Raw genomic sequence first — 132,902 nt, 5'->3', positions numbered from 1 at the left:
GTACCACTCCGGCCAGGCATCAAAAATGGCCTCTCTCCCACTGGAGCTGCTGACAAAACACAAACCGACAGCAAGACCCAACTGTCTCCCTCTGTGCATGTGTGTGTCTGTGTTTCAGTTAATGGACAATAACATGTAATGTTTTGGCTGTTCTTTTTCATGCTGTGAAATTAGGCATTTATTACTACACTGCATTTCAGTTCTCTCTTATGGTGATAGCACAGCTAAAGCACAATGTGTTTAATAAAGTCAAATAAATGCTAATACGGTTAAAAGCTCTCCAGCCATCAGTTGCAGGTTTGCTTTAACCCTTTTCTACTAAATTTCCTACTAAATTCAACTCATATAAATGTACCGCAGTTTTTTGACAAAAGTAAAACCACTTATTAGTGGTATTGTACTATCCAGAGAGGGTAAACCATATGTTTTTGCTCTCGCCTAAATACAGAGATGAGAGGAGAAATAATGTCTGTCTCCTGAATCCAAACTGGGAGCTGGTTCCACAGAAGAGGAGCCTGAAAGCATCAACTACAGCTGCCTGTGTTGACACACCCGTTGATGAAAGCATCTTTAATTGAAAGCCTTAAAAAATCTAATTGGATTAGTTATTTAAAAAAACACACACACAACCAGTCATGAAAGCTAAACTATCCACAGCAGCTGTTCATACTATGCCGTAAATACACTATTTAATGCTGTTAAACTGGAGATTTTGACATGAGGGTCTGTGGGGATTGAATGGCTTTTGGAGCCAGCCTCAAGTGGCCACGAGTAGAAACTACAGTTTTTTCACTTTTCAGCCACTTGATTAAAATTTTAGCGACAATATGATTTTTGATGCGACCTTTACGGTAAACATCAGTACTTCCATACCAATATCTCAGAGTTAATACTGACATAATCAAAATCACTCATGCAATTCTTTAAAAAGTTGTCCAGACTGGATTGAATGAAAGTCAACAGGATATCATCACATTTTTAGTTAAGCAAACATAAGTGTGTAAGCGAGGGTGTGTTTACTCTAGCAGAGGGTAGAGAGAGGTGGGTCTCTCACTCGCTCTCCTCTCTCTCTGTGTGACAGACGTCTGGCTTAATCGCCTTGCAGGAGGAAGTGGGACGTGAAATCCACCAGCCGTCCCATGCCCCCTGCCCCTCTCACACACACACTGAATTACCAACTCAGCATGCAGTCTTGTCTTCTTTCCTCATTTCTCCTTCCAGGAAATCGGGGGGAAGTGTTTTATTTTCTGTCCACTTACTGAAGGTCATTGTTAAAATATGAAAATTATCAAGCAGGGTTTTAAGATAAAAATAAAGTCTTTTGATGCATGTGGCATGTACTCTACTGTATACATATATCACATTTCAAGCTTTGATGAAATAACTTTACTTGCTGCTTTCTGACTCTGCTTCTTTACATTATCAATAAACACAACAACTGAGGAAATCCCCACTTTAAGCAGTGATTTCAGAGGGATCTACAGCCTGAAGCAGCTCTGCTGTCATTGTGGCTCTGTCTCAATTTATATCACTTGTCATTGTCTTGCCAGGTTCTGCTCTGCCAGCAAATTTCCTGTGAATTTGCCCAGATTACCGAATATCCGTCTAACATACTGCGCAACATGCTAGTCATAATCCAGATATCAAATCAGGAGGGAAAAGCGAAACAAAAACAAGACAAAAAATGTTCTTTTCTTTTTTTTTATGTTAGGATGTAGGATCGAGGGTTGTTGGAGGGCGAGAGGTGATGTCCCCATATGTGGACGCCAGGTCCTAGGAGGTTAAGGTGAATGGCTGGTTTCTCTCCTGTCCACAAAATGCTTAACCAGAATGTAGGGAAAAATATATTTAATGCGCATGCAGTAGAATTTCAGCAACATCCACAATCACGTAAAGTCTGTGCTCGGACCGTTGTCGTGGTTGTAGCCGGGTATTGTGTACAGCAACCGTGGAGAATAAAAGATGAAGCTGAAAAGCATGAAAATGTGGACGGGTCTGCCATGTGATGATTACAGTCTGAGATTTTTTTCTTGTTCAGCTCTGTACAAGAAATGAATTTAGATTTTTGCATAAAATTGCAAAATCCACAAAAGCGAAGTGAGGACAAGTAGATGGTGTGCTTCCATTTCAGTTTTTCTCAAAGTGATGGAAGAGAAAAAAACAAGGAAACAAGCAAAAACTCAATAGAGACAATATTAATAGAGGCAAGGTGAGGTTTAAAATTGAACTCCACGTGCTTACCGTACTCAGTTAAAGGATGAATCCTTCGCTCTCCCCAACCGGTTGGGGAGCCTGGGGAGCCCTCCCTGAGCCTGGTTCTGACGGAGGTTTTTTCCTGTTAAAAGGGAGTTTTTCCTTCCCACTATCGCCAAAGTGCTTGCTCATAGGGGGTCATATGATTGTTGGGTTTTTCTCTGTATCTACTGTTGTAGGATCCACCTTACAACATAAAGCACCTTGAGGCGACTGTTGTTGTGATTTGGCGCTGTATAGATAAAACTGAGTTGAATTGAAAGTCAAAGCTCTTGTTTGCACAGCTGGCAACCCCAAAGCAATAATTTTAAAGAAAAAGTTCCTACTTTGTCCTTCTTCAGCTTAATACTTTCTATCACGTAGGACTTTCCTTTTTGTGTTGTGAAGCAGTGAAAACTAAAAACATTTTGAAATGTTAGAGAAGAAGCATTTCTGAAAAGCACGACACTCTGAAGATCCAGAAATGATCCAGTTTGATTCAGCTCTACAGATTCCATTTCTGTGAAGCCCACGATGCAAAACTAACTGACTATTCATTATCTAAGAGAAAAAAAGATCAAAGTTTGTCATTGGGGTATTGTGACCATTATATGCTGATTTTACACTTGAAAGTTTACCCGAAAAGATCCTTTTCGGGTAAACTTTTTTTTTTCCACTGAATTGTCAAAAAGGATATCAATAGATGTTCCTCTAAGTCAGACGCATTACTCTGACAGATTTTGCTGTTGAAACTGATACTGATGCTCAAAAATATAGAAAGAAATCACTGAATAAGATATTGTGTGTGAGGGGTATGGTGAGAACACTTCTCAGATTTGACTGATCTTACGGACTGACACTGTTTAATTTCCAATTTCAAAGAAGTGGGGGATAGTGAGCATTTAAAACCAGCATTGTCATCAATTTTATACTACTAAAAGTAAATAAAGTAAAAAAAATCAGAACAAATACACTTGAGAAGCCACGGACTGGAAGCTTCCTGTCCTGGCCCTTTTATTTTTCTTACTCTTTCATGTGTGAGTGTGCCCTGTCCAGATGAATCTCTCTCCACTCGGCTGGATGTGTCACTTCCTGCTCTCTGCGGTTGTCATGGAGAGGCCAGGCCTCCAGCGATAAAGAGCCATCTGCCGTCAGCATGACCACCTACAGCCCAACCGCCATCACAGCAACCGTGATTGATAGCCCCCAGAGAGTGACAGAGTGAGTGGAGAGAGGATAAGATAAAAAGGGAGGAGAGAGAAGTGAGGAAGGCAGGGAGGAGGGGGAGAAAAGAAGTGGAAGACAGAGTGGGTGTGAGAGAGGAGGAGAGAGAAGAAAAAGAGGGAGAAGGAGGAGGATAGAGAAAGAGACAGGTCCAGATGTCCCCCTGTTTGCTCTGGGGTATTAAGTTTCTCTCTCTCTGTTTCCAAGGGAGACAAATGGCTGAAACGTGACATTGGGAGCCAGTGCATCAATTGCCCGTGCACACACACACACACACACACACACACACACACACACACACACACACACACACACACACACACACACACACACACACAGATGACTGTATGTATCTTTGTGAGGACACTCATTGACATTATTCCTTTTTGCTGCTACTAACCCTAAAACCTAACCATGTGCACAGCCCTAACAATAACCTAATTCTAACCTTAGTCACCAAACCAAGTCTGAACCAAAATGTCCTTGCTCTGATGGTCGAAAACTCAAACTGGTCCTTGTGCAAACACACAGACATACACACATGCATGGAGAACAAAGGTGTGCATCGAACCTCACTTCCTCCTCGTGTCTGTGTCTGACATAATGACAGTTTTGTGCAACAAATATGTTTTTCTGAGTTCTAAAATGTTTCTGTCAAAAAATTAATGTTTCCCGATTGATCCATCCATTTTCTTCCACTTATGAAATTCAGAGTCGTGAGTTGGCTGGAGTCTATCCCAGTCAGAGGGGAAGAGAAAGGGTCCAGCTCGGACAAGTTGCCAGTCTATTGCTGGGATAACACAGGGACAACATTATTGATGCAGCAAATTTACAGCAAATTCAGAATAATCAATTAACTACTTGATTTGGATTTTGTAGCTGTTTGTGGTCATGGACCAAATTTGAAGGCAGGGTGAGTGGGGTGTAACTGAGCAAGCGTCCCAGATTTTAAGCCCTATGGGAGTGTCGCCACAAGGGTCGTGGGCCCCCTGTTGATCCTCTTCCTGATCACACGAGCCATGGTGTAAAAACGGTTGTGGGTCACAATCAACCAAGAGTTGGTGCCCACTCACATCCTGGGCCATTTGACCTCAGTAAATCACATGATAAGGTGGGGCTCTTGGGGACACTCCCATAGGGCTTAAAATCTGGGACTCCACCAATTGCTCTTAGAACTGAAGAAGCTGAAACGTCTTCAAGGAAACTTAAAGAAGTCCAGACGCTTTTCTTTCCAAGCTCCTTAGACAATGAAGAGACCCATGGGAGGCCCCGGGGCAGACCCAGGACACGCTGGAGAGATTATATCTCTCGGCTGGCCTGGGAATGCCTTGGTGTTCCCCCGGATAAGCTGGAGGAGGTGGCTGGGGAGAGAGAGGCCTGGGCTTCTCTGCTTAGGCTGCTGCCCCCGCGACCTGGCACTGGATGAAGTGGAAGAAAATGGATGGATGGATGAGTTGAATTGAATACTGGAAGGAAGGGTTAGTTTGTGTTGTAGGAGACCCCGGGATAGACCCAGAGCTTGCTAGAAGAATTATATAGCTCATCTGGCATTCCCCAGGAGGAACTGAGGTCCTCTCCTCTCCAATGTCAATCAACTGAAGAGTTGCTGAGAAACTTCATTCTGATGGAGGGTGAAGGACCACTGTAATTTCTGAGTAGTGCTCATAACTTGGATAAAAGTGTGTTCACTACAGTGAGATTTGTATTACATTTGTAGATTTTTGAGTAGCTGGTTATCAAATAAAGGTGATAAAGGTGATAAAAATTAGAGACGCGTATGGATGATGGTATGTGCGTCTGACACCAGAGCTTAGGGCTTACATTTCACACAGCAGTCTCGTTATTCTACTTTGTGCTCTAATTTGATCCAGTTCAGGAGTTTTGTGTCCGATTGAGAAATTCCCGTAAATGGACTGGTAAGACGAGCAGCCAAACCAGTGTGAAACAGCTGAATGCTTTCCTGTAAACATTCATCTGGCTGCATTACCACAATTTTTTACTGTGACGACCTTCAGCTGTCTGCGGTGACTCATGACCATTTCAGCAGTATTATCTAATAATTCATTTTAGATTAAAACAGAACAATGTTTAATGTCTCCTCATCACAACTAAATCTGTTATATATATGTAACTGTATCTGTGTGTGTATCTCAAAGAGACCAGTTTGATTAATTCCTCATGTATTTCTGAGTCTGGTCTCATTCTGTTCCATTCAGTTCATCTCCTCATCTGAATCAATAGAGATATGAGTCAGCCCTGTGTGGTCTGCAGCGGAATACAAGATTCTCACTGGGCCGGTGTCTGTGTGTGTGTGTGTGCATGTGTGTGTGTGTGTGTGTGCATGTGTGTGTGTGTGTGCGCGCACACACATGTTTGATCACCACAAACTGGAGAAATATGACCCAGAGTGTCTGGGGTCCATCCATTTCAAGCAGTGGCTGCTGATGGCACCATGTCAATCTGTCACTTAATAACTCTGAGGTCATCACTTACCTCATCCTGACATCAAGTATCAATTGGCTGAAAGAGGGGTGATGGACTGATGAAAGAGTACACAGGTGGAAGGATGGACAGATGGATGGATGGATAGCCATCTGAAGGTGGAGGTAATCACATTCATATAATTTGGTCATTACATATAACTTCATCAGTGCTGCAGTTCAATCGATAATTACGAAGGCAAAGCATTAAATGTGACATTGAAGGCACGTGAGATGTAGTTTTCATTACTATGCTGACTTACACATTCACTATACTTAACTACAACAACACAGAATAATTGCATAACAATGACTGTTGTTTTACAAGTACAGACTGATGTAGCTAACGTGACCTTACCTCAAAATCACTCCACATATTTGGAAGTAGGTGAAGTGCTATAGCATGGTTAGTAAGCTGCATCCATAAGCTGTAATGATGCAACACACACAGAAACATACTAATTAGTGCTGAGTGATAAAGTACTAGAATTTCGCTCACAAAGACTGAAGCACAAACTACTTCACAGCAGGCCATATCATTTTTCAGACACAGAACAATGTGTCTGCATATTATAGCTATGTACTGTCACAAGGGGGCAGTGTTGAAAATATGTGGACCGATCGATAATGTGCACTATTATTGTTTAAGTTTCTGCTGTTGTTAGTTCTTTAAGCTTTGCCCTTACTTACTTTCATAGTCCCTTACCTGTTCAAGCCAGCTTTTTAATGAGTCAGTAAATCTCTGGGCATTGGTGGCTGAAATGGGAACAGACACGTAATGCAGGTAATATACATACATTTTCTACACGGGTTTGCATCAGACTAGGGGAGCTGGAGTCCAGTACAATAGACAATGCAGAACTGAGAGAGTTGAAGGATCGGCTCTTCCCCAGAACTGTTTTCTAATATAAAGAGTCAGTGTTTGTTTGTTTTTTGTTTTTTTTACTGGGATCCAGTATGACAGCATCATACACACTGATTTGAGTGTCACTGATCCATGTATATGGGCTGTGTGTGTGCCGGTTCTCCTGCTCTCTCTTTTAGCTCACTGACTAACGACCTACACCCACTTCACCCTCCAACCATGTGTCCCCTCCCCCTCACCCCAGGACTGACTGAAGAAAATGGAGGAGGAACAGATCAGGCACAGATCTGTGGATCATCAACATCACTGAGCACACATACCAAGGAGGGAGGGGCTCTGAGGTCATCACGAAGGCTACATGTTATCAGTCAGCTGGAAATGTATACAGCTCTATGAAATTTCTTTCTTTCTCCCTCCCTGCCTCGCTCATTTCCTGGAGCTTAAATCAATCCCAGCATGCACTGACAGGCAGGAAGGCCACTGTTCAGGCACACAGAGCTAACACAGATAGACATGTATCTCTGGAGAAATTAGCATCTGCAGTCCACCTGACGTTGTTTAACTCATTAAGATGGACAGATTCTGCATTGGTAAACAAAAAAGAAAAGAAAAAAGCGCACTGCCTGTCATTTTTAAGGCAAATGCTTTGTATAAATGCTTCATTTTCAATGTTTTTTTCAGATTGGTCACAGTGTACAGCAGGTTTTACTCCTTATGTTTAATAGCTCATTTGCATAATGGCAGGAGATCATACTGAAAAAAGAGGAACTTAGGAGGCAGTGGTCCTATCATAAAACTAAGGCCCTGTCATAAAACAACACAAAGATATGTTAATGTGGGCTCATCAACCTGAATTTCAAAGGATAGGGTTACTCAAAAGATAATTACTCTAGGTTTGCCATTTTGGTTTTATTTGTGTGCTATACCCTCAGTACTGACGAGCTAGCTGACTAAAATAGAAAATGAATGCTGGATGAGTTCAATTTAGCTGCATAGTTCCTAAACCAAAAAAGCTCAAAACAGCTGTTTGAAACAGATGATATCATATTATATACTAAGATTAAGTGTTGTGATGAAGTTTAAAGGGATTCAATGATTGTAAAGTAACAGAATTGTAAAGGTTACTAATGACCCGCTTATGACCTCCGACAGTAAACTCACCTCTTTGCTTGTCCTTGTAGACCTACGTTCAGCATTTAATACCACTGACCATAATATTTTACTACAGAGATTAGAACACACCATAGGTATTAAAGGAATTGTGCTACATGGATTAAATCATATATTTCTAATAGTAAATGAGGAGTATTGTTTACACGGAGAAGTTAGTCAGTGTGTTCCACAGGGTTCTGTGCTTGAACCAATTCTATTTACATTAAACATGCTTCCCTTATGCAATATTATTAGATGGCACATGCTATGCAGATGACGCCCATCTTTATCTATTCATTGATGACACACACCAATTACTTATACTACAGGCATGTCCTAAAGACATTACGGCCTAGATGACCTCTAATTTCTTTTTCCAAAATCAGAAACATTTGGGGTTATTCTATTCAGCCCTAAAAATTTTAGAAACATGGTGTCAAACATGGTGACCTTGGCTTCAGCAACACAGTTTTCTTTTCTTTTTTTGGTTTTTGGGTTTGTTTGTTGTTGTTGTTTTTTTTACCAGGATATGTCCCTCAGTGTGCATATTAGTGATGTTGAAAAACTAGTTCACACATTTATTACTTCAAGGCTGGACTACTGTAAATACTGTAAATCATCGTTATCAGGTTGTTCTATATTTCCACGTATTTCTCCCATATTAGCTTCTCTTCACTGGTTCCTGTTCAGAATTTAACTTAAAATCCTGTCTCTCATACACAAAATATTGAATAGTCAGGTCCCATCTTTTCTTAAAGACCCCATAGTACCATATCAAACTGAAAGAGCTCTTTGCTCTTAGATTCAGGCTTGCTTGTGGCTCCTAGGATATTTAAAAATAGAATAAAGCCTTCTTCTCTGGAACCAGCTCTCAGTTGTGATTCAGGAGACAGACAGGCTTTCTACTTTTAAGATTAGGTCTTAAAAATTTCCTTTTTGATATTGCTTAAACTTAGGACTGAATCAGGTAAACCCTCCCTGCTCAATCCATTAGGGGTTTCCCATGATTGGATTGAGCATTTCTTCTTCACGCCTATTTCACTCTCCATGTGTTTATGCAGCACAACTGCATATAATCATTATATATTAGTATTTCATTTTAAACTCTGGGGCTGCCTCCCACGTGTATCTTTTATCCTATCTCCCTTCCATTTTTCTCTTTCCCCTCACACCCAACCAGTCATGTCAGATGACTGCCCTCCCTGTGCCTGGTTCTACTGGCAATTCCTTCCTGTTAAAAGGGAGTTTTTCCTTCCCACTGTAGCCAACTTGCTCATAGAGGGTCATGTGATTGTTGGGGTGTCTTTCTAATATTTTAGGGCCATTACCCTACAACATGAAGTTCTTCGAGGTGACTGTTGTTAGACTGTCACCTCAGAGGTGAAAGGGCACTATATAAATAAAAATTTGATTTAACAGAAAAGTTAGTAAAAGTAAGAGAAAATGATCATAAACAACTACTCAAGTTGTGACATGAAACTGGAAGTCTAGATTATACATCTATAATTTTTTGACAATATTTATTGTCTATATCATACACTATATTGCCAAAAGTATTCACTTACCCACCCAAATCGTTGAAATCAGGTCTTGACCGCAAAATCAGGCGCCTAGGCATGCTTCTATGAACATTTGTCAAAGAATAGGCCACTCTCAGGGGGACTATGCTGTAGAAGCTGAGCTTCATTCACCTATTGTGAGTAGCACATTCTTTAAAATGAAAAAGTAACGCCTCTGACAAAGTAGTGATGTCCTGAAGTTCTTTCAACATTGTCCAGACACCATGTGTAAAAAGGCTGAGGTTACATACTGTGGAACATCAGTTAGCGTTCCTTCTGACTCAAGAAAGCAAATAGAATTGCACCTTCAAATTTGCATGATGTATTACTCTTTTTTTTAAAGTTCGTCACTGGTCACTGGATTGCTTCTAATACTGCATTTGTAGACTTCATGTTGATACACAGTGAACATTTTCCCAAATCCAAAGGGTAAAAGGGTACACTTTATGTTCAAGGCTGAACCAGTTTGCTTCCAAATGTAGCTTTTTGAAAAAAAAATTTTAATGCTCGTTTTTGGACATATAGCAAAATGTTGTTGATACAGCCAGACTGTCAGAGGCTTAAATTATAATATTTTGAGAAAACTGAGCATACAAATGCTATAACAAAAAGAAGAATGAAGCAAACATTTATTGATATCAAATGACATTAGATATTGCTACAGTTTTAGAGAGTGCTGTGGTCTTCATGTGTAACTGGCAGGAAAAACATCACTAGACAAGAAATTGATAAACACATTTGTAGAATCCTGATTTTATACTAAAATGAACTACATTTGACAGTGCTGAAGTTACAAGTCGTGGTTTAAAGCTAAATAAAGTGTAAGAGTCTGATGGGTGAGTGATGAAATGATAAAGTAAGTCCGGTTAACGAACAGCCCATAGAGCGTCAATATGGCTAACAGAGTTGCCACATTAGCTGAACGCCTCCTGTAGAGTTCATCAAAGCAGCACCTGGATTAAAGCTACGTTCACCATCTGCACTGGGCAACAGTTGTCTAATGAACTCATCCTGGATACGCTCACTCATACTGTAAGTCTATCCCTCTCTATTCTTCTTCATAAATACACACGCTTATATGCATCCACTGCATCCATCATGCAATGAAGGCTCTGTTATGACACACATTAGGAGATCCTTAATGAGATGCAGACAAAAAGAATGACTCGTACATTTGAGTAGTCTAGTAAAATATCGTTTTGAGTTTGTTTTCCACTGCAGACAGTGACTGGTGCCTGCGGGACTTGGCTCACAGTGACCTCTACCGGACGACATTAAAACTGCATTTAATATTAACGGTATTTTCTTTCCCTCTCACTGATATGGGGTTAGTAACATGAGATTCTACACTTTTGCTAATCATTTTTATATCATCACTGTAACCGCAGAGTAATGCAAAAATGAAAAAAAAAATTGTGGAGCTGAAAGACTGAGCTAAAATTTATGACCCTGAAATTGGTGGACATTTAGCGTTGTGTCATCACAATTATTTCTGCATTTGCCTTATGGATGGCTGCATTCCCTACAGAAATAATTAATTTGGAAAGATCTCTGGCTTCCCATTTTAGAACTTGTGCCTCAGTTTCTCTGTCCCTGTCTTCCTCTGTGCATGTCACCCAGAAATCAATCTCAGTACACCATGTTAAAGGATCAAATTCCTAAAATACATTTGGAGAGGAGAAGCGGCTTCCTGAAGGAGACATAACCAAGACTGCACAGGGCATTTGCAGTGTTTTTACCTGTGACTCATGAAAGAGGTGTGACACACTGGCCGGGTTTTACAAATAATGATGGGAGGATGACTCAATTTAAAAAAAAAAAAACTAAAAAAAACAACTAGTGCTTTTTATTAATAAGTTGCTTTAATTTTTTAAAACTCAAATCAGATAGTATGTATGTACCCCTAAAGACAGAGGTTGAACACTGTAGCTCTTGACATCTGAGACCATAAATACATAAATAGACTGTAAGAAAACCGTGGATAGATGATGTGGCTGTGCAATACATTATACTTAACCAACATTGCTTTAAAGTGAAGCTCAAAGGCAACAAATTGATTGATTGATTGATCATACTTTATTCATCCCGAGGGAAATTGGGTTAAGACTGCCAGCCGTGCCAGCGCCATCTTACCCTTCCGACCATACATACATTACACAAACATCAGATGGGGAAGACAGGTCAGAGGGGTGTAACATGAAAAATGCACAACATGAGGAAAGATAAGGAGAAAAAATAACTTCCCCCCCCAGACTGAGCTCCAACAGGGAGATCAGTTTGAGAACAGAAAAAAACACCTCTGCACATAGCACATGAAAACTCTTAATACACCAAAGAAACACATGGCAAGCAACAGGGATGGGTAAAGGGTGAGAGACAGCCAGTGTAGACAGTGCATCCGGGCCTGCAGCATAAACGCTGGTCTCCTTGATCCACCGTTAGCATCGGAGGGGAATAAGCATTGAAGGCGTTTGGAGGGGGAGGGGGGATGAGTGTATATCTGCATTTGTATATATATATGTCTGTGTGCGTGTGTGTGTATGTGTCCAGAGTTCAGCTGAGACAGTGTCCTTCGCCCTGCCAGGCTTAGTAAACAGTCTTCCAGCCAACCCAGGTGGCCTTGCATAGAATGGGAAGAACAGTCTAAACACAGTCCATTATCAGGGTGTTGCTGTTCAGCTCCACCCTTGAGACCGCAGCTGGCGCCAAAGGGAAGCCTCATTTTGTGGAATGATTGGGAGGGACTAAGATATTTGGTAAGTTTATTAAGGGTATCCAGGCCTGTGATGCTTTAATTCAGCCCATTATTCTTCAAATCTGTCATTTCCCAATCCTTAGGATAGGAAAAAGTTTTTGTCCCTTTGAATTTCTTAGGTTTTCCATATTTTTAACACTTAAACATTTCAGATCATCAAACAAATTTTAATATTAGGCAATGATGACCAGAATAAATACAAAATGCACTTTTTAAAACATAATTTTATTGTTTAATTCTTAAGGGAAAAAGCTCACAAGGGCAGAGAGAACCATGGGCTCAAGAACTTGTGGTCATTAGCCTCCTCTGCAGGAGTCCAACCCTGAACCACACTCATGTTTTACAGTCTGAGTCGCATCATAGATGCTATTATACCCAGCTGCCGTAAGATTGTCTGGAAGTGGAAGTGTCTGCATCCCAACTAAAATTAACTGAGGCAGCAGAAAAATGCAGCCACTTGAGGAGAAGCATATTTCCAACCCAAGAAAAGACCTGCTGCCTTTGCGTTAGCAAGCTTTATATCAAGGTTCGAGTGAGCGGCTGGTGTTGTTTTTAGTAAGACCAAGGTATTATCCCTACCACCACATCAACCTTATGATTGTGCCATAGATCCTTTCCCAGGTACCCCTTTGCCACCTAGCTGGCTTTACAACCTGTCTCGACGGGAAAGAGAGGCCATGGAAAACTATATTCAGGAATCACTGGCAGCCGGCATCATCCACCGCTCTTGTTCACAGATGCAGGTTCTTTTTTCGTGTCCAAGATGCTTAGCATGCTCATTCCATATCCAGTGTGTGCATCCAGTGTGGGTGTCCAGTGTGTTTACCCACACTGGATCCAGTGTGGATACTAGATGTCCACACTGCCAGACGCAAAGGCCGAGCTGCTTGGCCTATGCGTCTGGTGGGGCCTTGACCAGGGTGCTGTGTATATATGTTTGCTACAAAGTCACTGTGGTGTTTCAGTTGCACTGTCTCCTCACGGGGTGTCTTAAAGAATATGTAACAGAATGGAGAGAGAGTCTCGATATGATAGAGAACGTATGGTTACTCTGTAACCTTGGTTCTCTGAGTGAGTGACTATCTCTCCAGCTTCAGGCCGCTCAGAGACATGTTTCGATCAAACTATCACTGGTTTCACATCTGAACAGCTGTTTTATGCTTAAGCTGTAGGGCGTGGCTGAAGCTGGGCCATGCCCTGCTATGATTCCAGCTCGTGCTCAGCTAACCTCTAAAAATACTCATGGTCAGCCCAGCTAGTTGCAAGAATACCACACAATCCTCAATATCAGAGGCACGTTACAGCAGTTCTTCCCAGTCCTTTCTCCAAACACATCACGTCTTTACAAAGTTGTGCACTGGAAATGTGTAAGCTTCAGGCTCAGTCAACACTCTCCTAGCGTGGACAACCTGTGGCCAGATGGGCCACTTTCTGCTGGTCCTCTTGTGGCACGCCTCCCAAAGAAGAGCTGTCTCTTTTGCCTCCCAAATGGCTCTTAGTTTATTATCATCTGTAGCCTCATATTTTAGCTTTACTTGGCAAATATTGTGTGGTTTTTTCCCATATTACTAACATGCCAATTTGTTTGTTGTGATTTATTATCAGCCAGACTCATATTTGCTTTAAATGACAAATTTATTTAAGACGGAGTGATTTATCTAAGTCTGGGATGGTATGTGTTAACGGCCGCTCATAGATCCTACCTGCCGGATCTTCTTTTCATTGATATCGCTGTTATGACTGATGAAGCCGAGCTGGTGAGTTTCTGTGTTAACCAAGTAACGTGTTAAAGCTATAAATATGACTATTACTAAACTGTACTGTCATTAATAGTGTTGCTTTGTTAATGTTGTATGGTTGTTTTATTTTGTGTCTTTCAGTTGATTACCTGGCATCTGTAAAGGCACGGTTACTGTACTGGTGTTAGTTTATGGTTGTGGAATAAACTTATAAAAGGCAGCAATCAGATGTCCGAGCCTGAGTACGACACAGTTTCATCAGTTAAAACACACCCTTACGGTGGGAGTTTGCTAAATTAAAGGTAGTTAACTTAGTAAAAACCGTACAGTAATCAACACTTAGCCACCCCCCGCGACGGAGAAGTGGAGGAGGGTCTGTGTCGACTACGGAGAATCCAGCAATTAGACGGAGCCCGGCCGATCGTCACGGCCGATCGACACGGCCGATCGACGTGCCTTCGTTCTCAAAACACCGTCAAGCCCTCGTACGTGAGAGACTGTGTGTGGATTTCTTTGCTGGGACTATTAGGGCGCTGGCATAGGATAAGCCGGCCGCCGAAAACGAACTTTTAATTCAGTTACTAGCCGCTAAGCGACCGGAAGTGGGTCGCCGCCATCTTTGTTGAGGGCAAAGGAATAACGCCGGTAATAAACAAGAAGGAAAAGTCAGTATGGCATCCCGAGAAGAATTAAAGAAAAGGCGGTCCTCTGCGCAAGCAGTTTTTACTAGGAAAGCCAATTCCATTGCCTTTAACATTGACCTTCTGACTGAACATGACCTCATGTGTGAAAGTAGGACACTCAAAGACAGTTATAGTGAGGTTTGTGATAGCAGTTTTGATTACATCGCTGCTATGGAAGAAGAAGATGCAAGTGGGCTTGCAGCAGAAATAGCTGAGGTGGAGAAGAAGCTGCAGGACTGCCGCTCAAAATACCAGACCACAGAAATGAAGCTAAAGGAAGCGTCATGGTCTCGTTGTGCATCAGGTCAGTTTGACAGTCTAAGAGTTGACCTAAAAGATATGATTAGCCAGGTGGAAGCGCTCAAAACGGGTCAAATAAAACAGGATCAGTTTGATTCAATGCTCCCTGCTGTGGAAGGCCGAGAGGAAGCTCTGAGTGAGTTTGTGCATAAGTGGGATCGTTATGTTCCAGAGAAAGAAGTGAACGTTATGCGAGCTTGTCTCAAAGAGTTCAAGGAAAGGAGGAGAGTGGCTATGGTGATGCTGGCTACCACCCTAGATGGAAGAAGGAGATCTGGGTGTGGCGACCTTAGAAGCAGGACTAGCAGTGAAGGTGAAAGCAGTGATGAAGGTGGCGCTGACGGTGGAGTGACGACCAGCACTAGCAAGCCCAGTGGGCCCGCTGCGACCGGTGGAGATGATGGCCCAGCGCGTGCCAGTGGTGCGCTAGATGCTGACGTGCACCCTGCTGCATGCCAAAGTGCCGCAGTGGGCAGTAGTAACCAGGTTATTGATGAAGGTGGCCCCGATGGAGCACGAGCTGCAAGTCCTTCCATTGCAGCCCTTCAAGCGCCACCACAGGGACCACTATACCAGGGTCTGGGGAGTCCTGTGTTCAACCCTGGCCTCTCAGGCACGCCACAGCAGCTTCGAGGAGTGCATGGTGTGAGACCCAATGGCGCTGGGGCAGGACAGAGCACGTCTACCGTCTCTCAAGGATCACTCGGAACAAGGATCGCACTCGCACCCCTGAGCCTACCAAAGTTCTTTGGGGACAGGAGAAGCTACTGGCGCTGGAAGAGTAACTGGGGGATCCTCCAAGCGTTAGCGGAACCCACAGGTTCCCCGGAGTGCAGGCTCTTCCACCTGATGGACAGTATTGCTGATCCAGTAAAATGTGAACTTAGGCTGTCTCACTGCCGTACAGTGAGTGAGGTTTTCCGAGTTTTAGAGGACTGTTATGGTGACGTATCACAGATAGCAGATGACATTGTACTTGAGCTACAGGAGTTACCGGGCGTGCGCAACAACAAACCCAGAGAGGTTTTACAGTTGATCCAAGCTGTAGAGAGGGCGCTGTTGGACTTAATAGACCTAGGTTGTGAAGATGCCATAAAAAATCAGTTAGTGATCCGGTCACTTGAGAGTAAGCTGCCGGACAGTATGAAAGAAAGGTGGCTTTTGTACCGATGTGATCCTGTCAATGATGTCAGTCCACAGAACCGGTTTGATAAGCTATGGCAGTTCCTGAAAGATCAGAAGACAGTTCTGGTGCAACTGGAGCAGTTGCAATCCATCAGACAGTCTAATACTGCCAGGGCAGCCGATCCGAGCCCCCGCGAGAAACCAAAAGAGAGGCCTGATCGGAGGATAGAGAGACGTTCGTTCACCAAGGCTACTGCGAGCGAGACGAGAGGTGAGCTGTCACAGAATCCTTGCTGTTTGTGTGGCGAAGAGGGTCACACAGGGCGTTTATACCGCTGTAAGACGTTTAAAAAGGCCAACCCGTCAGAGCGGAGAGTTTACGTGAAAAAGACAAAAGTATGTCCCAGGTGTCTGGACTCTCATGGGAGTGATGACCCGTGTAGTAAAAACTTTCTGTGTCGTAATGAAGGATGCAGAAGGGGTGATGCCTCATCGGATCACCATTTCTTCCTGTGTCTTAAGATCCCAACTAGGAAAGATGCAGCTAGGCAAGGGATAAAAGGGGATAAAAGGAGAGAACCCCGAGGCCCGACGGAAGAGCAAGAGGCTGTGTTTGCTGGCCTAGGTCTGTCCCCGGAGCAGCTGGCGGCTGTTCGAAGGGCTTGCACAAACAAAGTAACTTCAAAGTTGTGGGCTGGCAGAGGCTCAGAAGATGAGAGTTGTCTGAAGGAGCTCCTCATGATGTTGTTGGACGTCACCACCAAGAGGGGAGACTGGATTGGAGCACTCATCGATTTAGCCTCTGACACGAATTATATCACCCACGAGGCAGCGGAGAGGCTTGGTCTGCCTGGTGAACCAATCACCTTAGTTGTTCATGGTGTTGGTGGCATGGAGGCAAAAGTAGAGACAAAGAGATACCTGGTGAGCATAAAAGTAGCCACAAAGAAGGGAACATGGCGACTCCATGAGATGGTTTGCTATGGATTAGAAGAGATTGCCAATGTGGGTCACGTCGTGGACTCGGGGCGCCTGGAGAAGTTTTTCCCAGGCTCCGTCGAACCCGGGGAACTGATTCGCCCGGAAAAGATTGAGCTACTCATCAGCACCCGGGAGGGTCGTCTAGCCCCCCAGAGAATGATGAGGTGCGGTGACTTGGTTCTGTGGGATGGTCCGTTGGGGAAAACCATCAGTGGTGCACACCCAGATCTGTTTGAAGATGTGGAGGTGACTGCACGACTCTCATCGACCCATTTTGCATGCTCCATGATGGCGGAGTCTCAGAGAGTTGTGGCCCTCCATAACTGCTGCCCAAAACCAAAGAACGGCGTAGAAGTCGGTACCACGGCTACATCCAACACTGAGATCATCAAATGGCTGCAGTGGGACAGTATTGGTGCCGCCTGTGATCCCATGTGTGGCGGGTGCCGCTGCGGGAAGTGCGCCCCTGGAGGGAAAGAAATGTCACTTGCTGATGAAAGAGAGTTGGAGATCATCAGAGGAGGTCTAACCTTCAAGCTGAGTGACAATCATAGTGACAAACCCCATTGGGATGCTAAATATCCCTGGAAAGAGGACCCTGCGACCCTGCCTAACAACCGCAAAGCTGTGGAGGCGACTTTCCTGAAGTCAGAAAAGCGCCTCGAGAAAGATCCGCTATGGAAGGCAGCTTATGCTAAGCAGGTGTGCGACATGCTGGCTAGGGGGGCCGCTATCCAGCTTTCCCAGACGGTGTTGGACGAGTGGAAAGGAGCGGTGTGGTGGATAAACCATCTGATGGCGCCCAACCCACACTCCAACACCACGCCGGTGAGGCTCGTTTGGGACAGCAGCCAGGTGTACAGAGGTGTTAGTTTGAACAGCATCTTGATGAAAGGCCCAGATGTCCTGAATCCCATTAGGGCAGTGCTGCTCCATTTCCGGGAGGGAGAGCATGCTCAGGGGAAAAATGGGCTAAAACGCCCCTGCTGCCAACACAACAAACCTCATAAAAAAGAATTGGAGAGCCGGCTCTCACTGGTGGGAGTTTGCTCTTCTGATTCACTACAAAGCTGTTAATAGTGACACATCACTATTAACCACTTGTTTCCCAAACCAGAAGACCAAAAAGTAGCCTGATGGTTCTCGACTATTCATGTTTAAATGAACTGGTACCAATATTGCACTTTTCTACCCATACTGTGCACTCAACAGTCACTACACTACTACTCTAAGGTGTACATCACTTCTCTCTCTCACACACACACAAAGCAGGAACAACTGGGGGCTCAGTATCATGCTCAAAGATACTTCAGAACCTGCTCTAGCTCCTGAGTCACAGCTACTCCATGTATGGAAACAAATATTCATGAGATAATACTAAATGGAAATACAATTGAAGACAATTATTTGAGAGTCAGAATGCCAAGGGACTCCGGTGGAATTTCACCCATTTAAAGCAGAAATTTCTTGGATGGTCTGTACCTCACAGCAGGTTGCGTTATTTCTGATTAATCCAAGCACCAAAAGGCTATAAACACAACAGAGGTAAAGCTCTGAGCCTTGTTCTGCTGGAGGTGTCTTCATATTAAAATAATTTTGTTTTCTATTTTAAATGAGACTGTAGGCAGAACAAATGATGTTCCTTGGAGGTGCAGCGTTTTTTCTCTGTAAGTGTGGTAAGAAGAGAATAGCCAAAAGAGGGAAAAGCTGAGAGAAAGAAGTGAGAGCAGAGAGAAGTGAACAGAGTGAGAGACGTTTATTATAGATAAGGTACAGATGAGAGCAGAGGCCTGAAACTACCCAGACATACACAAACACAATTTTACTTGAGCTGGTTGGTAGAAAAGACGTGTTTAATTTGTGCTAATCTGAATCTTATCACAAAAGAAACTGAACTCAGGTAGAAAATTTACAAGAATCATCTAAAAACGGTCTAAAAATAAACTCTGCAGCTGGAAACAAGATCGAGAGGTGAGAGAAATAAAACCAACTTATGAGGCGACCTCAGCTGAAACAGTGACAAGTTTTGTGCGTCTCACTTTGATAAATAACCACGGACTGTCAAAGAGAACTGAAAGACAAGGTTTGCTTCTTTTTAAAATTAACAAGACATTTTTTCCAAACATAGGTTTACAACAAAAGATTGGCAATCATTACCAATACACATGTTGTTTAAAAACACAACAGTAAAATCAAACTAAAGGCACATGTACTTAGGTCCCGATGGGTTATCCTAATATCAAGAGACCAAAATGACATGTTGAACCCTTGTTTAAACAGATAGCATTAGCAAGAATCCTGTGCATGTGAGTGTGTGCATCCACTTACGGCTGCTTTTCCAATGACTAAGATGGGATTTAAACAGGAAACAGATGGCATCACCTTTGTATCCTTAATATGATTACAATGAGTCGATACATTCTATGTTGTGCTGTGAAGGACATTTCAGGGACATACATGTCTGAAACAAGCATAATTCACTTCAAACGATGACTATCATTCCTACAAATCTTTTTAAAATCATATAGAAAAAAGGTACAATAGACTTTCTAATGTTCTTTAAATGTAGAAACAATTTCCAAAATGATTGTTCAGAGACAGGATAACCAGCAAGAAAGTATGCAAGTGAAGGGAAAAAAAACAGAAATGGTGAAATTCTGACACAATGACTCTTGTGCATTAAGTGTTAAAAACTGTTGTTACACTTGGTGTTTAAACTACATTTTAAAATGACTGGGTGTAGGTAAAGAAACCCCCTCTAAGTAACGAGTGCTTCTAATGTAATACTGGTCATATTTACATTTCTTTCGACTCCTGTATGCCCACTGCTAGATTTCTTTTTCCCTTGAACATGTCATACTTTGGCAATGAACTACATGAGATTTGAAGAAGCGGAACAGTCCAGAAAACATCTTAAAATAACAGACAACCAAAGAGGAGCAGAGACGATGTAAATGGCTTTCAGAACAATGCCAGCCTGATGTTTAAACTGGTATCTGCTGAAAGAGTAGGTGGTTCAGAAAGGAATACATAGAGAAGTGACTCAGACTTCAAAGATAAATTCAGGGAGAGGTCAACTCTGACAGACAGTTCAACACGAAATAAACCACAGACCGCACTTTAAATGAAAACTACCAGTCTGTACTGCTCTAAAGAGGATCTCAACACCAGGTTAGATTTGAAGTCTTTTTCACCTGTAACCCTGGTAAACAAAGATAACACATTCAGCTGGTGTTTAGTTGCTCTTTAACATGTTGTACGGATCAAAGCAGAACTGCCTCTGGGCTGAGACTGAGGTAAGCACTGCTTCTACTGGTTGAGAAAATATATTGTAGTGAAATTCTGATTTTCTCATTTTTTTCACTGAAAACTATTCCAAGGAAATTTTCAAAAAGGGGACCACTGACAGTGACTTGTTGGCTTGTCACAGATCTGAATGTGACAAGGATTTGGATTAGATGGTAGACTTTGAAAAGGAGACTTTCAGATGGTGATTTCCTCCCATGTCGTAGTTGTGAAGATCCATCAGGGCTTGGATCCCTTCCTCAACTGATGACATCTGGATCAAAGCCATCTTACGGTCTCTTAATCGGGAAACAAAGAAAAGTTGAATGTCACAGGGAGCAAGAAAAACATGTTCACTCATGTTCACTTCTTCTTTAACATTACAACTGCCAGAATTTGATAATTTGATTATTTCATTACAGGCTGCAATGTTCAAATATATATTAGAATGTTTTAATAAATCAATCAATAAACAGTTGGAGCTCAGGCTGCTGAGCTCTGGATTTCACTGCTCTGTACAGCCACCAGGTTCTCCATGTGTTCTCTCACACACTCCACCTTCTTTAACGCGCTCTGACACGACTTAGCATCCCACCCACGACCTTTCAATCCCGGAGTAACTATTCATCTTTTATCAATCCATCACATCCAGCTAGCTCTGCCTCATGTCATAGCAATATGCACATCAAAATGTGTGTAAACAATATGTGTTACTAGGCAACCCAACATGTTCTGTTCTTGTTATTCATTAATTTCTATGGGAACAAAATGATGTCCCATTTGATGAAAAAACCCATTATAGGAATGGTTTGGGAATATGAAATGATAGTGTTTTAATTTGACCACAGTTACATAATTTAAAAAATTCCAAAGGGTCAAAATGATCCCCTTGTGGTTCTAGTGTTCTTTTGTAAGTTACCCCAGTGAATTGCATGCTACTTATCTAAAGTGTTTCAAAGTTTACTGCTTTTAACTTAAAGTAGAACGAATACCACTTATAGTGTCTTAAATAACTTCATCCTGAAAGGTTACTTACTGGAAAAACTTGAAGGCCTTCACAGTCCCTCCACTGTTGGAGAACAGAAGACGCAGGTCATCCTCTCCTACCCCATCACTAAACAGGAAAACAGCAACTGTTATAACCTTGAAGCAAAGAATTATACACTGAACAAAAATATAAATGCAACACCTTTGTTACTGCTCCCATTCCCCATGGGATGGACGTAGAGACCTAAAATTCATTCCAGATACACAATATAACCATCCCTCCCAAACAGTGGTCACAAATCAGTCCAAATGTGTGGTAGTGGGCACATCTGCTATATTGAGATAATCCATCCCACCTCACAGGTGTGCCACATCAGGATGCTGATCTGACATCATGAGTAGTGCACAGGTGTACCTCAGACTGCCCACAACAAAAGGCCACCCTGGAATGTGCAGTTTTTTGCGCTATTGGGGGTCTGGGGACCCAGAACCGGTCAGTATCTGGTGTGACCACCATTTGCCTCATGCAGTGCAACACATCGTCGCATGGAGTCTATCAGATTGTCAATTGTGGCCTGTGGAATGTTGGTCCACTCCACTTCAATGGCTGTGCGAGGTTGTTGGATATTCGTGGGAACTGGTACACGCTGTCGTATACGCCGGTCAAGCACATCCCGAACATGCTCAATGGGTGACATGTCCGGTGAGTATGCTGGCCATGCAAGAACTGGGACATTCTCAGCTGCCATCTGCCCTGAACAATGTGAACCATGATTCATCCGTGAAGCGCACACCTCTCCAACGTGCCAGACGCCATCGAATGTGAGCATTTGCCCACACAAGTCTGTTACGGCGACGAGCTGGAGTCAGGTCAAGACCCCGATGAGGACGACGGGCATGCAGTTGAGCGTCCCTGAGACGGTTTCTGACAGTTTGTGCAGAAATTGTTTGGTTGTGCAAACCAATTGTTCCAGCAGCTGTCTGGGTGGCTGGTCTCAGACGATCTTGGAGGTGAACCTGCTGGATGTGGAGGTCCTGGGCTGGTGTGGTTACACGAGGTCTGCGGTTGTGAGGCCGGTTGGATGTGCTGCCATATTCTCTGAAACGCCTGTGGAGACGGCTTATGGTTGAGAAATGAACATTCAATGCACGGGCGACAGATCTGGTTGACATTCCTGCTGTCAGCATGCCAATTGCACGCTCCCTCATTGCTTGTGGCATCTGTGGCATTTTGCTGTGAGACAAAACTGCACATTCCAGGGTGGCCTTTTGTTGTGGGCAGTCTGAGGTACACCTGTGCACTACTCATGATGTCAGATCAGCATCCTGATGTGGCACACCTGTGAGGTGGGATGGATTATTTCAATATAGCAGATGTGCCCACTACCACACATTTGGACTGATTTGTGACCACTGTTTGGAAGGGATGGTTATATTGTGTATCTGGAATGAATTTTAGGTCTCTACGTCCATCCCATGGGGAATGGGAGCAAAAACAAAAGTGTTGCGTTTATATTTTTGTTCAGTGTAAATAATACAATGTGTCCGTGGCTATTTTACCGAATGTTGGAGAGGTGAAGCGTTGCTGAGGGTGGAAAGATGTTCTGGAAGTTTTTCGATCCTGGCTTCTTAAAGCGATGGAGTGGTGAGCCAGAAAAATCTGTGTATTGAAAACAAAATATCCACATCTTGACAAAAACACCTGCTAAAAAGTTTTGCTAATAATTCAATAACCAAATCTAGAAACTACAAACATTTTTAGACTCATGGACTAGGTCAGGGGTCGGCAACCTGCGGCTCCGGAGCCGCATGCGGCTCTTTAGTCCTTATACTGCGGCTCCGCGTGGTTTGGGAAAATAAATTAGAAGTATTTAGCTGAAGTGTGATTTATTTATGTTAGTTCTTTTTTAACTTGTAGTTCTAAATTGGAAGATTACTGTGATATTGAAATATAAAAATAAAATTATATTCTATTATTTTTTCATTGCTCAAAATAAGCGTCACACTCGTGGAAGCCGGTGTACCCGCCGAAACGCCGTGCATTTATCGAGACTTTCAACCCCAGGTAGGCCAATTATGGATCTTCGGATCCACATTATGTCAGCAGCTGTTCTCCACCGTGAACTATGTTAAAAACAAACACCGCTCACGCCTCACAGACGACAGCTTACAGTCCTGCGTAAAGATGAAAGTCCCATTGTAAACATACCACGGCAGACCCGACGATGTTTCCATGAACATGCTTTTCAGCATCTCTTTATTGACCACTTTTCACACACGGTTGCTGTACGCATACAGCCGGCTGTAGCTTTTCAGCTCACAGCCCGACAGATAATAACACAACAGCATAGATAGCACCCGTCTGTGCTATCTATGCGGGTACCGCTCAGGTGCGTCGCCTGCCCTGCAGCGGCGCTGCAGACCACGCCCCGCCACACACATTAACCAGGTAAAATACATATTTAGGCAGAATTTAACAAATATCTATTTTTCATTTTTCAGCAGCATAGTGCTTTTTTACAATTATTTTTTAAAAGTCAGGTCAAAGCTCCAAAAGCTCCAAAAGCCCAAAGGCGATATAACAGTTTTTGTTTGCTACATGGATCATTTTAGTTCAGCTGGGTGTCTTTCCTTTTGTTATATTTCTTTAAGAGTTCAAAATGTGTTAATTGCATAAATAAAATGTAATTTTCTCTGTAGCACTTCAAGGATTTCATAAGCAACATACCTTAGTTGTTCACACAAAGCATAAAGGTAAAAACAGTATATACAGTGTTATCTTTATTTTAGATGTCAAAAAGTATTTGCGGCTCCCAGTGTTTTCTTTAGCGTGGAAATGGCTCTTTCGGTGTTAAAGGTTGCTGACCCCTGGACTAGGTGAACAATCTTTGAATATGGCATCTGGTTCTCCCAAGCAGGACAGCGCTGCCATTAAGACAGAGAAAAAACTTTCTAGCATCTTAAATTACCTTTATTACATATTGTTTTATGCACTTATGTAACTAGATCAGGCCACAGCTGTTTTTCATCAAATAACAGTTGTTTCAATGTTCTTTATTTAAAATAATGAAGTTGGCGATAGAAGTGTAACATCCAAAGGGGCAAAGTGAGCAAACTTTTTTTTTTAAAGTCAAGTCTCTCCTTTGACACACAATCATCTTTTTGGTATGCCACACAAATTTTGGTAAAGTCAAACATGTGGATCATAAATAACGAGATTTCCATACAGGATTTGTTGGAGTGTAGTGAAGGAAAACACACAGAGCGTTGGGCTGCAGTGGCGACACCTGTAGGGAGCAGCTATTCTTGATGCAGGGCTTGACACCAGCTTTGGAGTAAGGCTGCAGTTATCACTTATTTTAGTAATCAAGTATTTCATTGATTATTCCATCGATAAATTGGATAAGAAATACTTTTGTCTCATTAATGAGCAATAATAAATATTCAAAGGTGCAAAAACAAAAGTTTTAGAAATTGTAGTGTTTTAAGTTTGTACACTGTTAAAAAATTAAAACAGAATGGCTGTCTCCAGCCTTCAGCCAGTTGTCTAATTTAAACACCAAATTGGATTACATTAACAGTTCATCTGCATGTTTCATTTTAACTTCTGTATATTTCAGTACAACCTTTGTAGCTTTACTGCAGATTTTTCACTGTGTAAAAAGTGGCAGTGGATGCGAGCAGCTGCAAAGTTTGCTTTTCTTCACATCAGAGTTTGTTAAACAGGTGGTTTGATGAAGGTAAGTACCAGCTGTTTCCAGTAAAGGTTTTAATGATGATTACAGGAAAAAGTGCTACTATTTTGGACAAGCCATTATACTGTGGCCTCCCGTGGCTGGGTTAATCCTTTGATACACAACAAGCAACATGAAAGATACTGCCTTGTTGCCTTCCAGGATCATCTTACCTTTAGTTAATAGTTGGTCATCCAGTCCTTCTCTGGGCAAAGCCACAGTCTGGTGTTTGGACAGTGTCACTCTCATCACTTTACCAAACACCTTCTGACCATTCAGGTGACTCATGGCTACAGGTGAGAAATGCAAACCAAGAGGAAAAAAAAAAAACTTGAAATCTGACAAATGTTGAGAATATGAAATTTTCTGATGCAGTGATTTTGATGATTACTGTACTGTAATCATCAAAATCACTACTCGAGTGACTTTGTACATGCAAATCTCAAGCGCTACAAAAACAAAAGCACATTTCATTTTCTTCATATCAATGAGAATCTTTAACAGAACATTTTTTTCAGTGAAATAATAAATAAATACATTTTTCCTAAAGAGTTCTTCAAAATATGTCAACTAGTGGAACTGGCAAGTTTTCACATTAAGCCTGAAACAGTGATTGTAAAAATACAAGCATCATGCCTTAAATGATCTCAAACTTACCAAGTTGAGCCTGGTTGCCATCTGACAGCTGAATCAGAGCGCTGTCCTTTTTGTTGTAGAGTATCTTTACCCTTTGCACATCACCATAGACCCCTGAAGGTACAGAAAGAAAGAGCGAGAGAGAACGAGCGCGAGCGAGAGAGGGAGATCGATAGGAGAGAAAGAGAGCAGGGGAGAAGAGAAAGAAGACAGATAGAGCAGGAGAGATGGAGCCGACGAAGATAAAAAAAGGAGAAGTGTGAAGGATGGAAGGAATAAAGTTAGTGCTAGAAAGACAAATGAAAAAGATGGAATCTTCCCATTTGACTTCAACTTTAAAGTCAATAAAATGCCTCTGTGAACCTGAGTAGTTTTATATCATGACTGTGAACCAATGAGAAAATCGTGGTTGAGCTTTAGCAATGACACCTGATTGATTATTGAGCAGTGTATGCAGGACTCACAAATCCAGCCTAATAATGCAATTCAAAATGGAAAACTAGACACGGACATGGTCAAAAATACACGTCATTAAACAAATTAGAACTCAGAACGACTGATATCTTTTCAGTGATTTTGAATGGAGATATTTTGAACCGTGGACATCTTGGAGTTGCAAAAACTAAAAACTAGTTTATATGAGTGTAAAGGCAAGAAACTCTCGTGCTACTCGACAGTCCAATGTGACCTTTGTGACACAACTTATTTAGAGGATTGATTGGCTGCAAAATCCAACTGCAAACTGACTGCACTTGTTTAAAACAAAATCTAGGAAAAGAAGGATAGAAAGAAAAGTAGCGCAAGAATGAGTCTTAATGAGTACACAGGACTGTCGTGATCAACCTGATTATCAGTAAGGAAGGAAAAAATAAAAAACCACTAAAAGACACATGGTAGCCAAGGCACAAGGAGAAAGACAGCAGAAATCTGCAGGGATGCAATACTTTCTGCTGTGGTCTTTGCTAATAAACTTGAGAGTGGAACAAATATTTATTTTGCCATTTCATCTAAAACAAATTTTATCTCATTTGTGGTCGCTGTGGTGCTCTAACAACGCTTCTATTACTTCTACTGGCTGTAAAACCTTTCAGCACTCACTTTTACAATGAAGCAGTTGAATTACATTTTCACAGGCAGATGTTCAATGTATTTAAAGGTTAGTCCTAAAACAATAGTCAGGTGTTCATATCAACACTGAAACAGGTTCCTAGTCATTAAATAATCCCTTTCCTAATGCACTTTTAGGGTACAGTTTTAAAATTATAAGAAGAAGAAAAAAATTAGGGTGATTAATGCAAATACTGGTTCAAGCACTGGCTGGCTAGGGCTTGTTCTCCCTGTACCTGCATGGATTTCCACTAAAAAAAAATCCTGCTTCCTCCCACAGTCCAAAGACATGCATGTTAGATTAACTGGTGATTCTAAATGGCCATGGACATTAAAAAAACATTTTCTCTTGTTTTTACTGGTCTGTGTGTGCTGTGGTACGAGAAACATGCAAAACTAAAGATATATCATAAACTGTTAAGCTCAGTCTGAAACCTTGTCAATGCCAGCTACACGTACAGAAGCTGCTCAGCCATGGAAAACCATGCTGTGAAGCTCCTGGTGGACAGTTTTTGTGTTGATGTTAATGGCAGAGGATGTTTGGGTCAGCAGAGCATTAGTGACCCCTCTCTGTACCTTTACTTTAACGATTTGAATTATTGCAACATCACCATTTTATTTTTGTACCATGCTCCAATTCAATGAGTTCTTCCACAAATTGCAGACTGCATGGCTAGATGTATAATTTTATACTCCTGTGGCAAAGAGTCAAAACACACCTAAATTTTAAGATTCCCCATACTTTTGTCCATATACCATACATTTTTTCCATGCTCAGTATGAACAATTAAAAGCTCTCTCAGTGTTCACAGAGACACCCGACTATTGACTTGAAAAAATTCTTAAGTTGAAGAAAATATGGTGCAGTATTTTAGATACATATATGCAGTTGACAGTTTGGCTTTTTCGTCTTTCTGCAATTGTACATGTAAAAAGAAAACACCAACAACAAAAAACAAAACAGAAACTTGTCTTTTGACTGAAGGCCTGCTACACCAACTGTGGACCAGGCAGAGTTCTTATGCGTTATAGGGTATATATGTAAGTGGTTTTGGTGTCTTGAGTTTAGAGATAAGCTGACCGAATGGACAATCTGTCAGACTCACTGCACTTTTAATGTGGTGACAGAAGTATATTTGAACTCTTGAGTACACAATATAATAGAGAAAGGCTTGGAAATACAGGAAGATACAGAAGTCCACGACATCACTGAAGAAAGTGAACAAAACTTGATTAACAGAGAGAGATATACAGATAGAATAGTAGAGGTTGAACATACCGAAGAGGGTAAAGAGACTTTGAGGCGTGACCATCTTTAGAGAGAGAGACCGCAGAGCAGAGGACAGGAAGAGGAGGAGCAGAGGAGGAGGAAGAGGAGAGACGAAGGTAGAAATCAGACCGCCCAGCGTTGGACGAGGGGTGGTGGTTTCCATGATGGTGAGGGGTGGAGCAAAGATGAAGGCCATGGGGGAGTGGGAGTTTCGGAGAGGAGGAGGGTCAAAATGGCAAAACCAAATTGGTTTTAGATCAGAGTGAGAAAAGTGAAGAGTAAAAAGTGAGAAAGGAGGCAAAATAATTCAGGGCAAATGTAGATGATTGGTTAAGAGAAGTGTGCGGCAGTAAAGAATGGATGGCCACATGGAGAGAAAATAAATGTGTGAAGGGGGAGCAGAGGAGGGAAAAAAGGAGGCAGGGAAAGGAGAAAGGAGGAGAGGAGGACAAAAACCAAAGCAGAGGTCAGTAAACAGAGCATCAGTGGAATATCAACGGAGTCTGATTGATTGCTGGCTGGATTTCAAACACACAGTCCAGTTTTGTTTACACACATATGCAAACATTTCTTTCGGAATGCATTTAACAGCGAAGAAAACAAAACAAAACAATGGAAGGCAGGTAGAATAATAAACAAAAAAACAAAGAGTGAGTGGAAGAGTGAGCAGCAGGACACATCAAACCAAAAGGACACAGTACCATGAAGCAGATGGCTGGAGGCATCGAGCACCACAAGAACCACCATCCATGTCTGGCAGATCAAACTGACAAGTGTGGAGGAGCTTTATACAAACAATGGAGCTAGACCACTTAAATGCAAAGCAATAAATTATTCATTCAAACATTACTAGGGATGCACCAATCCAAGGCAATAACACCTGTAATATACCTGCTAATACGGAGTACCGATCCAATAGTCCGCTAGTACTAAAATACAAAGCTGTTTCCATCCCTCTGAGGAGGAGATTCGGAATCATTGTTTGTAAAAGCAAACTACAATGAAAGAATGCATTTGTGTCATTTAAGCTCAGTGTGACACTACTGTGATGTCATTAATGGTCACACTGGTTTCTCATTGGCCCGCTGTCACTGATACCTAATATAGCTTTCAGAGTCATGACTGGCATTGGGTCGGCGCATTCCCATGTACGGCAATTTAAAACCAGGACGATCTAAAAAGCTATTCATAAAAGAACATGTATTCATTTTACAAATTTCATCCTATTTAAAAAAAAAAAAATCTAACATTTCAAATAAGTCCTTGTGTCATCACTATAAGTAGTCCAACCCTGGAACAAGATCCTCTGTGTTAACAGAGGCCATTGCCAAAACAAGGGTGTCAGTTTGTCACATTTTACTACTACCAAAATTAGTCGAAAAATTTTAGAATGTTCAAGATGGATGAAAGCTTTTTTTTAAAGTTTTGCTCATTGTCTGGGACTTCTTTTACTATGAAAACTGGAAACTCAAGTCTACTGTGTTAAAACAGCTAAAATCCATCCATACATTTGATGACAGAGTTGAGAAAGAATGAGCAAGTGACTGAAAAACATCACTTGGGTTCAACACTTACAATATGAAGAATGGCCACACCACACCCAAACACTACTTAACAAATGGACTGTATTGAGCAGACTCCCAAGTGTATGTGGAAGTTGCTGCTCTCAAGCGGATTGGTCACCAGAGAAAACTGTGTGCTCTTATGAAACGGTCAGGATACAGCTCCTGCACTAAGGGTAGAAGTGTGAAACCACTATTTTACTAAGAAGTCCATTTCAATACAGAGAGGGACAAAGACAGACAGAGAGAGAGGAAAAGAGAAGGAGTTTGATAGAGAGATGGAACACAGAAAAAGATAACAGGTACAGAAGATACTGGAAAAACAGATGACAGAATAGTTGCACATTTACACTTAGAAAATTAACAAAAACTTGAAAGACTAAATAGAATGCTATGATAAAAAATATACAAGTATGCAGGTGTTTATTACAGAGAAACCTCTCACCATCTGACAGACACAATGGGATCAAACATGAAGTAGTTGAAAATATTTTAAGACAGTAAAATTTAGGACTTGTGATGGGTCTTGGAGAACAAAATCAATCTGGAGATTCATCTCTCTCTCACACAGACACAAAAACACACATATACAGACACACACACCCTCACACCACTCCCTAACAGTCATTCCTGAATCTGAGAAAGTTCTTGAAAACAAGATAAATTGGCCAATCCACACTAAAGGCCAATCCACACTGGACAATTTAACTGGGGAAAAAAGTTTTGGTGCTAAGTGAAGAAAACCCTGAAACAGCTTAGGGGTCAAGACGATGTATTATACTTTAGCTAAGTGGAGGAAGATATGGGAAAAATTTAGCACACAAAAGACATAGCACACATCCAACCACAGCCCACACAGGAATTTACACTACTACCAACCTCAGCAGCATCCAACAATTCAAATAAGTGCATTTTACAGAACTTAAAAATATTACTTTAACATTATGCACATGGTTTGTGTACCTCTTCATTTAGGTTGGATGCCAACAGGACCCCTGACACTCCTGATCCTGATAGAGCAACGCGACCTGCAGCTGCTGCTGCCGCTGCTGCCGCACTCAGAGGGCTGATGGCTCCTGTTCGGAAAGCACAAGAGAAGGCACATCTCAGAATTAGACACTAAACTACAAAAACTAGAAACACCAACACACTTGTTTATTGTCAGCTAACTGCATGAAGCATTGGCAGGGCTATTATTTTTAATCAGTTTAACAGATTCTAAATGAAAGAACTACTGTGATCTGAAATGCGAAATATGTAACAATTCCTCAAATGTGATAAAGAAAAAAAGACATGAAAAGAAATCAAAATGGACAACCTAACCAATTCAGGGTAGGGTCTGACATGATTGAGGTTATTGGTGGTATGACAATTGCCATTTAACTTTAGCTATCTCAACTTAAAAAAAAAAAAAAAAAGGAGTACTTGTTGGCACTACAGAAATGAAAGGGAACGGTCACCAAAGTGAACATTACCTGCACTATACCATTTAACATTTTTGCTTCTTCTCTATAGAGGTAAACCACATAGAGAAGCAGGGCTTCCAGTAGAAAAGCTGTTAGCCCCATAACCTTCAAAAGTCAACATCATTCATACAGCAAAGAATGATCAAGGCTGCTGTAATCTGTAAATGGGGAACATATGTGGATGGATAACAGCTAAACAGTTAAAACAACAGTAAATAATATAAGTTATTATTGAGTTGTTTGTTTGTTTTTTTAATTAACCTTTAAAGCTTTTTCCAAGTTGCTTTTATTTCATACCCAATAAAAATATGCTAGTGGATACAGGTAACAGCTGTAACTGTACAGCTGGGGGAAGGTGTAGCTGTCGACAACAATGAAGCACACATAACATTTCCCCCCCCCCAAATCTCACTGCATTCAACTAACAGGGCCATTTGAATCAACACAGATTTACACTCTCAACAAAGACCCCTCATTTTAAAACATGGGGAAGAAAAACAACCATGAGCAAAGTTTTCACACATCTGACTGAATATTATTTCTATATTTTTTTTTTTTACAAAAATCAACAGCCATAACATACAACCTGCATTTAAACCATTTCAGTGTTTTGGTGAACAGAACAAGTTAATCTACAAAGAGAAATTCTTCAAGACTTCAAAACGCAGCAATCTTTAAATCTCTGAAACTCTCAGTATTGCTATTAAATTAAGCTGAAAAAGCACAGTTTAAACAGTTCAGCTAATTTAACACAACCTATACATATATTTAAATATTAAAAATAAGATTAAAAAAGCTCATAAAAATAGTTCAGGTTAATCAATGCCAGCACATTATTGGGAAAAAACATTTATTATGTGATGAACTATAATAATACAGGGGACTGCAAAGAACCCAAGTGTTTACAAGATGGTAAACAGCAGTTTCTTAAGGCCACTATTTGCCTCATTTATATATTTAGTTCCAAAATCAACCGACCTATTTCGTAACCACTATTCTTTTATAGTAATCATAGCTGGACATGACAGGAGACAGGGCAGCAGTAACAGAGGCAGAGTCATGGAAAAACAAAAATAAGAAAAAAAAAAAGTATAGGTACCTCCACCCTGGGAGAGGGAGAGAGAAGATGAGTAACCTCCTCCACTAGAGTAGGAAGCTAGTGCTCCAGATGGGGTACCTACAAGACAATAACAGCTAGATTTATACCACACAACACTTAGCTAACCTAGCACCAAAGAGTACAAATATCACAAAAATCCATACTGGCCTAAATAACAGTATTATATTTAATGAGTTATTACAGTCAATAAGTAAATATTTATCGAAAACTACTCAGATAGTGCATGTCAGATACTGCATCGTCACCAGATTAGAAGAGACAAAATTAACATTAAAAAAAGAACTCTGTGCTTAAATGAGATCTAAGATATATCAGCATTACAGCACGGCTGCAATACACCAGCAACCTGTAAGCTGACACCTCACAAAAAGAGGAACAGAGATGATTTATGTACAAGTAGAATGACCAGAGACAAGTTACGGACATCCAAAAGTCAGTATACAAATGGTGTCATTTGCTATGAATAACGTGTACTTGTCTAAGAGAAAGAAACTTGCTTCTCAAATAAAATGTAACAAACTGACCCACAGCTACAACCTGATGGAAATAAATGCAAGTAAGATCTCTTTTGCTTCAAAGATGGAAGATACTTCTCTATGTCTACAGTTTAATTTGTAGCTACTACAACAAACTTGTAATCTTGTAATGTAAGCTTGTAAGAATTTGTGTCGTTTGCCGCAACTATATTTGGCAACAAGCATTATGCTTCCCAACCATAAGCAGTTCGTTGAGATGACCCGGTGCACCTACTGTACTGACCCAGAAGACGCATATTTAGGAAGCCTGTGAGAAAAATAAGCTTTCAATATCCTGTATAAACAGCAAAATGACTAATGTGCACTACACTGCAAAAAGCTGGGTCTGTTTGAAAGTCACACTCTTGATTGGTTGATCAATTCAAATACTTGCCCCTTCCTAATACACAATACAGTAACAAGGTGTTAAAGTTGATTGTTTTGCAGAATATATTCAGAGTGATTAATGAATAACATTAATGTAAAAGGGAAGAGCACAAGGGCAGTAGAAACGAACACCAAGTTTATGAAGACAATAACACGAAAAGTTGCTTTTGTGTCTGATACTGCATAAATTGCAAAAGTATGAAGTATTGCACATTTCTAACTGACTCCCATGCACCATCAACGACTTGTGCAATATATTTCTTTGTAACGGTTTCGTGCTAGACTTTATCAGGCTAAAGAGGACAACTCATAATATTACCCAGAAACTTTAAACACCCCAGACCAGACCCTAGCACCAAGTCAGTTATACTTATGGGATATTGATCTGGTCAGGTAAATAGCAAAGGGCAAGGCTAATCAGGTACAGCTGCTTTGGTGTTAATGAAAGTAACAACAGGTGCACTAGTGGGGCAACAATGTGACAAGAACGGTTTACAAGTAGGGACCACTGACAAGTTTTCCTCTTTATCTTTTCTAATGTTTTTTAACTAGTTTTGCATTTTGCTATTATCAGTGTCTCTACTGGTAGCGAGACGCTACCAGCGATACCTAGCCCCTACAGAGATTGGACAGGTATTCCAACTCCTCCAGTATGGCACATCGATACGTGCCACGGCCAGAAGGTTTCTTAGTGTCCGATGTCTCCCAGGACAGTCTCGGGAGATTCCAAGACACAGATGGGAGACAGAAATCTTGCCCAACACAATGACCTCCAGGAGACCAGTAGTGTAAATTTCCAAACTGACCAAACAAGAGAAACAGACTTCACAAGGGTGGCTTAGGGTCCAGTGTTCTCTAGTGGGCCCTGGACTCACTGCCTGGCACTGTGGAGCCCGACTGGCATTTGCCACAGAATACCAGAATTGGCAGGTCAACCACTTGCGCACTGTGTTTTTCAGAGATTAGAAAAAGCAGGTTCATCATGAGCACATGTGAACGATCTGAAAGGGTCTGGAGAATCCAATGAGAACTTTATGCTTCCAGTTGGATGGTCATAATTGTCTGGGGAGGCATACACATGAAGGGACCCACACATGTCTGCCAGATCATTTATTCACTTTAATTTTCAAAGTTAATTTTAAATGCATCCCTCTGTAGGTCCAACAATCTATTTACTTGCATTTATTGGCCTTTATTGATTGATTATTATAATGACTAACTGCATTCTTTATTCTCTATTCTTAAATACACAAACAAATACAGAGCGGAAAGGATTACGACATATTCAGTGTAACTGTAATAATGTGTCGGTAAACTGGCTTCAAATTCACTTCCTTAAATTGACCCATGACTGGCAAAAGAATTTCTTTGTGGATGTGTTCCATCTAAAGCAAAAAAATGGAGTTATGAACGTGACAGTACAGGGTTATGGATAAATGGAGGGACAGATAAGTTGATGTTTGATAGATGGATTCAGGAGGTGGTCTATTTACCCAGTAAAGAATGATCCTTGTTGGTTGACTCTCCATCTCCTGTAGGAAGATCAGGCCTGGTGTAATCTCGACTCTTATCATTGTTGTATTTGACGTTAACGTTGACCAGTTTACTGAAGTCTATCCGCAGAGTACAGCATGAGTTATAGATGTTCTGTCCATCCAAAGACTGAAGTAAAAGGAACAAAAGAGAAATAAAAGCTTGTACAATAGTCTCCAAAAGTTGATTCTGTTCATGCAGTCAATGTTGTGGTATCAAATACTGAAATTTTTTTAAGATGTCAGACGAAATCAATAGAGCAAAGCACTTCCTAACTCATATTTTGAGGTCAGTACCAGATTATTATTTTTATTAATAACAACAACAACAATAACAACAACGACAATGTTGTACAACTGTATTTTGGTACATAGATGGCGACAGATAGAAAGACAGATCTAAAGCCTACAGAGATATACTTTAATAACCCTGGAGAAAAGAAAGTGTTAGACACTGTTGCTACTCTGTCAGCATGTAGTGGCTCAACACATTAAGCATTGTTTTTTCTGGTTTTGTCAGCCATTTATGCATCTGCCTGCATACTTTATTTGCGCTTCTACAACAATGGGAAGGCAAAGACCTATTGCAGTGTAACTAGGAAGGATTCAGGGCTATCTGATCCAGCCCTTACTATATGCTTTATCGAAATTAAAGTTTTAAGCCTAATCTTAAAAGTAGAGAGGATGTCTGGCTCCTCAATTAAAACTGGAAGCTGGTTCCACAGAACCAAGAATCCTGGAATCTGCTTCCCATTCTAATTCGAAATAAGTAAGTGTTGGGTCTGTGTTTCCACAAACCCCGCTAATTCTAGAGACTTATTCATCATGAAGAAAACAAGACAGTCGATCGATCCATTACTTGCGCAAGGGAGGCCTCGTCTGTGTCCAGCACGACAAAGAACCCCAAAATGGTGGCCTCCTCTCGCTGCCTTTTATTGACAAACTTCAAACAATAGTTTACAAAGCACCTCCCCTTGCAACCCCCCTTTGGTTACAAAGACAAGGCACTGTATGTAAATGTATACACTGTGTGTGTGTGTGTGTGTGTGTGTGTGTGTGTGTGTTGGTTGGTCAAAGGGTCATAAAACCTAAAAGCAGGAACAACATCCTTGGTCATAAAGAGGGTAGTCTTCCCCCACACCCAATGTATGGTTTACCAAAGATAACACAGTGAAACCATACAAAGGGTAGGAAGCTCTACCAAACATCAAACAGATCTTCAGGTTAGGATGTATCTACAATAAAACCTCCCCCAGCACAGAGTGGCTGGAGAGGTGGTCAGGATCAAAGGAATGGCTTTGATCCTACTGCTTAAACTAAGACTATACAAATTTAAGAAACACAATGGCGACATTCAACAATTAGACTTAACAGTAAGTCTGCATTCTGAGTGTTAGCTCCAGTTTGTGTATTTGTGGCCCCACCAGTTTAGCTTGCTGTGCATTGACGGGGTCACTGAACTGCAGAAGAGCCTGGAATTGGTTGTTCTTGGTGAAGGTTATAATCTTCATTACGGTCCCAAACTTACTGAAGATCTGAGAAGAGGAAAAGAAAAGAAAAAAAACAAAACAAACACCATAAAACCATGAGCAGCAAACTTAAACTGAGTAAGGTTCACAATTTTTTCTTTTTTTTAAATGTATTTTGAGGTCTTTTTACCCCTTAATTGTAATGATGGACAGTGGAGACAAGAGACGAAAGCTGGGAGAAAAACCACGTGCAAAATGTACAGTAACTGGCCTCGAGGCAGATCAAACCCAGGATTCTGTATTAAGGCTATATATAGGTCACATGCTCAACCCAGTGAGCTAAACCAGTGTCCCACCAATTAGATTTGTTATGATAACAGTTTCAAACTATATAGACAAATGACTAGTCCGCAAAAACAGCTTTTGAAAAGTCTTATGGGGATGATGATCAATGTGGGGATGCACCGATTCATTTTTTTCCAGATAACATCCAATACGTTGGCTGCGGACATCTGCCAATGCTGAGTATGATGCGATACCAGTTTTAAATTAAGTCGCTATCCTGCCTACATAGTGCTACCAATTACAGTCACAGTAATTAATGCTTTTTCTTCTCACAGACACTTGAAGTGTGGCACTGCTAAAGATCTGGAGGCAAATAATATGAGTGAGTTGACAACATCATGTTATGTTACCATAATAAAAGCTTCCCATGAAGTGTTAAACCAAACCAATGTCCTTCACTCTGGGACCTGATGTAATGCCTCTACGAAAGAATAATAGGAGTGAAAGTGAACGAGGGAGACAAAGTGAGAAAAAGCAAAGTTGTGTCATCCTATGTTTTCAGTCATGTCAGGTCACTCTAACCACAGTTTACAGTTGAGCAAGAAAACTTTGTTGGCAATGAGAAATGCATCCAAACTGCTGCTGCTTTGTATAACTGAGGTTAGCTTTATGCTACCTTAGCTCTGCAGCTAGCTGTTGGATAGCACACAAACACAGAATTGAAAGGAAGGACTCAAACTATAGATCAGTCCATTGTCATGACATCTTGTAAAGCGCTTTGAGTGCTCAGTAGAAAAGCGCTATATAAGAACCAGTCCATTTACCATTTTTACCATCCAGTTTTGGGGTCAGTACTGGATATCTGATCGAAATATCGGATATATGCACCCTTAGTTTATTTCTGTGCTCTTTTTCTGACCTGTAGTCCAAACATCAGAAAATACCAGACTGTGAATACCAAACATAATGCCAAATTTAGTATTCATGTTTTACCTGTTGTAGAACATCTAATGTGACAGGATAAAACATGTTGTCAATGATAATTCGCAGGACAGGGCTGGGGGGTGGAGTTAAGTCCAAAACTCCTGGGTCAGAGGACGGAGAGCTTCCATCCTGAACTGCTGACACTGCCTGCAGTACTGCCTGGGCCCTCTGAATGGAAAGAGAAAAGACACAACAATATAAGGTGATTTAAGATTAATTCATCGAGGACTGGGTGAAGGACAGTCTTTAGTGTACAAATACAAATAAATAAATCCATCTACCTGGTTAAGAGCAGAGTCTGTTTTCAGTTCCTTATGGTTGGAATACTGGATGAAGACTGGAGTATTTCTGACCTGAATACAATACAAATCCACATATTAGTTACTAAGAATTAAAGCAACAGCGGAAAACATTAATGCTTATAGAAAAGGTTGTACTTCAGACCTGTGGTGTGACAGCTGTGTAGTAGTTCACCATAGTTACAGCAGCTTCCTCTGTGCCCAACTCAAGAAAAGCCTGGAAAGGTACACCATGTTCAACTTTTGAAGAATGATAATGCTACAGTTGAGGTGACAAAAAATCCAGGAAAAAATTAACACAAATGGCTAATTTCACAGAGCATCAATAACACCAATGAAAGCCCCCGGGGAACAGACACAGTCTCACTGAATTTAATGAACTAGTAAGTCCACCTGTATTCATAACTGGCCAGACGCTCATTCAATATAGGAATGAATTTTTGGGGGGGAAATAAACTCTGCTCACCTTATGTTAGTAATGGCTTTCCGTGACTAAAATAATGTGAGAGCTTTTTTTTCTAAATTTGCTGTATTTGAATAGAATAGAATAGAATTCAACTTTATTGTCATTGCACATGCACATGCAAATATTAGCATATTTTGATAGAGAAACGTAACTGTTACAAGAGTACTCGCTAGGAAAGTTTTGTCCTTTCAACATTTGCTTTTGGGGGTAAAGTGATAACTAGTATTATCTTCTTTTGCAGTTTACAATGTAAAATCATCTATTTACAGTATTCAGTTCTTGGATTCTGACAAATCACACCACTGCTGTTGTGACACCTTTGGAATAAGGGAGTGGCTGAAAATAGCCTTTTTTCCTTGCATTAGGCCCAGTGCATAATAGTTAATTTCCCATTCTGTGTAAAAGTTGAATGTTTTATTTTCCATCCTAGCACTAGCCGAAACGAGAATATTTCACTGTAGCTCACCTGGTTTTTCCCCTTTAGCATCAGTATATTGGTGACCTTTCCAAAGGGCAGCCCCAGAGCGATGACTTCAGTCTCTGACACCTCATTGGGAAGTTTTCTGATGTGGAGGACTCTGGAGGGAGGTGATTCGTCCAGGCGTTGTTTCTTACTGTCACTGCCATTCGCTGAATATGCACATATAGACAAACATTAAGGATCAATAGCTTTTCATATCAAACCACACAGTTTGGGTCATGTTATTGGGCATACTTGTTCACTGACACATTTTCAAGGATCACTGTAACAAAGAAGTAAGAACAGAACTATTATGAACTTGTAATGTGAAATCATGACTTGACAGAGAAAAGAAATATTGGGAACCGTTAGCACTGAATTTATCTTTTAGGTCACGTATCATATGCACGTAAAACACTTTTTAAGGAGGTGCTTGTGGGTTCCATTCAAGCTACAACTGAACTCACCAGTCATAGAGTTGGGGCTGCTACCGTACATGTTGAGCTCATCTGAGCCTCTCTAGTAAAACAAGCAAAAAAAGAAAAAAAGTTAAAATTTCTATGTTCAACAAAATCTGAAAGGTATACAAAGAAAAATCTAAAAGATCATGTCAAACAGTCAGGGAATACATAATTGTTAAGAGTAGAGGAAAAAAAAACCAAAACTCAGCAATACAACTTACTTTCACACCAACCGCAACATCACTGCCAAAAACAAATGGGAAAAGAGATTAAGGATAAACTGCAAATCTCGTGAGCACTGAAACAATGTAATTGTTCTCATAATTAAAACCAAAATTGAAGTATTGCTTAGTAAAATTGGAAATGATTATGTTGCTGGTGAGAATTTAACTTGTGTTCATTTATTACTGTCGATACTTTGGAGCTCTGATGACTGCACAGATACAACTATCAATGCAGTCTGTAAAACAACTGATTTTCTTATTTCAGAGCTTTAAGTAGAAACTGTACCGTCTAGGCGAGTAACAAAAATGACAAAGTATATGTCGTTTTGGTGCCAATATTCCCTTAAATCATATTACTACTCGAAGAAAAACAATACAGATCACATTTGTTCTGTTTCAACACACCCACCAACTTTACAGCCTGCTTTGAATATGGCCATATTTACTAAACTGATATACGTTCCTCTTACACACCTTTCGTTTATCCATTTTCTTTCCAAATGTACAGTCCGAGCAGTATGAGCACCTGATACTGATACTAAAGTGTTTTAAAACAAACCTAAATCCAAAAAACCGCCTTTATTTATTGCATTATTTTGCATATAGTTAACTGCACAAACCGTTGTGCGACGCACTCTCACAGTGAAATAATAATATATATATTTTTAAACCCTTAATGTACAATACCCCGACAGAGGTGAGTGTAGCATACATTATTCCAGACAAAGGAGCCTGCTTTCAGTTAATGCGCGAGCAGCTCCAACTGTCAAGTCATGTCGGCTTTGACATGATTCATTAACGCCGGGTTAACTAATCGCTTATTAAAATTGTAATAACTGACAGTAATAGTCGCCAATGCCATGAAACCACTTACATTGATTCCACTGTTACCGGCAGCTTTGTTAATGTAGCAAGCAAACGTTCAATTTTATTTTACACACAAAACAATGCATTATTACGTCGAAACGCATAAGTGTCTTAATCTAACTAGGTTGTTAACACGAGGCATTACCATTACGTTAGAAAAAGACACATAAAACATACTGCTGAATAATGCTCCCCACACAATCAAGACATTTCAGTAATACATTTCGTGACGTTAGCTAGCTAACGTCGTGCACTTCGCTTTATACAGCTTCACGATTTGCAGGGGAGCTAACATTTAGCCTGTGTCAAACCGAGCAGGGGAAATGCTTTATTCTGAATACGGCCCACGCATAGCTGTGGAGGGCACACCCAAAAGCACCAGCTGCAACATAAATACATTTACCCGTCCATTGCAGCTCTTTGTCCTCTTCTGTCTGTTGATATTTCTGTACTCTTCGATGCGGACACTCTAAGCAAAATGGGCGTTCTTCTTCTTCTTCCTCTTCGTGTCTTTTAAGGGTGAACAACAGTAACATCAGGTGCTTTACTGCCAACCTTTGCTGAGGAGGGGAAAGGGAGATCGACTGTAGAATTTTAGAGGCTGCTTGAAGCTGGCTCCAAAAGCAAATGAATCTCTACAGACTCATATGCTTGAATTATATTTATGTTAAAATCCCTGCGTAGGATAAAACATCAAATCATGAGCAAATAATTTAATTTCACAGACACACTGCCACTTGCACACGGAACAACCCAGTCCTGCAGAAGTCTACAACATGCTTGTGAGAGTGTCTGCTTGGTGAGCACTGCAGCAGACTCCAGCTCTAACAGGCAGCTATGCTCTTAATGCTGAATTCCGGTGGTAAATTGGTGTAATTTTTGACAATGATATGAATATATGCCCCTGTGCACCTGCAAAAAGGCCCAGCACTGACCAGGTGTCAGAGGTGAGCATCGCCTTCACATCATAATCAGTCAGATCCTTTACAGTGGAATGGATAGGGATATAAATTACAGAAATGACTATGTCTGTTTGTGAAGCTACTTGTGGATCATATTGTACTGTGTTCTCTTGACAGACATAGCTCCTACTTGAACGTTTGTTTTGTCTTCCTGAACAGACAGACACAAGCATATATTAGGGATGTCTTTTTTAAAACAAACAAACATCAGAACTAATAAATCTGCTATATATGGGATGATTTCTGAAAAATTACCAGAGCACAGCAGGATGATGAGGCGAACTGTTTGTTTTGGGGGTTTTTTTTGTTAAAAAGTAAAGCTGAAAGAAAAAGAGTGTGCTAGCAGGACATAGTGAAAAATAGTCAATTTCAGCTTCTAGGGTGAGATGAATTTCCCACGGACCACCAGAGTGGCAAGGTCAAAGACTCATAAAAAAACATTTAAATGTGCAGATTTATAGCGAAGAACAAGCGCTTTTCTAAAATATCTAAAATGTATTTTATACAACCCCAGTTTCATGAAGTGAATGAAATCTTTTAAATGAATATTGTTCTTAGTTAGTCTAGTTAACGATCATGTTAAAATATTTTTTAAGGGTGATAAGGGACTAATATTAGTAAGAGAACAAAGCACATTTCCTAGTGCAAAAAAGAGGAAATCTAAAAAAAAAAAAAAAAAGTGTTTCCCAAAATAGTGATTTTTAGCTTCTTGAATTGATGAGGAAAAGGTGACAATGTTTTTCCTGAATTTAATGCTACATTTTAAAAAGAAACTAACCAAATACTCAAGGGAAATATTTTCAAACCATTTCAAAGGTTGTTTCAAAATGTTTCAGCAACAAAAAGCTTCCAGCCTAACTAAACTCAGCCACGGAATTCTTACCGTTCACAGAAATTAGAGGTAAAGTGTCTACTAACCTCAAACTTAGTATAATCTAACCAGCCCAGAATGTATGTTGTTTACATGCACTAGTGCAACTTTCATGAATATATATGAATATATAGGAACAATAATATTACCTAATATCAAAAACACAACAAAGCTGTACTTAAATATTTGAATAGATATAATGTATGTATTAGGATGATAAAATAACTTGACACAAAGTAATGGTTGCTTTTATTTTTAACATTTCACAACATTTTCCTGATAACACATGTATAACAGAATATTTTTATGTTGGTTAATTTTTTTACACAATCTCACAAATTTGTATAAAAATGTGCTCCATCTTACAGATATTTTCTGTATATCCAAAAATCCAGACATTTGAAATCACAGAACTTATTTGGGGAGCATTTCATTTGACTTGAATTAATTTGACATTCTGTAAATGCCTTTTTAACATTGAAATGATTTTCTACAAGAGAATAAAAACAAAGTCAGATTCAGATTTACCAACTAAATCAGAGTGGAATTATTGACATACACTTACTATATATACACTATACAATTATTGTGATGTTATCTGCCTCTCTGCTCAGTGGTGCCACTGGAGCTGGGCTTTCAAACTAAGATTATACTTCACACAAATTAATTTACTGTATAAGACAATCCAGTTGGATGTCTTTGTTTTATTATTATCCTCGCCTTTAGCAGACAGGACTAATAGGTACACCTCTGTTGGGTTTGTAGGCTGTTTTCCTTTTGACCATCTTGATGCAGTCTATGATGGGACAGACACTGAGGCACAAAGTGCAGCCAGTGCAGCTGTCAGTCACGGATGGAAGATGAGTTTCAGGGTCGAATGTTATAGCCTTGAAATAAGAGTCACATAATGGGACTGAAGCAGATACATCTCTTGAAAAACAAGAAAGTGATGACTGTCTGGATATAGTAGAAAAACATACCTGGTATCCAGAGTCATTGCAGGTCATGTAACATTTCCCACAGTTGATACACATCTCTTCATCTATAAGAGCCTGGACCTGAGAGCACAGGGAAAGGCCATTGTTGTTGTTGTGATTTTGATAAATGATATTTTACTGCTATCTGTGATCATGAGAAGAAAACCTGATTTAGAAAATAAAAAGTGATTACACATGTGGTGTAATGTCCTTTTGTTCATTTATCTTTTCCTATAAATCACTACAATGGTCAGAATATTACCTGGTTAGAGTGAATGAATGAGAACTGTGTACCTGCTCCATGTTGTTAAGTTCCTGGTATGCTCCAATGTGGCGCAGTGCTCTGGCTATCACGTCCTATAACACAACCCGTCACCACACACATACATAAAAACACATTTATGGTTAAAAACCAAATGCAGTGTCAGGGGCCGGGTCTGTGAGCCAGCCTTTCATTTGGCTTTTGATCTCTTTTGTTGTATTTTGAAGATAATGTTAAGTTCTAGGTTCATTATTTAGTTGCCTCAAGTTTAATCTAGTTATGTTTCACTTACGTCTTCTGGTTAGTCTCATGTATTTCTTGTCTGTGATTTCAGGTTGTCAAGTTTGTATTGTCATGTTTGCATCTCATGTTTCCTGTTTTATTTTGAAGAGGTCTTGTGTTTCTATGTTCATTGTGTTTCATTTTACTCTTCCACTGTGAAGTCGTTGTGCTCATTTGTGTCAGCTGTTTCCCCATGCGTTTCCCTGCCTGAGTGTCTGTTACCTTACCTTGTTTTCATGGAAACAAGGTAAGGTAATGCTCCCCAAATAAGTTCTGTTATGAACTCATGCCAGGTTTCTATGTTCCAGGGTTTTGTTATGTTTAGCTCACCCGGTTTAGATCATGATTTAGTTCTGCTCTTTGCTTTATAAGTCCAGGCTTATTCTTCAGTTAATATTAAGTTTTGTTATTTTGCGTGTCTACACTTGGGTCCACCTTCTTCACTCCTTACAGTCTCAGCCCGACTGTGACATATAGCTTTATTGAACTCAACGTGCAGCACGTATGTATGCGTATGGACCTTGACTGGAGGAACAGGCTTCTGGGGCACATTGATCCGGCTGACGTTGGATTCCACCACATTGGTTTCACCAGCATCTCGGAGTCGTTTCTTGCATGCAGCAATGGCTTCCGTCTTCTCCTGAAGGTATGGACCAAAGCTAGGGAGACTCTAAACACATGCACATTGACCAATAAGAGGTGACAAATGGTTATTAGACAAATAACCATTTAATGTGAAAAAGAACAGGCATCTTCTTTTGATTCAAGGTTTTAAATGTTAGGATGTAATAAAAATAATCTGGTCTCTAGCATCTTTTAAAATTGGTTTAATACAATCTAAGGAAAATAACAACACATTACCCAGGTTCAATACTTATTTAACAAAATTTTAACTGGGAGCAGAAGCAAAACTAATTGCACTCTTACTGCTTCCTCAGGAATTAAGAGAGTAAGTACCAGTGTGGCAATGATAATAAGATGCAGCTGGTTAACTCATTGTCATCAGCAAACGAGAGTACCTCTACTAGCAGCTAGCAGATGGTTTTGGCAGTTTGCTGGCCTGAAGCATTCAGGTGTGGGTTGATATAAGGCCAAGAAAGACCAAAAAGTTACTATAACTGTTGTAGTTGTACCTTTCCAACCAGGCTTTCGAGTCTGGGAACTGGTTTTCCCTTCTGATGGCTCGCTGTTGGAGGTGACTGACCATCCCAGTCCTTTAGCTCTAGGCTCTTTAGGTACAGCAAGGCCTTCAGACCTAAACATGTGTAATGTCACAATAATACAAAAGTAAATATTTTGAAGCTCTAAAAATGTAAATGAATGCCTGTTAAGCTCAGCCAAAAAGCAGTTGCGTACCCACACAGTAATCCTCAATCAATGTGAAGTCCTGGTTCTGAACTGCACTACACACCTGTGGTATCCCGACAGAATGAGAAAGCTGATCTAAGTGACTGGTCTGTGATCAACTTTTATTCAATGGCAAAACCTGTTACAGTAAATTGGTTATCACCTGTAACAGGGAAGCCCCAGCATGAAGAAACTGTAGTCCGCTCTCTGCTGAGTCAATACCCCCGGTGGCCAGAATAGGAAAACCTGGAATTGCTCTGGCGATGGCTGACACTGCTCTGAGAGTAATGGGCCTGATGGCATTACCTGAACACACCATTAATGTGATAAATAAGTTTATTCAGCACTGCGCTATACTTCACCGTGTGTGCACTTACCAGAGATCCCTCCGTATGTGGTGCGTTTTTCCAAACCAACACTTGGCCAGGGAGCGCCATCAGCTTTGAGTCCCATTAAACCTGAGACCGTGTTGGTGGCTGTGACTCCATCCGCTCCACCTATAACACAGCACAACATTTACAGACTTGTTAACAGGCATCTGCTAATCATTCGCTACATTGTGGATTAGTACTGAGCAATGTAAAATGATACTGAATGAAAAGGTGAAGTGTGGTTACCTTCATGGGCTGCCTTGGCAATGTCAACAATATTTGTAACATTTGGTGTCAGTTTAGCAAAGAATGGAATGGAAATGGCCTCACGCACCCAGCGACAGATGTTCCTTACCAGCACTGGGTCCTGATGACACAACAAATGAATAAATGGTTACACCTTTACACTTAATTGTTCTTACATCCATTTCCTCCCTTGTATATTTGGGTGTGTTTTTTTTTTTTTTTTTTTTTTTTTTTTTTTTTTTTTGGGGGGGGGGGTGTGCGCGTACCTGTCCACAGGCCAGTCCCATGCCTCTCTCTCCCATCCCATGAGGACAAGAGAGGTTCAGCTCCAAAGCATCTGCTCCCGACTCCTAAACACATACATTCGTTATTTTTACAATTAAATCATCATTAGACTACATATTCTGTAAAAATGTTTGATTATAGTGGTATATTGTTTTTATCACCTCAGCCATCTTGGCTAGCTCTGTCCAGTCTTCCTCGTTGTAACCACACATTATACTAGAAATCACCACCTGATGGACACAGAGGGATTTTTTTTTTCGATTTTAAACATCACACATTTTAGACTTATTTTAGAACTTTGTACTTCAAACTTGGGTGAATTTTGGTACAGTGGTGCAAATGGACACTGCTAGAGAACACGCACTAAAGACATGAAATGTCTGGTAAAGCACATGTGATGGAATGAAGCTCATGGAAAAAATCAAAGAAATATGTAATATGGTACAGAAACAATCCAGAAAAGTAAATGTATATTAATTATTTAACGCAACAACACGCTTATCACCAAGGAAAGGTATGATGTAATATCAAACTTACGTTGTTGGGGAAGTCTTTTTTCAGCTCAGCAACCGACTGACACCAGTAGGCTGCTGTCTTCTCGCTGATGAGCTCAATGTTGAGGAAGGAGCCCAGACCAGGCCCATAAAGAGGGCCTGATGTTGTACCACGCACAATTCGAGGAGACACATTGGTCACCAGATCCTAAAGACACAGATTTATAGAGCCCATTCATGAGGTTAACTTCTTTTTTTGGGGTCCTTAAAGTGAAACTTGCTAGACACAACAAAGCTTTCGTGTTTTTCTTTCTGAAGCTTTTACTTGTGTTCATCTGGTAAAGAATCCTAAACAAATCCCTTTTTTTTTTCGTTTTTTTTGTATGCTCACAATTTCCTGAGGAATAAATCTGAGGTTACATAATAAATTGGTATGGGAAAAATATAAAAATGCAAAAACAGCAAAGGTCAGCAAGGAGGAAATATTGATATGTTACAATGATTTACTGTAAGGTATCGTAAAATACATGTTCGGGTGAATAAATCTCTTTAATGCCTGCAAGTATAGTCGTTCTAGTGACTGGTGGTTTGGTACATTGTTTGCATGTGTGGTACCTTATCCAGTCCAAATGTCTTAGTCAGAGCGAAGCCCCATCCTTGTTCAAAAGCTCTTCTGATCATGGCTGTGCTAGTGGTAGGAGGAGCAGAGGCCAGGCCGAACGGATTTGGAAATTTTATTCCACAAACTTCAATGCTGATGTCCACCTGGTCTATAGCACTGTAGAACAATGGCAACTTTGGAACTGGGTCTACTGTTTGTCCATGAAGAGACTATACAAGTAAAAGAGAAGGGATAAATATTTTTGGTAACATTATTGGTATGATATTTTGTGTATTATGCATGAGGTACAAAAATTGTACATGGACACTAAACAAACCATTAATAGGCACAAGTTCAGTAAGGAAGATCTGCAGTCATTCATATGCTTGCTTTCCTAGATGTTCACTATAACCTTCCCATGCTGTCAAACTCAGTGCTGTCATCATTATACTAGCCCAGTCACCTTTTTGATTGGATCAAAGAAGGCAAAGCCTCCATTCTGACTGGTTTAAAATCTGTGCTTTTCCATCGGATTCTCATTCATGCAACCAACCACCTCTCCATCTCGCCCCATCCAAGCTTCCATCTCAATCTTCAACACCATCAGTGCCTATGTTTTGGGGTTTCCTGTTCTAAATCCTATCGCTACTGGGATTCTTTTCTGTGATAACGGGTCATTGGAGTCCAATTCATTTTTCCATCTTGGTAAATCTTGTTCGGTTCTTCCAAATGATCTCTCCTTATCGAACTCATTGGTGTTTAGAGTCTTAGCAGACTTACCTGTATGTATCTGTGAATATGCCACGAGGCTTGTTTGCCATCATTCACTGACTCCACTGTGGTGTTTGCCAAACCAGCGACGTCTCCTCCAGCAAAAACCCAGGGCTCACTGGTCTGCATGGTGCCTGTGTTCACCTCTGGGGTACCCCAGCGACTCAGCTTCACAGGCGTCATGGCCTCAGTCACTACAAGCACCCAGCATATCAGTCAGTTTCATGCTCTGCCTCAGTCTAAACATCACCTGCAAACTTTCAAACCATTACAGATTTAATTTTGTTATGTTGTTTTGGGCTGCTGGTACTCCAGGTCTTTTTAACTGATGATTTTCAGAGAAATGTGTTTTTGTGTGTCAAGCCTCTGAACATTGACCAAACATTAAAAGGTTCCTTACTCAAAAGATGAACTAGTGTTGTCTACACCTAACAGAGAACAACGTTTTTGTGCTGTATTTAAATTACAGGTTTTGCACCTATTTCCCATGTTAAGAAACTGGGAGTTGGTCAAGAGACTTGCTCAGTAATGTATATTTGAAAAAAAAAAAGTAAAATTAAAAAAGACAAACCAGCACTCGGAAACCAAAGTTTTACAATTACATCTGGATTTGTCATTACTTCTTCTAGTTAAAGGTGAAGCAAAAAGTTGGGTAATGTGTTGCGCAGCTGATTACTCATTACCTTGTGGCTCATTCAACAGGGATCCAAAAGCACTGATTATGTAATCAGCCTTCAGTCTGACAATTTGCTCCTCGTCTTCAACCCAGTCACCTTCCTCAGTCTGCTCAGTGCGACAGAACTGTAACCCAGCAACATGCCCATTCTTCATAATGACCTCACGGGGAGACAGAAAAGGAAGGAACTCACACTGCTCCTCTTTAGCCAACTCCATCTGAGAGGAAAAAACGTCATACATATCAGTACACTCATCTGGTGATCTGTCTGTATACTGCATCAGTTGATCCATCTGCCTCTCATCAGCACCTCCTCAGGAACAGCTCTAATGTTGGTGAATCCCCTCCTGAAGCAGACATACACTCTTTTGGCTCCACACCGAAGGGCTGAGGTGGCACAGTCAAATGCAGTGTCACCGGCCCCCAAAACTATCACCACTCCCTTTAGTTCTGGCAGAGAGGAGCGACACTGACACATACCTAGGCAAAGCGACAGAGAGCCCAAAATGTAAAAAACCATGTCACCAGCAAAAGTACTGTATGATTGAATGAGTATGTGCGGATACACTAACACATGAAAAGTTACGGGCTGATCAAAGGCTGTGAAGTGATGCTATTGTCGTATGTTTGGGATCGTGACTTCATATAAATAATGTGTATATTGTGACTTTGTTACTGCACATGTGAACTATAATCCTGTGGACTGGTAGAGGAACAAAAATTAAGTGGTACCTTTCTTGCTGGCAGAGGCCACCATGGGCAGAAAGTCCTTAGAAGTGAAGAATCCTTGATCCACAGTTAAACCCTTGAAGATTTCAGCTCTGTTGGCCTGTGGGAGACCTGGTGTCACACACACATTCACAGACACATGCAAACAGGACTTGATGAGGACTTAAAATGCATGCAGAAAAACAAATTTGATGGTTGATGTAATTCAGCAGTTTATTATAACTTTTTACAAATGTGCATAATATCCAGACACATCCAGATTCCAGATGAATTTACAGGGAACTAAACTGGAATCTATTCATAATGGTTGTCAAGTGAAACTCACCAATCCCTATGAAGACAGCCTTAAATCCATCTTCCTTCAGGGACTTCAGAGTCATTCCATTAACACCCAAGCCCTTCTCACACACCACCTGTAGACGCCACAGAAACAAAATGTCTTAACTGAACTGTTGACTCATGTAAAGAGATTCGACTAATATAATGGATGCTACAAATACTATTTTGAAAATACGTGCCACATTTCATACCTTCACTCCCAGGTCCTTCATCAGGTTTATTTCAAACTGGACGACCTCATATGGAAGCCGGAATTGAGGGATTTCTGACGTGCTGCATAGAAGAACATATCTCTTTGAATGATTTTTGTCTCCCCAATGCTATCATGTTGGTATTGTGTCTTTCAACTGTCCTCGTGCCAGCTTCTCTCTCTAATTTGCAGACATATTAAAAAAGGTTTACCCATGTCTCAATGTGCAATTCTAAAATTCTTTTTAAAAAGACTGAACCTTTACTTCCCAAGTAACTAACAATACAATATAAAACAGCTTGAGGGAAATGAACACTGTCATATAATATTTTATATAATAATAATGTTAAGATACCTCAGCCCTCCTGTGTACTTCTGTTTTTCAAATATTGTGATATTATCATATCCCAGACGGGCCAGGAAAGAAGCACAACTAATTGATGCTGGGCCACAGCCAATCAGAGCTATAGGGGTGTGGTAAGACTCTGGCAGCTCATTGAATGGTGGGAGTTCGGGGTTTCTTTTCTGAGGGATGCCCATTTTACTAAACACCTGTAAAGAAACATACACAAATGCACATGCCAAGAATAGTCTTTAATACACTACTTTTACATCATGGCTGATGTTAAATCAATATAATTGATTAGAAATGTGTTTTCTGAAAACTGTCGTACCTCAATAGCAAACTGCTGTAACCCTCCAATGTTAATGGGTCCTTCTTCAGAAGCATACAGGTTGCAGCCCCCTACACACAGCTCCGATGTGGGACAAACCATTCCGCAGGTCAAACCCAGAGGGTTGTCAGATAGAATGGCACGCGCTGCCCCATAGTAGTTCTGTTACACAAATACACACACTTGACATCAGAGTACTGCTATCTGGTATTACTTTGAATATCTGAAGACATAAGGCTATGTGAAGACAGGATCGGGGACCCAGAATGCAGACTCTCATATGGACCTTAACTCAAAAACACAGCTTTATTATCGAACTTATGAAATACAAAACCAAACTGGAAACTAAACACACAGGCAGAACACACAGCCAGGAATGAGGGAGATGCAGACAATATATACACACGAGGGAATCAGGACAAAGAGGAATAACCTGGCGAAGACAGCTGGACATAATCTAACTGACGAGACAGAGGACAAAACTGCACATGCTACACACAGGGCAGGAGACTATCAAAGTAAAAAAGGAAGTACGAGAACATACACACACTGACTGACTAAATACAGGGAAAAGAGGGAGTGAGAGAAACAGAGGCACGACTGGGGAACAGGCGAATAAGTGTGGAGACAGAGATAAGACAACATAAACTAGACAAGAAACCAAGATGACTTAGGAATACAAATAAGTAAGAGTAACCAAACAAAGAACAGAATCTCAACCTCAGACTATAAAATAAACCAAAACTAAAAGTCCAAAACAGGAAACGCTGGGTACAAGACTCGGGATCATGACAGAAAGAGTGCAGAGTGGATTCTACCTTATTGGAGATACTCGTAATGAATGACTTGATGTCCAGATTAGTTGGGCAGCTCTTCTGACAGGGAGCATCAGCACATTTTAGACATCTAAACACAAATTTTTCATTTGTTTCTGCAGCTTAACCAAGTAAGATTTCTAAAAAATAAAAATTGCATGCAAACAGTTTGGAGGATTTTTGTTATTTTAGACAAAAAACACAGTTTGTAGTGCTGTAATGTCTAATATTATAATGGATACATTTAAGATAATACTTTTCATGTACAGTGTCTTAGTTTAATGTGCCAGTACGTCACTATCACGATTTCGTCTCATAAATAAAATTTACATTTTGTTCATTTTGTTCATTTTGTACATTTTGTCATGATGGTGTAGCTAACTGAAAAAGTCCTGGAAAAAAAAACTTTCTTTTGACATGGATTATTATTATATTGTGTGTACAAATGTCATGGCTATTCAATTAACAGTTGGATTCATCCAACTGCACTGCTGCCCTTTTTCTCTAATGGTGATTAAAAAAAAAGTACATGTGTGGAACTGGCCTGACAATGATGAGAATACTCTTCTTTAGCCTGCATTTGTTGTGACCATCTGAAATTTGGTATCTTTTTTAACATAAGTTGAATGTAAATCATATTTGTGACATATGCTATATTAAAAACAAATAACTAAAGTAGCCTCTTCATTAATCTTCACCTGAGAGCTTCTCGTAGTGCTCCTCGCTCGCTCAGTGTTGTATGCTTGATGTCGTCAAAGTTGTTTTCTAACTTCACACAAGACTGGAAAAAAGAGTGAAGAAGATGAATGATGTTCCAAGCATTAAATTATGCAAATGCTCTAATTTGACTAAAGATACTCTTTTAATTGAAGCTACGTCTTGTTTGTGTATTTTTCTTACACCGCAGTTCCTTTCAGGGTTCCTCTTCCAGTGTTTCTTTTCTTTCTTCTTACTGGCTGTGGATATGATCTGAGCATGATGCTTCACCCTTGGATTCAGAGCTAGGATGCTCTGAAAAGAAAAAGACACAGGATTGGATTCTTAGACTGCACGTCCTAATAAACATGAGTAGAATCTTCTTTTATTTTCCAGAGACTTTGTTTTAGCATTTCAAGTGGCTCCACAGTATAGTGGTTCACATTTTTGCTTTACATATAAAGGAATGATCCAGGAAAAGCATCCAGTGTGTTTGTTTTTATAAAGTGGTATGGTTGCAGAGGGAACTAGATAATTATATTCAGAGAAGTCTTATGCCACAACCCCAAATTCCAAAAAAATTGGGGCACAAACCCATCCATATTTTCTTCACAATAAAACATATTTCTAACCTTTTATTATTTCATGAAATATATTTTCTCATATTTAATAATAATAATCCATCCATTTTCTTCTGCTTATATGGGGTCAGGTTGCTGGGACAGCAGCCTAAGCAGAGAAGCCCAGTCTGTAGCAAACTACCTAATCTAGCTTTTCCAGGTAGCACAGAGGCTTCCTAGGCCAGCTGAGAGATAAACCTCTACCGAGTGTCCTGGATCTGCCCCAGGGCCTCCTCTTGGTTGGACATGCCCAGAACACCTCACCCACAAGGCATCCTTGTCAGATGCCCAGACCACCTCAAAGGCTCCTTTATACAATTATAATTATTATCATAATTAAGTTAACAAAAGACAACAAAGGCAACAAAAGACTGGAAAAGTAAGTGGTCTTAGAAAGAAACAGCTGGAAAAATACTTTGCAACTAACTAGGATAACTGGTCAAAGGTCAGCAATATGATTGAATATAAAAAGAGCATCTTAAACAGGCACAGTTTCTCCACAGAGAGTGTTTTATTTTCCGAGCTATTTCCCCTCAGTGTGTCTATATAGTGCTGGCTTCCTCTTATTCCTTGTCAGTCTCTATTTTCTTGTAAATGGTAATAGCCCTTTCCTACTCTCTCGGAGTACTCAAAGCACTCTATACAACATGCCACATTCACCCATTCTCACAAGCACTTTATCTATACTTAGTGCTATCTAACTACATTCACACACATTCTCTGATGGACGCATCAGAGAGCAACTTGGGGTTAGTACCTTACCCAAGGATACTTGACATGCAGACTGGAGGAGCCAAGAATCGAACCACCAAACTTCCGATCAGTAGGTGACCTGCTCTACCTCCTGAGCTACAGCCACCCTTGTGTTTCCTCATTCCAGGTTCCTGTTGTTATAGTTTGCAATTCCCTTTTAGACATTAAGTTTTGTTTGCTGGACTTTTTACAGCCTAATAAAATGGCTTACTTTCTTCTGAGTCCTACCTGCTTCTGTGTCTGCATTTTGGGTCCTCAACTTCACACTGCACAGTCTGCATAATATGCAGACCGTAACAACATTATTTTTCTTGACAGCACATTTGCTGAGATTTGCCGACAAGAACATTGAAACTGTGGAACATTCTAGGAGGTCTGGCTGTTTTCATGGTCGGGGTCAAGATGATAAGATAATGGTGAGGTGCCAGGTCGATGCACTGAGCCAATGTCACGTGTTGCATTCATATATAACAGTAGAAATCGAGAAATTAAGCTTGTCGCACACTGACACCTTGTTACATGGGGGAATACTGAATAGTATTTTATTCATGTAAATTCTGCCATTAAAGAATATTATCACTGAATGTATTAATCCAACCTGACCTTGACTATTTGAACATTAGTGGCTAATGATCTATTGAACTGGTCTTAGCATATCAACGCCATCATTAGTTTCCAAAAATATGGGACATTTTATAAAATTTTGATTTAAAAAAATCAGTTCATTGTAGTCTATACTTGATTGGAAGTACAGTGATAACACATCAAATCATTCAAAAATGTAATAATTTAATAATTTATTTGATTTTAAAATCAAACAATTTGGAGAGGGCTTTGCATTAGACTAACTAAAAGTACTACTAAAAATATTTTCTACCTCTATGGGGCTAAAACCTGAGAAAATCCAGCTAGTCAACAGTTCACCCAGAATAATTTACTACAGAGGCATCCAGCAATTAACACAAAATATGTTTTGGCATTGCCTTGCTGGGATAAGTAAGCCTGTTGCCTGTCTATCATTTAGCATCAAAGATGACTTGACAGGAGTGTTATCCATGTGGACTAACACATTCAGCTATGGGAACAGGTGTCCATGACATCCATGATTTGTGTGTCTATCTATCTCTCTCTCTCTATGTATATATATACAGCTTTCTTGTCTTGACATAAAGACAAGAAAGCTCCTTACCATGCATGGAGGGTTTCACCCCAAGTCCAGCACCCTCAGGCTGTACGCTAAGCGGAAGGAAGGGGGCCGGGGACTGGTGAGTGTCAGCACCACAGTCCAGGATGAGACAACGAACATCCACGAATACATCACAAAGATGGCCCCAACTGACAGTTGAGAAATACCAAGGGCTCAGAGAAGAGCTCGAGAAGATGTGGAGGGTGAAGGTGACGGTGGTCCCAGTGGTAATCGGAGCACTAGGTGCGGTGACTCCCAAACTAGGCGAGTGGCTCCAGGAGATCCCGGGAACAACATCAGAGATCTCTGTCCAGAAGAGCGCAGTCCTAGGAACAGCTAAGATACTGCGCAGGACCCTCAAGCTCCCAGGCCTCTGGTAGAGGACCCGAGCTTGAAGGATTGACCGCCCACAGGGGCGAGTCGGGAATTTTTTTCTTTTTTATAGATAGATAGATAGATAGATACACACATACATACATATGCACACTGACATCTCCACTTTGACCCTGTGTCAGTTATCTATAGGTTGTACAATCAAACACATGGCTTGTTACATAATACCAGGCGATCATGTTCAGACTGCATCGTGTGGCATTTTACCCACTAAATCCTCACCGTTGCAACACGTTACAGTGATTAGCCAATGTATAGGTCTGTCGTATATCTCTGATAACTCTACTGGTCTCTACTTGGTGCACCCAAGAGGACTTTTAAAAGAGTAAAAATCAGGTGACTCAGTAGATTCCTTTAAAAAGCATTTAGACACCCATGTTCTCAGGCACTTTGACAGTGCCTTTTTTCCCCCTATTTATCTGTTTTGTGTTTGTAGAAGCGGTTTTATTTCATTAAAAAACATTTTTATTTTATAAAACATTTTATTTTCATGTCACTTTGACATGTATTATTCTGCCACAAGGCAGAGAACACATCAGTGTGCGACATGCAGAAACTGTGGGTGGCTCAGTGAAGCCAATTTCTAAATTAGTAAGATGTGTTTTTACTTTGTCCCAAAAACTCTGGATACTTTCATTTCTATTTCCGTATCATCTAAATCACACCAGGGCACTTCTCACACTAAAGTCAATACTTTACATTAGTAAAAAGAGTAACCCAATGAATTTCCATCGTGTGACTTTGCGGTCAGGCTTGCTTCTTATAGAAAGAAACGTCTCACCCTGTGGGCAGCCGAATGTTGAATTATACACAGGCCTTTTCTAAAGACACACACAGTAAGGGAAGTACTGTTTGTGCTGAGAAACTGATGGACTCAAAGGATATGCAGTGCCCTGTGCATGGCGGAAGTCCATTTGAAAACTGTGATATGCCTGCAAGTCTGATGAAACTGTATATGAACAGATGATTGTGACTGACTTACTATTATTCCAGGATCACAGCTGCATGTATAGTTTCAATTTTTTCTTGTGAAATGGTCATAATTAGAGGCCAGTCATGTGCAAATTAGCCTGCTGTTAAGCTTCTAGATTAGTGGAGAATAATCTTTAAATCCCCATCTGTACTCATAAAAATTCTATGGACACAATTAGAATGACTTTATTTTACTATGGCATGGAAAACATTTTATTATCATTTGTTATCCACACAACACCTGTATATGTGTTGCTAGAGAATGCTATACATTGCATTTTCCACTTATATATCATATGAGAATATCCTGCTATAACATATAACACAGCAAATTTACCTCAATGTCTGGAAGATCTTTACTCAACATGGTGCTTCAGCCCAGCTTCCGGAATAAAAGCTTTTAAAAGGTTGAAAATTATCCTCTGCAGATTGTGGTTGGTGTTGTGGTTTAGAGGTCCGAAGCACTGTCTGGGACTACTCTGCTCACAAGTGGAACTATATAAGCTTACGACCGCGTCACCCCTCTTAACAAAAATTTTAGACAGACAGTTTGAAGGCATCAAACGTCATACTTTCTCCTGCCAACCTGTTGATGAGGTGAACATACAGGCAGAGCTCTTATCACTCATATGAGGGTTAAAGTTCAGCTTACAAGCTCGGCTGCAGCTAGCAGATTCTGGGTTCACTGCACCCGAGTTTGTAAGCTAGACAGTGACCACGGCAAAGTTCAAACTCCACCTCTAAGAGGGGAGTGGACCTCTGCATATTTTCCCTCTTCTATCTGGTAAACAATTCTGTGTTAACCCTTTTTTGTCTCAAGGACTCTGTTCTTTTCTTCTACTTTGCGGGCGCTTCCTTCTCCATACAGAGGAGAGATCAGCTATTCAAGACAGCCAGAACTTGACTGATCAAGCAACTAGATATCAGCAAGTTCTCCTGTAGCAATATAACTGATTCTTCCTTCATAGTCTCTACTGGTTTAGATGTAACACAGCTTAGCGCCATCTTCTGACAGTAAGGAACATGATTGTCATGTGGTTGGTTGGTTAATAGACTTACATTAGTTTATGTTAGCTAACTAGTGACAGAATCGATAACGAGAGAAAAATAAGGACACTAAAACTAAAGATCACTTTAAGGGGATCACATTTGTGCTGCCCCTGGCCGCAACACCGAGTTTCATGTTAAGAAACAGAGGATATACTGTCCACTTTCACTGTCTGTCTCTTTTGAGTACTGTGTGGAGGAGAGCCACCACAGCGGCAAGCTGGACTCCAACACTTACAGAAGATGGCGCTAAACATGTTTCACTTATTTCTTAAATCCAGCTTAACAGACAGTGTTACATCTATTTCAGTTTTTGAGAGCAGGCCTCAATGGTGTAAATTAGCCTTTATACATCTAGCGCTTTATGTGCTCTTTGACACAGCCAAGGACACTAACCACAGGCTGTGATTTCACGTGGCAAACTCAACCTCCTTATTGAAGAGGAATTCTGCTCATTTCTGGTGCTATATACATAGCTTTTATTCCAAATTAATTATTATTATTTAATTTCAAATGCACAGTGGAGCTAAACAGGAAAGCTAGGAGAAGGAACACGGGGGAGGCAGTAAAAACCTGGGCATATGGAATAACAGAGCATGTGTCACCTGTTCATACCCAGTGAGCTAAACCAGCCCCCCCCCCCAGATTTTTATTTTTGTACTAATAGAGTGTATGTGTACAATTCAGAGTTCAAAACGATCCTTTGTCTTATACTGGGCCTCGGTGCGCTCCCTCAGTTCATTTTATGTATGAAACAAGTTGCTATATCTAGCTAGACTAGCTTATGTTCCCTGAAGGTGGTTGTGTGTCTACTGTAGCATTGTACAGATAGCTTAAATCCCCAGGACGCTATTTTCAGTTGGGGATTTTTTATTTTTTAAATAACTGTAGTCAGCCCTATTTGTTATCTTCTGATTCAACCAAGATCCACTTGGCAGAAAAGATCAAAACAAAACACTATTTCTTTATTTCATTTTCCTCAAATGTCATAGAGATACAGCATCGAGGCGGCAGTAGCAAGTAAGGCAACAGCTGTAGCCATGGCAACACCTAAACAACAAAAAGGAGGACAGTCAGGACAGAGTACACAAGCATGCATGTCCTTTAAAAAAAAATATATATATATATATATATTTTTTTTTCTTTTTTCTTTTCCGATAGTTAATCATTATCAAAGCACTACACAATAGACTTTAGTTATTTGAATACTGAGCCCTAACAGAAGACGATTGGATGATACAAAAAAAATAATAAGCAAATGTAGCATTCGTCTTGCTAACACAATTTATTAAATGTAGATGAGAGGTCTTTACCAATGTAGTTTTTCTTGTGCTCTGGCGCCTCGACTTTTTCTTGAGTGGGCTCTGAAAACATACAACACACATTTGGATCAGCTAGGTTAACATCCCTCATCACCAACTCCTGCTTGATTATTGTGAAAATGGCGTAACTAAAGTACCATCAGTGTGCACATACAGATGTTCACTTGATTTAACGGTTAGAATTTGTTAGTGTCATAAAATGTTGCAGCTAGGGAGTAAGTTTGTGAAGTCAGGATGATTTCATTAAGTAACTTGTTAATTATTTGTTGTTTCAGTTTAACTTTGTGATGGGAATTTTCAACAGACATCATTATTAATATAAACTGTAAACTGATAGTTATCATCGCACCACTGTTAACAACAAAAATAAACATTAATTGTTGTATTACTGAGGCTGAGGCTTTGAGGAGGTTGCTGACTCTATCACCAAATGATGACAGAGATGGGATACTGAGATTTTTCCAACCCAGGAAATTCCATTGAAGTGAACTTTTTTTTATACCCATCCATTAGATGGATGAGCTACGATGGTTTTTAATTTGTTTTAATATACATCTGACCTCACATCTGCAGTTTGGCACGTGTTCTCTGCAGCAGCACGTCACAATTACATATTTTGCATTCATATAGTAATGGCACTAAGATTTGGTCTGGAGGTAGGTGGAGCAGGTCATCTAGTAATCAGAAGGTTGGTGGTTCGATCCTGATGTGTGTGTGTCAGATAGAAAGCACTTAAGCATAGGGATAAAAAGTGCTTGTATGAATGGGTGAATGACGCATGTTGTAGTGTTTTTTTGTGCTCCAGGTGAGTAGAAAAGCGCTATATAAAAAAATGTGTCCATTTACCATTTAAACAATACCGTGACAACAAAAGGAGAAAGTGAAAACTGATACCCAAACTAGAAATTAGGTTTTGGTGTGAAAATACTACTTTACAAACACAAACTCTGTGCCCACCTGGTGTAATATCACACCCTGTGATTTCAAAAGTCATTTCCTGTCTGGTATCCAAGTCTTCCTCAGCTGCATCAATGTCCAGCATCTCCTTCAACCGCTCAGTCACCTCAGATAAACCCTCATCACTGAACTGGTAGTCACACACACAGAGTGGCCCGCTGACTTTTAGTGGACAAAAGATACGATGGGGGAGGCAGAACAGCTCTGAAGGACAGACAGAGAAGCGCAGGTACAGTAACTAATATTGAGAGGTCGTTGATTTTAACATCTCTTCTAATGGTGCTCATCTATTAAGACACGACAGTAAGGTTATTCACTTCTAACTTTCATTCATTCTTTTTTTTTTTTTTTGCCTGTCCCATTTGGTTCTTTAGCCATCAGAATTGTTGTCTGAAGACCAACAAGGATACCCAGTGGATTTATTTTGCCAAATGGATCATCGTGGCATTGCCGTATTGGTCCATTTGATCGACCTTTGTTTTTATTGTTTATTATATTTTATTTTCAGATGTTACAGATGGGACAGACATGAGTGAGGGATAGGAAAGGGAGAAAGAAAGAGGAAGGAAAAGAAAAACAGAAGGGGAGAGGGACAGTGAGAAAGGGGGGGAGAAAAAAAAAATCTCCTGGATCACCTGTTGAGAGAAGAAGAATAGAAAACAAGCAAAAAAAACCAAAGCAACATACTAAACACAACACCATCGCATTAATCTAGCTAAGTGTAAACAGCAGTAAATACTAAATATTCAGTGTTGTTGTGCAGCACGCAGGACAGACAGCGCACAATGTGCTTTGAAGTAGCAGCCAAGAAGGGTGTAATTTAAGTCTACGAACAGTGAACACCCATGTGCACACCTATGTGGATCAGCGCGCTTGTATTCAAATGGTTTCCACATGTAATGGTCTGCAAGAGGATGTAGAGAGCCATAGCCCCGTCCCTCAGGGCATGAAGCAGGCATGGAGGAGATCCAGGCCCCAGACATCCAGAGGCCTCAGAGTGCGAGAGCCCAAGGAGGACCAAGGAGGCATCCGTGCCACCCTCATGGGAAGGGCTGAGGATCCCCAGACGAGGCGTCACCCAGTAGCCACCGAGCAGAAGCTAGAGGGGGCTGCACCGGCGTGCCCGCTCTCAGCTGGCTGCTCTGCCGGCAGCCAGCTGTGCCAGAGTGAACCGAGCCGCAGGCCCAGAGGCCGGAGCCCCGAGGGGCTCCTGCACCCCGGAGGAGGCTTGCTTTGAAGATGTCACCATCAAGTGATCAGGTGTAGACAGACAACATTTTTCTTATTACTCCTTATTCCTCCTCCTTACTCATTTAAAGAATTGTGGGAGAAAGATAATACTAATACTAATAATGGATTGCATTTATGCAGCGCTTTTCGAGACCCTCAAAGCGCTTTACAATTCCACTATTCATTCACTCCACCGGCCTCCTCAGTTCCTAGATGTTTATAGTATTGTTGAAAGATGACTGGGGAGAAAACAGTGGTAAACATGGCCCTGTTCTAACTTTTTTGAGATGTGTTGCTGCCATTCCACTCAGTGCTTTGATACATTTTAAAATGCTACATTTTCACAGTTTAAACATTTGATGCTTTTTATGTCTTGACCTTTTTGGAATTGGGGCTGTAGTTGTAGCATTTGTACTATTTGAACTAAACTGCTTTAACATTCAGTGAGTTATGATCATTTTAGCTGTTTCATCTCCATAGACTTACATGGATTAACAGGTCTGGATCCCCCTTAACAATACACAAGCAGTGTCATTCTTGTGAGAAGCACTGGCCACATGTATACATGTGGATACACTGTGTTCATACCAGACCAACTATGAAATTGGTGTTTGGGATTAACAATAGCGTGTGCCATCCATTACTAATTGCTCACCTTGTACTGTTGAGGTCAGGTCTTATCTGTGTTCAAATCCTGCCTCTATGTGTTCATTGGCTGGCAGTAAACCCACCCATGACCCTGAACTTATCTATGTACAGCTGTAAGCAACTGATTGGTGGAGCATACTGTGTCTGCACCTTTCTGTTGTTTGTCTCTGCAGCTGCCCTTGCTCTCCTGGTCTGATGCCAGCAGCTCCTCCAGCATCATTTGAACTCTCGTGGCCACCGTAGAAACCACATCCCTCTTCAGCAGCTGTCCGCAAGAGAGGTTTCCGTGAGAAAATAATAAATTCTGTTTTCATTTCATTTGTGGGTCATTCTTTTTCTCAGATGTTGAACTTCATATCTTTTATCTGTAACGACCCTTATGTTAAAGAATTACCTTCTCTGCCAGTCTGGCCTTTGGCTTGTTGCTGTGTAGATAAGCTCTGCTGTGGATTGCTCCTGTTACTGACACGCTGCCGCCACACTGCTCAATCACATCTGTTAACCTCTTGTTTTCCTAACACAAAGGAAGACAAAATTTTATTTCATGGTCATGCACAAACTTCTCAAAACTTGACTTAGCTTTACTCCAGCAAATATGTATAATTTTAACAGAAATGTGCCAAACACAAGCACATGTGTCCATTTATGGCTTCACTGCCACTACTTGTGTGACGTGTCATCTACCAATCACAAGGTCTGTGGTTCAATTACGTGCTACAGCAATCTACATGTCAAAGTACCATTGGGCAAGATACTTAAGCTACTGGATCCATAGGTGGAAACCTACTGAAGTTTCCACCTATGGATCCATCGGAATGTGAGTGTATGTGCAAATGTTAGATATGGAGTTTAGGTACAGAAAAATGGGGGTATGAATGTGTGTGTGCTTGGGTGAATGAAGCTTGCAGTAAAAAAAACAGTGTTTTAAGTGCTTAATTAGAGTAGAAAAGTGCGTCTCTTACCGTTGTAATGAGCAGCTGAGCTGTGTATGTCTGTCTCACATTCCTCCTCTAGAGAAAAACACTGGATGTCAGAATTTTATTGCTGCCTTTCAACAAAAAATCACTTGTTATTTATCATCAAGCCACAGCAGTCTATGTTGGAATTGATTTGCGCATAAAAGTGTGCAAATAATCGATCCTAAACCAGCAATCAAGCATTTATTCATTCATTCAAGTATCATAAACAACCTGTCCCACTGTGAGCTCCGAGTCCTCGGGTAGCCTTTTTCCATCAATCAGACACAGTCCGCTCTCAATCTGGTGTGCCCACGCTTTCAGTCCTTCCTGAAACAGAAAACCAAGTCAGAACTGTTCCCATGAAGAAAAAAAAAGGTCTCATGCACAAGTGTGTGTTCCAACCTTAAGGCATTCCTCCATATTTCCTGTGCTGGTTCTGTTGTTTGGTAGTGGTAGCAGCATGTCTACATTTAGACTGCATGACACGGTGGCCCAGGAGGAGCACAAACCCGACTGGTACTTCCAATCTGCAGGCTTAGCCACACTCTGGGAAAACATATAAACAACAACAACAGCAGCATTGTATGAAAGAGAACAGCACAACATATATCAAGACTGTTAACCTTGTGGCCTACATCTCACTTTAAAAGGTTTAATTCACAACCCCTGATAAATGTAACGTGGAAGGACTTTACCACTGTGTTTGTGAAGTCAGAACATAATAGATTTCCTTGTTCAGTGAATAAGACTTATAACACCATACTGAAATAGTGTTCCAAAACTGTGAGATTACATGTTTTGGGAAAAGCAAAGAATGTTTTTTTAAAAGGCAGTACACATTTGAGTAATATTTTAGAGCTGTGCAGATAGAAGCTGCTTTTCTGTAAGACATGAGAGATGCAAACTGACCTTGGGGTCTTTGATGTCAAAGGTTCTACAGACAGTTCTAGTCCACTGGGTTAAAGAACATCCACAAACACTGTATGGTAGCTACCTGAGCCAAAGGCAAAGCTGATGAAAAGGATACTTTCTGGTTTTGGGATTGATGTGCAGCGTGACACAGTCTGTGACATCATCATCTGCAGGGTCCCACAGGTGCTCAGAGGAGATCAGATTTTCCACTGCAAACAGCAGCTAGACACACACACACACGCTGCATGATGTTACCAATTTTTTACTTTTCTGTGGTTACATTTAATTTCACTCCTTTTGGAGTTGGGGATTATTCTAGCACTGAAGTGCAAATGTCAAAGACAAATTGAAAGACTGTTTCCAGTGTATTAAAGTTAAGTTAAGCAAGCTCCTTATGGAGTTGTAGGGTTTTCAGGCAAACCTTTGTCATCAATGTTATTTAAGATATACTTGACTGGGTTTAGAGCTTTAATTAGTTCAACAACATCAGCTAAAAGGAAGTTTGCATTTTGGTAAAAAAAAAAAAAAAAAAAAAAGTTGAGATGATCACTGATGGTAGTGTTTTTGTGAGAAAGTTTCTAATAAATCTCTGAATTATTTTTATTTCTTTTATAGCTATATAAAGAACAAAATCATGCTCCAACAATATTTCCACCATCAAACTGAATTAGCTCTTCACACACTTTGTGTTTAGTCTTGAACCACATGAAAGTCACATGATGTCTTCCATCTGAACAAGCTAAGCTAACCCTGTTAGCAAATTTTAATATTAAATAAAGCATTTTTTAACAAATCTGTGCTGAACTGTAAAGACTTATAGTGATTATTATCCATTCAACACTAAGACAAAACTGGTAAAAAAAAAATGCATCCATGGGAGAATGGCAAGGCAAAATCTATGACCAGAAAGAACACAAAGGCTTGCCTCACATTTCCAAAAAACATCTTGAAAATGTCCAAGACTTTTGAAAAAATATTTTGTAGCCTAATGAGAAAAAAAACAAAACTCAGGTTTTTGGTAAGGTTTGATTCCCGTTACATCTGGCATAAAACTAACAGCATTTCATGAAAAGAAAATCTCACCAACAGTCAAACTTGGTGGTGGTAGTGTGATGGTTTTGAGCTACTTTGCTGCTTCAGTACTTAGAAAACTTGCCATAATTGATGGAACTATGAATTCCGTTCTCTACCAGAAACTCCTGAAGGAGAACGTCTTCCCATCAGTCAGTACGCTGAAGCTCGAGATCACTTGTTATGATAATGTTCCGAAAAACATACCAGTTCTTGCTGCCACACGTAGCACATCCAGGTATTAGGTTTATGTGCAATTACTTTTTCACATCAGGCCAAGTACTGGAGGTTTGGAGGCAAGTTTCCTGCACTTAAATTGTCGAATTTTCTCCATGATTTTTCTTTTTTTTAAGCTTTGGAATTCACAGCTGGTGGAACTATCTATTTATGTGCAGCCACTTATGTGTTAACCTTCATGGAAGTCACCACTACTGGAGCTTAGCAAGAGTGAAAGCATAAAGCACCAGGTGACAGACATATTAAAACATTTTATTTTAAATTTGACATATAGGCTGCACATTTTTTAGAATCACTTAAAACAATGATAAAAAAAAAGAAGTAAATTGTAAAAAAATTTACAATGCTCATTTTGATATATTAATTTTAGGTCAAAGCCACAGAGAGTAACTGGATTATGGGCAAAAAAGCTAAATGTGGCTCTAGAGCTGCAGGTTTGAGACCTCGTTTCTAATCACTTAAGTTGATTTTCGATTAAACTTCACACTACAAGCTATAGCACATTACAAGAATTTCAAAATGATTTTGCTGGAAACAGTGTCAACATGACTCTCACCTGTCGGAGTGTAGTTAGTGCGTCCTTGGCATCTGCATCAGTGATGATGAAGACTCCCACTACAGAGAGGCCTCCGGGCAGCATCCTGGACACCTGGAAATCAATAGCAAACATGAACCCTAGCAGTGTGCAAGTCTGTCTACCTAGGTGCACAGCTCATTTCAAAGCACATTCCACTCCTCATTTAATACATGAGCATAATACATGCTGAAATCAAATCAGTTTGTGCTGGAAGAGAGGCATGGCCCTCTTTAACTACCTGTCGAGCATGCTCGGTGACCCACTCCTTGTCCACAGAGTTTCTAGCTGCTGCAGCAGACTCCTCCTTTTGGGGGGTCCGAATTGCCATGACAACAAAATCCCTTTGCGTTGAGCTCTGAAATATTTAGTCAGTAATATTGATTAATCTCTCTTCACTCCACACACAGCATGTTGATGTCCTATCGTATTGTGACATATGGTGCTCGCGTATTAATTTTAAAGCATGTGTACAGTACTGTGCAAAAGTCTTTAGCCACTCTTTGTTTCTTTAGATTTTGCCAGAAAAATTGGAAATAGGTCCAGTGATTTATGAAAACGTGCAAATATACATGGAAATACAGTATACAGGCTAAAACTCAGTTATAATTCCAACTAGCTTGAAAGTCAATATTCAGCATGACCACCTTTATTCTTCAACACAGCATGAACTCTGTGTTAGGCAGCTTTCTAGTAATTTCTTTATGCAGTCTTCATGAACTGTTCTCTTGACTTTCTGCATTTTGTTTTTTTCTTTGTCAAGATGATTAAATTAAATTAAATTTATATAGGGCCAAATCACAAAAAAAAATGCCTTGAGGCAATTTATATTGCAAGGTAAAGACCCTACAATAATACAGAGAAAACCCCAACAATCATATGACCCCTATGAGCAAGCACTTTAGTGAGAGTGCAACATTACTGACTGCAATGCAGAAGCAAACCATAACAGAGGCTCCGTCAATGTTTTACAGGTGGCTGTAGACAATTGTTGCTGCACCACTTTCCTGACTGTCTGAATACATATTGACAATTTGAACCAAAGATTTCAAATTTGGATTCATCACTCCATAAGACCTGCTGCCATGGATTTTCGGTCCAGTTCTTGGAAACATTGCTCTGAAAATGGTCACATACAGAGACTATACTGCAATAGACAGACCTTCAGAAAGTCTGAAGAACTGCAGCTCAAGACCATGATAAAAAATGACAAGAATGTTTGGATCTTTGGAAATAAAACATAGAAAATGGGGGTGGCAGAATATTTCTGCACAGTACTATATGTAGTGCATTTAATTAATTTCCATCTAATCTTTTAGAACATAGAATCGTTTTCACCATTTCACAGCTCACATAAAACTGAGTAACTCTGGACTCCATCCTGAAAGGATTTTAGTATTTTTCAACTATTTTCTGATATTATATGGACAAAGTATTTGTGACTGTTACTTGCTTCTAAAAAGGACTTTGGTTGTAGCCCTGATTCAATATCTTGAACATATTTTACATATGCCACCGCTAGACACACTCTTTGCATATAAAAAAAATTGGTATAATGAATGCAAAGTTCTGTTTTTACACATGGCCTAATACACGACAGATGTTAGTATACACAGGTACCTGTCCAATTAGCAGTCCTGTGACTGGGTCTGCCTTTTGTTCACAGAGTTTCGACAGATATCCCTCCACATCATCTTGGACTATATATCCACGACCCATTATTTCTGACAGGGAAATGAAGAGGTGATAAAAACATTGCACTTTATCCAAGAGCTTCTGTAAATAAACAGTTCACGGAAAAGAGATGTGGAGCACTACAACAAGTGAGTGTTTCTAATCTATAAATACGGTTGAATTAAAAGCAGTAAATATGCAGTCGCTCATTGATTATTTACAGCTGTTTGCCCCTCTAACTTTAGCTAGCTCATATTTTAGCTACATTTCATTAAAATAACAGTTCAGGTTCACTATAAAATACAGCGTGGACGTCATAAGCTTCCACGTACCATGGAAAATATTCAAAAGAAGTAAAACAGTTGCTAAAACCTCAACCAAAAAAGCAGGCAATTTTGACAGGTCTAATGGTTCGTCAGCAGACCAAAAAAAAAAAAAAAAAAAAAAATGCATTGACAGATTTCCGTCGCACGTCTGTGTCGTAATAGGTGACTCGGGATGGAAATGGTCAGCATACCAAAGCAAACTAGCGCTGAGAGTTTTTCTTCAAAATAAAATTTGCTGCAATAAGAGCCAAGTAGGCTTGGAGGCAAGACCAGATAAATACATTGTAGCTGCCCATATACATTAAATTAACAATTTAACTTTTATATTCGAAGAGCGTATATCGATTCATCGCATCTCAGCTTTAATAAGTAGTTTTCATTTACCTCGTCTAACTTCATTACCTTACTTTGAAAGTATGAAGCAAACTTCCTGCCTGTGTACGCGTCTAATTTGACATTTTTTAGTTGTTAGTTTGGTTGTAGACGGTGCACAGATTAAGATTATTTTACAAGAGTTTACCGTTATTCTTCGGGACGAGTAGGTAGCGATGGCGGTCGTCCTGCTTCAGGCTCTGGAGCGGACGGAGCTGAATAAGCTCCCGAAAGGCATCCAGAACAAGTTGGAGAAGTTTGTAACGGAGCTGCAGAATGCTAACGAGGTGCTCCAGACTCAACATGAGCGATTCAAAGCAGACAGCGGTGGGTACCTAGAACAAGTCCGTATTGGTTAGCTATTTGGCGTTTAACTTGCTTTTGTTGCTTGCTAGATTCCAGTATTCTAGTATTTAGAGTACTCACTCTGTTTGGGTATAAAACATGTTGTATGTGTTTCGCTACCCTTACTCCTGCACGCGAACGTTAGCTGCGCTATCAAGCTAAGGCTAATTTTGGCGGAAGGGAGATCTGTCCAGTTGTTGAAGTTATTTTATTATTAAGTAGTGATGTGTAGTGTGTTGAAATAAAAAACAGTTCCCAAATTATTGAAAAACATCTTGTACCAGCCTGTGTTTTTATGCTGTCGCCATTAACCAAATGCACACAATGTTACTGTAAATTCGAATAGAGTTGGCACTACCTTTTATCAGTACTGAAAAAGGGATTTTGTCAAATTATAAGTTAATATATATGTAAATATTATGTATATATATATATATATATATATATATATATATATATATATATATATATAAAATATATAATATAATATAATATAATATAATATAAATAAATAAATAATAATCAACATTGCAGATCTCTGTGTTTGTGACCGGACAAGTACTAAAGTGTATATTTCTTGTGTACACCTGTGTTCCTGTTGACTGTTGCCCCATATAGAGCAACAGTACTTTGACATGGAGAAGAGATTGGCGGAGAGTCAGGAACAGATCTTGTCTGCTACCAAAGATCTGCAGACCCTCAAGGAGGAAAATAAAAAGCTCAGTAAGTCATCATATGCATATCAGCCGGTGTCTTTATTCTACATGTTGTCTATATCAGCACAGAACTTAATTGTACAGTCCACTTTGAAAAAAAAAATACATTGATGTTTAATGATGCACTGATTGTGAAATTCTGGGAAAACAGGATTATAAAAAAATGTAGGTTGAAATCAGATGCTGATATGTTATTCCATTTGTTTAGTTTCTTTTTAAAATTTTTTTTGTTGTTTCAGATCAAATAGATCTTTAGTAACTGAACAGTTTTAACAATATTTTGTTTTTATTCACTTAAATTTCCCATTTTTCCTAGAAAAAAATAAATAACCGAGGGGTGGCTTGAAACGTTTGCACAGTATTATAAGGCTGATAACAAGTGATATTGGTTTTAGCCAATGCTGATATTCTGCTGTTATAGATGACCATCCTTGTTGGTGTTCTATATTATAGGCCTAAACAAGGCCTATTTAGTTTATAACACTGGCTGAAATGTTTCTGCAAAGACACTCTCAGTTAGACATTTCAGAGGTTACAGCTGCCAATGGCACCTGATTTGGGTGTGAGGGTTATTAAAAGAAATCTAGTGTAATTCATTGTACAGTCTTTTTATGCTTTACCAGAGACTATTTTTAAATGAATCATTAGGTTTTAGTGTAGTCTAGCACTGTTTTTCTGGATCTCGTGATGCCATGGGTTGTAATGTTTCTCTCTTCAGATGAAGAGTTGAGCGCTCTAAAGGGAATAGAAGGAGAGAGCACCGAAGATAAACCATCGCAACAGGTAAACATGCCGATAAGGGCTTTATATTGACATAACTTAAAAGCTGTGTTGATACAATTATGCTTCATTTATCGGTGCTACACCTAGCTAAATCTTTGAACATGGTTAGTGTTTACTGCCATGTTGTGCGAGTACATAGCATGATGTCACTGGGTGGGTTGGTTGGTTGCTGCTAGTAGACAATGATTGTTAATCTGTTACTGATAAATTGATAAACTGCAGTGAAAAAATAGGCAGAAATGCACAGGAGGAATCGATGGTACAGAACAGGCCAATCACAGTAGTCATGGGCTGTGCTGACTTGACGTATAGTTACATTTCTAGGGAGGTGAGGTCTGAGGGATTTCCCACTGAAGCATATATCCTAGAATTTTATGCTGTAGTGGACTCACCAAAAATATAAACTCTATTCTAAAATCAACATCTTTAAGCTTGGTAATGGTAGCATCATAGTCTTTTGAGATTATTTAACAGAAAAAAGGATTATTGTACTTGTAAATATACATTGATTAGTGTGTAATTACATCTTCTAAGTAATTACTGCATTCTCATAAACTCAGAAGTGATCTATTAAAAACGCATAGGAGCAGGCACTAGTTATTAGGAGCTACCATGTGTGCCCCTCCATCTTGGATATAGTACTCACGATGGACACTGTTGCCTTGGGTTTTATGTATGTGCTAGAGACTGGTCTGGAGAAGAGAACTGTGGTGTCTGATATGGAGGCAAATTATAATTCCTTTTCTGCATTTTCAGACTAAACAGTTTATTCTTACATTGTGTGAGAGTTTTGTCACCAAGTGTCACAGTCCAGCAATGTTAGAGCCTCTTCAAATAAAGCTTCACTAAAACTGGCTAAGAGTAACTAGCACGTGTAAAAACAGCAGCGCTTACCAGGATATTCTCAACAACTCACGTCAGTATCACTGTCATTGGTCACAAGTGAGCTTTCCTGACTTACTGGCTTGTATCGGGTTCCTTTCACAATTTTTGCATACTCCTCCAGAGTGAAGAGTCTGTACTAATTCTGCCAAGAAGAGTGGTGAAATATTCATCCAGAGTTATACCAGAAGCTCTTGTTGATGGCTACCAAAATTGTCTGTTTGAGGTGCATCTTGCTAAGAGACATTTAACCAAGTATTAGTGAGGATGTACGCATGTGTTTGAGTCTGTATGTTTTTGACCCTGTGTGAATTAGTGAAAAACCATTACCTCAGGTAATAAAAAAGAGACCTTTTACTCATCATTAACACAGATTAACACAGAAATTCCTTTAGAAGTCTGCTGAAGATACCGGATAATTGTTACACATTTCAATTTTCTACACACTCTTAGTGTAGTAGTATAATTCAAGTACTGTTTGTGCACGTATGTATGGATCCAGCAAACCAAGACCAAGTATGAGATTGAGGCAGAGAAGAGAGAGCTGGAGCGGTTGCTAGAGAAGAGAACACAGGAGGTGGAGAATGTCTCTGGTAAGTTCACTACAGAAGCTATACACCTCGATAAATTGTGCATGTTTGGTTCAGTGGAAACCTGTTAACGCTTCTTTTTGTGGTCTGTGGATTTGTCTTTGCAGAGGATGTGAAACGTCTCAATGAGAAACTGACAGACTCAAACAAAGTGAAGATGGAGCTGCAGTTAAAACTGGACGAGATACAGTCGTCTGCAGCATCTGTACAGGTGCGCTACACACACACACACACACACACACACACACACACACACACACACACACACACACACACACACACACACACACACACCCCCCAACAGGTTCACCTTATGTTAAACACACCAAATAAACTACACAATAAGCAGGTAAGAAGCATAATATTACACACAAACAGATGCTTTGCTTTAATCTCTGTTTCAGATGTTTGCTTAAACTGCAGTCTGCCAAGAACAGCAGCTGCACTTGCAAGATGGGCTTGGAGTCGTCTTGCAAGGGCTTGAGGCTAAAATGACTCATCACAATAATCATTATTTTTGACTTAATCGAGAAGGCCTGCAGTCCTGCAGAGAAGGTGCTTACTGGCACTGAGTTCTATTTGTGGAAGCCAGACAAGGGACAGCCTTTTAGAAGACAGTGACCTTTTAGTTGGACAGTCTTAAAGGGATAGAAAATGAAACTGTTTCTTTCAGACAAGAAGTGTTGAGGCCTGTTCAGGTTGAACAAAGATTGCGAATTATTTATTTTTGAGCTTATAGTAAAAACCATAATTGGTCCCCCTTTAAAATGCCATTTTTTTCCTCTGGAAATATTTTGTGGCGTGAAGAGAGAAGTGTTACTGGAAATGTATCTTACAGCACCGGGAGAAGCGCATGGAGCAGGAGAAGGAGCTGCTTGAGAAGAAGATCGAGTGGTTGACTGCAGAGCTAAAGACCAAAACTGAGGAACTGCTGAACACCAACAGAGAGAAAGGCGAAGAGATCCTGGAGCTGCAGAGCAGTCTGAAGAGCAGCGAGCAGAAGGTAAGATTGATACAGTACTGTATTTATTTACATTCAGTACTGTATAAACTGAATGTAAATTCCCTGTTGGTTTTAATCTCCTTTATTAGCATTAGTTGTGGAATATGTAGGGTTAATTAGCTATTCTAGCTACAGCGCTAACGTCTTTATTAACAATATTTCCTTTCCACAGGTGGCTGTACTGGAAAGTCAACTCACTGTTCTGAAGGAAACCGGTGAAAGTCAGAATAAAAGAGCTGAAGACCTCAACAACAAACTGAAACAGGTAACACAGAAACACTTGTGTAGGGCTGCAGCATTTGATTATTTTAGTAATTGATTAATTGGACAAGAAATACTTGTGACTTCTTAATGAGCAATAATAAATATTCAAAAGAGAAAAAAATAAAGGTCTTTCAAAATGAACTGTTCATTGGTTTCCATTTTAGAAACTGCATTGTTTTTGTTTTGTCCGTCATCTGTTTCATTTGTCCAAAAAAACCAAAAAACTCCTGTGTTTTTATGCGTCATATTCAATTTTAGTTTTTAGAGAAAACATTTTCTTAAATGCAAAAATGTATAAATGCTATCAAGTAGAGTCAAAGTCAAATAAAATAGATAAATATGTGATAAGTCATAAAAATGTCATCTATACTCTGTCTTCTTGGAAAGCTTTATGAGTTTTTGTGTTTCCATGGTGACAGTGGTGAGCTGTGTCAAAGCGCTTAAACCCTAATTAGTTGCCTTCGAAACTTTGTGCTCCAGGATTTATTGAAAGATCTCTTCAAGTATGTTTAATGGTTTTATTGATCAAACAATTGATCAGCATTTTTTTAATCTGCCAATTTAATTAATGATACAGTGATTGCATACACATATTTTATGCATTGCATTTATTTTCTAAATGTATTTCCAGGTCAAAGATGAGAAGAGCGCCATGGAAGAGAAGTACCGCAACGAACTCAATGCTCATGTCAAGTTGTCTTCACTCTATAAGGTGAAAAGTCACTAAGATAGTTGTTGCTTAAATAACTAAGACCTTCTGTCATACTGTAGTGCCATGTTCTTCTAAGAGTCATTCTTTTCCTCCCTGTAGGGGGCAGCAACAGACATGGAGACAAAGACCCAAGAACTGAGCAGAGCTGTTGAAGAACTCAGCAAGCTGGTGAAAGAAACACTTGAAGGTACAAATCCATGTTTTTAGTTTTGTTTCTGCACACCTGGTCATTAAATGAAAGTCTGAATATTCGTTTATAATGCAAACAAAAACTAGTGCTATCATCAACCCCAAAGCCTTTGTAGTAAATGTGTATTCTTAATATATTTAACCTGCTCTGTACCTTTCCATATTCAAAGTGTTACTGATGACCTCTGTGTGGTTGATTTTGCTCTCTTTGCAGCCAATAAGGCTCTAGAAAAGAAGGTGTCAGAGGGTGAGGAGCTAAAGACTCGTCTTGAAGAAGAGCTTAAAGAGAAGGTCAAGAAAATGGAGAAGGAGTTGGAAAATGCTACAGTGAAGGCTGCAGGCAAACACTGCTGTGAGAACACACACACACACACGTCTTACCTGTGCTTATCAAGCTGAAGTCTGCTTTTATGAGAATGTCTCTGGAAACACATAACAGCTTTATTTACATGTGCATGTTGTGTTCCAGGCATGCCTTCTATGACTGAAGAACAGTTGGATGCCATGTGCCCTTCAGCAGCCTCCATTGCAGCGATTGTTAAACCTGGCATGAAGTTCTTTGATGTGAGTTCACAGGATTTTACCAAGGTGTCAGTGAGAATTAGACACTACGTCTGAATCCAATAAAACACCTTTGGGATGTGGTAGAAGGGCTATTTGGTATTATGAATATCCAGAAAGGGTGCCATAAACCACATCATCATGGAGCAGCTTTTCAAAGGAGTGTTTTGAACAAAATTTTAGGCCATTAGAGAGCATTGTATTGCTTTGCTATGTTACGTCAAAAAAAATGGAGGGCTTAACCAAGAATAACCATTCATTTGTTTATTGCGGTTGTTACTTGAGACACTCTGATATATTGCAAGTTTCTAGATATTTTCAAGTGTGCTGTAAATCGTCCTTCCAGTAGTGTATCTGTACTACTGTAGTGTAGAGAGCAGTGTAGACGTTTGTGGTTAAGAATTCTTCTTTTGCTGTCTCTGTGTTTAGCTGTATAATGCGTATGCTGAGTGTCAGACACAGCTTCAGCTGGAGAAGCAAGAGACGAGGAGAGTGAGCCGTGTGCTGGATGAGATTGTTCAGGAGGTCGAATCCAAAGCTCCTGTCCTGAAACAACAGAGGGAGGAGTATGAGAGCATGCAGAGATCCATGGCCTCCCTGTGCAACAAACTGGAGCAAGCTCGGACAGTAAAGCAGCTGTTTTATAACCCCGATTGATTCACTTTTTGATTTGTTTGGTTACATAAAACTTGCATATTGTTCATTTTTTGCCATTAGGAAATCTACAGTTTGCAAAAAGAGAAAGAGGAGGTAAAGCAGCACTGTGATACCCTGGAGAGAGAGAAACTGAGGATTGAAAGACTCTTGGAGGATACATCTGCTCAGGTATGCTAAGGCTACGTTCACACTGCAGGTCTTAATGCTCAATTCCGATTTTTTTGATCAAATACGATTTTTTTTTTTTTTGTCTGGTTGTTCACATTACAAATAAAATGTGACAGCAAACGCGCTCTAGTGTGAACGGTTCACGGCCCTCAAAGCAGCCTGCATGTGCAAGAGAAGACATGCTCTGTTTACGGAAGAAAAAATGGCGGCTACAGAGCTAGTAGGCGTTGTTGCAGCAGTCTATCAATTTGGGCACAGTCATAACCGACAGAATTTTGACAAATTAATTAGAGAAAGAAGGACACTGAGAAAAAAGAGAGCTGTAATAATGGCCTTGTTTGCAGCAGTGGCTGCTACCTCCGTGCAGAGGTATATATGGACATGGAGTCAGAACCAGGAGTGGTGGGATTGGAATGTGAGAGGCTGTCTTCTCCGGCGCTGAAATTGCCGTCTGTCTTGTGTCAGTGACGTAAAAGACGGATTTAATGCAACATGACCATTCAAACAGCAGTTGCTTTCCAAAATATCAGATATGTATCGGATTCAGTACCACATACGAAAGTGACCTACATTGGATTTGAAAATATCGGATTTGTGCCGTTCAAACTGTCATACCATGATCGGATATGGGTCGCATAGGGTCAGAAAAGTCAGATTTGATGCACTTTTGCCTGCAGTGTGAACGTAGCCTAAGATATTCAGAGCAATACACAGAAGAAATTCATTCATTAGTGCTGTTATATCCGATTAGGTTTAATGCCCATCATGTGAGTGGGGAAATAATAAATTATTAATGTCAAACACAGAGTAGAGCTTGCACTGATTCATTTCTCTCCAGGTGTGTGGTCTTCTGGTGGAGTTGGAGGAAGCCAGGGGCAACCACGTGACCAAGGATGACGGCAGCTCTGCTGACATTTCTAGGACTTCAGAGGTGATCAGCCCTCACCAGCTGTCTTTCCGCAGTGTGGAGGAGCTCCAGAGGCACAACCAAAGCCTTCTGGGAAGGCTGAGGGAGCTGGAGGAGGAGAAGGACAAACAGCAGAGCCAAGTAACATCAGCACGGTAAATGTGATGGGGCTATTATATTTAGCCCTGCTACTTATTTTTATAATTGGTGTACAATTGTGTCCACAATGCAGTAACACAAATGTCTTAACACTGAACTTTCAGTAACTAGTAGACGTGATTTTAATTGGATGTACAGAAGCAAATCAATCTAACCATTGGGAGTTTTGTGTCTTCACGCCACTGAGATGACAAAAGATTGGACTGTAATGTCTGGTGTGGTAGTCATAGTAGGACTAGTCAGCATTTGTTTTTAGGTAATTTGATCAAAGATTGATTAAGGAATCTCAAAAGATGCGTTAGAGCAGCGATCCCCAACCTTCGGGCCTCGGACCGGTACCGGTCCGTGAGTCGTTTGGTACCGGGCCGCGAGAGTTGAGGCTCAGGTATGGAATGTATGGTTTTCAGGGTTTTTATCGGTTTTCAGCGTTATTTTGTTATTGTTTTTATTGTTAACTTGGTTTTCCTGGGTCTTTTCACGTGTGTTATGAATAAATCTTCTTTTTTCGGTACCGGTACTAGTTTTATTTTGTTGTATTTATCCGCGACACCTTAAAGGCCGGTCCGTGAAAATATTGTCGGGCATAAACCGGTCCGCGGCGCAAAAAAGGTTGGAGACCGCTGCGTTAGAGGCTTGCTGCCACTCTGTGGGTAAGTGATTGAAGTGATTGCAATTAAATTCAGCATTATTATTTATTTGTTATTATTAATGCTAAAACACATTCTGCAACAGCATGGCTAAACTGGTGAGCATGTAGCCCAGACTCATTCCATGAAAATATTTTTTGACACTTTTTAGGCAACGAACTACTGAGCTGCTGAAAATTTTAAACATTGTTTTGTTTTCTAAACTGCAAATTTCCAAGTTCCTAAGAGTGAACTCAGACTCAACCTTTTAAATCTTGCATTTGCACTATTTTAATTAAATATGGGGTTTAATTCATTTGCAAATTATCAAATTGAATTATAGCTATTTTACCTGTCATGGAACGGGGATTCTAAATACTTTATTGTGGTATTTTTAACAATATTGCAAATTAATAACATTTTAGCTAATAATGGTACATTATTTATCTTGGTATTCACATTACTGTTTTCAACCAGTTAATTATGAAGTCAACTGATATCTTTATTTATCGTAGTTAATCAGGGAAAATATCTGTCTATTTTAAACGTGAAGTATGTGCCCTTGGTTTCTTGTAGGATATCAGAGTTGGAGTCCAGTGTGGATCGACTGCATAAGGAGGTGGAGCAACTGAGAGAGCAGAGGAACCAGCAGAAACAGCTGGCAGATTCAAATGCAAGGCAGAGAGACATGTACAAGGCTTTGCTGACACAGAGCACTGGCTTCAGTCTGCCCCCTCAAGGTGACAAAAAAATACTAAGACCTGTATGTAGCATCTTTGTTGGTGAATACACACACAGTCAAGCTTTTATTTTTATTTATTTATTTTGTTTGCAACTTCAGGTCAAGACTCTTCTCCCCAACCTGCACAGGGCCGCTCTTCAATACCAGCTACTCGCTCTACTCCTCAGAGAGCTGCTGCTGCAGAGTCGGCACCGAATGCTCAGACAAAAGCAGCTTTAAAACAGGTACACACGAGCACATCTCTATATGAAAGTGAATGTTGAGTTAGGAATCGAATTCTTGAAGCTCTTCTGATGTCCGTCTGTTCCCAGCTCAATGACGCCTTCGCGCTGTATAAGAAGGAGAAGGCAGAGAACGACAGGATACTGAATGAAACCAATGATCGGCTGCAAAGGCAGCTGACGGAACTCCGCTCCAGCCATGCCAAGCTGACTTCTCAGCTGGAGTTCAGCAACAAGCGGTGGGTTTAGGACACAAAACACTAATGTGACAGTTTATGCTTTTTTTACCGCTCGCCTGTAAACGGCTGAAGGAGTATTGTCGTTAAATGCAGTGACTCAGTTTTCAAATTGATACAATAGTTGCATCTATTAAAAATCTTGTACGAGTTTGAATGTCAGTGACCTCAAGGTCAGAAGAAGTTTTTCTCAATCTTGTGAATGCAATAACTTAAAAACAAAGTGATGTAGCATTGATACCATTGGTGTGTCTACCAGGAGGCTTAGGGGTAGTACTGGGAGTTGCCAGGATTTATTTTTAAAGGCTGAGATCTGTGTGTGTTTCTAAATACCAGATACGAAATACTCCAGGAGGCTGTATCAGCATACCGCCGAGAGATCGTTATCCTTCAGGAGAGGAACCAAAAGATGTCTGTAACAGCCCAGCGACACGAGCACATTATCCACACAATGAGCCAGGACCTGAGGCAGGCTAATGAAAAAATTGCTCTGGAAGAGGTGAGCAAGACAAGCAGTGGGGATCAGGACGGCTAGAAAGATAAAGGGACTTATGGAGAACATTAAACATTAAAACCAATATTTTCCTAAGATAATATTAACATAGTAGCTTAATTTAGGCACATGTTTTGTTTTGTTTTTTGTACTTGTAATACCGTAACTTAATTTACAGCTGGGCCACTTGACCACTGCAAGGAGTTTTATTTATAACTTATTTTGCTAGACTAATGGGTCTGTCTGCTTTTTAACCTAAAAGACCGGTTGACAGATTTTTGTCTTGTAAAATTTCCGCGCCTTCTTTTCTCTCTTTGCAATGGAAATGGCCCAAAAGTACATCTGCCTCTCTGTACATTAGGTTTCAGCGGCCTGAGTTGATCAAAACAAGAGAGGATTTTCAATACTCCAGAGTTCTTTCTGGTTTGGTCTATTAAACACCTGTGATATGTCTGAGAAGTTTATATTAACTCACCTTGGAAGTACATTAAACGTCACTATGAATGATTGGGAAGAAAGGTTATAGTAGACTGTATCAATGTGCGTTTTAGGCTTCAATTCCACATTTACTTCAAGCATCTTTTAGCATTGGCGGATTCGCAGTTTAATGGCTGAGCCACACATGACACCTACATGTTAAAAATAAAACCAGACTGCCCCATAAAGGCATAACCAGTTAGCAATTTATGTTCACGTAGCTTTTGCAGTTGCTTCATAAACATAAACGGAATAAAAAGGGAAATGAATGTGCTCCCTAGTAAGTTAAAATTCTAATCATGTGTACTTTTGGGTCTGAACGAGACAAAACAAAAATAATCTTTCTTGGTGAGAGCAAGAACAAAATATTACATATATGATCCTCTGAATTTGGATCAAGTTCATGGTCATATTTGTTGTTTCATGGGCACTTTTGTCACCTTTGTCATTTTGTCAGTAACCTGCCTCTGTCTGTAGGTGCGTGTGGAGAACCTGACAAAAGAGAGAGACATGTTGAGACAAGCAGAGAGTCGACTCAGTCGAGAGAAGGAAGCCATGCTGGCTGAACAACGTAACCAAAACTTGTTGCTCACCAACCTCAAGACCATACAGGTACCATATTACAGCAGCAGGGTTTGGAGACAGGATGCTTTTGGTAATTTCTATATGTATGAGGTAGGGCAGGGCAATATGGACAAAAATATTTAGCACGATATATATATTGGAAAATTTGCGATAACGATATAACTGATATCGATATAATTCCACAACTTTATTAGTGTAAAAAAAAAAACCCCATCAATTTATTTTCACTCAGCTGTTTTTTATGTGCATTAAAGCTATACAGGGAGTGCAGAATTATTAGGCAAGTTGTATTTCTGAGGAATAATTTTATTATTGAACAACAACCATGTTCTCAATGAACCCAAAAAACTCATTAATATCAAAGCTGAATGTTTTTGGAAGTAGTTTTTAGTTTGTTTTTAGTTTTAGCTATTTTAGGGGGATATCTGTGTGTGCAGGTGACTATTACTGTGCATAATTATTAGGCAACTTAACAAAAAACAAATATATACCCATTTCAATGATTTATTTTTACCAGTGAAACCAATATAACATCTCCACATTCACAAATATACATTTCTGACATTCAAAAACAAAACAAAAACAAATCAGTGACCAATATAGCCACCTTTCTTTGCAAGGACACTCAAAAGCCTGCCATCCATGGATCCTGTCAGTGTTTTGATCTGTTCACCATCAACATTGCGTGCAGCAGCAACCACAGCCTCCCAGACACTGTTCAGAGAGGTGTACTGTTTTCCCTCCTTGTAAATCTCACATTTGATGATGGACCACAGGTTCTCAACGGGGTTCAGATCAGGTGAACAAGGTGGCCATGTCATTAGTTTTTCTTCTTTTATACCCTTTCTTGCCAGCCACGCTGTGGAGTACTTGGACGCGTGTGATGGAGCATTGTCCTGCATGAAAATCATGTTTTTCTTGAAGGATGCAGACTTCTTCCTGTACCACTGCTTGAAGAAGGTGTCTTCCAGAAACTGGCAGTAGGACTGGGAGTTGAGCTTGACTCCATCCTCAACCCGAAAAGGCCCCACAAGCTCATCTTTGATGATACCAGCCCAAACCAGTACTCCACCTCCACCTTGCTGGCGTCTGAGTCGGACTGGAGCTCTCTGCCCTTTACCAATCCAGCCACGGGCCCATCCATCTGGCCCATCAAGACTCACTCTCATTTCATCAGTCCATAAAACCTTAGAAAAACCAGTCTTGAGATATTTCTTGGCCCAGTCTTGACGTTTCAGCTTGTGTGTCTTGTTCAGTGGTGCTCGTCTTTCAGCCTTTCTTACCTTGGCCATGTCTCTGAGTATTGCACACCTTGTGCTTTTGGGCACTCCAGTGATGTTGCAGCTCTGAAATATGGCCAAACTGGTTGCAAGTGGCATCTTGGCAGCTGCACGCTTGACTTTTCTCAGTTCATGGGCAGTTATTTTGCGCCTTGGTTTTTCCACACGCTTCTTGCGACCCTGTTGACTATTTTGAATGAAACGCTTGATTGTTCGATGATCACGCTTCAGAAGCTTTGCAATTTTGAGACTGCTGCATCCCTCTGCAAGATATCTCACTATTTTTGACTTTTCTGAGCCTGTCAAGTCCTTCTTTTGACCCATTTTGCCAAAGGAAAGGACGTTGCCTAATACTTATGCACACCTGATATAGGGTGTTGATGTCATTAGACCACACCCCTTCTCATTACAGAGATGCACATCACCTAATATGCTTAATTGGTAGTAGGCTTTCGAGCCTATATAGCTTGGAGTAAGACAACATGCATGAAGAGGTTGATGTGGACAAAATACTCATTTGCCTAATAATTCTGCACTCCCTGTATAAAAATGTAACAGTGCAAATGCAAATTCCTTGCTGATAGTTTAACCAAAAGGCATTTTCAGTGGAAATGGGCTGACATATCCTGAGCATAACCATGTATAATATCCACAAAAGTTAAAAAGAGGTGCTTTGCAATATGAAACTGCAGTGTGCCAAATAAATAAGTCAAGTCCGTATTTTTTGGACCGTAAGGTGCACGGGATTATAAGGCACATTAAGCGAAACAAATCAGTCAGATAAGTCTATCTTCTTGCTTCCTCCACTTCTGTACCATTGACTCATTAATGCTGAATTCTCTGTTCCCATGTTCTACTGCGCGATTGATAGCCTTGAGTTTAAAATGTGCTTCATACGCATATCTCTTAACAGGTGCCATTTTGGGGTCCTTATACACACACACAATACGGTAATATTATGTTGAAGCGCAGTGCGTATTACTCCGCTAGGCTCCTGACTACGGTAGCTGTTATGCTCTGACAATCCATCAAGTAGCGTGGCTTCGTAGCTTACCAAAGTCATACTAAGACATTTTTTGACAGATTTTTGAGCATAAAATGAGTTCGAGGTCAGTAAGCACAACCAGAATTCATACATAAGGCACACCAGATTTTAAGGTGCACTGTTCATTTTTGAGAAAATTAAAGGCTTTTAAGAGTGCCTTATTATAATAATAATAATAATAATAATAATAATAATAATAATAATAATAATAATGGATTGCATTTATATAGCGCTTTTTGAGACCCTCAAAGAGCTTTACAATTCCACTATTCATTCACTCTCACATTCACACACTGGTGAAGGCAGCTACAGTTGTAGCCACAGCTGCCCTGGGGCAGACTGACAGAAGCGAGGCTGCCATATCGCGCCATCAGCCCCTCTGGCCATCACCAGTAGGCGGTAGGTGAAGTGTCTTGCCCAAGGACACAATGACTAAGACAAACAGAGCTGGGGATCAAACCGGCAACCTTCTGGTTACAAGATGAGCTTCCCAACCCCCTGAACCACGGTCGCCCCATTATAGTGCAGAAAATACGTTAATAACGACGGTCCACTTGCATGTTCTATAAAAAATGTGGTGGGTATCTGACGGACAAAAACCAAACCAGTTTCACATCACTCAAGTTGCAGGTTTTGAAAACAATTCTTGTTCATCTGTTTCATTCAACAATCCACTTTTGCCCTTCTTGTTTTCTGTCGCCGCCATGCTTTTTCTGCCATGTGCGTATGAAAACAAAGGCACCGCGCATGCACATTTTATGTCATTTTCTTATCATTGCCTAACATTATAAAGTATAAAGTGAAGTATAATATGGCCCAGCCGTAGTATGAGGTGTATGTAAATATACCAAAGCTTTAGACTACTCTGAACACCTGTTTTGGTAGTCATCTCTTTCTCCTTCAGTATAGGTATAAAGCATGTCTAAAGTTTAAAAGTGTTAAATTCACTTTCTTGGGATGTCATGTCCAGTTGACAATGGAGCGTGCAGAAACAGAGACACGCCAGCATCTGAACAACAAGATAGAACAACTGGAGTCAGAACTGGCTTCGATGAAGACCAGACTAGAACAGGAAGTGGCACAGAGACATGCCCTTGGGCGTACTATGGACGTATGTATAATATTTGTGTTTATTTCTTTCATTGTAAACGTTGTTGGAGAGCGCATGGCTCGAGTAGACTGATAGAGTGTGTGTGTGTGTGTGTGTGTGTGTGTGTTATAAGAGTTTCATTCCTTGTTCCTTTGTAACCTCCATTTGCTCTACAGGCTCAGTTGTTAGAAGCTAAGAAGCAGCTGGAGACCCAAAACACACTGCAGCAGAAGACCAGGGAGCTGCTGCGTAGCTCTGAACAGCAGGTGGCAGCACTGAAAGCCCAGCTGGCCTCTGCTACCTCCTCTGAGGCTACCACCACCTCCAGCACCACCACCACACCAGTTACCAGGGCCGTAGGCCTCCGAGCACCGTTGAGAGGTAAGTTATTATGGCCGTACAAAGGGTTAATGTACCTGTATACTCAAAGTCAGCTGTAAAACAATAGTAATGTCTCCCACAGTGCGCTCTCCAGTCCCAGCAGCCTCCCAGCTACCCAGCCAATCAGAGCAGGAGCTCTCAGAGGTGAAAGGTCTCCTGCACAGTGTTGAGGAGAAAAAGAGTGAATTAGAGGAGCAGCTGAAGAGTGCTAATGCCTCTGTAGAGCAGTATAGATCCGTGGTGCTGACTCTGGAAGACAGTCTAGAGAAAGAGAAGGAGGTACCGCTCCTAAATACTACTAAATACTGTACTTCCTTGCTCTGTGCACCTTTTAACATACTCTCATACTGACCTTTCTTCATGCTTTAGCTACGTTCTCCTCTGGAGGTTCGTCTGAAAGAGTCGGAAGAGGTGCAGAAGCAGCTGGAGAAGAAGATTTTAGAGTTGGAGAAAATGAAGCAGCAAGAGCAAGAGGAAAGAAGAAAGGCTGTGGGTGCAGTGGAGAAACAAGTGAGTTATAATTTAACATGTGTTCTGATTAGAGATGGACCGATCCGATATTACGTATCGGTATCGGTCCGATACTGACCTAAATTACTGGATCGGATATCGGAGAAAAATAAAAAATGTAATCCGATCCATTAAATATCACGAAAGCACCTCACAAAACTTGCAACACGCCGTAACTCACCTCAGAACGTTAGCAGTCGGAGCAGTATGCATCACGTGATAGAGCGGCTGTGGCATGCGGGACCTGTCGGTGGTCTGGATAGCATTTGGAGCTTCGCTAGCAACCCGGCATTTCATCTCCGACAAAGTTATCCCCGAGAGAAGTAAAGCAAGTGTGTAAGTCCATCTCTGAATGTTTGTAAAGCATTCCTGCGTTAAGCTTAACGAGCGACTGCCTCTCCTGCTGCTACTTCAATGGTGAAACTGCTTAACGATCAGCTGATCGGCTTTTCTGTCGCAGTCCGTGTCTCTAGTTTGCTTTTGGCCCACTTTGCACCAGAAAGAGGAAACCAGCGGCTGAACAACAGCAGCACGTTTAAGCTTGATCAGCTGTTGTTAGAATGTATTTAATATTACTTTCTACTCGAGGATCTTTTTCTACGTAGCTGACGCTGGTAACTGTGCAGGGGCGGATCTAGCAAAGTTTAGCCAGGGGGGCCGATAGGGCATTAACAGGGAAAAGGGGGCACAAAGACATACTTTTCTTTCTTATTCTCATTTAAAATGTCGAGCTTTTAATAAATAATTATCTGACACCCAAAGTTTTAATTTGATGTAAAATGAATAGAAGTCAATTACTGTATATAGTAACTATTAAGTCTAATATATATACCCTAGTAAGCTATAGTACTTTTTCCTTTGGGAAGGTACCATCTGTGCAGTCTGCAATTTTGTTGAAGAAAGATGTTGAATCTATTTAATATTTCTTGAAAAATAATTGATTTCTGTGCATTTTTTTTCACACTGCATCAAATTAAGGTTGATTACGTCGATTAAGCATCATGAGGTGGAGCGTGAGGGGTGGTTCCCTATTTTTTATTTATTTATTTTTGTTGTTGCTGGGAGTTGGAACCCTATTAGTTAGGTTGCTTAATATTTATGCTAAGTACTCTTTAAAATACCAGAATAGGGAGGATGGTGTAGGTTTAAGTTTATTAGATTGATCAGTATTGCTGAACTATGAAATATTTTTTTTTGCATACAGGTATAACAGAATAGCTTTAGTGTAGTTGTTGTTTTAAACTTGAGTATGAACTTATACAAAATGCAGCAAGATATTTAAAAAACAGTTTTGTTGATTAAAAAACACTATATCGGATTCATATCGGTATCGGCAGATATCCAAATTTATGATATCGGTATCGGTATCGGACATAAAAAAGTGGTATCGTGCCATCTCTAGTTCTGATACAAGCACACGTTTACTTAGTGCTGTGGTCATAAGTTTGCATATATACACTTATCAGGGATAAATGTTATAGTAATTTAGACTTTTACTGATCTCTTAGAATAGAGTGGAACAATTGAACAGCATACATCTGTAATGACTTTAAAAACAAGTGCCTGTGTGGGCAGCTGCAAAGTTGAGCTTGAAAGTGTTAATTTTGGACTAGGGGGTTCTTTCTTGGATGTCACCCACTCAGTCCACGGCTACATTAAACTTGCTTCAATGTGGACCGTGACAGTGGTGTTTCAGCAGTTTCCGGGCTTGAGCCTTGGAGGTTCTTGTGTTAGTTTGCCATGGTCTGGAAAAAGACACACTGAATAACTTGAATTTGAACAAAATTTGGAATCTACATTTGTTTAGAAATTGCTCCACTAAACCTTCCCGACTTGTGTAAATCTATAATTTCTTAGATCTTTGCTGAATTTCTGGCACTTTCCCATTGTTGTATATTGGTCAATCTAATTTTCATTTCAGACAAATACATTTTTATGCTGGCAAAGAAAAACTAGCAGTTAGAGTCAATCATGATGACCAATGAGAAGTAAATAGGCTTTGACTGTGTCAAGTTAAAATACATTGTAGAACCTTTGTAAAACATTTAAGTCAGTGTTTGTATATTTGAGCCTGTGTGTATAATTTTTGTCCCTGTGTTGATTTCTTTTACGTCATTACGGCTGTATGCCAAATTTACCATCACATTCACACCCATGATGTCAACTTCTGACCACAGCTGTAAATGTTGACTCGATGTCGACTTCAAGATTCTACCATACGTACAATACAAAGGCAACAAGAAACGTGAAAAAATAAGCCAGGCAGTCACAAACTATTTGCACATTTGTATATAAGGTGCTTTTCAAAAATGCTTTAACAGAGCATCAGCTATTTCTACTCTCATGGCAATGATCATTAACTGGCAGCCACATGATTAATTGTGTATGCCATTGTCACTAGGAAAGTAAGCCCTGAAGATGGCTTAATTCAGGTTTTTCTACTAATCCCTATACCGTGTGTTTTATCGTCTGCATCCCAAATCAGTACCCAACTGAGGACCCACTTGGTGTAGGAATGGGTAATATGGCCCAAACACGATATTTCAGAGTATTACCACGATAGCGATAAATTTGCCAAAATACAGAAAAAATTGGTTGTTATTCATTTGACAAAATAAACGTAACACATTGACTTGAAATATTCTATGAAAACTACCTTAAAAAGTGCAATAACTTTAAGAAGTATAAAACTAATTTCTCCCCCTGCTCTTTGCCTCAGACTGAGGTAAGGCTGTCATACTACTTGACTATAAATCTGTGGTTAGTACATAGTAATTCACAGATAACAATGAGTCTGGGAGTGCCGTCTTGAAATCATATCATATCTTTTGGCAAACAAATGGTGACAGTTTGGGTAATATCGTCTATGTCCAGGTGAATAGAATCAACCTTTTGGGATTTACTTACCTGGATCATTGAGAATGCATCAAGTCATGCAACTGGCGAGAGACTTGGTGATGCCATGCTGAACTAGCTTACTTTGTTTTAGTTTGTAGCATTAGCTGCAGAGCTTTCCTCCCAGGCTTTCAGACATTCCTGATACAGGCTTGGGTGCTGATGCTTAAGAAGGTGAAATAAGTTAGAGATATTTCCCCCCTTCGACATTACAGGCTTTTTGCACTAGTCTGTTGTGTATATGCTGGTTTGTATCTAAAATAATTCCACACCACTAAAGTAGCTGCTCTTTTGGGAATTGAATCTCCAGCAGTAACGCTTCCAGCCATGTTTGCCTTCACCATCACAACTTTAATAACTTTGTGCTGCATGACCCACGTGAGCATAATTATTATGAATGATATGACAAATTAGTCACCAACAATTATTTGTTTTTAAAATGCAAATTATAGAATAAGCTCAATTGTTCAGGCACATATAGATCCACGGACAACTTGATAATGCAATGACCGTAATCTCCTATACTCTCTTTGTACAGGTGTGTGAGCTGCAACGCAGTCTGAAGGCCAGTCGGGTAGAGCAACAGGAGGCTCTGGAGAGGGCAGCTGCTGCTGTAACTCTGGAGCAGAAGGCTGTGCAGGACAGTCTGCTGCAGGTACACACACGTGCATTGATTAATATACTTGGTTTCTACTGTACTCCTACCAGTTTTTACCCTTCAGCCGTAAAAAGGTGGTGGGGTATTGTCATCATAACTCAAAAAAGAAGTTATCTAGATTTTCAAATTGATAACATAGGTGCATCTACTGAAATTCTTGAAGGAGTTTGAGGTCAAGGTCACTGAGATTCAAGTACAGAGTAAGTTTTCCAAAACTCTTGTGGACTTTATAACTTGACAACAAGGTGATGTAGGATTTTGAAAATGATATCATAAGTGTGTCTACTAGGAGGCTGAGGGGTAACGCTGGTGGTTGCCAGTATTTTCTTTTTAATTTTTGCCTACAGTAAGAAAACCACACTTGACATGCAACTGAAGGTCCCTCCCCTTCTCTTCTCCTGTCAGACTAAGCTAGCTGGAGAGGCACAGGCTAAGTATGAGCGGGAGCTAATGCTTCATGCTGCTGATGTGGAGGCTCTACAGGAACTGAAGAAAAAATTCCAACAAGGAGCAGCACAAAAGATGGAGTTAGAGGAGGAATTGAAGAAGACCACCTCCCTCCTGCAGGAGAAAACTGCAGCCTGGAGTACAGCAGAGAAAAAGCTGAAGGTAGAACAACAACCCAATAATCTTAATCGGGCAAGCTAACATCCCTCTTTTCACACAGGTCTGAATAACTGTTTGAGATATATAAAGTTGAACAAACCACATTATGAATCTTAGTTTAAGAAAATTAAAATGTAATTAGAAGACTGTTTGTGAATGATCGTAACAGTCCTTACTATGACTGTCATTCAGGAGGATCTGTCAAATCAGAGCCGTCACTGTGAGGAGTTGGGAAAGCAGAATTCCCTCCTGCATGAACAAATGGATGAAATAGCTGCTAAGAGCCGCCAGCTGCAACAACAACAGCAGCAACCGCAGCAGCTTGACTTGTCATTCAGTGAGGAAGGAAAGACCACTGAGCAAATACTAGAAATACTCAGGTACTGTAACACGAGCTGGTTGATCAGTGTTTGTGTTATTGTGTATTGAAAGTATTGAAATAGCTGACACTGCAGTTTATTTTATAATAGAGTATGTAAACATCGTTACCTCTGAAGCACCTTATGATGAAATGAAATTCTAATAATTCTTTCATTATAAATCTTTTACTTGTTCAAAGTAGAACTGAGTGTAAAATGTGCGTTTGCGGTGCAGGTTTGTGCGGCGGGAAAAGGATATCGCTATAGCGCAATGTGAGGCGTCTGACGGAGAGGCTCTTCGTTACAAACAGCAAGTGGAACACCAAGAGAGAGAATTAAAGGAACTACAAGAAACCCTAAATGCTGAGAGGGAGAAGATGCAGGTATGAGTTGGGGGAGTGTTTGATCTGTTTTACCTTTGATCAAATAACATATCTTGATCCATGCTCAATCATCCAGGTAAGTAAATCCCAAGAAGTCACTTGGATGAGTGATGAGATGTTTCTCCCATTGAAAACGCTACGTCCAGATGAACAGAATCAACCTTTTGGGATCAAATAACGTAGTCAATTAAAAGCTGGTGTATATAGTGTGGTGACTGTAGATTAGTTAGATTAGTGAAGCTGTGACACCAATATAGTGGGAGGTCCTGGTTTTTGTTGCCGTAAGAGTCACCTCTTGCCTCACTTGAAACACCATAATGCTGTAACTTTAGCCGAGTAAATGTAAATAATATCAGTTTGCTCAAAAAACAAAACAACAAGTTATTTTTGGAGGAAAAAGAGGCCTTGATTAATATTTGAGAATCTACTACAGAATGAAGAGCTTCATTATACTTTGTAAAACTTTACTTCCACAAATTTGTTACTGTGCAACTTCTTGAACACTGTGAGGTTGATAGTCAGTTCAGAAACTTGTATTGTAAGTACAGAGCGTCCGTACCGGATTTAGCAAGAAAGAGTGTTTTTTTGTTTTTTGTTTTTAAAAATAAGCAGCAAGTAGGATGCTAGTGTGACTTTTAAATGTGCAAAGGACATAATAGAGAATACTGTTTGTTACTTCTCTGTATATGTTTCTTCCTCTATGTCAGGCTACAGCAAAAACTCTAGTGCAGCAGGAAGAGCAGCTAAAGAAGATGGAGACTATCAGTGCTCTTCGAGAAACCAACAAGATGCTCAAAATGGACCGAGATAAACTGGAGCAAGAACTGCAGCAAGCTCAGGCTAAAGTGAGTTTGCACTGCACTGCATGTCACCATTTGTCTTCATGTTTGTCTTGGCCAGTTCCATCTTCTTTTTTTCTAACTGTAACCTTTCTCTCCAAGAGCTATAACTGACAAAATAACTTATCTTCAATGCATAATATTTTCCAAAAAAAAAAAGATTGAACGTTACAATCTGCAATAATAAACAGCTGAAGAGAAATGGCTCTGCTACTGGAAACAAGTTCAAATAACGTACCCCCCTTTACCTGACATACTTCACCTTAAGCAGTTGCAGCAAATTTCTATAACAAAATGTTGTGGAGTCAGTTACAATACAGATCGTCACTACAGCATACCTGGAAGCCTACTGCAACTACTCTTGTGTACAGTATATACCACGTTGGTTACTTTTTGTGCTGCTGCAATATTATCAGGCAGTTCTATTTATATCCATCAATAAGAGGCAAGAAGCCGCTGCTATGTTCTCCTAAACAATAGATGCCACCGCTCGAGCATTATCACAACATAAGCACTTGTATAGGAAGGGAGGAAGTCAAAACCAGAAGAAATGACTTTTTCCCCCCCACAAAGTTACAAGTTTTCAAACTGTAGCAATATCGCACTGTAATTGTATATATCTCTAAGCTTCTGTACTGGAATGTCATTAAAATGGCAGTAAAAAACCAACACGATCGTATACTTGTGTCTTCAACCGAGCTTTGCAAAGTGCCAAGTTACAGAAATCAAAAGGTGCACATCAGCTGAAGTGATACAAATACAGAGAGTCTGGTGTCAAACATGCAGCAAGCTTTAAAACGCCCAACATTGTGTCTCACCAGATCACAAAACTCCAGTCAGACATCAGCCCTCTGCATCACTCTCTGTCTGTGCTGTCAGAGAAGAATGGCTCCCTGCAGGCTGACAAGAGGCTGTTGGAGGAAGACTTTAAACGATTAAAAGCAAAAAATCAGGTAATGCCACTCTGTGGAGGAGGTTGAGTACATGTGTAAATCCTTTTTTTCTCTCTCTCTCATTTCTGTAACATAGTGGCTCCATAGTGTAGTAGTTTATACATTCAGTCAGCAAGCAAAAGATTTAGAAGATTTGTGATTTTGATTTTTACAGCAACTGATCAGCCAACAGAAAGACGGTGATGTTGAGGAGAGACAGAAACTCACCACGGAGAGAGAGGCTCAACAGAAGCGCATCACACAGCTGGCTGAGGAGACAGCCAAGCTGAAGGCTGAGCTGGCCAGGTAGAGCAACACACACAGGCTTACACCTGTTAAATACACTAACGCCACAAAGGTGAACTGAACGGTACTTTCCCAACTCTAGTTTCTTTTGTGTGGTTTGTACCAGACTTTTGCAGTTTTGCTGCCTAAGTGATCGGAACCTAATTTCCAGCAACTCAGTAGAAAATTGATCAATGCATCCAAAAAAATAACCTTACACAGATGATTATGTGTGAATCAGATCCAGTGCGAGTGGAAATTCAGCTCAGTCGCAGCTACATGGCCTCAGAGAGTCTGTTGCCCGCCTGACGTCCGAAAGAGACTCTCTGAAGAAAGACCTGGAAACAAAAAACAATGACATTGTGGAGAAGAACAAGACCATAACCCAGGTGAAGAAGATTGGACGACGCTATAAAACCCAGTACGAGGAGCTCAAAGCCCAGCATGACAAGGTGCGGTGATAGGTTTGTGGAAACGGTTTGGACCCATTGACCGTGGAGAACAACTGCAATGGGGATTTATGTTTGTCTTTTCCAGCTGGTCAGTGAAACAGCTACTAAAGCAGGAAGCGAGGTGGCTCCAAACCAGGAGGTACAGCAGGAGTTGAATAAAGCTCAGGAGCAGCTCAGCAAGACCCAGGAGGAGCTGAGTGCCCTGAAAGGAGAAGTGCAGAAAAAACAGGAGGAGGTGAGCAAAGTTAAACATGACCAGCGCAAGTCTTTATTTTTTTTCCCAACTTAATTTTTTATCATATTTACCAAAAAATTAAAAAAGGCTCATGGAGGGATTTAAGATATTTGGAACAAAAAAGTTCTGCTCTATGCATCTAGATCAATTCCTATCCAGTTAATCAGCAGTCCACCCAAATAACTTTGATACTTAATGATTGAAGTCAATTCAGAGCAAAAAATATCTCCTAGTTTTATTTATCACACATAATTATGTGTGATATTTATGTGTATTGAGATACACAGAGATGCAATAGTGGTTCTGTTTCTTTTAGTTTAATTGTCAGTTTTTCACCAGGCCCAGAAGTCCCTGCAGGAGCTGGAAAGAGCCCAGAAGGAAAACCAGCAGCTCAAGGAAAAGGTCCAGGAGGTCCAAAACCAGCTGACACAGGTACGGTTTGACAAAGTTAGGTGAAACTGCCTGCAAGTCTTTATTCACAGATGGGAAAAATGAACACCATATTCAGATAGCTGCTAGCTCAGATAGCAGATAGCGTGTAGATTCATCATGCCATTGGCTCTGTCATGTCTTTGATCCTACAGCTCCAGTCCCAGCTGTCCCAGACCCAGACTCAACTGCAGCAGAATCAGAACCAACTAACCCAAAATCAGAAAGAGCTTCAACAAGCTAAGAGTCACACCCAGCAGGTGAGAATTCTTGCAGGAACAGGGATTTTACCTATTTGCTAGATTTGTGGTTGACCTTTTATTTATTTGGACTATTGGTCTAAAGACTGTTAATGCACATGAGCTCCATCACCAGATCTAAAAGAATCCCAGCCAGTATCTGAGAATAGGCCTACAGTAACCACATTACCTGCTTCATTTTTTCTTAAAGGTGCAGAACCAGTTAAAAACAGCTCAGTCTCAAGCTCAAGCCCGTCAGAACCAGATTCAGCAGCTCCAAAGGGAGCTTCAGCAGGCTAAAGAAACCCTTCAGCAGAACCTCACCAGTCAGAAAGAGCTTCAGCAGACCCACCAAACCAGCCAACAGAGCCACGACCAGGAAATCTCTAGCCTCAAGACTGCTCTGAGCCAAGCAGAGAGTAAGGTGAGCAACAATTATTAACAATGTGAGGTCATGTGATGATGTGATGACCCCCCAACTCTGTGATGTCAAAGAGTTATCTTTTTTTTTTTCTGGTGCTGATATGCACCAAAACTATTTTTGACAAAACAAATTCTTTGCACATTTCACATCTTCATGTAATATTTGTGTAAATATTGTCCTAGTATGATAAAAGGCTCAGTTTACATCACAACAGTTTACTTCTGCAGTCTGACAGCTTGGTGATGAGCCTTCTTCTTTTAACAGTATGTAGTATTTTTGTCATATTTGCAGTAAACTAACAAGTAGTTTCTGTATCTGTGCTTACCTCCTAACAGGTGACTGAGCTTCAAGGCCAGTTGGAGAGCTTGCAGAAGGTTAGGAAAGAGATCAACATCATTCAATCAATTTTCAGTGGATTAGTAATGCCAGTCATATCCCCTTGTATTTTTACCTCTGTTATGTGATCGTCTTCAATCAAAAACAACGTGGTTTTCCGTTTGTGCTAAACAGATCAAGTTGCAGGAAGACTGAATCTGACAAATTGTTAAAGTAGTGAGTGAAGGTTGTGTTGGTGTGGCCAAAAAGGGTAGAGCAACAAACATAAAAACCAGACTTTGACTTTGACTGTAGTTGAAACCAATAGTAAATACAGGATTATTTGGTTTACACTTAACAACTGTCAGTCAGAGTTTGGTTACAACAACTACTTGGTTATTTGTGAGAAAAGGTTCTAGTTTCTGTTAAAGTAGACTTCACAATGTTATTTTAAAAAGGCCTTTCTACCAGACAGACCTGAAGGGAAACCTTTGCCATGAGCAGTCTTTTTTCCCCAAGTGGCAAAGTGATGACACTGAATACTCGAACAGTTTGTTTGTTTTTTGCTTTTTTACTGTAATCGTCTAAACACTAACCAAGCAAGTAGTCAATTTGAGGAAGAAGACTATATTAGGAACTATGAGTTGTTAATTAATGTCCTCTTCTTTCCTTTAAAATGTTATTTAACATAATACTTTTTTCTCAGTGAAATTTGGAGAAAAAGATTTAGGCAATTTAAATGTCTTGCATAAAATGGTATTTTAATCTTTTTGGCACGTTTACCTCCCCTTCAGACGGTTGTTGAGCGTGAAGCAGACATAAAACATCTGAAGGAGCAGCTAACTGAAGCCAAACAAGCTAATGAAGCAAGCCGAACCGCACAGGCCAGCCAAAACCAGAGTTCCCAGTCTGTCCACTCAAGTGATGCTACCGCAGCAGCTGAGGCAAACCAGGCACAACAAGAGGAGCTTGCAAAACTCAGACAGGAGGTATCTGAGAATCCTACATACTCCAAACTACATTCAAGTCCAACTGTCGTTCGATTTCCCTCCATAATCGTTTAATGCAAGCACAGTCTCTTATGTTGAATTTTACGCACTAAATTAAAATTAGATGTTGTGAAAGCAGTTTTTTTTTTTTTTTATGAATGTTTTCGCTAGCTATCCGAGAGCAAAATCAGAGAGGAGCAGCTCAAACAGCAGATGGCCGACAAAGAGGAAAAAACTAAGAAGGCCTTCCTGGGAGCCAAGACCAAAATCAACCAGCTAAACAGTGAGCTCAGAAAAACACTATAATATGAAAATCTGCTGACAAATATCACCAAACAAACAAGCAAATATGCTTAGCGTGACTAAAATTTGTGACTTGCTTCCTTTACCTTCAGGTGCTAAAGAGCAGCTCAGTCAGGAGGTAGAAGAACTGAAGCAGAGTAAAGAGGAGCTGGAGGTGAGAATGAATGCCCTCAAATCTCAGTATGAAGGACGACTTCTTCGGCTGGACAGAGAGCTTAGGGAACGGAGAGAGACACAAACGCACTCTGACACCAGAGAAGAAACACAGGACCAGAGTGGAGCTAAGGTACAGGATGGACTTGAAGGCACACATTACATAGAGCATGTTTTGAAAAAACTCACCCTTTTCTTGTTATAATTGTCTAAAGGTATGCTAAAACTCAGATTTGTTATTTTAATGTGCATGCATGTTTGTATGTCGCAAAATTAAGAAGAAAGCCAAAGTGGTATAAGAAAACCTTCTTTACAAGCTAAGATGAAAATATTACAGAAGCAAAGTGTGACTGACTGTGCTAGACCAACACCAGAAATAGAGCCTTTATTATGGATAACATAACCCATCATTTTGTGTTATTACAATAGTATTTCTATGAATATTTAAATATTTTATTTTTCAAAATGTTCCAAAATTCAAATGTGAAACCTTGTTTGTCTTAAAATTGAGGTTTTAACAATACAGATATTTTACAAATGGTTATATTTTTAAAATTACAAATTGTATGCTTTAAGTATTTGCAAATTTCTCAAAATATCGTTTTAAAAATACTCTGGAAACAATATTTTACAACTTTGAGAAAGTGTTTTGTTTTTTTTTCCCCCGAGGAATTGAATAATTTTTTGTCTAAATTGCAACAGTAAAAAAAAACAACGCATTTTTTCCTGTAATTAGTTTGCTTTGGCTTTGCTAAATTTATTTCCATCATGTGATTGTGGTAATGATCAAGAACACACCTGTTTGTCCTTAGATGGGTGATCAGACGAGGTCTGCAGACCAGAGACAGATATCGTTGAAGAGTCCTGCACAAGACAGAGGAAGGTAAACTATAAATTGCTCTGAATGATTGTAAACGTTTCATACAATGTCAAGTCAGTGGACGTAATGAGGCTGTAGTTTGATGAACTTAAAAACCACATTACAAAGACGCCAGTATGAACTCTCAAAGCCTGAAAGAGAGCTTTTCTAAATGTAGAACAGACACAACAAATCGCTTTTCTCCATCAGTTCCACTCTGTCTGAGCCTCCAACTGCCAACATCCGACCCACCCCAAGTACTCCATCTCCTAGCAACAAGCCAAGTCCCTCTCCTGGCAGCAAGGCCACGCCTCGAGCCAGCATCCGTCCTTTGGTTACCCTGGCAACTGTCCCTGTCCCAACACCTATGGCCACAGTAATGCCGACCACACAGACTGAAAGCCAAGAGGGTAAGAACAAGAAGGCCATCCATTCAACAATTTTCTTCTAGAAGAAGACAACTGAAATAAAAGTAGATCTCTGTTGGAGATGCGCTTTGAGATTTTGAAGCAGTATGTGTCAGTATATGTCAAAGTGAAATGTGTTTCTCCTAGCAGTGCTGATGAACACATCAGCCTCTGTGCACTCTACCAGCTCCAGTATGGTGAATGCACCCACCTCCATATCTCAGCCAAGCAGCACTCAGGCCACAGCGTTTGTTCAGCCCACTCAGCAGCAGGCAGCCAGTCAGGATGCAGGGCCCAGCGTGGAGGCAGAGCGGCCATCTACATCCTCATCCCCCTCCTCTCTGAGTGTAACAGGTCAGAAAGAGAAGCCTGAAACTTTACTCACAAAACGCCTCAACAGTAAAAAAAACTAAATATAGTACTGAAAATGTTGATGGTCAGATTCTTAACTGAGGTCCTGGTGTGTTTTTGTGATGCCACTAAAGCATCTTCAAAGCGAAGCAGAGATGATGATGATGATGAGGAGGAAGAAGAAAGCAGACCCGAGAGCTCACACACACCTCCAACCACCAAAAAGCTACGCCTCAAAGCAACAGCAGCAATGCAGGTAAACACAAAAACCCAGAAACTAGAAATAGAAGTGCTGTCATTCTTAAACTGTTAGTTCTAGGGTATCTTATGTTGTGTGAATGCTGATTAAAGACAGACCTGTTCCAGGCCACTTGAGTTTTGCAAACTGATGAAAGTCTGGGAATTTTAACTGATGTCACGAAGAAAAGTCCAGAGCTTCCTATTCGATATCTGCAGTAGGAGCCATTTTAATCTGTTGTGTCAAAACCTCAAAAGCTTGGCACGACATTATCAGTTGTTTTGTTGTCTGTGTGTGTTTAATAAATGTAAGTCAAACTATGGCCCTTGGTGTGTTTCAGGTGGAAGGTGATGAGGAGATGGAAGGAGAGCTCAGAGATGAAGAACGGCAGGATTCACCAGATGATAATCAGGTCTGTTGTCAAGTCAACTCTTCTGGTTCAAGTAAATGTTGGTTGTCATATGACCATAGAACTTAAAGTTAGTCGTTAGCTGATAGCTAGTTATCTCTGCTGATTTCTAAATGCAGAGATGCTTTTGAAAGCAGCTACTTTACCTGATTTTCCAGCTCTAGCCAATGAAAAGGCTGCTTCTGGATAGTTTCTTCAGAAACACAGTATTCAGGCCTTTGGTTCATCTTTCCACTGCCAAGTTACATTTAAGATTTCAGATGTACAGCATGGTGAACAATTCACAATTATAAACCGTATTTCTGAAATGGGTGACTAAAAGCTGTCTTGTGTAAGTTGTAACATGCAGTGGGTGTGATTTACATCTATTCTGCACATCTTGTTCAAAATCGGGTATGCAGAGGATATTTACCTTAAACACTTGCATGATGCTATGATGTTGGAATATAAAGCGCACATTAAAAAATAAAAAGGCTCACACAACTGAAATGTCTTGTCAGATTGTTTGCATATGAACACAAACAGGCCTGCAAAGGTGTGTGATAAGACCTGATTTTTATGTTTGGGATGTAGGAGCTCCCAGAACAGAGCTTCCCAGTCTTATCGGGGGACGACAAGGAAAGTGAGGAAGAGGGCGTGTCCCAGTCCGTTCCCACTGACCTGATGTCCTCCCAGGGCTCTGCCATCATCCGAGATGTGATTGTGATCGACACCGACAGCGAGAGCCGCGAGAGTAAAGATGGAGAGGAGAAGGAGGAGGAGGAAGAGGAGGAAGAAGAAGATGATGAGGTGCTGCTGCTTTTCACTACCATGTTTTGAGTTTTAATCTAATGGCAGGTGTTAATTTCTAACTTTGTCTGTTAGTATAAAGAGGATGAGGATGATGATGAAGATGACAATGATGCTGCTGACAGCGGAATGAGAGCGGGAGAGGAAAGTAACGAGGACAGCGGAGAGGCCGAAGAGCAGAGGCGGGAGGAACTGACAGAAGGCACTAACACTGAGGAGAGTGTGTGTGGAGCACCCTCAGGCTCACAGCACCCCAGTGAGCCAACAGCCAGTGGTGAGCACCAAGGCCAGCTTACATCTCATTTCATGGTCAAAGGAGCTTGCAAAGAAAAGCGTCTGGACTTCTTTAAGTTACTTGAAGACGTTTCACCTCTCATCCGAGAAGCTTCTTCAGTTCTAAGGTCAAATGGTGGAGAGTGAATTCAATAAGAATGGTATTCCTCCCGCAGTATTTGTATCTGGTTCAAAACATCCCAATTTTCTTGCCCAAATCTTTTTTTAAAAAGATGGACGCCATCATTATGCCATTTATATGGAATTACAAAACACATAGAATAAAAAAAGACCACCTATGCAAACATAGATCCCTTGGTGGACTTACACTACCTAACTTTATGTACTACTACTGGGCATCAAATTTAAGAATAATTTCCCTTCTATTGGATGACACAGCAATACTCCCTAACGGCTTACAGATGGAGCGGGAGGATTGCCTTCCTTACTGTGTTGGTGGAATACTACTCTCTCCTATTCTTTTGACAAACTCATATTACAATTCGAATCCAGTGATTTATAATACCGTACAAATTTGGAGACAAATAATTAAGCACTTCAAATTGAAAAAACTATCAATGTGTACATCTATTACAGCTAACCCCTCTTTCCTTCCATCATGTGTAGACGGAGCTTTCAATATATGGCAGGAATTGGGAATTTGTAAACTAAAAGATTTATACCTAAATGATACTTTTATGTCATTCCAACATTTAAAAGATAGATTTGGATTGCCTCATAGTCATTTTTTTAGATATCTTCAACTAAGAGACTATATCCGTACATACCTGCCACAATTTGAAAACATATCGTCCGATCCTTTGGACAGATGTCTTAGTGATGGAAGGGGGTTTGAACAGAGAATTTCATTATTTTATAATTCAATACAGGAGATGAGTATACCTTCAACTACTTCAATCAAAGAGGAGTGGGAAAAAGATTTTGGGACTCTCCTATCAGAAGATTTCTGGCAGGAGGCCTTACACAATATAAATACGCCTTTTATTAATTCCCGTCACTGTTTAATTCAGTACAAAATTATACACAGACTACACTATTCAAGGGAAAAACTTCATAAAATGTATCCAGAGTGTTCCCCCCTCTGTGAAAAATGCAAGATACACTATGGAAATCTGTTACACTGTTTTGCACTATGTCCAAGGCTTCAGGGTTTTTGGTATGATATTTTTACTTATATGTCTAATATTTTTAAAAGTAAGATTGAACCAAATCCGACAGTAATCATCTTTGGGATTTCCAACGAAACACAAAATTTACAACACTCTCAAAAAAGGTTTATGGCATATGCTTTGATTATTGCAAAGAAATTGATCCTGCAGCTTTGGAAAGGCAATGAGACTCCTGTATTAAAAATGTGGCTTACTGAACTTATAAACACTCTTCACCTTGAAAAAATAAGATATAGTATGAATGACAATGTAAAAGAGTTTGAATTAATCTGGCACCCTTTACTTATATACCTTGGGAAAATATAAAACTTTGTTTACTTGTTTCTCTTCCCTTTTGCCGACAGCCGGGGTATTGGGACCCCTTATGGGTGACTGCGGGTTTTTTTTTTTTTTTTTTTTTTTTTTTTTTTTTTTTTGTTGTTGTTGGTGTTGTTTAATTATTTGCTTTGTTAGTTTAGAGAAAAAAAGGAGCATAAGCTATGTTATGTCAATTTGTAAAAACTACAATCATGATACTTGCTCTCAATAAAAATATTTGAAACAAATGGTGGAGAGTCCCAGATATAAACCTAGTGGGAGTAACCCCCCACAGAGGGACAAAAGGACCCCCTGATGATCCTCTAATCGCCTGAGCCAAGGTGTGAAACTGGGTGTGGGTCCCAATCAGCCAGAGTTTCGGGTGAGTTCATTGTGAAACCTGGCCCCACCTTATCATGCGAATTCCTGAGATCAGATGGCCCAGGATGTGAGTGGGCATTAAGGTGTCTGGGGAGGGAACTCAAAACTGGATTATAGATGGATTATAGATTATAGATCTACATTGGAGAGACCAAACAGCCACTTCACAAGCGCATGGCACAACACAGAAGAGCCACCTCCACAGGACAAGACTCAGCAGTCCATCTGCATCTTAAGGATAAAGGACTCTCTTTCGAGGATGCCAATGTTCACATTTTGGACAGAGAGGACAGATGGTTTGAAAGAGGAGTGAAAGAAGCCATCTATCCACTGTGAGCGACCATCTTTGAACAGAGGCGGGGGTTTACGACACCAACGCTCTGCCATCTATAATCCAGTTTTGAGATCCCTTCCCAGACGCCTTAACGCCCACTCACATCCTGGGCCATCTGACCTCAGGAATTCGCATGATAAGGTGGGGCCAGGTTTCACAATGAACACACCCGAAACTCTGGCTGATTGGGACCCACACCCAGTTTCACACCTTGGCTCAGGCGATTAGAGGATCATCAGGGGGTCCTTTTGTCCCTCTGTGGGGGGTTTCTCCCACTAGGTTTATATCTGGGACTCTCCACCATTTGACCTTAGAACTGAAGAAGCTTCTCGGATGAGAGGTGAAACGTGTGCAAGCAACTTAAAGAAGTCCAGACGCTTTTCTTTGCAAGCTCCTTTGACTACGATGACCTGGATGACTGAGAACCTTCACAGACATCTCATTTCATGCATGCTTCTCTCAAAATCGCAACCTGACACACTCATCTCTTCCAGGTGAAGGCAGCGGTGATGCCCCATCAGAGTCCGACCACCCTAGAGACCCTTTACACCTTCCTCCAACCTCTGCCCCCTCACCTTCCTCATCCTCCCTCACACCCCGGATGCCACACACACGAAGGCCCCCACACCCACTCCCACCTCGCCTCTACATCCAGCCTCCTGCTCCTGAGCTGGGTCCCCCACAAACACAGGTGATAACCTAACAGACATTTCTTTTTTTTATTGTTGTTCCATTCAAAATATATGTTTTGGATTTGGAGTGAGCTTACTTATCATGAACAGGAGGCAGGTTTGTTATCCACATCGGCTAAATGAGTGATGCAGTTTAATTAAGAGTTTAGTAGAAAGATGCCAAAAGCGTTTTGTTTAGATTCATCTGGGAGTTTTAAGTAAGTCAAATTAATACATATACTGTCCAGTTATTTGGTGTTATATAAAGCCACCTGAAATCACAATGCCAATCAGCAAAGACTGATTAATAATACCGATCAATAGTGAATGGTAAAATCATTACATGGAAATATAAGAGGAGAAGAAAGCAGCACTCTGACAGTAATGGTGTCTGTGTGTGAATCAGAGACAGGCCTCTCAGCTGCGCAGACCATCGTCAGGACGTGGACCTCAGCTGACTCCTGGAATAGGCAGTATGGTAAGAGATGTGTGTTGTGAACTTTGACCATATTATTCAGTTTCTGTGGATCAGCTAGCCTAAATGTGCCTGTTTGTTGTCAGCAGCCTTTCTTTGATGATGATGACAGAATGGTTCCCAGTACTCCCACTCTGGTTGTTCCACATCGTACTGATGGTTTTGCTGAGGCTATACAGTAAGAGAGAGAGAGAGACAGACACACACACACACACCTGGCTCATAATGTCTTCCATCATGGCTGATGTTTGTAGATCGCTGTATAAGATTCTGTATATTATCCTGGAACTTTATTTATTTATTTATTTATTTATTTTAAAGAGGATTAAGTTTCAGAGAGGCAAATCTAGTGAATATAGTGGTTGAAAGGTGACTTTTGTGTTTGTATGGAAGAAACTCTCATTGCTTTCAATGCACTGTGGGCTGGAACACAATAAGCTCAGGTTGTTCGGCCTCCGATGCCTCAAGATGTTAAAGTAAGGAAACTATTTCAAAATATTTCAGTTGAGCTCTGGATGATACTCTACTGTGACAGAGAAGCTCAAAGTGCAAGTCATAAAGGGACTACTTTATAGAGTCAGAAGTGGTCTAGAGTTTGGTCAATAAGTTGATCTTTGAGAGGAGATGGGACAAATATAAATTGATTCAAGGCTGGTTCCCAGAACCTGTTGATTAGGCCTCATATTTTAATTCAATGGACACAATATTAGGATCCCTATGTTTTCTGAAAGCAAAATAAAGAATAATCTAGTTTAGGGCAAAAGACCAACTTCACACAATCTACTGTTTTTAAGGTATGAGTCAGTGTGATAGTCCATCACGCACTAAAGATTCCCATACTTTACTCCACTGCTTCACTTTAACTTTCCTTCACCCCGTTATTTTGTGTCTTAACTGGACTGTTTCTAGACATAGTGGTATCATAAGATCTCAGACTCATTATAGATTTATTAACTCAGGGATTTTTGAGGTGAGATTTTCATGGAGACAGAACAGACAGTGGTCTGCTGCTCCCTGTGTAGAGAAACCTGTCAGTTACAGTGTCCGTATTTCCAGCAACCAGGTAAATAAGTTAAAAGCAATTTAACCTTTTAGAGGGGAAAACTGCAACCTGGTACAAAACTAGTTTAAAATGGCAGAGAGAAGTGATTTCCTTTTAGAAAAGCATTCAAGTGGCCAATTTTAGCACTTTTGTAGGGGATTTTTTTTCTTTCTCTAATTGCAGCAACTAATTCTAGAAGGAAGCTGCAGATGAAACATGTGTTCTTGAGTGAAACATGCAGAGAAGGCAAAGGAGACTACAAATGTGGGCTGCTGAAAAGATGCATTTTAACACGTGTTTAAGCAGATGTTTTTGATCTCCAGCTCACCTCAGGTAGCAGGTCTGTCCACCAGATTCAGGTTTGGACCCCCTGAAGATCTGCTGCCACAGACTTCAGCCTCACACTCTGACCTGGGACAGCTGGCTTCTCAAGGAGGTACTGCACAAACGCTTAATTGTAACTTGTGCATGCAGTCTGATACTCGAGTTAAAACATTCATTTTTTTGTGTCAAACTAAATCTGTATGTAGGTCTCGGTATGTATGAATCTCCTCTGTTTCTGGCTGCTCATGATGAAGATGGAGGAGGAAGGAGTGTCCCCACCACACCTTTACAAGTGGCTGCACCAGGTGAGAAAAACGCACAAACCCCGAAGACGAGATTTCCTCAGTCGGCGCTGTCCAGCTCTTGGGCTCAAAAGCTCAGTATTCCCTGTGTCTCTGTTTCATCAGTGACAGTCTTCACTGAATCCCTGCCCTCAGACAGCAGTGACAACATGGCGTCCCAGTCAGTTCCCATGGTAACTGCCTCTACTGGAATGGCTGCTGCTACAGATGATGGAGATGAGGTGTTCATGGAGCAGGAAGTGGAGGGGTGAGCTTTTAAGTTTTCAGTTTTCATTTATGTAGGATTTACTGTCAAATTATTTTTTTGGACTCATAAAAATCTAAAAAAGAAGCTTCTCACATGGTGTTAAAATAGATTTGTGAGAGAAATGTTGACTTTTATTTTAAACCTGACACCGCTGGAAGTTTTCTCTGATTGTGGATGTGTTTCCAGCCCTGGAATTGAGTCTACCCTGGAGAGTCAGACAGACATGGAATCAGCAGGACAGCAAAGCGATGATGCGTCACTGCCATCTACCAGCCAAGACCCTGGTAATGTATTCTGTTTACTGACCGATAGATGTCAAAGCAACCATATCCTGTGCAAAGTTGTTATAAAGGTGAAAACTGTCCTCAATTAATGTACTTTTAATGCTGTAAAATTGGACATTTGAACATTGGGAATCTATGAGGACCAGCCTGAAGCTTCGAAAGCGAATCAGAGGAACTGCAGTTTTTTGAGTTTGCGCTGCCTTCATTTTTCAGCCCAGTGCATTGTGTCTGTTTCCATGCTTAGTCCATATATAATCCATGGTGCAGACTTATAGAACCTTTAAACCCCAACAACACTTATTAGCAGTCCTTTTTTTTTTCTCCTGTCAATTTAATTAAATGTTTAATATATTAGCTCATTAGTCTGAAAGGGAATTCCATTATTTTGCTAATGAAAGACGTTGAAAAGCACTCGTCAGCTAAAGCTTTCATATGTGCACAAACTCTTGTGTGATGTTTTTTATTTCCCTTCTTTGATTACAGACACAAGCAATATGACGCAGCGTCACACAGTGGCCAGTCAGCCTCTGGTGAGCAGCCTGTCAAGCACAGGACCTCGAGGAGTGAGACTAATCAGCCGCAGAGGTAAGGTGTCAAAGCTTTAAAGGACTATCCTTCTGGGATGGTTGTTAACCTCTGCCTGTGAGAATATAGTGTACACTCACAGAACTGACTCAAGTCCTGTAGTTTTAAATGATAAAGCAGTTTATTGAAGTGCATTAAGCAGCATTACACTCAGGGAACAAGAAGAGTGACAATATGGTATCTCACACATTTTTTTTTTGTCGTCTTTCGCTAATATTTCAGGAACGTTCTCTCGAGAAGGGAGGGGAGGATCTCTGGGAAGAGGAGGAATCTCCTAATGAAGATATCACCAGTGAAGACTTAATCATCTTATTCAGTAAAACATAAACAAGGCAACAAATTTAATGTCAATACATTTTAGGTCCACGTAAAATCTGACTATTACTGGAGAGATCTGACAGGTGTGTGACTTCTGATTCTGTTATTTTGTTAGTTTATTTCTTTTTTTGTCCTCTGATCTTTGGTTGTTTATACATGTGTTTTAATAATAAAGTGGAAATATGAGGAGCAGCAGTGTCATGGGATGCTTTTTATTTATAAAATGAAGAATATTTTGGAAGGATGTAGTGGAGGACACGAAGATCAATTATCTAAACAATGCCAGAAATATTTCTTTTGAATTGATCAAATAATAAAATTGCTCCACGTGTTTTGCTTTTGTTTTGTATCAGTGTCGACAATCACTGGAATCCACTTTTAATGAAAATAGCTGTGAATTAACTTCTTTTTCCTCAAACTGTGGGCTGGCTTTAGATAATCCTTAAAGGTTATGTTGCAGTTCATGATGGGTAGAATAACTTAAACCCACCATAGAATATGTGGTGTTGTGCTCATATGGTTAACATGTGTAGACTTTTGTGATGGTATTTATTTGACCCTTCCAGATATTATAAATGTCATATTAATGTATGAGGAAAATCAGCAGCAGACTTATTTATTATGAGCCTTTTTTTTGCGCGTTAACAAAGAAAACACAACAGGTCTCCTGCAGGACTTTCCTAAGGACAGCGCAGCCAAACTCTGATAGAGTTGGCTGGCTGGGGAAGGACCGTGTTCTGGCCAGCCATGTTTGCAGAACTGGTTGCCACAGTAGTTTGGCTGAGGATGGGCAAAGGTGCAAAGGATGCAGATGGATCAGGCTTGGTCAGCACTGGCAGGTCACCCGAAATCTGGATGCTGAAGAAGAGAGCTGCAGAGATGACAGAACAGGTGTGAGTTTAGTTACTTTGCTGATGCAGTATTTATGGCTATATCTGCCTACATTAGGGCAGTAGAGGAGACAATGAATACAAAATTAACATATGAACTTATACTGCTTATCACAGTGTCATGGTGATGTTCCTCCAAGGCTGTTGCTCTAGTTACATTTTTGTTTTAACAACGACCGGGTCTTTTTGCCTAAAGATAAAACTGTGGCTACAAAACTATAAATGAATTCATTGAAAGTCCATTAAGATGCCAAGGTTCTTTTTGAGACCTTATCCTGCCATCATTAAGGTTCCATGTGGTGGAGTGTAAGTAAGGCTTAAAATGTCTGGGTAGGGATCTTAAGACTGCAGGTAGTTGATAGCTGGTGTAGTAGGCCACCTCTGATCAATAGTGGTCATTCACAGTGGACACAGTTGTAATGTCCTGCTTTTAAGGAGGGGAAGGACAAACCGTGTTTTAGAAAAGATTCACACAAGGAGAAATAATGGTCCCCCAAACTTTTGGCATGTTGTTAGCACTACATCTTATTCACTGGATGATTTCGTGGTGGCCAGGTACACCTTTTATATACAGGCTATGGACTGAACCAACAAAGATGAGACGATGTGTAATCTCTACCGCTATTAAAACTTAATGTGTATAAACAAAATGCTCTGATTGTTCTTACGTCCAGAGAAGACGTAGTGATGGTATCTGCCGCTCCCCTGAGGGCTGGTCATGGACAGAGCCGAGGTGATGGGGGTGGGAAATCCCTTCAGAGACACTTTGATGTTGATCTCTCCACCCAGAAGAACTCCTGAATGTCAGAAATAAAAAATAGCATGGTATTAAAAAGCACAGGACCACTTAGTCCAATATGGTTACCAGCTCTTTAAAGCTAAAAGGAACAGAATTTAAATAATTTGTTGAGCTACAAACCAGTATTCATGGAATTTCTTGGTTTCTTGCTGCAGGAAGGAATGCTGTCTGGTGGGAATGTGAAGCTCTGCAAAATTTCTCCTAGTGGACAAATACAGAGATATCATTACTATTGATTCATTCTACCTGTATGTTTTGTTCAGTTTTATATAGGCTTTTATATACTTTTTAATTGTGTTTATATTTAATCTAAGTGCAAGGTTGAATCTGCCATAAATAAATAAAATAAAATAATGACACTGTTACTGTAGCCCCTGCCATAACCAATGATGTCACTGGCTTCATCTCTGGGGACCATCAATTTTGTGGTATGTGGGGGGTGGCACTTACAGTGTGTGAAAACTGTTAAATTGGGCACTAGCATTGGCACCATGACAGTGGAGTTATTTTGGGTCTGTCTTTGTTCCTCACCATTCTTAAAGAAGTACACAGTTTCTGGTTTGCTCCTGGTGGCCGGCACTGCCAGTGCAGCACTGATGTGTCCTGTCAAACCAGGGAATTCTGAGACCAGAGGTTTGGGGTAACCCGGCTCCATCACCATGTTCCCATCTAAACGCCAGTACTGGTCCCCCTGGAGACAAAGAGTGATTAATACATCCAACATCCATCAGCACAGAGGGTGCTTCTAGGACTGCTCTTCCACTATGATTCCCCCTTGTTGTATTCATATAGCTAGTTGCTGTAAAAGGTCATGGTACAGTAATCCAGTATTGAAAACTATATCCCCTTTCAATGTGGTAAGCAACTGTTGTATTTAGTTTAAAACGTCAGATTCTGACTTTTAAACCTCAAAACTTTAATGAAAGCGTCCAGGATGATGCTTATAGATTATCCACAAAGGTGGTCTGGCTCAGCTGATATTCTACACATCTAATCTCGTATGGAGTGCTTTGATTAAGCAGTTTTAGTCTGCTCAAAGTTAGTGTGCCTATACAAGCTGCTTTGCAACCCACTTGCACTCGGCCTCCTCATTTCATGTTGTGCACACAATGATCAATGCTTTGTTGTTTGATGACTATGCTGTGTTCTCAGTGCTGTTGCTGACGCTGTGGTATCACAACACGCACTTTAGACATTTAGCAGACACAAAAAGAAAAGAAAGAAAAGGTGACATACAAGGGCAGCTTTAGTTGTGATACTGTGACGGATTCTAGTGATATCTATACCTTGATAATGTAGGTGTTTCCTTGGCAGTTGGCACGTGTGAAGATGGTGTCGATGGGAGATGAGATGCCCAAAGTGTCTGTGATACTTTGTGGCTGACCCACAGAGCGGCTGATGGGATCAACGGACCAGAATAACTCGCCTGCAACACACACAAACATACATACACATATCAGGCATATCACATAACCTGTAAATCACATTACATAATATCACTGTCCAAGTGCCAACCTGTAATTATCAAAATAAATAAAATTCTGGCCACTTGAGACCAACTCTCAAAGTAAATCACTCTGCTCAATCACTTTGTATTAAAACACCAAACTTTAAAGCATTACAAAGCAGGTGTACAACCTAGTACATCTTTTTATTTGTTTGTTTAAGAATCTGGATTTTGCTAAGAGTTAAAGTTGGAGGTGTGGCTGCTTTGATTGATAGCTGTGTCAACATAGTCAGCTGTAGTCACTACCTGTCTACTAGGCTGCTGTTTGCTGTGTTTGTGCCTTTTGGAGAAAGTTAAATTGAATTTCTCAGAAAATAGTATAGATATGTTATCAGTCTGTTACTTGGCACTAATTAACTCACACAAACACAGATGTATAACTGTACACACACACACAGTTATTTGATTTAGCCTGCTAACCAACTTGCAAACACTCTGCCTTCTCTTCTAAGAACGGTCATTTCTTGCTCCAAAGAGCAACATGGCTAAAAATGCTAATGTTGATGCTTCAAAATGCAGAACCTATAAATGAATTGATAACATCATAATGTATGATATATACATGGACAGTCTATAGCTAATATGCTAACATTAATCCAAATGAAAAAACTGTTGCATGCTTGCAACAACCTGCAGTCACTAAACTTCACAGCATATATTGGCAGAGGATATAGTTTGCCCAGCACAGCTACAGAGCATATTAACCCTAACCCCCTCACGCCTAGCCATAATTTGACAGTCACAGCACTCACCTTTAAATACCAGAATGGTCCCGTTAATGAGCGCTGTCAGTCCATTGATGGGAGAATGGCTGCATAGGTCGACATCAGCAAAGACCCCTGCACGCACACATACATTTTTATGTAATTTAGAAGAAGCTTATTAAACACACCCACAACCACAGGGCACCTTCAGCTGCTTACCTGTTCCTGGTCCTTCAGATCCTCCATGCCCCAAGCCCTGTAATACATCTTGAAGAGTGCTGGGTCTGGAACCTGCTGGAACACCAAGGCCTATGAGCACAAAGAACAGCATTGCTGTGTACTGTAGTATGTTGGGAATTGTTTTTGAACAACTTGTTTTAATGAACCTAAAACAAGTTGCAAAAATCTTGGTTCATCTACAATTATGAAATAATTTCTGTTAAATAAACCTTGACTAAGCATAGATGAAGCAGCTCCCCCAGGGGATAACACAAGCTGGGCATCCAGTTTACTGCCAACAGCTCCATGAGCCAGGGGGCTCACTGGAGCACCAATGCCCAGAGACGGAGCATTATTGATGGGCAGAGATGAGCCTGGTGCTGGTGAGTATGGAGCTCTGCTGTGAGAGGAAGGGACTATCACAGGCAGCAGGCCAACAGGCATGCTACTCACACCTACAGGAGGAATGAGAGACATTACCTTTAATGACCATTAATCAAACCTGCATTTTGCTCATTTAAGAAAACTAAGTTACGAAAGAAAGAAAGTAGTCCAAACCATGTTGTAGCTGATTGGCTGATACAGCAGAAGGGGTGGAGTCAGATAAGCCAACAGTCAGTGAGTTGAGGAGGCCTGAAGAACCCTGACACTGAGCCCCAAGGTGCTCTGGGCAGCGGCCTCTTCCTACATACAACAACGGTAATGCAGCATTATTATTCATTTTTGTTACTCTTTTAAAGGAAGCTAATGATGGAAGGATTTAGCATTGCTTGTGCTTTGTCAGTTTTGGACAGAGTAAGGGCTGTTCCCAGATTCAGTACTGGCAAATATTCAGTAATATTTGAACTAGAGATGGCACGATACCACTTTTTTATGTCCGATACCGATATCATAAATTTGGATATCTGCCGATACCGATATGAATCCGATATAGTGTTTTTTAATCAACAAAACTGTTTTTTAAATATCTTGCTGCATTTTGTATAAGTTCATACTCAAGTTTAAAACAACAACTACACTAAAGCTATTCTGTTATACCTGTATGCAAAAAAAAAATATTTCATAGTTCAGCAATACTGATCAATCTAATAAACTTAAACCTACACCATCCTCCCTATTCTGGTATTTTAAAGAGTACTTAGCATAAATATTAAGCAACCTAACTAATAGGGTTCCAACTCCCAGCAACAACAAAAATAAATAAATAAAAAATAGGGAACCACCCCTCACGCTCCACCTCATGATGCTTAATCGACGTAATCAACCTTAATTTGATGCAGTGTGAAAAAAAATGCACAGAAATCAATTATTTTTCAAGAAATATTAAATAGATTCAACAGCTTTCTTCAACAAAATTGCAGACTGCACAGATGGTACCTTCCCAAAGGAAAAAGTACTATAGCTTACTAGGGTATATATATTAGACTTAATAGTTACTATATACAGTAATTGACTTCTATTCATTTTACATCAAATTAAAACTTTGGGTGTCAGATAATTATTTATTAAAAGCTAGACATTTTAAATGAGAATAAGAAAGAAAAGTATGTCTTTGTGCCCCCTTTTCCCTGTTAATGCCCTATCGGCCCCCCTGGCTAAACTTTGCTAGATCCGCCCCTGCACAGTTACCAGCCGTCAGCTACGTAGAAAAAGATCCTCGAGTAGAAAGTAATATTAAATACATTCTAACAACAGCTGATCAAGCTTAAACGTGCTGCTGTTGTTCAGCTGCTGGTTTCCTCTTTCTGGTGCAAAGTGGGCCAAAAGCAAACTAGAGACACGGACTCGCGACAGAAAAGCCGATCAGCTGATCGTTAAGCAGTTTCATGATTGAAGTAGCAGCAGGAGAGGCAGTCGCTTGTTAAGCTTAACGCAGGAATGCTTTACAAACATTCAGAGATGGACTTACACACTTGCTTTACTTCTCTCGGGATAACTTTGTCGGAGATGAAATGCCGGGTTGCTAGCGAAGCTCCAAATGCTATCCAGACCACCGACAGGTCCCGCATGCCACAGCCGCTCTATCACGTGATGCATACTGCTCCGACGTGCTAATGTTCTGAGGTGAGTTACGGCGTGTTGCAAGTTTTGTGAGCTGCTTTCGTGATATTTAATGGATCGGATTACATTTTTTATTTTTCTCCGATATCCGATCCAGTAATTTAGGTCAGTATCGGACCGATACCGATACGTAATATCGGATCGGTCCATCTCTAATTTGAACTGCATTCACCTGTGAAATATTCCTCACTCTCACTATTGGAGGATTTCCTGTTCCTCTGGGATTTCCGCTTTCCTGAGGTTGATAAAACAGAGCAGAAAGGCTTAAAATAAGATACCAGGAACTGTAATGAAAGCATTAGGAACATTCTTGTATTGATGTCTGTAGTAACTGACTACAGGCATACCTGAAGCTGTGGCCCTTAGAGACTGGAACCTGCCGCGATATGACTCTGGTGAGAGTGGCACTGTGGCGTCTGTCAACACAGAGAAAAATGAAAAACTAGAAATTAGAATAGAATAGAATAATCCTTTCTTTGTCCCACAAGGGGAAATTTGGTTTTAACAGCAGCCAGAAAGACACATTACAAACAAACAGTACACAGAACAGAAACATACACAATTTTTCTTTCTTACATATTTACATTAAGGACAATGGTTACTATAAACAGAGTACTGTACCGTTATTAAATTAAATAAAATTAACTACAGATAAGAGGCAAACACAGGTTGTAGTGCGAATCGGTTGATTAAATTATTGCAGTTACAGCGCAGATGTGAACATCTATGATTGTTGGGAGCGGTTTTGATTGTGCAGTCTGACAGCTGCAGGGAGGAAGGACCTGCGGAAACGCTCTTTCATGCATCTAGGATGCAGCATCTGCTTTTAAGGACAAAATAACATTTGTCCTTAAAGGCCTACAAGTTCAGATGAGTTGGGAAATGGGACAGTCTATGCAGTTGCAGCCGTGACTGTGGATACTTACTGCAGTTCAATTTGTAGTCATGGCAACAGGTGTTGTGGAGGACACACAGTGGATCACATTCGCACAGCTTACCACGTCGGAAGACCTCACCACAGCGACCCTGACATGACTGTGCTGAAAACACAGACAGAGAGGAGCATGTCATCACAGGACAGCACATTGCTTCGACTGGCTTGAAATTTAAAGCCGTGATATTCTATCTGCCATGGGATTTAATAAGATAAGAAAAAGACACACCACTGAAAAATTAGCATCTCGTGTTTTACTTTCAGACAATCGTGCACTTGTCTTCCAACCAGTAAACTTTTCAACCGTTTGAAGTCACATAAAATATCCTATTTTCTGTCACTCATTCTTTTAAGAACGTTTCACTTCGATAATAAGGGAGTAATATATAATAGAACACTGCACACAAAAAATCCATCACTGTTTGTGCATTTAGGTCAAACATAGCAGCAGGACAGATGCTTAGTGCCCGTTACGTTACAGCAAAATGCAGCATAGCTTTTCATTATATTATTCTTTTGGTTTAAAAATGAATAAATAAACTGCCAGTATAACAGATAACTATATTTTGTATTTGGCTGGTGCCAGTGTTGGACTTGTTGTCCAACTAAACACCATATCAAAGAAACAATTAGCTTAAAAATATTGATAAGTATATATAGAGGGACAAAAGAAATCATCAAAGTTGAAGCAACTAGGTGAAAAGAACAGTTCTTTGGAAAGAAACCTCTAAACAGCTATAAAATTTAACACAAATAACAAACCAAAATGTAAAGTGTAACAGAAGAAAGCTCTAGAACAAAACAATTAGAAACATTATGTTTCCATGAAAATAGCTACTAAACAAACAGAAAGAGGAGGACATATCGCAAAATAAAACAAACCCAAACAAATAGTTGTGTTCTGTAGTAATTAATACAGCAAACAGAAGAAACATAACAGGAAAAACAAAAGATCCACAGAGCCCAAAACAAGCTTGAAGCGTTTGTGGGCTTCAGGAAGAAACATGATCATATTTTAAAATGGAGAAAAAAACTTTTAAACACTGAAAAGCAAACACAAAAAAAGAAAAAAAAAGAAAATCAAAACAGCTTACAGAAACAGATAACTTAAAGATAAGTAAGTAATCTAACACAACAACAATAAGGGTACATCTTTCGCCATCTTACAATGCTGTGATTGCAGCCATTCCCCAACTCTCTGTGAATGGTGCTCATGGCCATTGATCAGTGGTCTTTGATCAGTGGGTTTTGGTCAGTGGGTTTTGGTCAGTGGTCATGAGAATTTGCACAATTATGATTAAGTAACTGACCTCCCAGTCCATTGTTCCTTCAGTGGGCTGGTTTCAGTCACTATGCAAATTTACTGTTTATAAGATTTGGGGAAACCTGCAGTCAGCTGAGACTGAAGAAGTCACTTGGATGAGTGACGAAACGTTTCTCCTACAAAACACTACGTCCAGATTCAACTTTTGGAGAAAACAGCAATAATAGATTCACTGCTTCCACATCGAGTAGTTTTTCTGTTTTTATTCATCTGTGTTGTATCTTAATACTCGTCTACAAAAAGAAGAGGTGTAAAATGTGTAGACTTGTATGTTTTTAAGCTTTGTTTTTTTAGGCTGTTATTGTATCTGTCTCACCGATGGTGCATGTAGCCTCAAAGTCCTGGCAGCACTCATTATGTTGCAGGCAGCTGAAGTCACACTTACACTGCCAGCCTCTGTTGAAAACCTCACCGCATCGACCCACACAGCTGCCTGAAGACAGAAGAAATGTGACTTGAGTCATAATTTAATTTCTATCTATTTTATAGTTATTGGGTTCAGTATTCTTTATTAGCATTTTTATATTATGCATAGTAGAGACATTATTTAAGATTTCTCTTTGTAAAATGCAAAATGATACAGCGCAAAACAGGACAAATGCATTACTGGATATTAGAAGATCAAAAAGGATGCATCCAAGGAATTGCCAGTGGAGTGATTTGGTATTTTAGGTACATAGCTAGAAAACTGTAGACAGATAAACATGGCATGCTAGGTACATAACTAGAGATCTGAGGATGTTAACTGTTTTAGTAAGTGCATTCTCCGACAATAAATAAAAATTTTAGACATCTTTTAGACATCACAGCACGATATTGTAGAAAAACAGATTAAATGTAAATGTTGATGTATACCTGGGCCAGCAGCAGCTGATGTCATACCAAGTCCAACAAAGAGAAGCCCGAGTGATATAATCATCATCACCATCTTCACCTTTATCCGTGAGCAATATCAGATCAGATCTAAGTGAGATAATCAGTAGTTAGTTACCTCCTCAGTGTGTCACCTCGCCTCTTCTACTCTGTCTGTCATCTGCTGTCTGTTGGTCTTATATATGAGACAAAAGCACACACGAACAGGACACTTTTAATTAGCAGCACACACAAACACACACTGGCAGTACACCCACAGACTAATTAAAAACTGCCAACATGCATTTAAACTTCCTACACTGTCAGTAAATCAACTCCTACACAGAGTGACGTCTTTCAAGACTTAAAGTAAAAAGTAATTAGATTAATTACTCCAGTAACATAAATAATATTTACGTATTTGAGATCAAATGTGCCGTAAAGCACTTTGAAAGTAAAAAGGAGCACTAAATCAGAAGCTATGTTTACTACAAGTATTTGTACAGACATTTGCTTCCGTGTGATACCACTCCTACCTGTTGACCTTTTGGCCACATTTTTCCAAACAACCAACTTAGGTACTTGATCCAAAACTGATGTCATGTGGCTTTATAATCTTTTATGGTGGATTTTAAATAGTTCAACTTGGTATACGTGTCATAAAAAGTGTCTACATATGGGTAACTTTAACGAGGAGATGAACAGAGGCAAAAAGAAGAAATGACTGAGAGGGGTCCATCCGGTGAGGCATTTACTAAAGTTTGATGTATATGCACTGCATCATATTAGTTTTATTTATTTATGCTCTACAGTAAAACAAAATTGATAAAAGTCAAGTAGATTTTTTTTGGTGGAGGTGGAGGCAAAATTATGGGATGGGGATGCCAAAGGAACCAGGCTACTGGTGTTAACTGATTATGTCACTGCTTATAGCGGTAGCAGCTATATCATTTTTTGACAGATTATATGGTATGCTTCAGATCATGTGCTCCATGCTTTTCTCTTCCCAAGTACAAGTTCATCTTTATTTCATCTGAAAAGATTTTTTTTCTTTTAAAAAAAAATGCAAATCAGATATTTTCTGGCAATGTCTAATCTGGCCTTTGTGTAATCAGTGGTTTCCGTCTGTATTTCAGTTTATCTCTTGATTGTAGATTTTGAAAATGATATGCCTCCTTCCTTGAAAGTATTCTTGACTTGGTTAAATTTTGTGAAGTTGTTTTCCATTAAAGGATTTTTTTTTGTGACAAACTGTTTTTCTGTTTGGATCTTTCTGTGGATTTATTTCTAATTTCCTTGACTTGCACATATATTTCTCTAAACTTCTTATTCAGAGTTGCAGCGAACAGAGACCAAGTGTAACTTCAGCACTTAGAATAAACTCCACACCTCTTATCGCTTTAGTGTAATAAGGAAAAACAAGCCTCACCTGGTTATGAAACTGCTTATCAGTCAATTGTCCAATTATTTCTGAACCTCACAAAATATGGCACTATGTATAAAAAGGGCTGTAAATACTAAAAGGTTAACACAATATCTTAGTTAAACTCCAAATTGATTGCTTGATTTAAAATTAACTGTGGTAATAATAATTATAATAAATAATTATATGATTTTTGTCATTTCCACAGTGCTTAGCAGTTAATTCAGAATTTATGACAGACAAAAACTATACTTGTTGTACTAGCAAACATCTACTCTAAAATATTGACAATAAATTAACAACCAACACAACAAAAGCCACACTGACGTTTTCGTTTGCCCATATCTATCCAAAAAACATGTCTAACCAGGGACCAAGTCCCTGCTTATGGATGGGACTAATCAGGCATAAAATACAATTATATATTGAAGGTCAGTTCTGTACACAGCCCTTACATGTAGGCAATTGATGTATCAGTTCTTTTTTTGAAGCCATCTCTTTATATGTACAGCGTTATGGTCATAAGAAGCTGCTTATTCAAACGACATATGGGATTATTTTCAAGTAGAAGAAAGGCTCTGTTTGACAATACTGAGTTGGACACAATGTCAATGAGTCACTCCACCAGACCAAACACACCATTAACACGCCCACACTGCTCACAGTCACCTGCTGGCCTTTGCACTGAATATATGTGTGTATGTGTTCTGTCTTCTTCATATGGTTCATTTTGAACAGTCAATTATGTGTGATGGGGAGCCCTCTAATAAGCCCTCAAGGATGGATGTGGTTACTTCAGGGTATTGTGATTGGCGAGATGGCCAGATTAAAGCAGCTCGTAAAACTTTATTAGCACCCCACATTGTGACCATGTACAGACTGTGGGATGCATGTTGGCGGGCAGTTCAGAGCAACACACACACACTTGTTAGGTGTAAAGGAACAAGAGTCCAGACAGACATCATGAAACATGTATTTAAAGAGCATCTGGCAGTAGAAATAACTGATTCATTCATCCAGCACATGTAATTGTCACTTATACAATATACAAGTCAGACAGTTCACTTGAGAAATGTGTCTGTTGCTGTCTGTAGCTGCCATGGGACAGAACATCGTGCCTGTCCAATCACATTCACTTTGTTCAGTTTTACTGTCAGTGGTAATGACTCTGGTGGGACCGTGGGCTGCTGACCAGTGTCTGCTCACATTACCTCACCCTCCTGGTATCATCCTCTCACTGTCTTCACTTGTTCCTACTCGTTATTTCATTTTTATAGTGAGAGCCAATTACATGCTTAAGTTTATTTAGTAGTGGGAAAGGAATGTGTTCCTTTGTTTACTTAGTTTGATTAGCTCATTCCAACTTTTAACTTCAGCTTTATTAGGAATATAATGTGAAAAGCTTGTATGACAATATCTTATGTTTTCAGATAAATTTGAGTTTTTACATTCCACAGTTATTGATCTGTTAAGCACTTTCTAAAAACACAAGTTAATGACTTTTGGTTTGTCTAAATCAAAAGACTTCTTAATACTTAATGCTTTTCCCAGTAACACATCATTCTCGGAAAAGGAGAGCCTTTAATGACTAGTCACAAAGGGGTGTGGGTGTTATGGTTTTGAGGTTTAGTTGGTGTTTTGGTCTATAAAATTTCTATTTATTTTTTTCTATTTTTCGTGATTCCTTATTTCTCAGCTTTTGCACTTTCCTAAAGTCTCTGTGACTCTGTCTGTCTTATTACTGATTAGTCATTTCCTGTTTTATTTTGTTATCCAGTTTTCCTTTTGATAAACTTGTCTGATTTGTTCTCAGTTGCTGTCATATGCCTTATTAATTCCCCTTAGGGAAATCAAGCTTATTTAATTCCATGACGGAGGGATAATATGCCCTGTCTGTCAAACCACTGATTTATGGCCCCATGTCAAAAGATTTATGACTTAGGAAGTTATAAATTTTATGACAGTTATCATTTTTATGAATATCGTAAAATTAGGATATGTCATAACTCGGTAATAATCAGTCCCAAAAATATGATCACGAAAATGTGGACTAGGATAATGAATAGGATGTTTGAGACAGAACTGGACTATAGAATCATTCATAATGGTGTGCTGTTGTCATTTTAAGCGAAAAAGTTTACTTTTTAGACTAAAAAGCTTTTGTAACAGTGATGATGGAGGGAGATGGAGGCTGCATGCCCCTGCATGCCCCTTTTTGATTGCCAACTGTGAGATTGACAGATAAGGTCTAGGAGTAGTCCCCAATGTTTGCAGACGACATTGTGATCTATAGTGAGATTAGAGAAGAGAGATATGGAGAGAAAAGGAATGTAGAAGCAAGACACAATACAGTGGTCCTTCGTTTATCGCAGTAGTTACGTTCCAAAAATAACCCGCGATAGGTGAAATCCGCGAAGTAGCTAACTTTATTTTTTTACAATTATTATAGATGTTTTAAGGCTGTAAAACTATGGGCAGAAATCTGTGCCATCAGAAACTGAATTTGAATAAGTTAAATTTGAATTTGAATTGCTCGGATTGAATCTGAATTGTAACTTGAATAAATGCTTTTAAAAACTGAATATGAATTAGCCTAAATTGAAATTTAATTTTATATTTTTAAAATGAATTCATTTGCTTTGAAACCGTATTTTATCCTTTAAAAATTTAGCTCTCGAATAATTTCAGATTCCCTTCTCACCATTCAATTTCAGTTCCAAAATTCAGTTTTTTGGGACTTACATACGGTTCCGGTAATCAACCGCAGATTAATACAACTATGTTCTACTAGTGGACCGAAAGTGTTACTGACGGGAATCTACAGCATCTTGAGCTGACTTAAGACTTCAGAAGTCATTCGTCATGTCGAATGACCAGCGGATAAACTCTCAGGTTGGTAATAAATGTATTACATGTATAAGACCAAGCGTCATGTTAACAAATGATAGCCGTACAGTAACTGTTATGCTTATTGTAGCTAAAAACGTTAATTTAGCGTAGTTTGCCCTGAATTCAGCTTTGACAAATATGATCGACTGTTTCTAGTAGAATTCCAAAGTTGTCATCTTGTACCCTGTCAGAGCCCTGTATGCTTGCAGAGACCCCTACAGTAGGGAAACGTGCAAAACAGTGTCCAAACCTTTGTATTTTAGCTTTATATATGTCTTACACAGCATCCCAACTCTTTAGCTAACTTAATAACTTTAGCTAAAGTGAATAGTTAGTCTAATTCATTAGTGCAGCATTACTGGATCACCTCTGTTTGAAGCAGAGGCGGAGCCAGACATTTGAAACACCCAGGGCTTAGCCCTAAAGGGTAGTATGCACGTGGGATTTTTTATTTTTTTTGGGGGGGGGGACTGAAAGATTAATTGGCTCTGTTTTGAGTTTTGTTCAAAAAAGAATGACTTCATATAGGGAAAAATATATATCACATGTGCAGGACACCTTAAACTAGTTTTTTAATTAAGCAGCGAGGCAGAACAAAGTCGGGCCTGTATCAAGACACGAGGACTAAACCCCAATTCAACCAGACCCAGAACTGATCCGGAATTAAAACAGGACTACAACGGTTCAAAATCAGGACTACTGAGGACTTAACCAAGACAGAACCAGAATCAGAACTAGATGATAGTAGCACTAAAAATCATCATAGACCTGCACTACACTATTTTTTTAAGTCTACCAAAGTCCACTATTTAGATTGAGAAAGGTTTATATAATTATTTAGCCTTGTTGTGCAAACAAGCCTGCATAACTTAATAAATGTAGAATTTGAAAAATAGTAAACCTAAAAAGAAACACTAGGTACGAGATACATGAGTACCTATGATACGGTGATAGTTTTGGTAAACGACCATTTGACTAACATGTGTCTCACCTGCTCTTGTTCCATCTCTGTTGTGTCCTCATTCTCCATCTCCCTCTCTGTTCCTCTCTCTCCCTCTCTGTTCCTCTCTCTCCCTCTTTGTGCTGACAATCATCAAATATACAGTTGAAACCAGATATTTACAAACTCTTCAGATCAAAACACAAACACTTTTTTAATTGTAACATCAAATCAGACTAAATGTTTATTTTTTTAGATTGATAAATATAAAAAACATATTTGTTAACTTTAAGAGTAAAGAGAGAAACTATCTGTATTTCTTAATTGCAAATGGCACCAAATTGTATTCAAACTTGAGCCACACTTATGGAGCTCCACAATTCTTTTCCTGGTGTTTTGGTTGACATCTCTTGATTTTCCCATGTCAAAGAAACAGGCTCTGTGTTTTGCCTTATATGCATCCACAGCTGTGCCACCAATTTACTCACATGGACTCTACTAACCAATCAGAAGCTTCTTCAGCTCAGAATGGAATCGTCTGGAGTTTCTTATTAATTAACAAACTTAGTGTATATGTACTCCTAAATTTGATCAAAGTGATAAAAATAGACAGCTCTGTCTCTCTTTATTCTGACATTTAACTAATTCAAAAGATATTTCAATATTTATCTAAAACAAAAGTTTACTCTAAATTGATGTTGTACAGTAAAAATGTTTTATGTTTTCTCCCTAAAGTGTATGTAAATATGTGGTTACAAATGTGAATATCGTTAGGGAAGATGCTTCAGCATTTAGGGGGAAGTTTGGGTGTTTTTTGTTTTTTATGTTGTACTGCTCTGTACACTGATTTTGTTTTTTGCGTGTTTTTCATTGGTCAGCTTTGGCTTTTCTCAACCTATGTTTTAACATGGTATCGCAATTAAATATTAATACTCAACAAGCAGGTTACTCATTTAAGTTCTGTAGCTGGAATTGTAAAGGCTTGAACCAACCTATTAAAAGGAGCAAGGTCCTTCATCATTTGCAATTTTTGGGCGCCCAGGTTGTGTTCTTACAAGAAACACACCTAAAAATTTCAGATCATTTTAGACTTCGCAAGGGGTGGGTGGGTCAACTCTATCACTCTACATTTAATTCCAAAGTTCGTGGTGTTGCTATTTTAATACACAAATCAGTGCCATTTGTTTCTTCTAAGGTTATAGCGGACCAGAATGGTAGATTTATTATTGTGAGTGGTAGTATTTGGAACACTAAATTCATTTTTGCCAATGTTTATGCTCCCAATTGGGACGATCCAAATTTTTTTAGTATTCTTTTCACTAAAATTTCTGATTTGTCTTCCCACTATTTGGTTCTTGGTGGCGATTTTAATTGCTGGCTCGGGCCGCTGGATCGATCCTCAAATAAGCCTGGTAGGCAATCCAACTCTTCCAAAATTATTAATACGTTCCTTAAAGAATTCTCTGTTATTGATGCCTGGCGTTTCCTCAACCCTACACGTAGAGAATACACCTTTTTCTCCCCTGTTCATCATACATACACTCGTATTGATTATTTCCTACTGGACAGTCGACTTACTTCACAGATTCGCTCTTGCTCTCATAGTGCTATTGTCATTTCAGATCATGCTCCGTTGACTTTAGATTTGGCAGTGGGCCAATGTTCTCCGCCAGCTCCATGGCGTTTGAATACACGCTTGCTGTCAGACGATAAGTTTACCACATTTCTGAATTCCAAGATAGACTTATTCATAGAGACAAATATTACACCCGGAATATCACCCTCTATTTTGTGGGAAACGTTTAAGGCTTTTATCAGGGGACATATTATATCTTATGCTGGTTTTGAGGCAAACCAAAGGAAAGCAAAATTGTCCGAGCTCATAATACGCATATCGCAATTAGACGAGTTGTATGCTGTTTGCCCGGCACCAGAGGTCTATAATGATAGGCTGTCTTTGCAGACTGAGTTTGATCACCTGTCCTCTGCTTGGGCTGAAGAGATGTTGCTGAAATGTCAGTACTCCCAGTATGAATATGGGGATAAGGCCAGTAAACTGCTCTCTCATCAGCTCCGTAGTGCAGCAGCTGCACACTCCATTCCTCGGATTCAGACATTAAGTGGTGTCTCTACGGATCCTAGAATAATTAATGACCAATTTCGAGACTTTTATTCATCTCTCTATGCGTCTGAGTGTGCATTTAGTACGGAGGCTTTGGACTCATTTTTCAATCATCTTAAGCTCCCATCAATCGATCAGACACACAGCCTCCAGCTGGAGGGACCAGTAACTGTAGAAGAGATCATGCAAGCTATCAGCAAACTGCAGTGTTCTAAGTGCCCCGGACAGGACGGGTTTCCGGTTGAGTTCTATCGTAAATTTATGCCTAAACTGGCTCCGCTCATGATAAATATGTATAAGCACTCACTGGAAGTTGGATCCCTCCCACCCTCTCTACTGCAGGCATCTATATCCCTGATCTTAAAAAAGGATAAGGATCCACTACAATGTGGCTCATACCGTCCCATTTCTTTGTTAAATGTGGATTATAAAATCCTTGCTAAACTTCTAGCGATGCGTGTAGAAGCAGTCTTACCATCTGTAATCAACCCGGACCAAACAGGCTTTATTAAAGGGAGATACGCCTTCTCTAACCTTAGACGTTTGTTTAATGTTCTTTACAATCCCTCAGACTCCAACAGCCCGGAGTTTGGGATCAGTCTAGATGCTGAGAAGGCTTTTGACAGGGTAGAGTGGGGATACCTCTTTTATGTCTTAGATAAATTCGGCTTTGGTAAAATATTCATCTCCTGGTTGAAACTTCTTTATACCTCCCCGCTTGCCGCTGTCAAAACAAATGGCACATGCTCTGACTTCTTTCCTCTGTTTAGGGGGACCAGGCAGGGCTGTCCTATGTCGCCGTTGCTATTTGCAATTGTAATTGAGCCCTTAGCCATATCGCTAAGATCAAACCCAGGTATCACCGGGGTTTCTAGAAATGGTATAGAACAAAGAGTCTCCTTATATGCAGATGACTTGCTTCTTTATATCTCAGAGCCAGCATCCTCATTCCCTTTGGTACTTTCAATACTTGAACAGTTTAGCCTTATTTCTGGCTATAAACTGAATCTTGCCAAGAGTGAACTGTTTCCCCTGAATGCTGCTGCACAGAAATATCAGTGCACAGCACTACCTTTTCGAGTTGTATCAGACAACTTCACATATTTAGGGGTTAAAATTACAAGTCATTTTCATGCTCTTTTCAAGCTTAATTTCGACCCACTTGTGGAGAAAGTTAGGCAGGATTTGGACACATGGTCTCTACTCCATCTGTCTGTAGCAGGGCGCATAAATACAATTAAAATGAATATCCTCCCCAGATTTTCTTTTCTTTTTCAGTGTGTCCCTGTATTTATTCCAATTTCCTTTTTTGTTAAATTAGACAAGATTCTGTCTGGGTTTATCTGGAACAAAAAAACACCCAGAATACGCAAGACATATCTTCAAAGACCGAAAAAGATGGGGGGGATGGCTTTACCAAACTTTATGTTCTATTATTGGGCATGTAATATTCGTATTCTCAGGTATTGGCTACAGGGGGAAGACACGAATAATGCCCCGGCCTGGCTCAGTTTGGAGACTTCTTCCTGTGTCTCAGCCTCTTTACCAGCCCTGATTTATGCCCAAAAGCAGCCTTCGAGTACAGGCTCTTATAATAACTCTATTGTCAAAGTTACCTTGAAAATATGGTATCAATTTCGTCGTTATTTTAAGTTGACCTTTTTTCCCCTTCAATCACCCATCTTGAAAAATCCCTCTTTTCAGCCTTCGTTAGCTGATGGTGCTTTTTATTTGTGGGCCTCTTTGGGTATCAGGTCTTTTTCTGATCTGTACATTCAGAATACATTTGCCTCCTTTGAACAGCTCTCATTGAAATTTGGCCTTCCAAAAAGTCACTTTTTTCGCTATTTACAAATCCGGAGTTTTGTTAAGGAGAAATCCTCTCAGTTCCCATCTAGACCTTCTTATCATGACTTTGATAACCTTCTATTGCCTCCGCCCTCATTACAGGGCCTGATCTCCTGTTTGTATGGGAGAATATGTTCCTTTGGCAACTCTTCAATCTCGGCTATTAAATTGGCATGGGAGCAGGATCTGGGGTGTGTGATTCAGGATGACTCTTGGGATAAAATTCTTTACCGGGTCCATGGCTCCTCATTCTGTGCCAAACATGGGCTGATTCAATGTAAGATTCTGCACCGTGTACATTGGACTAAGGCCAGACTAGCTCAAATATACCCCAATCTTAGCCCTGACTGCGACCGTTGTCATCAAACACCTGCCTCTTTAATGCATATGTTTTGGTCATGTTCATCCCTCAAACAATACTGGATTAATATTTTCTTGATTTTATCTAAGATCATCCAGCTAACCCTCCAACCTGTGCCCTTAACTGCTTTGTTTGGGGTTCTTCCTGATTCAGTTGCCTTGCCGACGCCTCAAGCGGATCTGGTCGCATTTCTCACCTTATTGGCAAGACGCAGAATATTGCTATGTTGGAAGTCCCCTTCTGCCCCATCCTGGGAAATCTGGATCAGAGACGTTCTGCATTTTAGCAAACTCGAAAAGATTAAATTCACCCTGCGCGGGTCTACGGCCAAATTTTTTAAGACCTGGCAACCCTTTTTTGATCATGTTCAGACTTTGCGGTCTCGCAATGCTCCCAATTAGCCAGCTCAGACTCTATCATATTTTATTTTTTCTTATCTTATGTTCAAGTAAGAGGCCTAAGTTTAAGTATATGGATTCTATTGTGCCTGCGTTCTATGATGGTATTTATTTAACTACTTTATACATATTTCTTTTCTCTAACAGAATTGATTTATCCCTATAACTAAGCTGACCATTTATCATGTGTGGTTTTTTTTTTTTTTTTTGTTTTTTTTTTGTTTGTGTGTTTTGGTTTTTATGTGTCTGTGTGGAGGTGGGGGTTTTGGATACTCTCCACATCTCCCTTGTACACTCAGGAACTGTTGTCTTGTACCCTAGGGTTTGTTACTAGTATTATTAGATTGGATTTTTTCCTTTTTCTGTTTGTACACCCACTGGTACTGCTATAATTATGAGGTGGGAGTGTATGTCTTATATTGCTTTATGTTCTTTAAAAAGAAAACGGCATATTGTTCAATTTGTCTTTTGTAAAAGTCGATGCAAAAACTTTAATAAAAATATCGGGAAAAAAACAAAAAAAACCCAAATGTGAATATCCTGCTGTGTACTGAAATCCCTCTTGTTTTGCATAGAAATATACTGAACAACATACAAAGCATAATATATAAAATAACATTTACCTGAGTTTTTTCTTTGAAAGAAGCCTCTAATGTCCATTCTTATATTTCAGTACATAACTGAAACCGATTTAGTCGGGGAGGGTAAGAACTGAAAATATGAAATAAACACACATGTAAGCTAAGACTCTCTAAAGAAACAGCATTGTTGTTGTTCGGCTTTTCATTTCGCCATTTGTTGATTCACTTGAAGAGCAGGTAACGTAATATTGGTCAAGTGATCAGTTTGATATCAATCTCTCGTGATTCACCATCATATTTACATTATTTGTACAGTACGAATGATTTGCTTTGGTACCTGGTCAAACTTAAGCTCTCCTTAGTATGGCTGGCTCCGTCTCTACAACAGCGCACTCACAGGCAGCAGCTGCCCCGCCCTCTCGCTCAGTCGCTTAGTGACTGAGCTCGGATCATACCAATATCAGGGGGGATTCATGCACAGTCGTAAATTCCCACAGTGTGCACTATGTGCTTCGAATATTGTGTGTACTTTTTGTTTTATACAGTTGTCAGCCAGACATCTAACTATGAAAAAATTACACTCCAAAAGACCCCGGGCTTAAGCCCAGTAAGCCATCCCCACGCTCCGCCCCTGGTTTGAAGTGATATGATATGTGACTATCACTGTGTTTAACTATTCTTAGGGTACTGAGTGCATGCTTAATTAGGTTTTGTTTTTTTTTACATATTGCTCCATTGCTATGTTTGACAGGCTGAAGTTTTCTGCACTTTATACTTCATTCTGTGTTTTACATCACTTTGTAAAGTGATGTTGACTTTATCTTTGTTGTAAATTAAATGCATTGTTCCCATTTGAAAAGTTATTAAAATGATGTAAGAACTATCAAACAAAGTAAGACTTCCTCTTTCAAAATCAAATGTAGTTAACATACTTTTGATTGATTGATTGATTGATTGATCATACTTTATTCATCCCGAGGGAAATTGGGTTAAGACTGCCAGCCGTGCCAGCGCCATCTTACCCTTCCGACCATACATACATTACACAAACATCACATGGGGAAGACAGGTCAGAGGACTATAACATGGAAAATGCACAACACGAGGAAAGATAAGGAGAAAAAATAACTCCCCCCAGACTGAGCTCCAACAGGGAGATCAGTTTGAGAACAGAAAAAAACACCTCTCTGCACATAGCACATGAAAAAACTCTTAATACACCAAAGAAACACATGGCAAGCAACAGGGATGGGTAAAGGGTGAGAGACAGCCAGTGTAGACAGTGCATCCGGTGTTCCAGATCTACTGGCGTTTAGATCAACTGGCGTTAGTCGAACAGATGTGTGGCAGTCTTGCGTTTCAGGAGCTGCTACCTACAGACCAGCAAAAAAACGCCAAATGTGTCACCTGTGACACTTGTGAGGTTGTCTCAAACACACTCCGTCAGTCTTGATGCTGTTGAACAACAAAATGTTTAAAAATGTGGCGAGTTTACCTGGTGATATCCTCATGGGCGACGCGATCGCGAAAACAGCAAACAATTAACACCACGCCGATGTTGTTCACGGGACAGCAACTGACAGCAAAAGACACAATTGAAAGGTACAAATGTGTTGTGCATGAAACGAATTCAAACGTGCTGCAGATGTGTGTCACAGGTTGAATAATTAGCCCAACACAATCAGGAATTCTCAAAGGTCGGTTGATCCAAAATAATATCCGCTTGGTTTTGGACCTCATCGATTACAATTACCTAATTAAGGATGATGGTTTTATGTTGTTCTTGGACTTCCATAAAGCATTTGATTCTATTGAACACACTTTTATTATTAAGACATTTAAACATTTTGGGTTTGGTGATGCATTTCTGGATATGATCACTATGTTATATACTGATATTAATAGTTGTGTTTCTCTTTTAGAAGGCACATGTCCCAGGTTCAGGGTGGAGAGAGGTATCAGGCAGGGCTGCAGCATCTCACCTCTTTTATTCATTGTAGCCACTGAATTACTTGCTATTACTGTCATAAACTCAAACATCAAAGGATTAGACATAAATAATCACAAATTAATAATAAGTCAGCTTGCCGATGATACAACAGTCTTTCTAAAAAATAAAGAACAAATTCCATTGGCCTTAGATACAATAAAGATCTTTTCTGATGCTTCTGGACTACGGCTGAACCTGGACAAATGTGAACTCATGAGTATCCACAATTGTTCTCACTCTTCTTTGTATGATATACCTGTCAAAAATGAAATCAAACATCTTGGAATCTGGATAACTAAATGCATGGCTGATAGTGAAGAAAAGAATATTCAGAATACAATTGACAAATGCAAAAAAACTCTAAACCATTGGCTACAGAGAGATTTAACGTTGTTCGGCAGGATAATGTTGACCAAGGTTGAATCTTTGTCCAGATTAATCTATCCAGCTTATTCCCTAGCCATCCCACCAAGAATTATAAAAGACATCAATAAGGTGAATTTTAATTTCATATGGAAAAATAAACATCATTATATCAGTAACAGGGACGTGATAAAAGACTATGAAGAGGGGGGTTTAAAAGCAATCGATTTTGAAATAATGAATGGCATTTTAAAGATTAATTGGCTCCGATCATTCTTAAAAAATGATAATGAGATCTGGTTCTTGATACCATCTCTTATTTTCAACAAAGTTGGGGGGATCCAATTCCTTTTAGTATGTGATTTTGAAATTTCTAAACTATCCACAAAACTTTCCAAATTTCATCAACAAGTTTTGTTAAATTGGAAATTAATGTTTAAACATAACTTCAGTCCCCACAATGTTCCATTGTGGAACAATAGGGTGATGTTGAATCGGGGGAAATCTATGTTTGTGGAAGAATGGATGACAAAACTAATTTGGTCTGTGACACATATAATGGATGAAAATGGAGACATACTTGAATTAAACAGGCTTAATGAGAAATATGACATGAGTTGCTCGTTCGAGCTCTATAAAAAGGTTTCACAGAATATCCCAACAGTCCTTGTAAATACGGTAAAGAACAATTTTTCAAATATAAAGACTCCAAATTTACATAAAATGAAATTAGATGGTCTTGACTTGGTTAATGGAAAATGCAATAATCAGTTTTTGAGGAGGTATTTGGTTAACACCTTATATCCAGGTAGGACAAAACAGTCACTCGTCTTTAAAGATTATAACAAATCTGAGATCTCGTTGATCAGAACCAAATATTTAACATTTCCAATTCCCCCCAAATTTAAAGAAGTCCATTTTAGAACTACAAAAATATTTACCCCTCCAATGAATTTATGAGAGACAGATTTAAATTTGTGTTAGACAACTGTTATATTTGTAAAACAACTTCGGAAACAACAGAGCACATGTTCTATGGATGTGTGACAATCCAGAATTTATGGAAATCTCTCCATGTCCTAATATTGTCCCAGTATGGATATATTGATTTTTGGTCTTTTCAAAATATTCAAATTGGAGTAATCCTAAAGGACAAAAATAGTGAGTTTTTAATTAACAATCTCATTATTATAACAAAGTATTACATACATAAATGCCGATATGCTAAATCCCCCCCTTCATGGCCTGCTCTTAAAAACGACCTCTCCCTGTTCCGTAAATCTCTTAAGCTAATAAATAAGTTCCAAGCAATCAAATTGCATAGATTTTTAGAAGAGTTTGATTTTTCTTAGCCCCTTATTTAAGTTATGAGTCTTGTTTATGGAACCTCACTTTTAGAGATTTTATGATCCCCATTGTCTTCTTTATTTCTGTTCCTTGTTTTTCATTCTTTTTTTTTATTGTTATTTAGTTTTGTATTGGTTATTCATCTTTTTATATTATTATTATGTAGATGTGTGAATATGGATGTGTATGTATGCATGTGTATATGCATATATATGTATATATATGTGTGTGTGTGTGTATGTATGTTTACTTTCAGTTATTGTCGATTTCATTGTGGTGTATAGGAGATGTGATTCTGTTCTGATTGATTTAATATGTCGCTTGTCTCTTTGAGATGGTCATTGTTATTGTTCTAAATAAAGTTCATAAAAAAAAAAAGTGTGTCACAGGTTGATCTGGCTGTAGGCTGTGGCACTTGGCCAGAGGTGGCGCTGGTTGACTCGAGTCCATGTTAGTGCACAAAGTAAACTGCTCGCTGTAGTTGTGAAGCAAAAACGCTGAAACCGGAGAAATAAACCGTGCGAGGGGAACGATGACGACGACAAGAGTCTCCCGATCGTTGAGTCTTGCTGTCCCGTGAACAACATCGGCGTGGTGTTAATTGTTTGCTGTTTTCGCGATCGCGTCGCCCATGAGGATATCACCAGGTAAACTCGCCACATTTTTAAACATTTTGTTGTTCAACAGCATCAAGACTGACGGAGTGTGTTTGAGACAACCTCACAAGTGTCACAGGTGACACATTTGGCGTTTTTTTGCTGGTCTGTAGGTAGCAGCTCCTGAAACGCAAGACTGCCACACATCTGTTCGACTAACGCCAGTTGATCTAAACGCCAGTAGATCTGGAACACCGGTCCTGCAGCATAAGGCTGGTCTCCTTGATCCACCGTTAGCATCGGAGGGGACGTTTGGAGGGGGAGGGGGGATGAGTGTATATCTGCATGTGTATATATATGTCTCTCTCTCTCTCTCTGTGTGTGTGTGTCCAGAGTTCAGCTGAGACAGTGTCCTTCGCCCTGCCAGGCAACGTAAACGCTTTTCATGTTCATGTTCAACAAATAGCTAAGAGAAATTAAAAATGTTCCCCTAACCAAGAGCCAAGAGGGTCTCCAGGTTATTTATTTATTTATTTATTGGAATTTTTGTATTTATTTATTGGAATTTTTGTATTGCTCTCCAAGCGTTGTCTAGTTTATCTTCAATTAAAAATATTTTTCTGGGGTATGGTCGATAGGGGTGGGCAGGAAAAACAAGTAAAAAAACCCCTTTATCAATAAAATGACCCAGATTTGGTATTCACCATTGTGTTCCTCTTGCTTTGTTTAACATCAGAGATACTGGCTGTACATAGAGCGTATATGTAAATACGTTTTGACTATTTAATTTTCTGCCATACTTATTATACTTATTGAAATTATTTTGAAAGTATAATAGGCCGGAACTAACGACGCGTGTTTGTGTGTACGTCTACGTTTCCGACCGAGCATTTTAAAACAGGAACCAAATGCTGATGCAGACTACAGCACGTTAACTTTTTGGATTATATTTGAGTCTGTAACGTATTTCACTGCACTCACTTTCTCTTAAATCAGTAGCTGTGTTACACACTAAAAGGCGAAGCCGGTGAGAATCAGCAAAAAGGCGAAAACGACTGCGAGAGATCGCGAGTGAGTGAACGATGTGAGGGTGTGTGGGTTGCCAGAATGAGTAGATGTTAAAGTGAAAGTTCAGATTTATATTTTGGCAACGGCACTGAACCAAAGACGATCGCTACTTGTGACACAGAAAACAAAACTAGTTACTTGAAAATAATACTAGTGACGGTTTCTTTGAACCAAAGTATCCTATTTTTAATCCTTTGCTGTGTCAGAGACAATATATAGAGAAACATGGCACTGAATGGTAATCAGTTGATGAATAACAGCAACGATGGTGGCAAAAGTGGCTTTCAAGAGGAAAAGCTTTTAATAAAAAACGTATTTTAAGCCAAAGACAGCAAACTGTTTGATGATTCGATACTTTTTGTATCCAGGTGACCTTTGAAATTAAAATTCAGACAGCGGTCCAAATTTGCTTCTAAGATTAAAACGTAGTTGTATTCTATTCCTATACTTGTATGTATGTATAAAAAGTATTTTTTGTTCTTGATGCTTATTGATGTTTTTATGTTCACATTTTAATCTCCTAATTTTAAATTGGTATCTAACAAATGAAATGCCAAGATGATCCAAAGGGGAAAAATATAAAGGTTTGATTTGAGAAATTGGGCAGTGATCAGAATGTTTAAAGCTGTAAAGGTGGTCTACAAAAACGGTTATAGACACAGCCATTTACTCCATTCTACTTTGTGTTGTTAGTGCCTGGAAGAATGTCCAGATTCATTTATGACTTCTTGATGTTTTTCTGGCCATATTTCTGCACAGACATTAGTGCTACTGGGTTTGTCTCTGCAGTCATGATTCTGGTGGACCCTGGGCTGTACATCGGCACTGCAGCTAACCTCAACGACCACCAGGAACTGGTCGGTGCGAACATCAGTCACATCCTGTCTGTAGATTCTGTAGACCCCAGCCCACTGTTTCCTGATGATAGAGCCTTTGTTAGGAAGTGGATTGATGTCTTAGATGAAGAGACTTCAGACCTCCTCAGTTACATGGACACCAGTTTCCGGTTCATTAAAGAGGCTGTAGATGGTGGCCGGGCTGCACTGGTTCACTGGTAAGGCAATTTTATATATCAAATCGCAATATTGTGATTTTTAAAAAAAATGCTCCTTTTATTTTACTCAAGCTTGTGAAAATATGCAATGTGAAACAATCGTGTTAAGTGTCAAACCGCAAACATGGTTTTGTGTGTGTTTTAGTCAGGCTGGTCGGAGTCGCAGTGCCACCATTGTTACTGCTTATCTAATGAAGAGATACAAACTGGGATTCACTGAGGCTTATCATAGACTAAAGAGTCTCAAACCAGATGTACAGTAAGTTTGTGTTTCACTTTAAAGTACTGTTATTTGTATTTAATGTTTATTAAATCCCCCAGAGATTATATTTCTTACTCCACACATAAAATTTACATTTTTTTTTTAAAAATTCTCTAAAGCACACTTGCTTGTATGTATGTCTTTTAGGGTCAACAGTGGTTTTGAGGAGCAGTTGTGTCTGTACGAAGCAATGCAGTGTGAGGTGGATACCTCCAGTCCTCTGTACAAACAATACAGACTGACCAAGATCACTGAAAAATACCCTGGTAACCACACACACACATTCTGAGATTATAGTTATAATTTAAGAACAAGAAAGCACAACAAAAATAATGAGAAGTGCTCAAATGTTTATGTTTTCTTTCTGTATGTGTGCATGTGTTTGAGCAGAGTTACAGAAGGTGCCTAGGGAGGTGTTTGCTGTTGACCCTGCCCACTCCAGCTCCTCTGAAGCATCCTATCGATGCAGGAAGTGCAGGTGAAAAATGGAAGCTGAATGCTTCAAATTACATGTGTCTTTAATATGAATAAGCTGATGGCACACACAAAAACAAAACAGTTTGTTAAGTTGATGATTTTACTTCTTAGCTCAACAGTCCACAGTTTAATTTATGACTCACAGCCGATCATAGCAAACTATTTACAGTGTTGTGAAAAAGTGTTTGCCAACTTCCTGATTTCCTTTTTTTGGTTTTGTTTGTCATACTTAAATGTTTAAAGTAAGCGCAAAATGCATTTTCTAAATGAAGGTGTTCATTTTTAAGGGGAAAACAAATCCAAACGTACAGGGCCCTGTGTGACTGTCAGTCTGGAAAATTCCTACACAACTCTGTAAAAGGCAAAAACACGGAACAGGGGTTAAACTTCCCTGGAGTAGCCAGCCGACCAAAATTACAACCAGAGCGCAGCAATGACCTATTCAAGAGGTCACAAAAGACCCCAGAGGAACATTCAAAGAACTGCAGGTCACATGTACCTCAGTTAAGGTCAGTGTTCATGACTCCACCATAAGTAAGAGACTGGGCAAAAATGGCCTGCATGGCAGAGTCAAAAACCACTGCTGAGCAAAAGGAACAAAAATGCTCATTTCAGTTTTGCCAGAAAACGTCTTGAAGATGCCCAATACTTTTGGGAAAATACTCTATGGACTGACAAGACAAAAGTTGAGCTTTTTGGAAGGTGTGTCCCATTATATTTGGCATAAAAGTAACACAGCATTTCAGAAAAGGAGCAACATTACCAATAAGTAAAAAATGGCGGTGGTAGTGCGATGCTCTGGGGCTGTTTTGCTGCCGCAGGACCTGGAAGACTTCCTGTGGTAAATGGAACCATGAATTCTGTCGTCTACCAAAACATCCTGATGGAGAATGTCCGGGCAGCTGTGCGTGACCTCAAGCTGAAACGCACTTGGGTTTTGCAGCAGTACAATGATCCAAAACACACCAAGTCCACTTTTGAATGGCTTAAGAAAAATAAAATGAAGACTTTGAAGTGGCCTAGTCAAAGTCCTGACTTGAATCCGATTGAGATGCTGTGGAAAAACTGCATCATTGTCTCACCTGATGCAGGAGGAGCTAAGAGGGTCACATCAAAAAGGTTTGCGGACGAAACTGATACCTTCAGTGTGGCTGAATTGCAACAATTCTACAAAGATGAGTGGACCAAAATTCCTCCATGTTGCTGTAAGAGACTCATTGCCAGTTATCGCAAACGCTTGATTGCAGTTGTTGTTGCTAAGGGTGGCCCAACCAGTTATTATGGTTAGGGGGCAATCACTTTTTCACACCAATGTATCCTGGTATTGGTATTAAGTTTGTCTCGAAGTTTGTACATCTTGGATAGGATATGTAATTTCCTAATGTAATCTAAGGAATCCAAGGAACTGAGTGACTCTTCTTCTGAATGGAGAAAAGGAGGTATTCAGCCTGGTGTGTGTGCCAGTTTGAGCTACAGCTTCTGCAGGCAGTAACCTCCACTTTCTCCTTGCAGTCGAACTCTATTTCGTGGCTCCAGTATTCTCAGTCATTTAGTAGGAGAAGGAGCTTCGGCCTTTAGTCACAAAAAGGCCAGTAACCTTACTGGTAAGAAGACATACTGTGAACATTCACTCAATAAATTATTGACAATGTCATTTTTAATTAGTATCTGGGTATTCTTTTTTCTTTTTTTAATTTCATTGACTTTTTTTCACCCACATGTTCTTTTTTTTATGTTGCAGAGATACAGCTGCCCTAGATTAACAGTATTAATATTAACATATTTCATATTTCTATTAACGGATGCCCCACCTATATTTACAAGCTAGTTAATCAGAAAATATAATTACTGATGTTATCCAGGAATTTTCAAATGAACTTTTTTGCAATAAAGCTGAAAAACAATAGTAAAGCACTTTTTTTTTTTTCCCCAAGAGATTTAGTTTTAGTTATTTATTTACTTGCATTCCTTAAAACATTCTAGTGGTTGAATGTTGAGTAATGTAATTTATGACTTGTGTGACGGCTCAAATTTTGGCATTAAAATGTGAATTCAGTTTTTTTCATCTAATAAATAATAATATATATATTTTTTAGTTTTAAGCAAGTTTCAGATTGATTTCTAAAATAGATTTTAAGATATTTGTTTTCTTAGTTTTATGACAGATTTGTTATCTCTGATATGATTTTACATTGTGTTGACATGGCTAAACTGAAGAAAGCTTGACTGTTTCAAACTGGCTTCACAGTACATCCATACATCCATAAAAAAGACTACAAAGTAATCGCACTTACTGAACTTGTAATCTTTCGATGTGTTGTTGTTCAGGAGAGGTCCAGTGTACATCTTACTTTATTGAGCCAGTGCAATGGATGGAGCAAGCCTTACTTGGAGTGATGGATGGACAGGTAAAAAACTTGTCATCTTTTCTCTTGCATCATTGTTTGTTACCCCCCAACAACTTTTGAGCAAATATGAATGTTTGATATGACCACCTTTTGCTAATTTACAGTTCTTGTTCATTCTCTCTTCCTTTCTTTTATATATTTGTGTGTGTGTAGCTGCTGTGTCCTAAGTGTAACTGTAAGCTGGGCTCATTCAGCTGGTGTGGAGATCAGTGTTCGTGTGGCCGTTGGGTCACTCCCTCCTTCCAGTTGCACCACAACAGAGTGGACGAGATCCGGCAGCTGAACATAATGAAATAACACTTCCTTATAGTCTGTAAGAAAGGGAATAATCATCATGCATAAAGACATACTCCAGTTTGTAACATGAAAAAGTGATTCAATTATTATCTGAAATACATAATGTAAATAAATACAAATGTAAATATCATTTATCTAAGAATTGTTGCAGGTACTTTTATGTTTCACTGATTAGTATACAACAATACTGTGTGTGTATCTGGGGTTTTTCACCATAAACTAACAAATAAAAAAGAAAATGT

The 132,902-nt window shown here is 39.9% G+C and overlaps 6 protein-coding genes across 11 annotated transcripts; 2 read left to right on the top strand and 4 right to left on the bottom strand.

Annotated features, from left to right (window-relative positions):
* Positions 1-18,871: 18,871 nt before the first annotated feature.
* LOC146614142 (polypyrimidine tract-binding protein 2-like) lies at positions 18,872-40,688 on the bottom strand. Of its 2 annotated transcripts, none has more exons than XM_085377626.1 (17): positions 40,615-40,688; positions 39,342-39,363; positions 39,127-39,178; positions 38,666-38,829; positions 37,879-37,992; positions 37,716-37,787; positions 37,444-37,602; positions 36,121-36,231; positions 34,658-34,826; positions 32,242-32,319; positions 30,640-30,752; positions 28,124-28,157; positions 25,759-25,851; positions 25,275-25,391; positions 22,928-23,027; positions 21,417-21,494; positions 18,872-20,679 (listed from the first exon to the last, which is right to left on the bottom strand). In XM_085377626.1, the coding sequence occupies exons 1-17, from the start codon at positions 40,620-40,622 to the stop codon at positions 20,550-20,552; spliced, it is 1,614 nt and encodes a 537-aa protein (XP_085233752.1). In that variant the 5' UTR covers positions 40,623-40,688; the 3' UTR covers positions 18,872-20,549. The 2 variants fall into 2 exon arrangements, with proteins under 2 accessions (XP_085233752.1, XP_085233753.1); XM_085377627.1 differs by having other exon boundaries at positions 37,879-37,950.
* Positions 40,689-42,358: 1,670 nt separating this feature from the next.
* On the bottom strand, positions 42,359-57,118 carry dpydb (dihydropyrimidine dehydrogenase b). The gene is made up of 25 exons (XM_085377360.1): positions 56,061-57,118; positions 52,004-52,114; positions 51,802-51,884; positions 51,107-51,194; positions 50,289-50,450; positions 49,970-50,166; positions 49,616-49,697; positions 49,411-49,498; positions 49,089-49,196; positions 48,667-48,836; positions 48,364-48,574; positions 47,690-47,874; positions 46,924-47,139; positions 46,352-46,516; positions 45,976-46,044; positions 45,796-45,879; positions 45,530-45,650; positions 45,290-45,409; positions 45,076-45,218; positions 44,922-44,976; positions 44,699-44,820; positions 44,086-44,235; positions 43,316-43,378; positions 43,025-43,102; positions 42,359-42,931 (listed from the first exon to the last, which is right to left on the bottom strand). The coding sequence occupies exons 1-25, from the start codon at positions 56,088-56,090 to the stop codon at positions 42,767-42,769; spliced, it is 3,066 nt and encodes a 1,021-aa protein (XP_085233486.1). The 5' UTR covers positions 56,091-57,118; the 3' UTR covers positions 42,359-42,766.
* A 442-nt stretch (positions 57,119-57,560) lies between these two features.
* Positions 57,561-66,768, bottom strand: odr4 (odr-4 GPCR localization factor homolog). The gene is made up of 14 exons (XM_085377920.1): positions 66,687-66,768; positions 66,301-66,404; positions 64,922-65,038; positions 64,663-64,755; positions 62,914-63,020; positions 62,796-62,832; positions 62,289-62,432; positions 62,118-62,213; positions 61,890-61,937; positions 61,322-61,441; positions 61,078-61,192; positions 59,050-59,253; positions 58,084-58,134; positions 57,561-57,820 (listed from the first exon to the last, which is right to left on the bottom strand). Exons 2-14 carry the CDS (start codon positions 66,397-66,399, stop codon positions 57,750-57,752), a joined length of 1,302 nt encoding a protein of 433 aa, XP_085234046.1. The 5' UTR covers positions 66,400-66,404; positions 66,687-66,768; the 3' UTR covers positions 57,561-57,749.
* A 382-nt stretch (positions 66,769-67,150) lies between these two features.
* LOC146614139 (nucleoprotein TPR-like) lies at positions 67,151-103,073 on the top strand. 2 transcript variants are annotated; one of them, XM_085379043.1, is made up of 55 exons: positions 67,151-67,379; positions 68,016-68,120; positions 68,832-68,896; positions 70,281-70,371; positions 70,476-70,579; positions 71,207-71,371; positions 71,544-71,636; positions 72,267-72,347; positions 72,447-72,534; positions 72,751-72,888; positions 73,006-73,100; positions 73,527-73,724; positions 73,815-73,922; positions 74,761-74,984; positions 76,191-76,354; positions 76,456-76,580; positions 76,668-76,816; positions 77,150-77,312; positions 78,261-78,395; positions 81,664-81,804; positions 81,960-82,164; positions 82,247-82,443; positions 82,534-82,674; positions 86,108-86,224; positions 86,633-86,836; positions 87,026-87,213; positions 87,428-87,575; positions 88,283-88,420; positions 89,236-89,367; positions 89,522-89,652; positions 89,873-90,083; positions 90,169-90,318; positions 90,658-90,750; positions 90,903-91,007; positions 91,198-91,410; positions 91,746-91,784; positions 92,520-92,714; positions 92,886-92,997; positions 93,110-93,303; positions 93,983-94,053; positions 94,240-94,439; positions 94,587-94,790; positions 94,922-95,043; positions 95,366-95,437; positions 96,008-96,223; positions 96,299-96,497; positions 99,193-99,389; positions 99,776-99,847; positions 99,934-100,022; positions 101,210-101,322; positions 101,417-101,515; positions 101,618-101,759; positions 101,946-102,043; positions 102,527-102,628; positions 102,851-103,073. In XM_085379043.1, the coding sequence occupies exons 1-55, from the start codon at positions 67,229-67,231 to the stop codon at positions 102,904-102,906; spliced, it is 7,548 nt and encodes a 2,515-aa protein (XP_085235169.1). In that variant the 5' UTR covers positions 67,151-67,228; the 3' UTR covers positions 102,907-103,073. The 2 variants fall into 2 exon arrangements, with proteins under 2 accessions (XP_085235169.1, XP_085235168.1); XM_085379042.1 differs by having other exon boundaries at positions 99,931-100,022.
* Positions 103,074-103,626: 553 nt separating this feature from the next.
* Positions 103,627-112,312, bottom strand: prg4a (proteoglycan 4a). Of its 2 annotated transcripts, none has more exons than XM_085378683.1 (14): positions 112,240-112,312; positions 111,701-111,817; positions 110,053-110,166; positions 109,474-109,542; positions 109,299-109,361; positions 107,624-107,749; positions 107,296-107,520; positions 107,066-107,155; positions 106,895-106,981; positions 105,922-106,061; positions 105,167-105,326; positions 104,756-104,836; positions 104,505-104,633; positions 103,627-103,817 (listed from the first exon to the last, which is right to left on the bottom strand). In XM_085378683.1, the coding sequence occupies exons 1-14, from the start codon at positions 112,310-112,312 to the stop codon at positions 103,627-103,629; spliced, it is 1,665 nt and encodes a 554-aa protein (XP_085234809.1). The 2 variants fall into 2 exon arrangements, with proteins under 2 accessions (XP_085234809.1, XP_085234811.1); XM_085378685.1 differs by having other exon boundaries at positions 109,474-109,568; positions 110,049-110,166; positions 112,240-112,303.
* Positions 112,313-127,683: 15,371 nt separating this feature from the next.
* dusp12 (dual specificity phosphatase 12) lies at positions 127,684-132,718 on the top strand. Of its 3 annotated transcripts, none has more exons than XM_085377929.1 (8): positions 127,684-128,165; positions 128,952-129,216; positions 129,362-129,475; positions 129,626-129,744; positions 129,869-129,956; positions 131,468-131,559; positions 132,284-132,363; positions 132,517-132,718. In XM_085377929.1, exons 2-8 carry the CDS (start codon positions 128,954-128,956, stop codon positions 132,658-132,660), a joined length of 900 nt encoding a protein of 299 aa, XP_085234055.1. In that variant the 5' UTR covers positions 127,684-128,165; positions 128,952-128,953; the 3' UTR covers positions 132,661-132,718. The 3 variants fall into 3 exon arrangements, with proteins under 3 accessions (XP_085234055.1, XP_085234054.1, XP_085234053.1); XM_085377928.1 differs by having other exon boundaries at positions 128,922-129,216; XM_085377927.1 differs by lacking the exon at positions 127,684-128,165 and having other exon boundaries at positions 128,802-129,216.
* The last annotated feature ends 184 nt before the right edge of the window (positions 132,719-132,902 follow it).

Source organism: Diplotaxodon limnothrissa, linkage group LG18, assembly GCF_057381915.1.
Source record: "Diplotaxodon limnothrissa isolate DT_005_m linkage group LG18, D_limnothrissa_male_GT1.1, whole genome shotgun sequence".
NCBI classification, from domain to species: Eukaryota; Metazoa; Chordata; class Actinopteri; order Cichliformes; family Cichlidae; genus Diplotaxodon; species Diplotaxodon limnothrissa.
The sequence above is the reverse complement of the archived record's forward strand: the minus strand, read 5'-3'. Positions and strand labels throughout refer to the sequence as shown.

What these genes read in the sequence shown, in the direction of transcription:
- odr4 (XM_085377920.1), bottom strand. Translation starts at nt 66,399, where the DNA reads ATGGGTCGTGGATATATAGTCCAAGATGATGTGGAGGGATATCTGTCG. An exon ending in CGGAGCTCACAGTGGGACAG is followed by an intron (nt 61,938 to 62,117) that starts GTTGTTTATGAT and finishes GTTTTTCTCTAG; the next exon opens with AGGAGGAATGTGAGACAGAC. An exon ending in CAGAGACAAACAACAGAAAG is followed by an intron (nt 59,254 to 61,077) that starts GTGCAGACACAG and finishes TCTGTCCTTCAG; the next exon opens with AGCTGTTCTGCCTCCCCCAT.
- dusp12 (XM_085377927.1), top strand. Translation starts at nt 128,867, where the DNA reads ATGTCCAGATTCATTTATGACTTCTTGATGTTTTTCTGGCCATATTTC. An exon ending in AGTCTCAAACCAGATGTACA is followed by an intron (nt 129,476 to 129,625) that starts GTAAGTTTGTGT and finishes TATGTCTTTTAG; the next exon opens with GGTCAACAGTGGTTTTGAGG. An exon ending in GATCACTGAAAAATACCCTG is followed by an intron (nt 129,745 to 129,868) that starts GTAACCACACAC and finishes GTGTTTGAGCAG; the next exon opens with AGTTACAGAAGGTGCCTAGG.
- prg4a (XM_085378685.1), bottom strand. Translation starts at nt 112,303, where the DNA reads ATGATTATATCACTCGGGCTTCTCTTTGTTGGACTTGGTATGACATCA. An exon ending in GAGTGAGGAATATTTCACAG is followed by an intron (nt 107,750 to 109,298) that starts GTGAATGCAGTT and finishes TGTTGTATGTAG; the next exon opens with GAAGAGGCCGCTGCCCAGAG. An exon ending in AAGAAATTCCATGAATACTG is followed by an intron (nt 104,634 to 104,755) that starts GTTTGTAGCTCA and finishes TCTGACATTCAG; the next exon opens with GAGTTCTTCTGGGTGGAGAG.
- dpydb (XM_085377360.1), bottom strand. Translation starts at nt 56,090, where the DNA reads ATGTTGAGTAAAGATCTTCCAGACATTGAG. An exon ending in AAGATCTTCCAGACATTGAG is followed by an intron (nt 52,115 to 56,060) that starts GTAAATTTGCTG and finishes TTTTCTTTTCAG; the next exon opens with AGCATCCTAGCTCTGAATCC. An exon ending in TGGGACTGGCCTGTGGACAG is followed by an intron (nt 45,651 to 45,795) that starts GTACGCGCACAC and finishes TTGTGTCATCAG; the next exon opens with GACCCAGTGCTGGTAAGGAA.
- LOC146614142 (XM_085377626.1), bottom strand. An exon ending in CAGACTCTGCTCTTAACCAG is followed by an intron (nt 37,603 to 37,715) that starts GTAGATGGATTT and finishes CTTTCCATTCAG; the next exon opens with AGGGCCCAGGCAGTACTGCA. An exon ending in CTTCACCTCTCCAACATTCG is followed by an intron (nt 21,495 to 22,927) that starts GTAAAATAGCCA and finishes TTTCCTGTTTAG; the next exon opens with TGATGGGGTAGGAGAGGATG.
- LOC146614139 (XM_085379042.1), top strand. Translation starts at nt 67,229, where the DNA reads ATGGCGGTCGTCCTGCTTCAGGCTCTGGAGCGGACGGAGCTGAATAAG. An exon ending in TGGAGGATACATCTGCTCAG is followed by an intron (nt 73,923 to 74,760) that starts GTATGCTAAGGC and finishes ATTTCTCTCCAG; the next exon opens with GTGTGTGGTCTTCTGGTGGA. An exon ending in CCAACCTCAAGACCATACAG is followed by an intron (nt 78,396 to 81,663) that starts GTACCATATTAC and finishes TGTCATGTCCAG; the next exon opens with TTGACAATGGAGCGTGCAGA.